The sequence below is a fragment of the Loxodonta africana genome, chromosome 3, assembly GCF_030014295.1.
Source record: "Loxodonta africana isolate mLoxAfr1 chromosome 3, mLoxAfr1.hap2, whole genome shotgun sequence".
Taxonomy (NCBI): Eukaryota; Metazoa; Chordata; class Mammalia; order Proboscidea; family Elephantidae; genus Loxodonta; species Loxodonta africana.
The window spans coordinates 12,434,657-12,575,266 of NC_087344.1; the positions used below are offsets into that span (position 1 = coordinate 12,434,657).

General features: G+C 49.6%; 5 protein-coding genes across 9 annotated transcripts; 2 read left to right on the forward strand and 3 right to left on the reverse strand.

Moving 5' to 3' along the window:
- The first annotated feature begins 24,361 nt into the window (after positions 1-24,361).
- On the forward strand, positions 24,362-87,579 carry CERS4 (ceramide synthase 4). 4 transcript variants are annotated; one of them, XM_064280506.1, is made up of 13 exons: positions 24,362-24,457; positions 50,058-50,357; positions 51,614-51,926; positions 68,820-68,993; positions 73,155-73,272; positions 73,876-73,994; positions 74,090-74,147; positions 74,510-74,560; positions 74,909-75,001; positions 75,217-75,345; positions 75,779-75,885; positions 78,552-78,708; positions 78,800-87,579. In XM_064280506.1, the coding sequence occupies exons 4-13, from the start codon at positions 68,821-68,823 to the stop codon at positions 78,956-78,958; spliced, it is 1,164 nt and encodes a 387-aa protein (XP_064136576.1). In that variant the 5' UTR covers positions 24,362-24,457; positions 50,058-50,357; positions 51,614-51,926; position 68,820; the 3' UTR covers positions 78,959-87,579. The 4 variants fall into 4 exon arrangements, with proteins under 4 accessions (XP_064136576.1, XP_003421362.1, XP_064136577.1 ...); XM_064280507.1 differs by having other exon boundaries at positions 24,367-24,457; positions 50,222-50,357; XM_023540500.2 differs by lacking the exon at positions 24,362-24,457 and having other exon boundaries at positions 49,277-50,357; positions 51,629-51,926.
- Positions 87,580-92,833: 5,254 nt separating this feature from the next.
- CD320 (CD320 molecule) lies at positions 92,834-97,920 on the reverse strand. Its single transcript, XM_003421315.3, has 5 exons — positions 97,782-97,920; positions 94,966-95,091; positions 94,206-94,424; positions 93,543-93,689; positions 92,834-93,370 (listed from the first exon to the last, which is right to left on the reverse strand). The coding sequence occupies exons 1-5, from the start codon at positions 97,918-97,920 to the stop codon at positions 93,252-93,254; spliced, it is 750 nt and encodes a 249-aa protein (XP_003421363.1). The 3' UTR covers positions 92,834-93,251.
- Positions 97,921-106,308: 8,388 nt separating this feature from the next.
- On the reverse strand, positions 106,309-114,746 carry NDUFA7 (NADH:ubiquinone oxidoreductase subunit A7). Of its 2 annotated transcripts, none has more exons than XM_010600848.3 (4): positions 114,628-114,741; positions 114,117-114,166; positions 108,944-109,093; positions 106,309-106,513 (listed from the first exon to the last, which is right to left on the reverse strand). In XM_010600848.3, the coding sequence occupies exons 1-4, from the start codon at positions 114,676-114,678 to the stop codon at positions 106,426-106,428; spliced, it is 339 nt and encodes a 112-aa protein (XP_010599150.1). In that variant the 5' UTR covers positions 114,679-114,741; the 3' UTR covers positions 106,309-106,425. The 2 variants fall into 2 exon arrangements, with proteins under 2 accessions (XP_010599150.1, XP_064136579.1); XM_064280509.1 differs by lacking the exon at positions 106,309-106,513 and adding an exon at positions 106,524-107,345 and having other exon boundaries at positions 114,628-114,746.
- Positions 114,747-114,775: 29 nt separating this feature from the next.
- On the forward strand, positions 114,776-115,945 carry RPS28 (ribosomal protein S28). The gene is made up of 4 exons (XM_023540501.2): positions 114,776-114,884; positions 114,978-115,025; positions 115,337-115,470; positions 115,864-115,945. The coding sequence occupies exons 1-3, from the start codon at positions 114,846-114,848 to the stop codon at positions 115,457-115,459; spliced, it is 210 nt and encodes a 69-aa protein (XP_023396269.1). The 5' UTR covers positions 114,776-114,845; the 3' UTR covers positions 115,460-115,470; positions 115,864-115,945.
- A 652-nt stretch (positions 115,946-116,597) lies between these two features.
- Positions 116,598-129,408, reverse strand: KANK3 (KN motif and ankyrin repeat domains 3). Its single transcript, XM_064280508.1, has 10 exons — positions 126,573-129,408; positions 124,240-125,562; positions 124,055-124,154; positions 123,653-123,850; positions 123,497-123,581; positions 122,844-123,060; positions 118,170-118,315; positions 117,839-118,039; positions 117,666-117,764; positions 116,598-116,726 (listed from the first exon to the last, which is right to left on the reverse strand). The coding sequence occupies exons 1-10, from the start codon at positions 126,604-126,606 to the stop codon at positions 116,655-116,657; spliced, it is 2,475 nt and encodes an 824-aa protein (XP_064136578.1). The 5' UTR covers positions 126,607-129,408; the 3' UTR covers positions 116,598-116,654.
- Between the last annotated feature and the right edge of the window lie 11,202 nt (positions 129,409-140,610).

Here is a 140,610-nt window from a genome sequence, read left to right on the forward strand (position 1 = left end):
GAGAGAGAGAAAGCCCTCCCCTGGAGCTGACACCCTGAATTTGGACTTAGCATACTTTACAGTGAAGAAATAAACTTCTCTTTGTTAAACCCATCCACTTGTGGTATTTTTGTCATAGCAGCACTAGATAACTAAGACAGTATGAGACCAAAAGCTCAACAATCACTCCAAAGCAAATATGAGAAGATAAGGGGGCAAGGAAACTAGGTTACTGAATTGGAACAAACAGAACACAATTAAGAGATTGTTGACACATTGTGATAAATGTAACTAATGTCACTGAATAATTTGTGGGGAAGTCATCAAAGGGGAACCTAACTTACTGTGTAAACTTTTACCAAAAACTCAATAAAATTTTTTAGAAGTATGTCGCTTTCACAGCTGGGGTTTTTTATACCTTAACTTGAAGTATGTTGTTGTTAGGTGTAGTCTATTTCCACTCATAGGGACCCCAGGTGACAGAGTAGAACTGCCTCAGAGGGTTTCCTGGGGATCGCTATGAGTCGAAATCGAAATCGACTGGACTGCAACTGATTTGTTTTTGTTTTGTTTTTGGTTTAATCTTTAAGGGAGCAAGGAGATGGCCAGGCCTTTCTCTCACGGAGCCACTGGGTGGATTCTAACCCCCTAACTTTCGGTTAATAGCGGAGCTTTTTTTTTTTAGCCGTGGCGCCACCAGGGCTCCTTCACTAGAGGTCTAGGGCAAACAAAGCAATGTCTCCGTATGTGGCCAGTACACAATCCATTCCACCTGTGAGAGTATAAGAGCTGAAATGTTTTTTAACATCAGGGGACTGGAATTGGGCATCATTTCCTGGACCTGTCACGATTTCAATCTTGCTAAAGCCACAAATTCCGCGCGGCCTGTGTCCTTCAGTGTACACAGCCACCGGTCGGCCCAGCCGGAGGACACCGCGGAAACTGTAGACACTCACCCCGGGTTTCCTTCCTCCAGGGAAGCCCACCCTCTCAGTCACTCCAGGGGACCGCAGGGGGTGACAAGGGCCGAGAAACTCTAGGCCTCTGCCCAAAGTTACTCCCCGCCCAGGACAAGGTAGGGACCCCAAGGACCCTGAGACCCTGAACTTGCACAGTGCCAGTTTTTCCTAGTCGCCCACACTGGTGTCCTACAACACCGCCCCCAAGCACCGCCCCCCGAGCACCGCCCCAGGTACCGCCCCCAGCTCCGTCCACACCGCCCTTGGCTTTCTGCCTCCACACATTTGGAGGGGGGGCCGCTACACCCTGCAGAGGCTGCAGCAGGGGAAGTCCAACCTGACCAGGGGACCCCACCTCCAGCTCACCCCCGCAGCGCGCCCAGAGGCCTCTGGGAACTTTGCACGCTTGGTCTCTGGCCCTCCCACCGCCTCACCGCCCGACCTTGGGCAAGTCTCTCCACCTCCCTGAACCTCCGTCTCTGCAGCTGAAACACTAGTGGACCATGAAAAGAAGACACGTTCGCAGCAGAGCCGTGTAAAGTTACGCTGTTGTTGTGTGTGTCGTGCAGCCGATTCCGACCCATAACCACCCCATGGGATAGAGTAGAACTGCCCCATAGAATTTCCTAGGCTACAATCTTTTTTTTTTTTAATAATTTTTATTGAGCTTTAAGTGAACGTTTACAAATCAAGTCAGTCTGTCACATATAAGCTTATATACACCTTACTCCATACTCCCACTTACTTTCCCCCTAATGAGTCAGCCCTTCCAGTCTCTCCTTTTGTGACAATTTTGCCAGTTTCTAACCCTCTCTACCCTCCTATCTCCCCTCCAGACAGGAGATGCCAACACAGTCTCAAGTGTCCACCTGATACAAGTAGCTCATTCTTCATCAGCATCTCTCACCTACTCACTGTCCAGTCCCTTCCATGTCTGATGAGTTGTCTTCGGGAATGGTTCCTGTCCTAGGCCAACAGAAGGTTTGGGGACCATGACCGCCGGGATTCCTCTAGTCTCAGTCAGACCATTAAGTCTGGTCTTTTTATGAGAATTTGGGGTCTGCGTCCCACTGTTCTCCTGCTCCCTCAGGGGTCCTCTGCTGTGCTCCCTGTCAGGGCAGTCATCGGTTATGGCCAGGCACCATCTAGTTCTTCCGGTCTCAGGATGATGTTAAGTCTCTGGTTCATGTGGCCCTTTCTGTCTCTTGGGCTCATAGTTATCGTGTGACCTTGGTGTTCTTCATTCACCTTTGATCCAGGTAGGTTGAAACCGATTGATGCATCTTAGATGGCCGCTTGTTAGCATTTAAGACCCCAGACACCACATTTCAAAGTGGGATGCAGAATGTTTTCATAATAGAATTATTTTGCCAATTGACTTAGAAGTCCCCTGAAGCCATAGTCCCCAAACCCCGCCCTTGCTCCACTGACCTTTGAAGCATTCAGTTTATCCTGGAAACTTCTTTGCTTTTGGTCCAGTCCAGTTGAGCTGACCTTCCGTGTATTGAGTATTGTCCTTCCCTTCACCTAAAGTAGTTCTTATCTACTAACTAATCAGTAAATAACCCTCTCCCACCCTCCCTCCCTCCCCGCCTCGTAACCACAAAAGTATGTGTTCTTCTCAGTTTATATTATTTCTCAAGATCTTATAATAGTGGTCTTATACAATATTTGTCCTTTTGCCTCCGACTAATTTCGCTCAGCATAATGCCTTCCAGGTTCCTCCATGTCATGAAATGTTTCACAGATTTGTCACTGTTCTTTATCAATGCGTAGTATTCCATTGTGTGAATATACCAGAATTTATTTACCCATTCATACGTTGATGGACACCTTGGTTGCTGCCAGCTTTTTGCTATTGTAAACAGAGCTGCAATAAGCGTGGGTGTGCATATATCTGTTCGTGTGAAGGCTCTTATTTCTCCAGGGTATATTCCAAGGAGTGGGATTTCAGGGTTGTGTGGTAGTTCTATTTCTAACTTTTTAAGAAAACGCTAGGCTACAATCTTTAAGAGAGCAGATCTCCAGGTCTTTCTCCCGCAGAGCCACTGGGAGGGTTTGAACTGCCAACCACTAGGTTAGCAGCTGAGTGCTTAACTGTTGTGCCACCAGGGCTCCTGTAGGATTGTGCAGGGGCTTCTAAACACGTGGAAACAGGGTGGGTTCCAGTTCCAGCTCCAATGCTCAGAAACTGTATGACCTTGGAGCAGCACTTTAACCTCTGTGCCTCCATTTCCTCGGCTGTTAAACAAGGATAAAAGTACCTGCCTGCTGCAGGTTTGCTGTTAGCTGGTGTGTACTCGTGGCAACCCTGTGTACAACAGAATGAACCACTGCCCAGTCCTGTGCCATTCCCATGATCTGTTGAGGACTAGACCATTGTGACCCATACAGCTATTTCACTGGTTAAATTTTCAGAAGTAGGTCACCACCAGCCCTTTCTTCCTAGTCTTAGTCTGGAAGCTCCGCTGAAACCTGTTCAGCACCATAGCAACACGGAAAGCTCCACAGACAGACAGGTGGTAGCTGCACGAGAGGTGCAATGACTGGAAATGGAACCTGGGTCTCGTGCATGGAAGGAAAGAATTCCATCACTGCCCTCACTGTTGCAGGACTGGATGAGTTAACTTTAAATAGCGTCTGGGTACCTAGGCGCCCTTGTTATTTTTCATAGGCAAGGTGCTAAGGATACCCATTCCTCGGTAAATGCTCAATGAATGTGGTATTTCCTCCCTACCGCTGATTGCCCCCACCCTGCTCTTGGCCCAGGCTGGCCTGGACTCCAAGGTCACTGTCTGAACTGATCCAATAACGACTGGCCTGCAGGGAGTCCCACCTGTCCAGGAAAGCCTCCGAATTGGCCTCCCCAGTCCTGCCTCAGCCCTCGGGGAATCTTCTAGAGACCAGACAAACCCCAGCCAGGTAGCCTTAGCAGCCAGCCTAGCCTCTGCCATGGCTCCTCCTCCCACCCTTACCCATGGGGACGCTCATGCATGGGGCCTCCTATCCACCGCACGCCTTTCTCTGGGCTGACACCGAGGACATCTCGCTGCAGTGGCCAGAGCTTCCCATGGCCTCCTGGACATCTAGACGCTCACACACAACCCAGCATCATCCCTCCAAATCTGCTTGTCATCCCACGTCACTCAGGGATGGCAGCCTGCTGGACAACCACCCACCCTTTAGTCCAGGTCTGCTGGCACGACCTCTGACCTCCCTCTCCTTCCATCCCCGTGCCTCCAGACACCCTCATCTTGGAAGCTGGACTTCTTTCTGCCCTGTTCTCTCTACCTACCTCCCACCTGCAGGCCTGGTGACCCTTTGATTGCAGATTGAATCATCGAATGCCCTGATAAAAACCCATCTGGGGCTCCCTGGGGTTCTACCCAGTCTGAACCTCTGATCCAGGGCCTCTAGGTCAGAATGGGCAGTCTGTCTCCGATCCAGCCACGCTGGACCTTCTTCATTTCCTTAAAGGCTCTTCTCCTCTAGAATCCCTCCCCTGGCCCCCGAGACCCCTGCCCCCCTGCCCACTCAGCTGGGACATTTCTTCTTACCTGATCCTGAATGTCCAGTCCCCACCCACACCTCCCTGTCAAACACCCATGACATAGGTCTGGCATTGCCAAGAGGCCTCTTCATTACCCGTGGCTCACTGGTCCTGGAAAAAACCAGTCCAGCTGCCATCGAGTCAGCTCCCACTCATGGCGCCCCCATGTGTGTCGGGGTGAACAGTGCTCCGTAAGGTTTTCAGTGGCTGATTTTTTGGAAGCAGATAGCCAGGCATTTCTTTCGAGGTGACTCCAACTGGACTGAAACCACCAACCTTTCAGTTAGCAGCCAAGTGTGTTAACTGTTTGCACCCCCAGGGAATCCCCCCTCCCCAGAAAAGACCCCTCCAAATAAAACAGACACCAAAACCCCAGAGCAGGGAACAAAAGTATTGATTAGAAGGAACTGTATGTTTGGGGGGGGGGAGGGGAAAAGCACATTATGACAAATGAATTCATTCTCTCTCACTCTTTTTTTAAAATTTTATTGTGGTAAAATATATGTAACAAGTGGAGTCCCTGGGTTGTGCCAATGGTTAACACGCTTGGATGCTACCCAGAAGGTTGGAGGTTTGATTCCACATAGAAGTACCTCAGAAGAAAGGCCTGGTGACCTACTTCCCAAAAATCAGCCATTGAAAACCCTATAGAGCCCAGTTCTACCTGTCACACACAGGGCTGCCAGGAGTCAGAGTTGACTCCATGGCATTACTGGTTTTACACGTAACAAAACATTTCAGATTTTTACATGTACATTTCAGAAATGAACTCAATCTCTTCAATAGCCAACAAGATGTAGACTAGACTTGAAACTACAAGCTAAATCTCCAAACAAAAAAAGAAATGAATTCACTGGGGTCTTTTTGGGGAGATGGCATTGTTCTCTGCACAAATTCATATGCAATGGTTTATATTTAATTTTCCAGTATGACCTTGGAGGAAATAATTTTGGGGAGAAAAAAAATTTTGTTTAAAACCTTGTAGGGCTTGGTCAGTTTTCCCAACGGTCTCTCTGCCTCCTTTGATGTTCAAGTTACGCCCTACCCCCCTCCTTAGGCAGCCTGTCCTCCTTCACCCTTGGCTGCTTTCTCCTTGTTTAATTGTTTCCTGAACTAACCACCAAGTCCTCTCTGTCAGTGACTCACCTCCGATTTCAGCCTCTCTGTGCCACCACACTCTTCCACCATGTGAAATCCCACAGTGTTGCGAGATTCTTCATTTTGCAACTGACTTATACATTATGTTAATATCATTTCATGGGATGTTTACAACATCCCACGATCAGGGAGTGACTGGTCCCCACAGCCCTCCCCCTCCAAAAAAAATCTTGGCCTGGTAGATGCAGCGCAGCGCCAGAGTGAATCTGGTAGGGAGATTTGGGGGAAAACTGATCTCCTCACTTTTCAATTTCCTAGTAGACAGTTTTCATGTGTGACAGCTTTGCCTTCCCTCCACACCTCGGAACTGCCCTCTTTGCAGGAGTTACAGCGCCTCGTTATCTCTCAAAGCTGCAAATCTGCAAAACAGATGATGCAACTGGGAGCATAGAAGTTGGACCCCGACCTCACACTATGCCTCAACATGAATTCCCAAGGGAGCAAAGTTTGAAATATGAAAAACAAATTCATTAAAGTACCAGGGAGAAGAAAAAAAATTGCCACAGAGGTGTTTTTGAATTAATAATTTAAGAGTAGGAAAAGGCTTTTTTTTAATTTTTATTATTGTGTGTTAGGGGACGGTTGACAGCTCAAGGTAATTTCTCGTTCAAAAATTTATACACATATTGCTTTGTGACAAAGGTTGTTGCAGTTCCCACAACGTGCCAGCACCCTTGCCCTTTCTACCCTGGGTTCCCTGTGTTCATTCACCCTGTTCCTGTCTCTTCTTGCCTTCTCATTCTGCCTTTGGACAGGAGCTGCCCATTTGGTCTCGTATATCTGATTGAACTAAGACGCACATTCCTCACGTGTGTTATTTTCTATTGGGAAAGCCTTTTTTTTTTTTTTTGTACTTTAGGTGAAGGTTTACAGAACATGCTAGCTTCTCATTAAACAATTAGTACCCATGTTGTTTTGTGACATTGGTTGCCAACCCCACGATACGTCAACACTCTCCCTTCTTGACCTTGGGTTCCCTAGACAGGAACTTTCCTGTCTTTTCCTGCCTTCTCATCCTTGCCCCTGGGCTGGTGTGCCCCTTAATCTCGTTTTGTTTTATGGGCCTGTCTAATCTTTGGCTGAAGGGTGAACCTCAGGAGTGACTTCATTACTGAGCTAAAATTGTGTCCAGGAGCCATACTCTTAGGGTTTCTCCAGTCTCTGTCAGGCCAGTAAGTCTGGTCTCTTTTTTGTGAGTTAAAATTTTGTTCTACATTTTTCTACACCTCTGTCTGGGACCCACTGTTGTGATCCCTCTCAGAGCAGTTGGTGGTGGCAGCCGGGCACTATCTAGTTGTACTGGACTCGGTCTGGTGGAGGCTGCAGTAGTTGTGGTCCATTAGTCCTTTGAAATAATCTTGGAAAAATCTTTTTAAGGAAAATAAATTAGACATGGATTAGATAGGTAGATAGCTGCCATCGAGTAGACTCCAACTCATGGTGACCTTGGATGCAACAGAACAAGACACTGCTTGATCCTACATTCATACTTCATACAGTCCACGTTCCGATTATTAATGGATGTTTGCAGCTGTTTCTTCTCATATTGAGTCATGCCACATTAGCAAATGAAGGTCCCGAAAGCTTGACTCCAGCCACGTCGTTAAGGTTGACTCTACCTTGAAAAGGCAATTCTTCCCCACTTGTATTTTGAGTGCCTTCCAGCCAGCGGTGCTCACCTTCCAGCAGTGTATCAGACCGGTTCCGCTGCTGTTCATAAGGTTTTCACTGGCCAACTTTTTCGGAAGTAGACCACCAGGTCGTTCTTCCCAGACTGTCTTAATCTGGAAGCTCCACTGAAACCCGTCCACCATGGGTGACCCTGCTGGGATTTGAAATACCGGTGGGATAGCTGCCAGCATCCTAGCAACACGCGGGCCACCAGAGTACGACAAACTGATGGATGAGTGGTGGCAAGTTAAACATAAAAGCCATAACAGGAAAAGGCAAACAAGTCCAACCTCATAAAAACATTGTACACCAAGTAAAGATACAACTAACTAGAAGGGGAATTGCTACTCATAGTGTACAATAAGAGGTAATTCCTTTAATATACAGGTAGTCCCCGACTTTTGACGTATTTGAATTGTGACAAACCACACTTATGAGTGGTCCCTTTTCTGTGTGTGTGCATCGTGTTGTTACTAATATGTTCTACATACGATGTTGCAGCTCTTAATTTGCTGATGGCACCATTCTCATGCCAACCCCCAAAGACAAATAAAGATTGAATTTATTACTGATTTTATTACTGAAAATAAAAGACAATAATAATGAAAACTAAAAAAAAAGTGAGGTATTCAACTTATGTCAGAACTGACTTCCAACAGAGTCCTCAGAACAGGACCAAGTTGTAAAGTCGAGGACTGCCTGTATAAAACCAAACCAAATCCGCTGCCATCTTTGATTCTGACTCATAGCGACCCTATAGTACAGAGTAGAACTGCCCCATAGAGTTTCCAAGGAGCGCCTGGTGGATTTGAACTGCCGACTTCCTGGTTAGCAGCCATAGCACTTAACCACTATGCCACCAGGGTTTCCTACCTATATAAGGAGTCTCTATATATTGGTGAAGTGGTTAAAGAGGTTGGCTGCCAAGCAAAAGGTCGGCAGTTCAAATCCACTAGCAACTCCTTGGAAATGCTACGGGGCAGTTCCACTCTTTCCCATGGGGTCACTATGAGTCAGAATCAACTGGACAGCAATGGGTTTTTCTATACATAAATGAGAAAATGACTAACAACTTTAAAAGAGAGAGAGATTCTTAGTTCAATCAAGGAAAGCAAAGATGAAAAGTCAGGAAGGGACAGAAAAACTGGACAAGCAGACACAAGGAACCTGTAGTGGAAAGGGAAAGGGGGAGAGCACTGACACAAGGAAGAGATGATATACGAATTTGCATATAAATTTGTGAATGAGAAAAGAATTTACACTATAAATTTTACCCAAAGCACAATAAAATTAAAAGGGAGAGAGAGATTTTCCAGGAAAAGAATAGAAATCCACCTTTTAAACATAGTGAAGATGCTGAGTCTTGCCCAAAATAACACAAACGCAAATTGGAAGGCAGCCATTTTTAACCTCTCAGATTCTCACCATCAGCAGAGTTTGGTAACGCTGTTCAGGGACTGGTGTGGGGCCTCTTGAAGGATATTTTGGCAACAGTTTTCAAAGTGACACTCTCATGTCCTTTGACTGGAAATTCCATTTCTAAGAATTTATCGAGCACATCTACTCCACTGGCTTGATATGAGGTAAGCACCAGGTTATTCATTACAATGTTGCTTGGATTAGAAGCAACCTCCCAGTCCAGCACAGAAGACTATTTAAACAGAGAATGCTCAAGCATGGAATACTAGGCAGCTTTTAAAAGGAGGAGGTACTGAGGGTTGCCCAACTCTGTGATTATACTAAAAGCTATTAAACTGAACACTGTAAGTAGGTGTCTTGCTTTCCTAGAAGCCCTGGTGATGCAGCGGTTAAGCACTCGGCTGCTAACGAAAAGGTCAGCAGTTCAAACCCACCAGCCACTCTTTGAGAGAAAGATATGGCAGCCTGCTTCCGTAAAGACTACACCCTTGGAAATTTTATGGGGCAGTACTACTCTGTCCTTTAGGGTCTCTAAGAACCGGAATTGATTCAATGGCAACAGGCTTTTGGTTTTATTGCTTTTCTAAGGGTCCTGATTATGGTGTTGGGGAAGAATATTGAATTGCCAGAAGAACAAACAAATCTGTCTTAGAAGAAGTATAGCCAGAATGCTCACTAAAAGCAAGGATGGTGAGACTTCGTCTCATGTACCCTGGACATGCTATCAGGAGGGATCCATCCCTGGAGAAGGACGTTATGCTTGGTAAAGTACAGGGTCAGTGAAAAAGAGGAAGACCCTCAACAAGATGGATTGACACAGTATCTGCAACAATGGGCTGAAGCATAAAAATGATTGTGAGGATGGCACAGAACCAGGCAGTGTTTCCGTCTGTTGTGCATGAGGTGACTATGAGTCAGAACCAATTCAACAGCACCTAACAACAACAACAGCAAGGTCCCTGAATGAGATGAATTGACACAGTGGCTACAAAAATGGGCTCAAGCATAACAAGTATTGTTCTTTTGTACATAGGGTTGAGATGAGTCAGAACCAATTTGACAGCACCTAACAACAACAACAACCCTCCATGTGTCTGTCAGTTTGTCATATTGTGGGGGCTTGCGTGTTGCTGGGATGCTGGAAGCTATGCCACTGGTACTCAGATACCAACAGGGTCACCCATGGTGGACAGGTTTCAGCTGAGCTTCCAGAGTAACACAGACTAGGAAGACAGACCTAGCTGCCTGCTTCTGAAAAGAATTAGCCATTGAAAACCTTACGGATAGCAGCGGAACATTGTCTGATACGGTGCTGGAAGATGAGCCCCCCAGGTGGGAAGGCACTCAAGAGATGACTGGGGGAGAGCTGCCTCCTCAAAGTAAAGTTGACCTTAATGATGTGGATGGAGTCAAGCTTTCGGGACCTTCATTTGCTGATGTGGCACGACTCAAAATGAGAAGAAACAGCTGCAAAAATCCATTGATGATCAGAACATGGAATGTATGAAGTACGAATCTAGGAAAGTTGGAAATCATCAAAAATGAAATGGAACACATAAACATCCAATATCCTAGGCATTAGTGAGCTGAAATGGACTGGTATTGGCCATTTTGAATTGGACAATCATATAGTCTACTATGCTGGGAATGACAACTCAAAGAGGAATGGCATTGCATTCATCATCAAAAAGAACATTTCAAGATCTATCCTAAAGTACAGCGCTGCCAATAATAAGATAATACCAACATGTCGACAAGGAAGACCAGTTAATACGGCTATTATTCAAACTTATGCACCAACCATTAAGGCCACAGGTGAAGAAATTGGAGATTTTTACCAGCTTCTGCAGTCTGAAACTGATCGAACATGCAGTCTGGTGGTTCCGTTTATAATTATTGGTGATTGGAATGAGAAAGTTGGGGAAACAAAAAAGAAGGATCAGTAGCTGGAAAATATGGCCTTGGTGATAGGAACGATGCCGGGGATCCACATGATAGAATTTTGCAAGATCAAGGACTTCTTCATTGCAAATACCTTTTTTCACTAACAAACTGCGACTACACACATGGACCTTGCCAGATGGAATACACAGTAGTCAAATCGACTACATCTGTTGAAAGAGACGATGGAAAAGCTCAATATCATCAGTCACAACAAGGCCAGGGGCTGACCGTGGAACAGATCATCAATAGCTCATATGCAATTTCAAGTTGAAACTGAAGAAAATTTGAACAAGTCAACAAGAGCCAAAGTATGACCTTGAGTATATCCCACCTGAATTTAGAGACCAACTCAAGAATAGATTTGACACGCTGAACACGGGTAACAAAAAACCAGACCAGTTGTGGAATGACATCAAGGACATCATCCAAAAAGAAAGCAAGAGGTCATTAAAATGACAGGAAAGAAAGAAAAGACCAGAATGATGTCAGAAGAGACTCTGAAACTTGCTCTTGAACGTCAAGTAGCTAAAGCAAAAGGAAGAATTGATGAAGTAAAAGAACTGAACAGAAGATTTCAAAGGGTGGCTCAAGAAGACAAAGTAAAGTATTACAGTCACATGTGCAAAGAGCTGGAGATGGAAAACCAAAGCGGAAGAACACGCTCAGCATTTCTCAAGCTGAAAGAACTGAAGAAAAAATTCAAGCCTCAAGTTGCAATACTGAAGGATTCCATGGGGAAAAAAATGACACAGGAAGCATCAAAAGAAGATATAAGCAATACGCAGAGTCATTATACCAAAAAGAATTGGTCGACTTTCAACCATTTCAAGAGGTGGCATATGATCAGGAACTGATGGTACTGAAGGAAGAAGTCCAAGCAGCACTGAAGGCATTGACGAAAAACAAGGCTCCAGGAATTGAGGGAATATCAATTGAGAATGTTTCAACAAACAGATGCAGCGCTGAAAGTGCTCACTTATCTATGCCAAGAAATTTGGAAGACAGCTACCTGGCCAACTGACTGGAAGAGATCCATATTTATGCCTATTCCAAAGAAAGGTGATCCAACCAAATGTGGAAATTATAGAACAATATCATTAACGTCACCTGCAAGCAAAATTTTGCTGAAGATCATTCAAAAGCAGCTGCAGCAGACATCGACACGGAACTGCCAGAAATTCAGGCCGGTTTCAGAAGAGGACGTGGAACCAGGGATACCATTGCTGATGTCAGATGGACCCCGGCTGAAAGCAGAGAATACCAGAAGGATGTTTACCTGTTTTATTGACTCTGCTAAGGCATTTGACTGTGTGGATCTTAACGAATTATGGATAACACTAAGAATGGGAATTCCAGAACGCTTAATTGTGCTCATGGGGAACCTGTACATAGACCAAGGGGCAGTTCTTTGAACAGAACAAGGGGATATTATACGGTTTAAAGTCACAAAAGGGGTGCGTCAGGTTTGTATCCTTTCACCATTCCTGCTCAATCTGTATGCTGAGAAAATAATCTGAGAACCTGGACTATGTGAAGAAAAATAGGGCATCAGGATTGGAGGAAGACTATGCTATGCAGATGACACAATCTTGCTTGCTGAAAGTAAAGAGGACTTGAAGCATTTACAGATGAAGATTAAAGACAACGGCCTTCAGTATGGATTACACCTCAACATAAAGTAAACAAAAATCCTCACAACTGGACCAATAAGGAACATCATGATAAACAGAGAAAAGTTGAAGTTGTGAAGGATTTCATTTTGTCTGGATCCACAACCAACGCCCACAGAGGCAACACAGTTAAGAAATCAAAAGACGCATTGCGTTGGGCAAATCTGCTGCAAAAGACTTCTTAAAAATGTTGAAAAGCAATGATGTCACCTTGAAGACTAAGGTGCGCCTGACCCAAGCCATGGTATTTTCAATTGCATCATATGCATGTGAAAGCTGGACAATGAATAAGTAAGACCGAGGAAGAGCTGACGCCTTTGAATTGCAGTGTTGGCGAAGAATATTGAATATACCGTGGACCGCCAAAAGAACGAACAAATCTGTCTTGTGAGAAGTACAACCAGAATGCTCCTTAGAGGCAAGGATGGCGAGACTGCGTCTTACATACTTTGGACATGTTGTCAGGAGGGATCAGTCCCTGGAGAAGGACATCATGCTTGGCAGAGTACAGCGTCAGCGGAAAAGAGGAAGACCCTCAACGAGGTGGATTGACACCGTGGCTGCAACAATGAGCTCAAGCATAACACAACGATTTTAAGGACGGCTCAGGATCGGGCAGTGTTTCTTTCTGTTGTGCACAGGATCGCTATGAATCGGAACCAACTCGATGGCACCTAACAATAACAACAACAACAACCCAGTTATCTAGTTTCCTTCTGGTGTTTGTGCATTGTTAGTAGTGTTTTATATGCTATGTATGCCATGTAGCATTGTCCCTATTTTTTCTCCCATGATCTGTATCATTTTAGATTTTATATTTAGGTCTTTGATCCATTTTGAGCTAATTTTTTTTGTTGTTTGTTTTATTTTTTTCAGTACACATATTTTTTTTATGAAACAGGTGAACAACTCCACATGTCAACACTCTCCCTTCTCAATCTTGGGTTCCCTATTACCAGCTTTCCTGTTCCTTCTTGCCTTCTTCTAGTCTTTGTCCTAGGGCTGGTGCACCCCTTTAGTCTTGTTTTGTTTTATGGGCCTGCCCAATCTTTGGCTGAAGAGTGAACCTCAGGAGTGACTTCGTCACTGAGCTGAAAGGGTGTCAGGGGGCCATGCTCTCAGGGTTTCTCCAGTCTCTGTCAGGCCAGCAAGTCTGATCTTTCTTTTTGAGTTAGAATTTTGTTCTACATTTTTCTCCAGCTCTGTCTGGGACCCTCTATTGTGATCCCTGTCAGAGCAGTCAGGGGTGGTTGCTGGTCACCATCTCGTTGTACTGGGCTCAGTCTGGTGGAGGCCATGGTAGGTGTGATCCATTAGTCTTGAGTTAGTTTTTGTGCAAGGTGTGAGCTATGGGTCTTGTTTCACTTTTTTGCAGATAGATACCCAGTTATCCCAGCACCGTTTGTTAAAGAAACTGTCTTTTCCACATTTAACGGACTTAGGGCCTTTTTGTCAATTATCAGCTGCTCATAGGTGAATGAATTTGTCTGGATTCTCAATTCTGTTCCATTGGTCTATGTATCTGTTGTTGTACCAATACCAGGCTGTTTTGACTACCATCAGGGTATAACTGGTTCTAAAATCAGGTAGTGCGAGGCCTCTCACTTTGCTCTTCTTCTTCAGTAATGCTTTACTTATCCAGGGCCTCTTCCCTTTCCATATGAAGTTGGTGATTTTTTTCCTCATCTCATTAAAAAATGTCATTGGAATTTGGATTGGGATTACATTGTATCTGTAGATTGCTTTGGGTAGAATTGACATTTTCACAATGTTGAGTCTTCCTATCCATGAGCAAGGTATGTTTTTCTACTTACGTAGGTCTCTTTCGGTTTCTTACAGTAGTGTTTTGTCATTTCCTTTGTGCAGGTCTTTTATGTTTCTGGTTAGATTTATTCTTAAGTATTTTATCTTCCTGGGGGCTATTGTAAATGGTATTGATTTGGTGATTTCCTCTTTGAAGTTCCTTTTGGTGGTGTAGAGGAATCCAGCTGATTTTTGTATGTTTATCTTGTATCCTTATATTTTGCTGAAATCTTCTATTAGTTCCAGTAGTTTTCTTGTGGATACTTTGGGGTTTTCTGTGTATAAGATCATGTCATCTGCAAATAGGAATACTTTTATTTCTTCCTTACCAATTTGGATGCCCATTATTTCTTTTTTTAGCCTAATTACTCTGGCTAGAACCTCCAGCACAATGTTGAATAAGAGTGGCGATAAAGGGCATCCTTGTCTGGTTCCCATTCTCAAGGGGAGTGCTTTCAGACTCTCTCCATTAAGGATGATGCTGGTTGTTGGCTTTGTATAAATGCCCTTTATTATATTGAGGAATTTCCCTTCTTTTCCTATTTTGCTGAGAGTTTCCATCAGGAATGGGTGTTGGACTTTGTCAAATGCCTTTTCTGCATCAACTGATAAGATCATGTGGTTCTTGTCTTTTGTTTTCTTTATGTGATGGACTGCATTGATTGCTTTTCTAATGTTGAACTATCCCTGCATACCTGCTATGAATCCCACTTGGTCATGGTGAATTTTTTTTTTTTTACATGTTGTTGAATTTTATTGGCTAGAATTTTGTTGAGTATTTTTGCATCTATGTTCATGAGGCATATTGTCATTTTCCCTTTTTGTGATGTTTTTACCTGGTTGTCATATCAGGTTTATGCTGGCTTCAGAGAACGAGTTTGGAAGTATTGCTTCCTTTTCTATGCTCTGAAATACCTTTAGTAGTAGTGGTTTTAACTCTTCCTTGAAAGTTTGGTAGAATTCTCCAGTGAAGCCTTCAGGCCCAGGGCTGTTTTTTGTTAGGAGTTTTTTAATTACCCCATCAATCTCCTCTTTTGTTACAGGTTTCTTTAGTTGTTCTACCTCTGTTTGTGTTAATTTTGGTAGGTGTGTGTTTCTAGAAATTTGTCCATTTCCTCTAGGTTTTCAAATTTGTTGTAGTACAATTTTTCACAATATTCTGTTATGATTCTTTACATTTCAGTTGGGTCTGTTGTCATATCACACATCTCATTTCTTATTTGGGTATTTACTTCCTCTCCTGTTTTTCTTTTGTCAGTTTGGCCAGTGGTTTATGGATTTTGTTGATCTTTTCAGGGAACCATCTTTTGGTCTTGTTGGCTCTTTCAATTCCTTTTCTATTCTCTATTTCATTTATTTCTGCTCTAATTTTACAAAGAAGAAGAACAAAGTGAGAGGCTTCACACTACCTGATTTTAGAACCAGTTATACCCCGATGGTAATCAAAACAGCCTGGTACTGGTACAACAACAGATACATAGACCAATGGAGCAGAATTGAATATCCAGACATAAATCCATCCACATGTAAGCAGCTCACATTTGACAAAGGCCCAAAGCCCATTAAATGGGGAAAAGACAGTTTCTTTAACAAATGGTGCTGGCATAACTGGATATCCATCTGCAAAAAAGTGAAACAAGGTTCATACCTCACACCATCCAGAAAAACTAACTCAAAATGGATCAAAGACCTAAATACAAAATCTAAAAATGATAAAGATCATGAGAGAAAAAATAGGGACAGTGCTAGGAGCCCTAATACATGGCATAAGTAGTAAATAAAACATTACTAACAGTGTACAAACACCAGAAGAGAAACTAGATAACTTGGAGTTCCTAAAAATCAAACACTTATGCTCACCCAAAGACTTCACCAAAAGAGTAAAAATACAACCTACAGACTGGGAAAAAATTTTTGTCTACAACAAATCCAATCAGCGTCTAATCTCTAAAATCTTCAAGATACTGCAAAACCTCAACAACAAAAAGGCTAATAACCCAATTAAAAAACAGGCAGTTCATCAAAGAAGACACTCAGGCAGCTAACGGATACATGAGGAAATGCTCACGATCATTAGCTGTTAGAGAAATGCGAATAGAAACTGCAATGAGACACCATCTCACTCCAACAAGGCTGGCATTAATCCAAAAAACACAAAGTAATAAATTTTGGAGAGGTCGTGGAGAGACTGGAACACTTATACACTGTTGGTGGGAATGCAAAATGGTACAACCACTTTGGAAATCAATTTGGCACTTCCTTAAAAAGCTAGGAATAGAACTACCATACAATCCAGCAATCCTGCTCCTTGGAATATATCCTAGAAAAATAAGAGCCGTCACATGAATGGATACATGCACATCCATGTTCACTGCAGGACTGTTCACAATAGCAAAAAGATGGAAACTACCTGGGTGCCTATCAACAGACGAATGAATAAACAAACTATGGTATGTTCAAACAATGGAATACTAAGCAACAACAAAGAACAGTGATGAATCCTAGAAACATCTCACAACATGGGTGGATCTGGATGGTATTATGCTGAGTGAAATTAGTCAGTCACAAAAGGACAAGTATTGTATGAGATCATGATTACAAGAACTCAAGAAAAGGTAAACTCAGAAGAAAACATTCTTTAATAGTTACGATGGTTAGGAGGGAGAGAGGGGGAATTCACTAACTAAACAGACAAAATTATCGTAGGTGAAGGGAAGGACAACACACAATACAGGGGAAACCAAAAGCTAAGAAGTTTCCTGAATACTACCAAACACTTGAGGGACAGAGTAACAGAGGCAGTGGTCTGGGGACTATGGTTTTAGGGGACATCTAGGTCAATTGGCATAACAAAGTTTACTAAGAAAATGTTCTACGTCTCACTTTGGCGAATGGCTTCTGGGATCTTAAAAAAAAAAAAAAAAAAAAGCTTGCAAAAGGCCATCTAAGATGCATCAATTGGTCTGAACCTACCTGGAGCAAAGGAGATCTGAAGAACATCAAACACACAAGGAAAATGTTAGCCTGAAAGACAAAGGGGCAACATAAACCAAAGACTCCATCAGTCTGAGGCCAGAAGAACTAAATGGTACCCGGCTACCTTCAATGACCGCCCTGACAGGGAACACAACAGAGTCTCTGACAGAACAGGAGAATAGCGGGGTGCAGAACACAAATTCATCTAAAAAGATCAGGCTTAATGGTCTGATTGAGACTAAAGGAATGCCAGAAGACGCGGCCCCTGGACTCTTTGTTAACCTAGAACTAAAACCATTCCCGAAGCCAACTCTTCAGACAAAGATTAGACTGGACTATAAAACATAAAATAATACTTGTGAAGAATGGCTTTCTTAGTTCAAGTAGATACACAAGACTAAAAAGGCAGCTCCTGTCTGGAGGCAGGATGAGAAGGTAGAAAGGGATAGGAGCTGGTTGAATGGACAAGGGCAACCCAGGATGGAAAGGGGAGTGTGCTGTCACATTACAGGGATTGCAACTAGGGACACAACATTATGTGTATAAATCTTTTATGAGAAATTAACTTGAGCTATAAACTTTCACCTAAAGTACAAAAAAAAAAAAAAAAAACCCTGTAGAGTGCAGTTCTACTCTGATATATGTAGGGTTGCCCTGAGTCAGCGTAGACTGGATGGCAACTGGATTTGGCGGGGCATGGAGGTGAGAATTGGGAGTAATGGCAAGCTTCTCAGGTCCTCTGCAGAAAGAAGGCAGAAATCAACAATCCCCATGAGGGCCGGGTGTTGCCTTTGGGTAGGGAAGAGGGATAGGTTTGAACTATGTATGCACAGTAGCAAGGGAGCCTCTTTCTCCCAACCCTGGTGACCCCCCGCCACACAGGGAAGGAAAGGAAAGCTGAGGCTGACAGAGAATAAGAGGGGAGGCCAAGCTGGGTTCAAAGGCGCTTCAGGCTCATGACTGTGTGGCCTTGGGCAGCTCACTGTCCCTCTCTGGACTTGTGTCTTTGTAAAGTGGATATCATAAGTGCACCGACTTCACAGAGAAGGTTGAATATCTTAATCTCTGTAAAGCTGTTAGCACAGAGCCTGCACCGGTAGCTGCTGCTTTTCCCTGCCCTCTCCTTGCCTAGCTCTGCGGGGTGCCACCCTTTCTGGGCCACTGGGAACCACAGCAGCCAAGGAGCCAGCCTGCGAGGAGCACTTCCAGCGGAAACCGGTTGGCCTGCCCGTCCTGCCTGTGCCAGTGCCCGGGGGAGCTGGGCAAAGCCAGGCGGGAAGGAGGTGCGCTGAGCAGGTGAGGACAGTGAGGCTGAGGATGAGAGGCTGAAGAGCAGGTGGTATCCCAGGCCTCGAGCAGACAGAACTCACTCAGGGAGAAGAGTGTGGGATTCAGATCGGCTCAGCAGGGGAAGTAGAGGCTGCTCAGATGGACACATGCACAGATAGACAGGGAAGCACACACGCAGGCCCCGACAGATAGAGACTTGGAGACATGGAAACATACATACGCACACACAGACACAAGGAGCAACACACCCACTGGCCCTCTTTCTGAGCCTGTCTCTGACCCCCCAGTTCTTCTCTTGTCCCTCTTGATTCCGCCCTGCCCTTCCTGGCAAGTATGAAGCACCTGCTATGGACCAGGCCCTGCTCCAGGTGTCGGGACCACAGAGGGGACAAAACAGACATCCTTGTCCCTGAAGAGCTGATAGTCTCAGGGGAGCAGACGGTGTACAGGATAAGTACAGGAACCAGACAACCAGGGTGGGGAAGGAAGGGCTGACGAGAAAATAAAGTTGGGGAGGCGGATAAGCTGGGGATAGCGGGTAGGGGTGGTAGGCCTGAAGGGTGTGAGGGAGAGAGCTGTGTGGACATGCGAGAAGAGTGTTCCAAGCAGAAGGAACAGCAAGTGCAAAGACTTCTGTCCCCCACCCTCATCCTCCTTGTCTCCTCCTGCCCACCCCTCCCCACTTAGGCCTTTTAGACAGGCCTTCCAGGCACCCACCCCCTCGCCCACAGATGAGAACGCTAGGGCTCAGAGAGGCTGTGTGAGTTGTCCAGGTCACACAGCATAAATGGAGTCCCAGGTCTGTTTGAATTGGTGGCCTCTGTACTCAAGGAGCCTGGTGGCACAGTGGTTAAGAGTTATGGCGTGCTATGGCTGCTAACCAAAATGTCGGCAGTTTGAATCTACCAGCCACTCCTTGGAAACCCTATGGGGCAGTTCTACTCTGTCCTTTGGGGTCGCTATGAGTTGGAATCAACTTGACAATGGGGTTTGTGTTTTGGGGTCTTCAAGGAGTTCCTGGGGGGTGCAAACAACATGCTCAGCTGCTAACCTAACCATTGGAGCTTCCAGTCTGCCCAGAGGTGCCTTGGAAGAAAGGCCTGGCAATTTACTTTCGAAAAATCAGCTATCAAAAACCCGATGAAGCTCAGTTCTACCGTGACACACGTGGGTTGCCATGAGTCAGAGTCAACTTGTTGGCACCTGGTTGGTCCTCAAGGAGAGGGGAGGAATCTAACTGCCAAAGGCTGGCTGGGGGGACAGCCAGCCAGGGGGTCGGGAAGAGCAGACACCTGCGGGCGTGAGGGACTGAAGGTAGACCTGGCCAAAAGGTTGGAGTGCAAGTCCCTGAGCTAGGCACTGCAGGATGAGGAGAAGCAGATAGACATTCCGGGCCTGGAGACCAGCAGAGCAGCCGAGGGCTCCAAGGAGAGGGTGATGAGGGACACGCAGTAGGAGGCTGTGGGTTTGACCTGGATGCTCATTTGGAAACTGAGTCCAAGTGGGAAGGGTCCGACAGTGTGAGCATGGTCTGGCTGGGAGGCTCGATCTGTATGAGTTTCCTGTAGCCATTGTAACAAACGACCACAGACGTGATGGCTGAAAACACCACAAATGTATTATCTTGGAGTTCTGGATGTCAGAAATTTGACCTGGGTCTCACTGGGCTCGAATCGGCAGAGTTGCATTCCTTCTGGAGGCTGTAGGGGAGAATCCATTGCTTTGCCTCCTCCAGCTTCTAGAGGCTACCTATATTCCTTCCCCCATCTTCAAAGCCAGCAGCAAAGTATCTTCTCACCTCTCTCTGATTCCATTGCAGCATCTCCTTCTCTGACTCTGGCCTTCTTGCCTCCCTTGTATTTGTGATTGCCTTTTTTTGGGCCCACGCAGATAACCCAGCACAATCTCCCCATCTCAAGGTTCTTGACTTGACCACATCTGCCAAGTCCCTTTTTGCCACATAAGGTAACACTTTCACAGGTTTCGGGGATTAGAATGTGGGCATCTTTGGGGGCTATTACTTGCCTACTGAAGAGTCCGCTGAGTCGGAATCGACTCAACAGCAATGAGTTTTGGAAGGAGTCCCTGCGTGGTGAAAACAATTAAGTGCTTGACTACTAACTGACAGATTGGCAGTTCAAACCCACCCAGAGGTGCCTTGGAAGAAAGGCCTGGCGATCTGCCTCCAAAAAGCTGTGGCCTTGAAAACCCTGTGGAGCAGTTCTATTCTGCATACCATGAGTTAGAATCCACTCGGCAATTTTATTTATTTATTTATTTATTTGCCTACTTCATGGTCCAGCCTCAGGGTCTAGGAAAAGGACCATGTGGCTGGAACCAGGGGGAGTAGCCAGGACAAAGAGGTATCCAGGGCTTGAACAAGGAGCCCTGGTGACACAACAGTTAAGCACTTGGCTGCTAACGGAAAGGTTCTAACCCACTCAGTAGCTCTGCGGGATAAAGACCTGGCACTCTGTTCCCTTGAAGATTACAGCCTATGTGGGGACCGTGGTATCAGGGAGCACCTAGCTCAATTGGCATAACAGAGTTTATAAAGAATATGTTCTACATTCTACTTTGGTGAGTAGTGTCTGGGGTCTTAAAAGCCTGTAAGTGGCCATCTAGGATACTCCATGAGTCTCACCCCTTTGAGAGCAAGGAAGAATGAAGAAAACTAAAGACATAAGGAAAAGATTAGTCCAAAGGACTAATGGACCACACCTACCACGGCCTCCACCAGACTGAGTCTAGTACAACTAGATGGTCCCCGGCTACCACCCCTGACCGCTCTGACAGGGATCACAATAGAGGGTCCCGGACAGAGCTGGAGAAAAATGTAGAAAAAAATTCTAGCTCGAAAAAAAAAAGACCAGACTTGCTGGCCTGACAGAGACTGGAGAAACCCTGAGAGTATGGCCCCCGGACACCCTTTCAGCTCAGTAATGAGGCCACTCCTGAAGTTCACCCTTCAGCCAAAGATTGAACAGTCCCATGGAACAAAAGAAGACTAAAGGGGCACACCAGCCCTGGGGCAGGGACTGGAAGGTAGGAGGGAACAGGACAGCTGGTAATAGGGAATCCAGGGTTAAGAAGGGAGAGTGCTGACATGTCGTGGGGCTCTTAACCAATCTCATTCAACAATGTGTGTACCGTTTGATGAGAAGCTAGTTTGTTCTGTAAACCTTCATCTAAAGTTCAATAAAAAAATAAAAATAAAAGATTACAGCCTGGGAAACCCTATGGGGCAGTTCTAGTCTTTCCAACTGGCAGGCAGGGAGAGGGGGTACCTGCTTCTTGCCTGCCCTGTGCCCTCCTTCTCTCCCTGTCCTCTCAACATGCGGTTGCTATGAGTCGGAATCAACTCAACAGCACCCAGTAACAACAGGGCTTGAATTTAGCTGGCCACCTGGATTGGGGCCTCTACGTGCCTCTTCAACCCTACCTCCCTGTCCCCCGGTCAAACACAAAGAGTGTGAACACCTGAGGGAAGGGAACTCTCAGCTTCCTAGGGTCCCCCCCCAGACCCACCAGCCTAGAAACGTCTACCCCATCACTACCACCCCCATCAACCAGGCACTGGCCCCCCTCCTTCGGAGCCCTGTCAATTTACCTTGAAATCCCGCCCTTCAGCATATCTGCCACCCCCGGGGCCAGGCCCCCGCCCCTCCCACTTAGCTGTCCCTCATGGCCCTCCAAGGAAACCCCCTCCCAGGTCTCCTTACACTGTTCTCTGCACGGCAGCCTAATTTTGAATCCAAGTGTGCTTCTCCCGAGGGTCCTGGTTGGCTCTGTCCTGCTGCCCTCCATTCACTCACCTCCAGACCCTCACTCAGTTTTGTTCTGCCACACCCTCATCTCTCACAAAGAGGTCACCTTCTCCAGCAAGACTGCCCTGATTATCCACCCACTCTCAGGCTTAGGGTCAGGCCTGTGCTCCATGCTCAGGGAAATGGCGGGGGAGAAGAAGGAGGGCACAGGACAGGCAAAAAGCAGGCCACTCTCCCTTCCTGCCAGCCGCACTCCAGCCTCCTTCCCCACCTCCCCACCTTTGCCTGGGCAGCACCTTCCATCGTTGGAAAGCTCTGCCTGATCCTGATCCTGACCCATCTAAATCCTCTTTTGAGCCATCATCCTCCAGGAGCTGCTGCTTCTCCCCTGAGGCCTGGGCACCCATTCCACTATGTCTCCCGGTCTTGTTGCTGTCCAGTCGATTCCGAGGTTAGCCCAGGTGTTACAGAGCAGAACTGTGCTCCGTAGTTCTACTGGCTGTAAGAAGAAGACCCAGAACGAGATGGATTGACATAGTGGCTGCAACAATGGGCTCAACCATAAGAACTGTGAGAATGACGCAGAACGGGCAGCGTTTGGTTCTGTTGTACACAGGATCGCTGAGTCGGAACCAAGTTGACGCCACTGAACAACAATAACAATCTTTACCGAAGCGGATTGCCAGGCCTTTCTCCAGTGGTGCCGCTGGGTGGGTTTGAAGACCGAACCTTTCTCTATGTTAGCAGTCCAGCACAAAAGCCACCTAGGGCTCTTCTCTCTGTGTTGCTATTGATAAAACGGGCGGCCATGTTCTGAGCACCCCCAAGGTGCATAGCGTGTTCCATGACATGTCCCTGGTCACAGTGAGGGAGGAAAGTGGCTTCATGGCCGCCTTTTCAGATGTGCAGACGGGCTGGGCCCCCCTTCCTACAGTTCAAGAAAATAAACGGGATGGCTAAGGTGAGAGGGGGAGCAGAGATGGAGGGGGGAGCACGGGGGTCGGTGCTGGGTAGGGTGAGCGGAGGGGAAGTGGCTGTGGGGGGGCGGGGCAGAGCTGGAGGGGGCGGGGCTGAGGGGCGGGGCGGTACTGGCACCCTCTGAGGAGGTGTCGGAGTTGAGGCCAGAGGCGAAGGAGGCGCGCATTTAGAAAAAGATAGTCCAGCAAAGGTACAGCAAGGGCAAAGGCCTGGAAGCTGGGCTGAGGGACAGGTTCTTCCACACTTGGCTATACAGGTCACCTGTCGTCCTCCCCCTGCTGTGTGAGGAAATCAAATCTCAACGGGTTTCAGCAGCTTGCCCAGGGCCCCACAACCAGGAAGGGGCGGACTTCCCCCACCGCACCCTGAATCCGAGGCGCTGACTCAGGGAGGGGTCTGGTTGTCCCTGTTTCACAGAAGCTTAGGGTCACAAGGTGAAGACGCTTGTCCAGACCACACGCGGTTGGACAGCGACTGTGGAACTCCCTTCCCTTCAACTGGTGAGCTGAGCACAAGCCCTCCAGGTGTGGCCCGGGGATCACAGCCTCCTCTGTCTGGGCTGAGCATGTCCTCCATTCATGTCTCTCCCGGGCTCCCTGCCCTCTGAGCTGCGTATCCAGGGCCACTTTCAGTTCCACAGGACAGACACGACGCACGCCAACCTATCTCCCTGCCTTATCTCCTGGCTCTGCAGCCTGAACCCTGCATCCACCAAACCCCCACCTTTGCCAGGATGCCCTAGGGCCTCCCTCGGCCCCCGAGCCCCTGGGCCAGACTGGCCCGCGAGCTGGGCCAGGTCGCAGACTTGGGTCCGTGGGTGGCCGCCGAGGCCTGCGCCTCCCCCGCGCGCCCAGGGTGTGCTGGCCGACGCGCGGTCCACAGCCGGGTCAGAAGGGGAAAACCCGGAGGGGTCTGGGCCTTGTAGCGGACCGCGGCGACGCCGAGGCAGAAGGAGCGCACAGGTGACCCACTGGGTTCAAAGGCGAAAGATAAGGCGCGGGCAAGACGCGGAAGGCTGGACTGGAGCCCGGGTGCCGGGGTCGGGGCGGGGCCGGCGGCGCGCTGCGGGGCGGAGCCTGGAGGAGCCGGGCAGGGTCCTGGAAGTAGCTCGGTCGCGCGCAGTGAGGACCCCGGGACCGCAGGCCCCGCCCCTCCTAGGCCCCGCCCCCCGCCCCGTTCGGCCCCTTCCCGGCCCCGGCGGAGGCCGAGCGGGAGGCAGAGCTCGGCTGCCTGGCTCGGGAGGCGTGTGTCCGAGCTTCTCTGCGTCTGCAGCCCGGCTGTCCGCGCCCCCAGGTAAGTGAGCGCCCCGCGCTCCGCGCCGCCACCGCCGCCCCAAGCGCCCGGCCCCGCCCACGCGGCTATGGCGGTCCCCGGACGCCGCCGCTCCGGCCCCCATCACCCCGCCGGGGGCCACTTCCAGCGGCCTCCCATCTGCTCCGGGCCCCGAGTCGCCTCCCCGAGGGAGTCGTGCTCCCCCAGGACTGGGCCGGGTACCCGAGGACACGGGGCGGAATGGGCCGGAGGGACTAGAGGTGAAGCTGGCCACGTGACGCGGGAGAATCCGACATCCGTGGGAGCCGGAGGAGCGCGACGGCAGTGTCACCCAGTCGCCAGCGAATCCGTGCTGCGGCCACCAACGTGCCAGGGCTGGGGACGAGCCCGCAGCACGGCCGCGTAGCGTAAACAGAGAAAGCGGATCGCTCCAACACTTGCTCAGTGTTAAGAAGCGGTCGCATCGGGGAGACGGGGTAAGAGTGGGGGTGCTGGGACAGGGCCAGGGAGGGATTCTCGGCGAAGGTGCCACCACCCCGGCCTGATTTGAGCAGCTCGCGAGGGTTCTGTAGGCCCAGGAAACAGCGAGATCCCGGGCAGGGCCCCGCCTGGTGTGTTTGCGGAGAGAAAAGAGGCCAGCGTGGGCTGGAGCGCCAGGACGAGGTGGATAGAGCTTGGCACAGCCTTCAGGGCCTCCAGGTGATGTGGGGCCGTGGGGACCACGGGAGGCTTCCAAGTGAAGGACGTGATCCGATTGTGTATTAAGCTCCAGCAGCCGCTGTGGGCAGATGGATGGCAAGGCTGAGAGCAGAGACCTGGGAGGAGGCTGACGCCTTGGACCAGGCTCGAAGGGGGATGGGACGTGGGCGAATTGGGGGTTCATTTTGACAGAAGAACTTCTGGATTCGCCGCCTGCTCAGAAGTGGGGTTCCAGGGCAGGCGCATCCAAGAGGCTTCTGACTTGGATGGTTGGGGGAATGGAGGGGCTTTTACTACTGGGAAGGGATGTATGTCGCTGGAGGGGTCCTGTGAGATGCCATGTGATGGGGGGAGGCCCCTGGAGCCCTGATCTGGATCTGGGTGCTGGTTTTGCTGGAACATCCTGGGACCCCCTTATGGGACCACCTCAGTAGGAATCCCAGAGTGTGGATTGTGTTTGAAGCCCTCCCCCTCCCCAGCCTCCCTCCCCTTTCTAGAGCGGCTGTTGTGAATAAACGGGAGGGGCAGCAGCCTCACACAGCACGCCTGAGCCCAGTCATTCCCTTGCTTGCCTGCCTTCCCAGCTCCCTCATTCCCAGCAGAGGGGTTGGTGGGCAGCAGGTAGTGTCTTGGGGGGAGATGGAAGAGGTTGTGGAAAGAAGCTCAGAGGCTTGGTCATCGTCAGACTGGTCTTGTGGCCCCAAGGCAAAGCTTTCTGAGCTTTGGTTTGCCCATCTGTAAAATGGGTTGGTAGTACCTATTCTGGAAAGTGTTGCTGAGATCAAAGGAAGCCATGGCTAGGAAAGGGATTGGTGGATCCCAGAGGGGTGACAGTTGGGGGGGTGGGGCTGGGCCGCAGCAGCTGGTGGGCCTCCATTTCCTGCTCTGAGGAGTAGGAACAATGCAGAACAGTGCCCACCTCCTGACTAGGACCCACTGCCGGTTCATGAGTCAGGCTTCGTGTGAAGTGTTTGGCTGGCCTGGCGCCTAGCACATCGAGCGCCCAGCACAGGAGCCGTGGGGATGACATGTAGTTGGCAGCAGGAAGCAGACCAGGGCCTCCTCCTCCCATCTGTGGATGCCCAGAGGAAGGCAGGCACTGTGGGAGCACATTCTCCCTACTTATCTGGGCACAGCAGGCTGCCCCTCTTCCGGCTGGCAGGACCTGGAGCTGCATCCAACCCTGTTCTGCAAGTTTGAGTTCACTGGCCGCAGGCAAGTGACTTCATCTCCTCGTGCCTCAGTTTCCTGCCTTATAAAATGGGGATAATGGCAGTCGACACCTCAGAGATAAAGAGCTGAGTTCAATGTGCAGCGGGTTATGAGAGTCCAGTAAATGAAGGCTATTAAAATATAACACCCCCAGGTACCCACTCTGATATTTTAATAGCCTTCGTTTACCCGGTTCTCATTACCCGCTGCACATTGAACTCAGTTCTTTATCTCTGAGGTGATGACTGCCATTATCCCTATTTTACAGGGCAGGAAACTGAGGCACGAGGAGATGAAGTCACTTGCCTATGGCCAGTGAACTCAAACTTGCAGAACAGGGCTGGAGGCAACCCCAGGTCCAGCCAGCCGGGGCGGAGGGGGCAGCCAAAATATCCGAGCAGGCACCTGAAGGTGCCACCACTCATCTTTCAGTTTGTCATACTGTGGTGGCTTATGTGCTGCTTTGATGCTGGATGCTAAGCCCCCAGTATTCCAAATGCCAGCAGGGTCACCCATGGTGGATGGGTTTCAGCTGAGCTTCCAGACTAAGACACACTGGGAAGAAGGACCTGGTGATCTACTTCTGAAAAAGTTGGCCAGTGAAAACCTGTGGATAGTAGCAGAGCATTGTCTGCTACAGTGCTGGAAGATGAGCCCCTCGGGTTGGAAGGGACTCGAGACGACTGGGGAAGAGCTGCGTCCTCAAAGTAGAATCCGCCTTAATCATGTGGCTGGAGTAAAGCTGTGGGGACCTTCATTTACTGATGTAGCATGACTGAAAATGGGAGGAAACAGCTGCAAACATCCATTAATAATTGGAACGTACTAAGTATGAATCAAGGAAAACTGGAAGTTGTCAAAAATGAAGTGAACTTGAAGGTCAGGCATTAGAGAGCTGAAATGGACTGGCGTTGGCCATTTTGAATCAGACGATCATACGGTCTGCTGTGCCAGGAATGTCAGATTGAAGAGGAATGGCATCAGATTCATTGTCAAAAAGGACATTTCAAGACCTATCCTGAAACACAACGCTGTCAGTGATAGGATAATATCTATCTGCCTACAAGGAAGACCAGTTAATATGTGTTAATCAAATTTACACACCAACCACTAAGGCCAAAGATGAAGAAATTGAAGATTTTTAGCAATTTCCGCAGTCTGAAATTGATCAAATATGCGATCGAGATGCATTGATCATTGCTGGCAATTGGAATTTGAAAGTTGGAAACAAAGAAGGATCAGTAGTTGGAAACTATGGCCTTGGTGATAGAAACAACGCTAGAATTTTGCAAGATCAATGGGGGCGGAGGCAGAGGAGGGGGAGATGTGGGCAGATCCTGGGGAGATTTGAAGGGGTAGAGTGTGAGAGAAGAGCCAGGTGACTCCTCCCAGATTTCCATGTAGCCCCAGACTAGGGAAGCCGGTTCAGGAACAGGTCTGCGATCTGTTTGGAAAACTGAGGTCCTGCTAGACTCCCAGGTGGAGGTGCCGTGCAGGGTGGGCTTTGGAGAAACAGGCCTGGAGCTTGGGAGAGGTCTCCACGCTAAGTGTGGCCACCAGTGGGAGGGCGTAGGAGCCAAGAAAGGGTGGAAGGAAACCAGGAGTGGGTACAAGCCAGAGGCCAAGGGTGAGAGGACTTCAAGAGGTAGGAAGGGGTCTCTCGTACCTCTGAGTCCCATGCTCAGATTACTCTGTGATGGGGGTTGCTCACTTCCTCACTCCCCAAGCTCTTCGAAACAGTCTCTTCTTTGCCACCCATGAATAAGCCACTTGGGCCTAGCCTGACTCAACAGGGTGGCACAGAGAATGCCTTCCTCTTCCTTCAATCTGGACTCTATATCTTTGTTAATATGACCCTATCACACTGATTTCCCACACTGAGCTAGCTCTGCCTTCATTCCCCAGCCCTCCCTGGACTCCCAGAGTGGTATTTTGTTCCAAAGTCCCAGGACTGTGTGTTTGAAGAGGGATTGAGCACCTGGGGGCCTGTGCCTGGCCCCACCTCCCCTCCACCCCCGTCCATCTGTCACTCATTTGTTCATTCAGCATATACCCGTGGAGCACCTGCCCTGGGAGGCAGTGGGGACTCAGCATTGAACAAAATGAAGATGCCCCCCACCAATTTACCTCATGGAGCTGATGTTGTGGGGTGGGGGGTGTAGTGTGAGACCTGAAGAATGAGAAAGAGCAGCCAGGATTATGTGGGGGAAGAGCGTTCCAGGCAAAGGGACCAGCGGGTACAAAGGCCCTGGGGCTGCAACAGGCTTGGCATGTTGGAGGAACAGTGAGGAGGCCCAAGTGGCTGGAGTGGAGTGAGCGAGCGGAGAGAGAAGAGGGGTGGCTGGGGAGGCTGAGGGCCCCCAGAACCCCTCAGCCCACCCCAGAAGCTCCCTGGGAGGGTCTTTGGGATAAGAGGTTTGCAGGCTGGCTACTTAGTTACTTTGTCTCATATGCACAGTGGTCACCCTGCCTGGAAGTCTTCAGACTGTGACATTCTGGTGGGCCCTGAGGTTGGCAGGAGGAAGGAAGTGAGGACCACCCCCTTTCCTGGTGGGAAAACTACCCCCCCCCCCACCACATGTGTGGGGACCTCAGCTGACTCAGGAGAATTCCTGGATGGGCCCTGACTTTCCCGCAGGGGAGGGTGGAAGGAGGTAGCCAGGGAGAGTGCTGATGGGGGTATGGAGGCAGCGGCTCCATGAGCAGGCCGGACAGGTTGCAGAGCTGGACAGAGGCGCCTGCGTTCTCAGAGGAGACTGGAGTCCCTGAGGGGACGGGGGTGGGGAGGCAGGAAAGGGGCTGGCTGAGCATCTAGTCAGCCAGAAAAGCGGAAGCAGGTATGTTCTGAAGAAGGCCTGGCCCAGTGTCACGCCTTTGCTGTATGGAGGGGAAAGGACTCCTCCCTCTGCACCCCCTCCCACGCCTTCCCCATCCCACGAAGGCAAGAGCCAGGCCATCCTTCCGGCCCCTCTGCTGACCCAGGCATGCCCCCAGATCCCCTGGCCTTGGAGGCTGCAACTAGGCAGTGGGGACCTGGCCACTTGGACCTGGGACCCAAACTGAAGATGCTGCTGTGGTGGGGAGGGAGGAGCCTGGCTGTTCTCTCTGTCCTGGTCTACATTGGAAATGAGTGTGCCTAGGGGTGGCTCCCCTTGGCCCCCCCCAGCGCCGCCCCGCTCTGCTCTGACAACGGTCCTGGCAGGCTCAATGGGGCCACAGTAGGGGCATGGCATGGGGGCTGGACTGTTGGGAGATGGCAGGGGGTGTGGGAGACAGTGACAGGTTGGGGGAGGACCAGGGCAGGATGACTCTGGAACTGCCTGCCTCTGGGACCCCGTGTCTCCATCTGAGATGCTGGTTTATTGTTTTGAGTTGCCATCCAGTCAGCTCCAACTCGTGGTGATCCCATGTACAACAGAAGAAATGCCGCCAGATCCTGTGCCATCTTCACAATTGTTGGCATGCTCAAGTCCATTGTTGTGGCCACGGTGTATTTTGAGTGCCTTTCAACCTAGCGGGCTCATCTTCCTGCACTGTATTGGACAGTGGTCCGTTGTGATCCATATGGTCTTCATTGGCTGATTTTCCAAAACAGATTACCAGGCCTTTCTTCCTAGTCTGTCTTAGTCTGGCAGCTCCGCTGAAACCTGTGTACTGTGGGTGACCCTGCTAATATTTGAAATACTGGTGACATTGCTTCCAACATCATAGCAACACTTGAATCCCCACAGTACGACAAACTGACAGGTGGTGGGAGACATTGGTTAGAGCAGGTCTGAATACAAGGCTTTACTTGCCTTGTCCTCCCATTCTCCCTCTCTCCCCCTCGCTCACTCTGTTCCAGCCACACAGGCCTTCTCGCTGTGCCTTGAATTCACCAGGAACCGTCCAGCCTCAGGGCCTTTTCATGTGCTGTTCCCTCTGCCTGGACTGCTCTTCCCCCAGATACCCACAAGGCCCCTCCCTCTCACTGCCTTCAGGTCTTTCCTCAAACACCACCCTCTCCAGGAGGCCCTCCCTGTTTTAAACTTGCATCCCTCACTCCCCAACTCCTGACTCCTTCTCCCTGCCTTATTTTTTGGGGTCCTTCCAGCTGCAGCCTGGGTGGGACTGGGGGCCTCTGGAGACAAGTAGGCTTGGGTTCAAGTCCCAGCTCTCCACTTCCTACTGTATGACTTTGAGCAATTGCATGCCTCAGTTTCCCCAGCAGCAAAATGGGCACACCAGAAGCAACTGGCTGGAGGCTGGGAGGAGTTGGGAACATGTTTAGGTTTGTAGCTGGCAGCTTCTGGGGCCTCTGGAAGCTCAGACTCTGAGGTAGGACCCTCAGGACTTAACTAGAATTTCCCAGAAATGTGATGGGGGATATTACTTTACTTTGGGTGGTCAGGGCCTTTCTGAGGAGTTGACGTTTGAGCTGAGGCCTGAGTCGGCTGGCAGTGAACTCCGAGGGAGCCAGACATGTTCACTGACCCCCAAGCCCACTACCAGCTGGGGAGACAGGCGTGTCCCTGGGAGGTTATAGGGCAGAACAGTTGGGTGAAACAGAGGAACCACAAACCCTGGAGGCAAGAGGAGACCCCTAAACCACCCCGGAGGCTTCTGGAAGCAGCGACAGGCAAGCTGCTTCCCTGGAGGGTAAGCAGCGGTGAGCCAGGCCACGGATGCAGGTGGTGGGAGTGGGGACTCAGACAGAGGGAACAGCCCAGGCAGATGTTGTGTTAGGACAGTGCTACTGACGTTTGCTCAGACCCATAGTCTGCAAACCGAGACTGTGGAGGGCTGCCGGGGGGTAGTGGAGCAGGTTGGGGTGGTCAAAAACCAGTTGCCATGGAGTCAAGTCCAACTCCTGGCAACCTCCGGTGTCAGAGTAGAACTGTTCTCCATAGGGTCTTCAATGGCTAGGTTTTTGGAAGGCGATCGCCAGGCCTTTCTTCTGAGGTTGCTCTGGGTAGACTCAAACCCCTAACCTTTGGTACCACCCAGGGACTCCTGGCTGGGGCTGTAGACAGGGCCTGGAATTCTGAGAATGGAGCCCTTCCTGCAGGTGGCAGGGAGCCCTGAGGGTCTCTTAATGCAGGGAGTGGGGCTGCTGAGAGCAGGATGGATGGACTGAGAGGTAGCAAGGCTGCAGAAAGAGCAGCTGTCCTGTGTCTCTGCCGCCCTCCATCCCCCTCTGCCTGGCTGCCCTCCGTCTGTGTGTGCATCTCATCAGAAAGGAGGAGCCAGCCCTCAATGGTCTTCTGAGAGGAAGTGCTTCGCTTCCAGTTACACAAACATCCCCAGCCTTAAAGGGACCGCAGGCATCTCGGATCCCTGTCTGAGAGGCCTCCATGGCCCCCATGAGGCCTGAAACCCCAGCATGGCCTCATCCCACTGAGGGCTCTTCGTGGCTCCTGGGCCCACCTAGGCAGCCGGGAGCTAGGACCGTCTCTCAATTTCACAGATGATGCTGCTTGCCTGAGGTCACCCAGCAGGCCAGAGGCAGAGCTCCCATCTGCCCTCCACAGGTTCTGTCTGTAGGCCCTGAAGTCCAGGATCTGTTGCTGTCCTGACCCCGCTGCCCCTGGGTCCCTGGGACCTGGGCGGGTGTGTGGGCCCATTTTCAGAGGGAAGCCAAGTGAGGGGGGACAGGAGGCTGAGGGGGCCACTGGGACCCCTGGCTTTTGCAGCCTTGTGCCCCTCCTATCTTTCAGACAGCACTTTCTTGGATTTCTATGCCCAGCCCTTCCATTTGCCCACCTGGCTCTTCTCGCCCCTCCTACTCCTGTGCTGTGTGCCCCCAAATCCCTGTCGAAGCAGGTAGTCCCCAGGTCAGGCCTGCCCATCCCAGGGTGCCACCTCACCCCTGGGAGACCTCCCTTCTTGTATCCCGGTACCCCTCCCCCAGGCTGCTGTTTCTTCCACCAGTAGCATCCCCCCCTTTGCCTGACCCAGCTCCTCCTCTCTGTTCCTTATAGGGTCTCTGACTCACTAGGTGACCTCTTGGGGCATGTCTTAGCTATCTAGTGTTGCTGTCACAGAAATACCACAAGTGGGTGACTTTAGTGAACAGAATTTTATTTTCTCACAGTTTAGGAGGTTCGAAGTCCAAATTCAGGGTGCCAGGGAAGGCTCTCTCTGTCTTCGCTGAGGAAGGCTAGGGGAATGCTGTGTCTGGTCTGGGGGAAGACCCTTGTCTCAGCTTCTCTAGCTTGCTTCTCTGTGTTCCTTGGAAATCTCTACGCAGCATCTCTTTTTCCCCGTTCATGTTTGCTTCTCTGTACCTAATCTGCTCTTTATATCTCAAAAGTGAGTAAATTCAAGACACACCCTACGCTGATATGGTCTCACTAACATAACAAAGTAAACCCTATTCTCAAATGGGATCACACCCATAGCAATATTGTTAGGTACCTTTGAGTCTATTTCCACTCCTGGCAACCCCACATGACAGAGTATAATTGCTTCATAGGGTTTTCTTGGCTGTAATATTTACAGAAGCAGATTGCCAGGTTTCCCCCAAGGAGCCACTGGGACCTTCTGTTAGCAGCCAAGCACTTAACCATTGTGCCACCAGGGCTTCTTATCCATGGGTATAAACCCAAAACCATGCCTGTTGCCACTGAGTTGATTCCAACTCTTAGCAACCCTATAGGACAGAGTAGAACTGCCCGATGGGGTTTCCAAGGCTGTAATCCTGACAGAAGCAGACTGCCACATTCTTCTCCTATGGAGTGGCTGGTGGGCTCGAACCACCGACCTTTTGGTTAACAGCTGAGTGCTTAACCATTGCCACCAGAGCTCCTAATCCATGGATATAGGGGTTAGGATTCCAGCACATATTTTGAGGGGACACAGTTCAATCCCTAACAAACAGGCAGGGCTTCCCGAAGGAAGTTTCTGGCAAGCAGATTTGTGAACCTGGAAGGAAGTTGGCAGACAGAGGGAAGGCATTACCAGTAGGAGGCACAGCACGTGCAAAGGCTCAGGATACGTTGGGGTGTGCCTGAGTGCAGAGTGCAGGGTTGGATTGAAAGCTGAGGGTCTGATTCATATGACAGGAAGATGGCCCAGATGCTGATGTGGGTGAGACTGGAGACAGGGAAGCTAGAGCGGAGGTAGCCACGACGATTCAGGCCGGGGAGGATCATGAGGGAGAGGGATGCAATCGCGGGACTCTGTGAGGTGCTGAATGTTCAGGACATGTGAAGAGAAGTTTGGGGCAGCTCCCAGATTCCTCTCCCCAAGACCACGTGAGTGGTGGACACTCGCCAGGAAGCCACAAGTTTAGCGTGGTGTGGACAGGGGAGAGCCAGGCGGTGCCGGGTAAGCAGGGTTGGCACTGGGAGCAGGAGGAACCTGGAAACTCTCTGCATGGGCACTGTTGTGGATCGAATGGTGTCCTCCAAAAAGGTGTGTCAACTTGGCTAGGCCGTGATTCCCGGTACTGTGTGGTTGTCCTCCATCTTGTCGTCTGATGTGATTATTCTATGTGTTCTAAATCCTACCTCTATGATGGCAATGAGGCAGGATTAGAGGCAGTTATGTTAATGAGGCAGGACACAATGTACAGATTAGGTTGCATCTTAAGTCTATTTCTTTGGAGATATAAACGAGAGAAGTGAGCAGAGAGGAGAGGGACCTCACGCCACCATGAAAGAAGAAACTGGAGCAGAGTGCGTCCTTTGAACCTCAGGTCCCTGCCTGGAAAAGCTCCTAGACCAGGGGAAGGTTGATGACAAGGACTTTCCCCCAGAGCCGACAGAGACAGAAAGCCTTCGCCTGGAGCTGGCGCCCTGAATTCAGACTTCTAGCCTCCTAGACTGTGAGAGAATAAATTTCTGTTCGTTAAAGCCACACACTTGTAGTGTTTCTGTTACAGTAGCTCTAGGTGACTTAAGACAGGTACGCTCACCGCAGCCTCCAAAAGGGGCTGAAATTTTCCCAGTAGATGGTGCAATAGGGACCAGGGCTGGCATTTAGGGCTAAAACAGGAAAGACAGCTGGGATTGGAGACGAGGGGAGTCAGGAGGTCCTGGTTCATGGAAGGAGGGATGCACAGTAGGAGGATACACCACTTTGGGGTCCTGGTTACATGGATGGGGAGCTGGCCACTGGCATTGGCCACTGGGGGGGGGGTCACTGGTGATCCCGGCAAAGACCATAGTGGTGAGGTGGGAATGGGAAAGCCATGGTGGAGAATGAAGTAGAGGCAGGGTGAACGCCTCTTGCGGGAGCTGGGCTGGGAGTGGAGGTAAGACTTGGAAGGTGAGGGTAGGAGTTGGAGGAGGGAGAGCTAGGATGAGGGTGTGGGGGTCGGGCTGACTTTGCAGACCGGCCTCTATAGTTGCCCCAGCTCTTCAAGGAGACTCCTGGGGACCCTCAAGCAGAGACACTTGCCACCTGTCTGCCTCTCTCTGGTGGCTGCTGTTTCAGGTCCCCCCATAGAGGCAGCCACATCTTGCTTTCTAAGAGCTCTGATCTTGCTGCTGACACACCAAGGGTCCCACGTCTACCACGGGTGCCCAGTAGCGTAGATCTGTATTCAGTTCTAGCCTGGCCACTGACCAGTCATGTAACCCTGCACAGATGACCAGCCTGGACTTTGAGCAGCCATGTGATCCCTAAGCTCAGTTTGCTCATCTGAGAAATGAAAATGGTAGCAGCATCTTCCTCAGAGCGTGGTTGATACTTCCAGTGCAGGAAGGTGGGGCAGTGAAATTCTTGGCGTGGGGCCTGCCCTGGGGCAAGTATCTGATGAACAATAGTAGTTGTAATCCCTTGTTGTTGTTGTTAGGTGCTGCTGAGCCAGTTCCGACTCATAGCGACCCTATGTGCCACAGAACTGAACACTGCCTGGTCACACGCCATCCTTACAGTCGTTATGCTTGGGCCCGTTGTTGCAGCCACTGTGTCAATTCATTTCATGGAGGGTCTTCTTCTCTTCCACTGACACTGTGCTTTACCAAGCATAACGTCCTTCTCCAGGGACTGATCCCTCCTGACAATATGTTCAAAGTATGTAAGATGCAGTCCTGCCATCCTTGCTTCTAAGGAGCATTCTGGTTGTACTTCCTCCAAAGCAGAATTGTTCGTTCTTTTGGCAGTCCATGGTATATTCAGTATTCTTTGCTAATACCACAATTTAAGGCATCAATTCTTCTTTGGTCTTCCTTACTCGTCCAGTTTTCACATGCATATGATGTTACTGGAAATAGCATGGCTTGGGTCAGGCGTACCTTAGCCTTCAAGGTGACATCTTTGCTTTTCAACACTTTAAAGAGGTCCTTTGCAGCAGATTTGCCCCAGTGCAATGCGTTCTTGATTTCTTGACTGCTGCTTCCCATGACTGTTGATTGTGGATCCAATTAAAAATGAAATCCTTGACAACTTCAATCATTTCTCCATTTATCATGATGTTGCTTATTGGTCCAGTTGTGAGGATTTTTGTTTTCTTTATGTTGAGGTGTAATCCATACTGAAGGCTGTGGTCTTTAAACTTCATCAGTAAGTGCTTCAAGTCCTCTTCACTTTCAGCAAGCAAGGTTGTGTCATCTGCATAACGCAGGTTGTTAATGAGTCTTCCTCCAATCCTGATGCCCCGTTCTTCTTCTTATTGTCCAGCGTATTGGATTATTTGCTCAGCATGCAGATTGAATAGGTATGGTGAAAGAATACAACCCTGACGCGTACCTTTCCTGATGTTAAACCAAGCAGTATACCCTTGTTCTGTCCAAACAACAGCCTCTTGATCTATGTAAAGGTTCCTCATGAGCACAATTAAGTGTTGTGGAACTTCCGTTCCTTTTGATGTTATCCATAATTTGTTATGATCCACACAGTCAAATGCCTTTGCATGGTCAATGAAACACAGGTAAACATCCTTCTGGTATTCTCTGCTTTCAGCCAGGATCCATCTGACACCAGCAATGATATTCCTGGTTCCACGTCCTCTTCTGAAACCAGCCCAAATTTCTGGCAGTTCCCTGTCTATATACTGCTGTAGCTGCTTTTGAACGAGCCTCAGCAAAATTTTGCTTGCATGTGATATTAATGATATTGTTTGATAATTTCCTCATTCGGTTGGATCACCTTTCTTGGGAATAGGCATAAATATGGATCTCTTCCAGTCAGTTGGCCAGGAAGCTGTCTTCCATATTTCTTGGCATAGACAAGTGAGCACCTCCAGTGCTGCATCTGTTTGTTGAAACATCTCAAGTGATATTCCATCAATTCCTGGAGCCTTGTTTTTCACCAATGCCTTCAGTGCAGCCTGGACTTCTTCCTTCAGTACCATCGGTTCCTGATCATATGCCACCTCTTGAAATGGTTGAACGTCGACTAATTCTTTTTGGTATAGTGACTCTCTGTATTCCCTCCACCTTCTTTTGATGCTTCCCGGGTGGTTTAATATTTTCACCATAGAATCCTTCACTATTTGCAACTCAAGGCTTGAATTCTTTCTTCAGTTCTTTCAGCTTGAGAAACACCGAGCATGTTCTTCCCTTTTGGTTTTCCATCTCCAGCTCTTTGCACATGTCATTATAATACTTTGTCTTCTCGAGATACCCTTTGGAATCTTCTGTTCAGTTCTTTTACTTCATCATTTCTTCCTTTTGCTTTAGCTGCTTGACGTTTGAGAGCAAGTTTTAAAGTCTCTTCTGACATCCATCTTGGACTTTTCTTTCTTTCCTGTCTTTTCAGTGACCTCTTGCTTTCTTCACATATGATGTCCTTGACATCATTACACAGTTTATCTGGTCTTCGGTTGTTAGTGTTCAATACATCAAATCTGTTCTTGAGATGGTCTCTAAATTCAAGTGGGATATACTGAAGGTCATATTTCGGCTCTCGTGGTTTTGCTCTAATTTTCTTCATTTTCAGCTTGAACCTGCATATGAGCGATTGTTGATCTGTTCCACAGTCGGCCCCTGGCCTTGTTCTGACTGATGATATTGAGCTTTTCCATCAGCTCTTTCCACAGATGTGGTCGATTTGATTCCTGTGTATTCCATCTGGCCAGGTCCGTGTGTACAGTCACTGTTTATGTTGGTTAAAAAAGGTATTTGCAGTGAAGAAGTCTATTAAAATTCTATCAGAATACCCCTACAAGGAAGACCAGTTAACATGACTATTATTCAAATTTACTCACCAACCACTAAGGCCAAAGATGAAGAAATTGAAGATTTTTATCAGCTTCTGCAGTCTGAAATTGAGCGAACATGCAATCAGAATGCATTGATAATTACTAGAGGCTGGAATGCGAAAGTTGGAAACAAAGAAGAGGAATCAGTAGTTGGGAAATAGGGCCTTGGTGATAGAAACAGTGCTGGAGATTGAATGATAGAATTTTGCAAGACCGACGACTTCTTCATTGCAAATACCTATAATCCCTTAGGTGTTACCGATGCCCACCAGCAGGTTGGGCAATTACTTGGTATAGGTGTGGGGAAGGTCTGCTCTCCCAGGGAGCAATCTGGCTTTGCAGCTACTTGGCCCTTCCTTGAGCCTACTCCATGCATGCCGTCACCAGAGGGCAGGCAGAGGGGCCCAGCAGCCAACTAGTAGGGGAAGCAGGGGCAGATGTTAGACCTGACTTGAAAGAGGAAGGACACCATCAGCGTGCTCCATGGAACCCACAATTCTCCCCATGCCCAAGGGGCTGTGATTGGGAATTGGTTTCTTAATAGACCTTTAGTTACCATTGGCATAAACTGTATGCTGGCCACTTTTTGTGCCTCTGAACATCAGTGCCAGGGCATTACTCCAGTTCTAATGCATTTAGTGTCAAGGTGGGTCCCTTTTGAAATGCATGAAGCTCACCAGACCTGAGTTGGACCCTCATTGTTGTATAAGGTTGAGCATTCTATTAGATGTTGCTTCCTGGATGTGTTAGTTTTATGAACTTTTGCCCTTTTTTCCTTTGTTTCTATGATATAAGGCTTGCAAGCTTAATTATGGCTTTCCTGTGTGATAGTTAGGGAGCCCTGATGGGTTTGTTTTGATTTTTCTGTGTCACCTTTGAAAAACAAGAAGTTCCCCACGTAACCTAATGGAAAGGTGCCCACAATAAATTGTATCTCTACTTCCCATTGGCATAGTCATGCCAAAGATAAGTGGCGCCACAGTGCCACTAGCCTCACTGGCGGACTGGATTATCAGATCATATTTCTCAAAATCCATATTACCATCAAAAATTTAAATGCTCTCAATTAGTAAGCTTGCATTCCAATACCGAAAGCACATGCCATCAAAAGAAAAAAAAAGAGAGAAAAGATGTAATAACAAGTGGTTACTTTAAGTGGTGAGCTGGGGGTGGAGGAATATACCTCATATCCCCCCAGGCTGGGGGATCCTCACCTATAAATGCCCCCTCTGAGCCCCTGCCTCATCTGTCAATCACCTCTTCATTGGAAACCTTTTCTTTTCTCTTGTACGAAAACGATTTTCGAAGCCCTGGTGGCACAGTGGTTAAGCATTTAGCTGCTAACCAAAAGGTCGACAGTTCGAATCCACCAGCTGCTCCTTGGAAACCTTTATGGGGCAGTTCTACTCTGTTCTATAAGGTCGCTATGAGTTGGAACCCACTCAACGGCAGCAGGTTTGGTTTGGTTTAATATGATAAAAGAGTTACCCTTAAACACACTCTATTTGTAAAAGTAAGCGAAACACAAAACAAGTTAACCAGCCTCCCCCAAGCCCCACCCCCTCACAATATCCCAATGTCATAACTCTCATGGTTGTGGGCTGTATCCTTCTAGCCCTTCCCTGCATGTTTACACGCATATATATAACCATAGAAGACACAGAAAATCCTTTGGTGTTTTTTCTTATTTCTTCAATTATTTTTTCTGCCACATTTGTTCCCACTCACTTTCAGGGACTCCAGTTACACGCATGTTAGACCTTTTGCTACTGTCACAAAGGTCTCTGAGGCGCTGTACATTTATATTCTCCACCCAACTCTGTTCTTCAATTCAGATATTTGCTATCACTCTGTCTTCAAAATTATTCACTTTTCCTTTACCTCCAATTTGCTATCAAGCCTACACAGTGAATATTTTATTTCAGATATTGGATTTTTCAGTTTTAGAATTTCTATTGGGCTCATTTTTTTATGGTTTCTATTTCTCTACTGAGGCTTCTTATTTAGTCATTCATTTATTAAAACCCAGTACCCAGTGCCATCGAGTTGATTCTGACTCATAGCGACCCTATAGGACAGAGTAGAACTGCCCCACAGAGTTTCCAACAAAGATTTCTTGAAGAAATACTTGCTTTAAAGCCCTTATCTGCAAAGTCCAACATCTGGGTTACCTCAGGGGCAGTCTCCATTAATTTTCTTCTTTCTTGAGTATTAGTCATGTTTCCCTATTTCTTCATATGTCAAGTAATGTCCTGGATATTGTGAAAGGTATGTTGTAGAGAGCCTGAATTCTCTTATGTTCCTTTGAAGAGCGTTGATTTTTTGAAATAATATTTTATTGTGTTTTTGGTGAAAGTTCACACAGTAAATTAGGTTCCCATTTAACAATTTCTATACTTATTGTTCAGTGACATTGGTTACATTTTTCAGATTGTCAGCATTCTCATTATTTCCATTCTGGTTGTTCCGTTTCCTTTAACCTAGCTCCTTGCCCCCTTTACCTTCTCATCTTTGCTTCAGGGTAAATGTTTCCCATTTGGTCTCATATAGTTGACTTTTTTTTTTTTTTCCTAAGAAGCACGGTGCTCTTGGGTGATATTGTTTATTTTATGGGGTAATCCATTATTTAAAAGAAAGGTGACCTCCAAAAGTGGTTTCAGTTCCAGATTTAAAGAGTGTCTCAGGGTGATAGTCTCAGGGGTTTCCCTGGTCTCTACTGGTCTAGTAAGTTTAGCGTTTTTTAGGAATTTGAGTTTTGTCCTATGTTTTTCTCTCATTCTATCCAGGACCATCTGTTGTGCCCCTGGTCAGAATGTCTAGTGGTAGCTGGGCACTATCTAGTTCTTCTGGTCTCAGGATAGATGAGGCCATGGATAGAGCATTATTATTATTTTTAATTATTTTTTTATCAGGTGATTAACCTGGTTGGACTCAATCTCCAAAGTCTGTTTCCATTATGGTGGGGGACAGATGAAATCTCAGTTTAATTCTTTTTGTGTGTGTGTGTGTGTGTGTGTGTGTGCATTAGGTAAAAGTTTACAGAGCAAATTAGATTTCCCATTCAATAGTTTGTACATAAAGTGTTTCATGGCCTTGGTTTCATTCCTCACAGGGTGTCAGCACTCTTCCCATTTCCACCCTGGGTTCCCCGTTTCCTTTCATTCTGATTTTCTACCCTTTCCTGCCATCTCATTTTTGCTTTTGGGCGAATATGCCCTTTTTATCTCATGTAATTGTCCTAAGGACTGCGTTCCTCTTCGGTATTATTGTTTATTTTATGGGCTTGTCTACTGTATAACTGGAAGGTGGTCTTTGGAAATGGCTTCAGTTCCAGGTCAGGAGGATGTGTTAGGGACATAGTCTCTGTCACACCAGTAATTCTGTTCTTTTTGGTGAATTTGATTTTTTGCTCTGCATTTGTCTTCCACTCTGTCCAGGACCCTCTGTTGTGATCCCAGCCAGAGCAGCCGGTAGTGGTTGCTAGGCACCATGTAGTTCTTCTGGTCTTAGGGTGGTGTAGGCTGTCGTTCATATGGTCCATTAGTCCTTTGGACTAATTGCTCCCTTGAATGTTTGGTTTTCTTCACTCTTTGTTCTGGGCCGGAAAAGACCAACAGTCACAAGCTTTTAAGACCCCTGATGCTGCTTACCAAAGTAGGATGCAGAACATTGCCTTTATGAACTATGTTGTGCCAATTGACTCAGATGTCCCTCAAATCTATGGTCCTTTGATTCAAGCCTAGGAACTTCATCCTGCAAGGTATTTGGTTATATCTAACAGGTTTCCCTGATTGTGCCCCATGTGTGCTCTTTTGTCTATATTAATATATGAGGAACACCTACAGTCTTTATGTAGAAATATCCACCACCGAACAAGTATCTTGCAGTGGATGTGTTACCTTACAGCTCCCACACATCTTGGTATACCTATCTACCTATGTATCCATTTGTAGATTAGTGTTTGTTAATACTATTGTTGAAGGATTGTCTATGCTGTGGTAATTACCATACTTGCCCTTTGTTCTTGCATTCCTCTCACTGTCCTCCCATGCCTTGGTCATGTTTTGCTGATTCTTCCATGTTGTGTATTTCCTTTCTCTTTACGAATATTAACACATGTCTTATATCTATTCTTCTTTCCTTATAATAATGGCCTCAAACAATATTTGTCCTTTTGTGATTGACTTGTTTCACTCAGAATAATGTCCTCCAAATTCATCCACACTGTGAGATGTTTTACGAATTTGTTATTATTCTTTATCGTTGAGTAGTATTCCATTGTGTGTATGTACTACAGTTTGTTAATCCATTCATCTGTTGATGGGCACTTAGGTTGTTTCCACCTTTTTGCTATTGTGAATAATGCTGCAGTGAACATGGATGTGCATATGTCTATTCATGTCACAGCTCTTATTTCTTTAGGGTGTATACCTAAGAGTGGGATTGCTGGATCGTATGGTGCCTTAGTCATCTAGTGCTGCTATAGCAGAAGTAACACAAGTGGATGGCTTTAACAAAGGGAAACTTATTTCCTCACAGTAAAGTAGGCTGAAAGTCCAAATTCGGGGTGTCGGCTCCAGGGCAAGGCTTTCTCTCTCTGTTGGCTCTGGAGGAAGGTCCTTGTCCTCAATCTTCCCCTGGTCAAGGAGCTTCTCAGGCATAGGGACCCTGGGTCCAAAGGACGCACTCTGCTCCTGGTGCTGCTTTCTTGGTGGCATGACATCCCCAACTCTCTGCTTGCTTCCCTTTCCTTTTATCTCTTGAGAGATAAAAGGTGATGCAGGCCCCATCCCAGGGAAACTCCCTTTACCTTGGATCAGGGAGGTGACCTGAGTAAGGGTGGTGTTACAATCCCACCCTAATCCTCTCAACATAAAATTACAATCACAAAATGGAGGACAACCACACATGGCCTAACCAAGTTGATACACACATTTTTGGGGGGACATAATTCAATCCATGACATATGGTATTTCTACTTCTAGCTTTATGAGGAAGCGTGATACGATTTTCCATAGTGGTTGTACCATTTTACATTCCTACCAGCAGTGTATGAGTGCCAGCCTCCCCACTGCCTCTCCAACATTTGTTACTCCTGGGTTTTTTTTGTTAGTTAGTGACATCCGATAGAGATGGTATCTCAGTGTAATTTTGCATCTCTTTAACCGCTGATGATCGCAAGCCTTTCTTCATATATTCATTAGCTACCTGAAAGTCATCTTTGGTGAAGCGTCTGTTCATATTCTTTGCCCACTTTTTAATTGGATTGTTTGCCTTTTTACTGATGAGGTATTGACGTTTTCTATAAATTTTAGAGATTAGACTTTTGTCAGATATGTCGTAGCCAACAATTTTTTTCCCAGTCTGTAGTGTCTCTTTTTACTCTTTTGGAGAAATCTTTTGTTGAGCATAAATGTTTAATTTTTAGGCAGTTCCATTTACGTAGTTCATCTTCTGCTGTGTGTGCATTTTTGTATGTTTGGTATTCTATTTATATAATATATAAAGGCTCCTAGTATTACCCCTATTTTTAACTCTCTGATCTTTATAGTTCTCGGTTTTATATCTAAGCCTTTGATCCATTTTGAGTTACTTTCTGTATATGGTGTGAGGTATGGGCCCTGTTTCATTTTTCTACTGGTAGATATCCAGTTTTGCCAGCACCATTTGTTGAAGAGACTGTCTCTACCCCATTCAGTGGACTTTGGCGCTTTGTTGAAAATCAGCTGTCCATAGGTGAATGGATTTACATCTTGGTTCTAGGTTCTGTTCATTGATCTGTGTGTCTGTCATTGTACCAGTAGCAGGCTATCTTGACTACCACGGCTGTGTAGTAGGTTCTGAGGTCAGGTAGTACGAGTCCTCCTGCTTTGTTCTTCAGTAATGCTTTACTTATCCAAGGCCTCTTTCCTTTCCATCTAAAGTTGGCGATTAGTTTTTCCATCTCGTTAAAGAATGTTGTTGGCATTTGGATCCAGATTGCATTGTATCTGTAGATTGCTTTCTGTAGTATTGACATTTTCACAATATTGAGTCTTCCTATCAATGGGCATGGTGTGTTTTTCCATTTATGTAGGTCTCTTTTGGTTTCTTGCAGTGGCGTTTTGTAGTTTTCTTTGTATAGGTCTTTTATGTCCCTGGTTAGATTTCTTCCTAAGTATTTTATCTTTTGGGGGGCTATTGTAAATGGTATTGTTTTCCTGATTTCCTTTTCAAAGTTCTTTTTGTTGGCGTAGAGAAATCCAACTGATTTTTGTATGTTGATCTTGTATCCTGCTACTTTGCTGAATCCTTCTATTAGTTCCAGTAGCTTTCGTGTGGAATCTTTGGGATTTTTCTATGTATAGGATCATATCATCTGAGAATAGGAATAGTTTTACTTCTTCCTTACCAATTTGTATGCTGTTTATTTCCTTTCTTTGCGTTACTGCTCTAGCTAGGACTTCCAGTACAATGTCAAGTAAAAGTGTTGATAAACGGTATCCTTGTCTGGTTCCTGTTCTCAAGGGGAATGCTTTTAGTCTCTCTTCCTTGAGAATAATATTGATTGTTGGTTTTGTATAAATGTCCTTTATTATGTTGAGGAATTGCCCTTTTATTCCGATTTTGCTAAGAGTTTTTATCAGGAATGTGTGTTGGACTGTATCAAATGCCTTTTTTGCATCGATCGAGATGATCGTGTGTTTCTTTTGTTTTATTTATGTGATGGTTTACGTTGATTGGTTTTCTAATGTTGAACCATCTTTGCATACCTGGTATGACTCTTACTTGATCATTCTACTGGCTAGAATTTTGTTCAGAATTTTTGTGTCTATATTCATGAAGGATATTGGTATATGTATATTTTGTGTGTGTATGTGGCATAGTTGCCTGGCTTTGGAATTAGGTTTACGCTAGCTTCATAGAATTAGTTCAGGGGTATTCCTTCCTTTTCTGTGCCCTGAGATAGTTTGAGTAGTATTGATTTGAGTCTTCTGTGAATGTTTGGTAGAATTCTCTGGTGAAGCCGTCTGGACCAGGGCATTTTTTTGTTGGGAGTTTTTTTACCTCTTCTTTCTCTTCTTTTGTTACAGGTCTGTTCAGTTTTTCTACCTCAGTTTGTATTAGTTTAGGTAGGTAGTATATTTCTGGAAATTTGTCCATTTCCTCTAGGTTTTCAAATTTGTTGGAGTACAGTTTTTTGTAATACTCTGTTATGATTCTTTTTATTTCAGTTGGTTCTGTTGTAATGCCACCCATCTCATTTCTTACATGGGTTATTTGCTTCCTCTCTTACTTTTCTTTTGTCAGTTTGGCCAATGGTTTGTCAATTTTATTGATCCTTTTAAAGAACCAACTTCTGGTCTTATTGATTCTATTTTTTTTTTTTTTTTCAGTTCTCCATTTCGTTTAATTCTGCTCTAATCTTTGTTATTTCCTTTCCTCCGGTAACCATGGGCTTCTTTTGCTGCTCTCTTTCTATTCCAGTTGTAGGACTAATGTTTTAATTTTGGCCCTTTCTTTTCTTTTTTTAATTGGGCTTTAGGTGAAATTTTACAGAGCAAATTAGTTTTCCTTTCAATAGTTTGTACATAAAGTGTTTCATGATCTTGGTTTCCCCCACAATGTGTCAGCACTCTCCCCATTTCTGCCCTAGGTTCCCCATTTCCTTTCGTCCTTATTTTCTGCCACTTCCTGCCTTCTCTTCTTTGTTTTTGGGCAAATGTTGCCCTTTTGACCTCATATAATTGTTCTAAGGAGCACGTTCCTCTCAGGTGTTATTGTTTATTTGATGTGCTTGTATATGGTTTGGCTGGTAAGTGGTCTCCAGGAATGGCTTCAGTTCCAGGTCAGAAGGGTGTCTTAGGGCCATAGTCTCAGGGGTTCCTCCAGCCTGTCAGGCCAGTTAGTCTGGTCTTTTTTGTAAATTTGATTTTTTGTTCTACATTATTCTTCTGCTCTGTCCAGGATCCTCTGTTGTGATCCCAGTCAGAGCAGTTGGTAGTGGTAGCCAAGCACCATGTAGTTCTTCTGGTTTTGGGGTCATGTAGGCTGTGGTCCATGCAGTCCATTAGTTTTTTGGACTAATTGTTTCCTTGAGTCTTTGGTTTGCTTCACTCTCCTTTGGTCTAGACTGGAAGACACCAATAGTTGTATCTTAGATGGCCACTCGCAAGCTTTTAAGACTCCAGACACTGTTTACTAAAGTAGGATACAGAACATTGTCTTTATGAGCTATGTTGTGCCAGTTGACATAGATGTCCCCCAAGTCGCTTTCTTCTTGTTTGATGTGTGCATGTATTGCTATAAATTGTCCTTTGAGCCCTGCTTTTGCTGTTTCCCAAAGGTTTTAGTAAGACGTGTTTTCATTCTCATTTGATTCTAGGAATTCTTTTATTTCACCTTGCTTTTTTTCTATCACCCAACAGTTTTTAAGTAAGGTGTTTTTCAGTTTCCATGTATTTGATTTTTTTCCCTTGCTCTTCTTGTTATTGATTTCAACTTTTAAAGTGTTGTGATCAGAGAAAATGCTTTATTATTTTGATATTTTGGATTTTATTGAGATTTGCTTTGTGGCCTAAAAGATGTGGTCTACTCTACAGAATGATTCATATTCATTGGAAAAGAATGTATACTTTGCTGCTGTTGGGTGGAGTGTTCGGTATATGTCTCAGAGGTTAAGCAGGTTGATTGTGGCAATTAGATCTTCTGTGTCTTTGTTAAATTTCTTTCTAGTTTTTCTGTCCTTCACTGAAAGATATGTTCACATATCCTGCAATTATTGTGGAACTGTCTGTTTCTTTTTTCAGTGCTGTTAGAGTTTGTTCTATGTGTTTCAATGCTCTGTTATTTGTTGCGTATACATTTATTATGGTTATGTTCTCCTGGTGGATTGACTTTTTAATCACTATATAATGCCCTTCCTTATCTTTTATGGTAGGTTTTGCTGTAAAGTCTATTTTATCAGAGATTAATATTGCCATTCCTGTCCTTTTTTTGGTTATTGTTTGTTTGGTATATTTTTCCATCCTTTGAGTTTTAGTTTATTTATGTCTCTGTGTCTAAGATGTGTCTTTTGTAGACAGCATGTTGATGGGTCACTTTTGTTAATCCCTTCTGCCACTCTCACTTTACTGGTGCATTTAAGCTATCTACACTAAGTGTGATTATTGATAGATATGTGTTTACTGCTGTCACTTTGTGGGCTTTTTTTTGGGGGGGTGGGGTTTGTGTGGTGTTGATTTCTTCGTTCTGCTTAATTTTCTGTGCCGATTTCTTTTTGCTTGTAGATGTTCTTTTCATTTCTTGAGCTGTCGATTTTGTGAGTATTGAGACTTTATGCTTTTCTTTTTGTTTTATTTTGATGAGTAGATTTATTAACTTTCTTTGTGGTTACCTTGAAATTTACCTTTATCTTCCTAATTTTAAACCAGTCTTTTATTTCTTGATATCACCTTGACTTCCTCTCCATATGAAAGTTCTACATCTTTACCACTTATTCCCCCTTTTTGTTTTGACGTTGTTGTCAGTTACAGATTGACATTATCTCTGGTACCCTGTTTTCAGTCTTTTAGCTTTGTTTTAATTTTGGAAATTCATTATCTGAGTTGATATCTGGGTGACGCTGTTCTGTGTCCTAATCTCAATTGTTGTTTGATGTTTTTGGTTCTCTGTCCAAAGGACTCCCTTTAATCTTTTCCATAAGGTTGGTCTGGTTTTTACAAATTCTCTTTATTTCTGTTTGTCTGGAAATGCCCTAATTTCATCATTGTATTTGAGAGATAATTTTGCCACATACACAATTTTTGGTTGACAGTTTTTTTCTTTCAAGATTTTATGTATGTCATGCCATTACTTTCTTGCCTGCGTGGCTTCTCCTGAGTAATCAGAGTTTAGCCTTGTTGGTTCACTTTTGTAGGTGACTTTTTGTTTTTCCCAAGCTGCTCTCAGGATTCTTTGTCTTTGGTTTTGGTAAGTTTGATTATGATACATCTTGGTGACTTTCTTTTGGGGTCTATCCTATACGGAGTTCGTTGAAATTTTTAGATGGATATCTTCTTGTCTTTCATGACATAAGGGAAGTTTTCTGTCAGCAAATGTTTGATAATTCTCTCTGTGTTTTCCATTGCCCTCCCCTGTTCTGAAACTCCCATCACATGCAAATTTTTCCTCTTGATAGTGTCCTACGTAATTCTTAGGCTTTCTTCATTCTTTTTTTCTGATTTTTCCTCAAACAAATTAGTATCAAGGGATTTGTCCTCAATTTTGCTGTCTGTCTTCCAGTAATTCAATTCTACTTCTATATCCTTCTATTAAGTTGATTATTTCTTAGATTTTATTGGTAAACTTCTGGATTTCTAGTTGCTGTTTTTGTATGGTTTCTAATTTCCATTTATTTTGTTCTTATATTGTTTTCCTGAATTATTCTGTTATCTGTGTTTTTCTTGATCTCTCAGAGAAACCTGTGTGTTAGTCTTTTGAATTCCTTATGAGATATTTCCATTACCATTTCTTCCTCTGGAAGGTTCTTTATTTTGGTCACTTGCTGGAGCCATCTTGACCTGCTTCTCTATGTGATTTGATATTGTCTGTTGTCTGCGAGGTATCATGGTGTTACTATGTTTATTGATTTATTGTATGTTTATTTGCTGCATCCTGGTTTTTTGTTTTGTTTTGTTTTGATATATCGAAGTAGGTAAGGTATATGTGCTACCCGATCACCGGTCTGGCCACACTGGAGCGCTGATCCCTTGTCTCCATGTGGTGGGAGCAGCGACTAGACCTGTGACCACAGTTCTCTGTTTGCTGGTCTTGCCGGGTAGCTGAGGATGTAGACTTTGTTTCTGGTGAGGTGATGTGTCTGTCCAGCCATCTCAACAATTTCTGCGTGTACAATTCAGTGACATTGACTACATACTTCAAGATGTAGAGCCATTCTCGCTCACCTTTTCCAAATCATTCCACCACCATTAACGTAAACTCAGTGCCCTCTAAGCAACCCCCCGCTTTTCCCCTCCCTCCCACCCCTGGTAACCACTAACAAGCTTTCGTTTCTATATATTTGCTTATTTCTTGTAAGTGAGATCATACAATATTTGTCCTTCTGTGACTGAGGTATTTCACTCACCGTGTTTTCAAGGTTTATCCATGTTCTGGCACACATCAGAACTTCATTTCTCTTCATAACTGAGTAGTATTCCACTGTGTGTATAGATCAACCACATTGTGTTTGTCCATTCATCTGCTGAGGGACATTTTGGTTATCTCCATCTTTTGGCTATGGTAAAAAGTGCTTCAGTGAACAATGGTGTACAGGTTTCTGTTTGTGTCCTTGCCTTCACTTCTAGGTATACACCTAGGACTGGAACCGCTGGGTCATACGGTAGTTCTGCATTCAGCTTTTTGAGGAGCCGCCAAGCTGTTTCCCATGGTGGCTGCACCATTTTACATTTCCACCAGCAGTGGATGAGCACGGTTCCAGTTTCTGCCCAACCTCGCCAACAAGGAGTGGTCATTTCCCCTCAGACTTCCAAGGACCTGACCCTCTCTCCTCCCTCCATCCTTCTTGAAACCTGCCTATTGTCTCCCAGCTATGTGATATTGGGAACCCCTAGTGGTCTCACCCTGTTCTAGCCCTCACAGTTTGGGGTGAGATCCAGAGCCAGACACTGCACTCCAAGCCCCAGGGGCCAGAGTTGGTCCAGAAGAAAGGCTCTGGGACAGGGAGGGGCTTCTCCCTGGGGTGGGAGGGCAGGGAAGGCTTCTCAAATAGAGAATTTAATCTGATCCTGGTTTCCAAAGACAAGGGAAGGGGATGGGGTTTTTTTTAAAAAAAGACACCCCAAACGGTAGGGAGCGGTCCTGGGAAGCCCAGCATCTGGGCTGGGGAGGCAGACAGAGAGTGAAGAGGCTTGGATGGAGCCTGAGAAGGGAGAGAACAGCATTTTCAGGAGGGCAGGGCTGGGCCCCTTCCTCATTGGGCCAGCAGCTGCAGAGCTACCCACAAGGTCCCAATGTTGGTGGGTGTTTTTTGGGGGGGCAAGCGTTCCAAGAAAGTGCAGCGGGAGGGGGAGGGGAACCTGTTCCACATCATAGCAACACTCAACCCTTCACTGACAGTCCTGCGCCATCCACGTGATCAGTGGCGGATAGGACTGTTGTGATCCACAGGGTTTTCATTGGCTGATTTTTGAAATAGATTGCCAGGCCTTTCTTCCTAGTCCATCTTAGTCTGGAAGCTCCACTAAAACCTGTTCAGCATCATAGCAGCACTCAAGCCTCCACAGACAGATGGGCGGTAGCTACACAGGAGATGCAATTGGGTGGGAATTGAACCCCAGACTCCCACACAGAGGGTGAGAATTCTACCACTGAACGACCACTACCCGCTCTCAATGGCCAATATTGTTGTTAGTAGTGTGGGGTCGGCTCCAACTTACAGCAACCTTATGTAAAACAGAATGAACGTTGCCTGGTCGTGCATCGTTCTCACAGCCATTGCTGTGTCTGAGCCCATTGTTGTAGCCACTGTGTCAATCCAGTTATCCATGAGGTTTTCACCGGCTAATTTGCAGAAGCAGATCACCAAACCTTCCTTTCTAGTCTGTCTTAGTCTGGAAGCTCCACCGAAACCTGTTCGGCATTATAGCAACACACAAGCCTCCACCGACAGACACGTGGTGGCTGCACATGAGGGACGTTGGCCAAGAATTGAACCCGGGATCTGGTGAGAACTCTACCACTGAACCACCAATGTCCCTAAACAGATGGAATAATAAGGTGGCTTCTTTGGTGGTGCTCTGAGAACTCTGAGGAGGTGATGTTGGAGCTGAGATATGACGGATGAGACAAAGCTGACTGGGGAAGAGCATGCGCCAAGGCCCTGGGGCAGGAATGAGCTTGGTGAGTTGGACGCCCAGCAAGCAGCCGTTGTGTCCGCTGTGGATTAAGCCGAGGGAGGTGGGGGGTGGTCAGCAGGGCAGGAGTATGTCTCAGTATGAGGTGCTAGGGTGAGGTGGAGCCCTGGACAATAACGCCCCCTGGTGTCCTTGGATGGGGAGCCTGGGTGGCGCAGTAGTTAAGCTCTCAGCTGCTAACTGAAAGGTCAGTGGTTCAAATCCACCAGTAGCTCCGCAGTAGAAAAGACCTGGTGATCTGCTCCTGTAAAGATTACAGCCTAGAAAGCCCTATGGGCAGTTATACCCTGCCCCGTAGGGTCACTCTGAGTCGGGATCGCGTCAGTGGCAATGGATGTTTAACGGGGTCCATGGCGGGAGCAGGCTGGTACTGTTTCCCGGACTGGCTGCATCTCTGGTCATTAGCACCTGGAGGGGCCCTGCACAGAGAGACTCAGGGCAAGTCAGGGCCATCTGGAGGGGATGGCTGGGCCCAGCGCAGGAGCAGGCCAGCTGTGGTCATCTCCGAACGTCGCTCAGCACATCATGTGTTCCCTGCCCTGGCCTCTGGCTGCAGTGAGTCAGGTGACCCTGGGCGGCAGGCCAGGCGGCAGGGAGGCCGAGTGAGAGAGTGTGTGCGTCTGCCCCTGGGCGGCCCAGACATCTGAGGTCTGAATTGATTCCTTTTTTCACAACTCCAGCGAATCCCTTGGTTCCAGACATATTTAAAACAAAACAAAGCCAACCTGTGTGTGCAGCCCTGCTCTGTGGGCCATGCGGGGGCCTTTGGAGGTCCAGGGGAGCAATAGGGGCCAGGCGTGGTCACTCAGAGCCCTGAGGAATCAGGGTCCCTTTGCCCCTCTGCTCATCCCCCCTCCTGTGTCAGCGCCAAGCCCCAGTCCCTCTCTCTCCCCCAATCCTGGGGTATTTTTAGTCTCTAAGGAGGATTAGCAGAGGTGGCAGAGGAGGGCCGGGCTTGGGGCCAGGGAGGTTTCAAGGGGCAGCAGGCTAGGAGGCCCAGGGCTGGGGTGTGGGGGATGGAGGCGCAGGCCGTTCCAGCTTGACCAGCCACCTACGCAGTGGTTCTTGAAATGTGTCCGCGGCTGCCCTGGCCCAGCCCCACCTAAGCGCACTAGCTGCCGATTTTAGGGAGGGCTGCAGGGGTGTGGGGGCTTTCCAGGCAGCAGGAGCACCTCAGATGCTGGAAACCCTTCCAGCTCACTTCGCATTCCACCCCTTCTCCTCTTGCTTTATTGGTAACAGTGTTGTCATTGTTAGCTGCGGCCCACTCGTCCTCCGACTGATGGCGGCTCCATGCACAGTGGGACAAATGCTGCCCAGGTCTGTGCCATCCCCACGATCTCCTGTGGGTTGGACCGTTGTGATCCATATCGACTTCATGGGCTGATTTTTGGAAGGAGATCACCAGGCCTTTCTTCCTAGTCTGTCTTAGTCCGGAAGTTCTGCTGAAACCTGTTCAGCATCATAGCAACACGCAAGCCTCCACTGACAGACCGGTGGCGGCTGCACGTGAGGTGCATTGCCTGGAATCGAACCCGGGTCTCCTGCATGGAAGGTGAGAATTCTACCACTGCCCCCTATTGATAACAATAACAGCAACTAAATTTTACCTGGAATCCCTGGGTGGTGCAAATGGTTAACGCACTGTGTTGCCAATCAAAAGGTTGGAGGTTCAAGTCCACCCAGAGGTGCCTCAGAAGAAAGGCCTGGCAATTTACTTCCTAAAACTCAGCCATTGAAAACCTTGTGGGGTGCAGTTCTACCCGACACATGTGGCGTTGCCATGAAACAGGGTTGACTTGATGCCAACTGGTGATAAATTTTAGTTAGCACTCACCCCACCCCAAGCCTTGTCCCCAACACTTCACAGCGCATCCCCAGAACCACCCCATGTGAAAGGGGCTGCCTTTATTCCCGTTTACAGCTGAGAAACCAAGACACAGAGAGGCCAGGTCACCTGCCCAAGGCCACACAGCTCATAAACAATGTCACCACGGAGCACTTATGACCTACCTGGCCATCTCCCATGACCCCCCTGAGCATGCACAGCGGCTCCGTAATGCAGGAAATCAGCCTGTACCCATTTTATAGATGGGGCAGGTGAGGCCCAGGGAGGTGGAGTGTCACAGAGAGTCAACAGAGGAGCTGGGGTTCAAAAGAGAAAAACTGAAAATCGAGGAGGAGTGGGACCCTGAGTCTTGGTCCCTCCTGTCCCTCAGGAAGAGGGTGTGCCATTGAGAAGTTTGGGCCTTGCAGGCCGAGGACGCCCAGTTGCATTACATCTGTGCCCGAGCCCATCCTGTATGCCAGCCCCTGCCTAGATGCTCCATGTACAGGGTCTTCCGGCTACATGTATCCTAACAGATGAGGAAATTAAGGCCCCCAGGCAGTGGGCAGTGGAGCCAGGACTTTGGCAGTCCACTGGGCTCTAGACCCTGTGCTCTTCTCAAACTGCAGTTTCTTTTAATTATGCTCCAGGACGGTGAAGGGGATAGGGGATTGGGACAGAAACAGGTGGAGAGAGGGGTAGGACTGCCAGAACTGCGACCTCTGAGGTCAGGGCTTGTCAGTCTGAAGCCCCCTCACAGGTCTCTCGGGTTTGGAAAGTGCATTTCTGTTCCCCTTGCAGAAAGAGCTGGGCCTCCACAGAGGGAACAGGTCCAAGGCTGGTCATGCTTCCTTCTCCCCTGCTCCACAAAAGACTGCTTGGCCAGCTCTGACATCCCAGTGAGCAATGCAGGGCTGGGGGAGGATCTTTTAACTGGCTCTAAGGCAGAGGCAGCCAGGGTTTTGAAGGATGGGTTTTTTCTTTTAATTTTTATTGTGCTTTAAGTGAAAGTTTACAAATCAAGTCAGGCTCTCACATAAAACTTACACACACGTTGCTACATACTCCCAATTACTCTCCCCCTAATGAGACAGCCCACTCTCTCCCTCCACTCTCTCTTTTCGTGACCATTTCACCAGCTTCTAACGCCCTCTACCCTCTCATCTCCCCTCCAGTCGGGAGATGCCAACATAGTCTCAAGTGTCCACCTGATCCAAGAAGCTCACTCCTCACCAGCATCCCTCTCCATCCCATTGTCCAGTCCAATCCATGTCTGAAGAGTTGGCTTCGGGAATGGTTCCTGTCCTGGGCCAGCAGAAGGTCTGGGGGCCATGACCACTGGGGTCCTTCTAGTCTCAGTCAGACCATTAAGTCTGGTCTTTTTTTGAGAATTTGGAGTCTGCATCCCACTGCTCTCCTGCTCCCTCAGGGGTTCTCTGTTGTGTTCCCTGTCAGGGCAGTCATCAGTTGTAGCCGGGGACCATCTAGTTCTTCTGGTCTTAGGATGATATAGTCTCTGGTTCGTGTAGCCCTTCCTGTCTCTCAGGCCTGTAATTACCTTGTGTCCTTGGTGTTCTTCATTCTCCTTTGATCCAGGTGGGTTGAGACCAATTGATGCATCTTAGATGGCTGCTTGCTAGCGTTTAAGACCCCAGATGCTACTCTTCAAAGTGGGATGCAGAATGTTTTAATAGATTTTATTATGCCAATTGACTTAGATGTCCCCTGAAACCATGGTCCCCAAACCCCTGCCCCTGCTACACTAGCCTTCGAAGCATTCAGTTTATTCAGGAAACTGCTTTGCTTTTGGTTTAGTCCAGTTGTGCTGACCTCAGCTGTATTGTGTGTTGTCATCTAATTAGTGACTACCCCACTCCCACCCTCCCTCCGGCCCTCCTCTCGTAACCACAAAATAATGTTTTCTTCTCAGTTTAAGCTATTTCTCAAGTTCTTATAATAGTGGCCTTATACAATATTTGTCCTTTTGCAACTGACTAATTTCACTCAGCATAATGCCTTCCAGGTTCCTCCGTGTTATGAAATGTTTCACAGATTCCTCACTGTTCTTTATCGATGCATAGTATTCCATTGTGTGAATATACCATAGTTTATTTATCCATTCATCCGTTGGTGGGCACCTTGGTTGCTTCCATGTTTTTGCTATTGTAAACAGTGCTGCAGTAAACATGGGTGTGCATATACCTGTTCATATAAAGGCTCTTATTTCTCTAGGATATATTCCGAGGAGTGGGATTGCTGGATTGTACGATAGTTCTATTTCTAGCTTTTTAAGGAAGCGCCAAATCGATTTCCAAAGTGGTTGTACCATTTGACGTTCCCACCAGCAGTGTATAAGTGTTCCAATCTCTCCACAGCCTCTCCAACATTTATTATTTTGTGTGTTTTGGATTAATCCCAGCCTTGTTGGAGTGAGATGAAATCTCATTGTAGTTTTGATCTGCATTTCTCTAATGGCTAATGATCATGAACATTTCCTCATGTATCTGTTAGCTGCCTGAATGTCTTCCTTAGTGAAGTGTCTATTCATATCCTTTGCCCATTTTTTAATAGGTTATTTGTCTTTTCGTAGTTGAGTTTTTGCAGTATCATGTAGATTTTAGAGATCAGACGCTGATCGGAAATGTCATAGCTAAAAACTTTCCCAATCTGTAGGTAGTCTTTTTACTCTTTTGGTGAAGTCTTAGGAAACCCTGGTTGCATAGTGGTTCAGTGCTACGGCTGCGAACCAAAGAGTCGGCAGTTCGAATCTGCCAGGCGCTCCTTGGAAACTCTATGGGGCAGTTCTACTCTGTCCTATAGGGTCGCTATGAGTCAGAATCGACTCAGTGGCACTGGGTTTGGTTTTGGTTTTTTGGTGAAGTCTTTGGATGAGCATAGGTGTTTGATTTTTAGGAGCTCCCAGTTATCTAGTTTTTCTTCTGCATTCTTAATAATGTTTTGTATACTGTTTATGCCATGTATTAGGGCTCCTAATGTTGTCTCTATTTTTTCTTCCATGATCTTTATCGTTTTAGATTTTATATTTAGGTCTTTGATCCATTTTGAGCTCATTTTTGTGCATGGAGTGAGGTATGGGCCTTATTTCATTTTTTTGCAGATGGATATCTGGCTGTACCAGCACCATTTGTTAAAAAGACTGTCTTTTCCCCATTTAACTGTTTTGGGGCCTTTGTCAAATATCCACTGCTCATATGTGGATGGATTTATGTCTGGATTCCCAATTCTCTTCCATTGGTCTATGTATCTGTTGCTGTACCAGTACCAGGCTGTTTTGACTACTGCGGCGGTATAATAGGTTCTAAAATCTGAAGGATGGGTTTTGAAGGATGCACAAGAGTTTGCCAGACAAACAAGGAATGTGTCTAAGTCCTGTGAGGGCAGAGACCTTGCCTGTTTTTTCCACCGTTTTATGTCCTCAGCACCCAAGGGTACAAGAAATGTTAAATGGGCAGTCTAGGCAGAGGCATTCTTGGCATTCTTTGCCAAGGCTGGACCCTATGATGTTATACTGTGTGGTGGGAGCAGACAGTGTCGGACAGTGAATGGTGGGTTTAAGGCTGGGAACAGCAGAGGCCTAAGATGGCAGAAAGCCATTGCTGTTGCGCATTCTCCCTTGTTCCCAAAGCTCATTGGAACTTGCATGTACCGTGGCTGTGGTGGACCCCCACCAGCTGCTGTACCTGGGGTAGGAGAAAGCCCTGGGGCTTGGAGTCTGGACTCCTGGGCTCTGGCCTCAGCTCTGGCTGGCTGGGGGCTTTCCTGGGATGCCCCAGTAAGTGCACGGGGATCCAGCTGACCTTGCCGGTTAAAGAAGATGATTTCTTTTCTAGAGAGTTCCACCACCTGGGCTAAAATCCCCACATCCACCGATCTGTCCCTCTCTCAATTCTTTCTGGACTGTCTGGGTCTTGAGTCTATCCAGACCAGCCACCATCTCGCACCCCAGACCCTGGAGCCACTGTCCAGCTGCTGCCCTCTAGTGCCCAGTGACAGTGGCCGCTTCTCAACACCTCACTGACACCTAGACACCAGACCACCACGACATGGCCCTCGGGCTCACCTTTATCTATATCCCCTCCCTGGGGAATCCATCTATTTCATGATTTAAATACCAACCACACGCTGATGAGTCCTGCCCAGACCCCCTGGTTCCCATCCCGGGGCCCAGACCCAAGTAACCCCTCCTCCCCAACCGGTCCACAGGACATCTGAGACCCCTCCTACTTGTCCGACACTGAGTCCAACTCCTGCCCTGAAATCCACTCACTCACCCTGGTTCCTTAGACCAGAGCTCTGGGAATTTTTCTTTGTATGTATTTGACTTTTTTAATGCAAATTTAATTTCAATCTGCAGAGAAAAGGGCCCAAATCATTAGTACACAGATCAGTGAACTTAACCAGAACAGCACTTAGATCAGGAAACAGAACATTCCAGCCCCTCATGACCCCTCCAGTCACTACCTGCCCCCAGGGGTAGCCATCTTCCTAATATCCAGCATTGTAATAGGCAGAGTGAGTCAGTGGTTTGAACCCACCAGCAGCTCCATGGGAGAAAAGATTTGGCAATCTGCTCCCATAAAAAGATTACAGCCTAGGAAACCTTATGGGGCAGTTCTACTCAGTAACACATGGGGTCACTATAAGTTGGAATCAACTCGATGGCACACAACAACAAAGACATGCACATCTCAATCCCCGGAATATGTGGCCTCACGAGACAAAGGGGAATGAAGGTTACAGGTAGAACTGAGGTTGGTAATTAGCTGCCCTTGAGATGGGCAATTATCCTGGATGATCCAGGTGGGCCCAGTGCAATCCCAAGGGTCCTTATAAGTGGAAGAGGGAGGCAGGTGAGAGAACCAGAGAGAAGGTAGCATTAAGAAGAACTCAGCCCAATGCTGCTGGCTTTGAAGATGGAGGGAGGGGCCACAAGTCAAGGAATGTGGGCGGCCTCTAGAAGCTGGAAAAGACGGAAGAAAAGATTCTCCCCTAGAGCCTCCAAAAGGAATTCAGTCCTCCCAGCAGCTGATTTGAGCTCAGTGAGACCCATTTCAGATTTCTGGTTTCCAGAACTACAAGATAATAAATTTGTGGTGTTTCAAGCCACTAAGTTTGTGGTAGTTTGCAACAGCATCAATGGGAAACAAATGCAAGCATCATAGTTTTGTTTCACCTGGTTTTGAACTGTATATAAATAGAACCTTACAGAATGTGCTCCTCTTTGCCTTCTTTCTTGAGGGCATTTTAGATTTTTTCCCTTCCCTACCCTTCCCCATCCCCATACCTAATCCATGAGCAACTCTTGGGGGTCCTGCCTCCACAGTATCTTGGAATCTCTTTCTCCCTTCTCTCCACCCCACCTCATCTGGACAGTGGATGACGCCACGTCCTGGTCTCCAAAAGGCTACTCCACACATGGCCATCCCATAGCTACTCGTCTTCCTCCAAAATAAAATGAAGAGCAGCCAAACCCCGTACTCCACTGGTGGGAGTGTGAAATGCTACCGCCACCGCCAGCTGCCGTTGAGTCGACCCCAACTCACAGTGACCCCATGTGTGTCAGAGTAGAACTGTGCTCCACAGGTTTTCAGTGGCTAAGTGTTCAGATGTAGCTCTCCAGGCCTTTCTTCTGAGGTTCTTCTGGGTAGACGTAAACCTCCAACCTTCCGGTCAGCAGCCAAGCATGTTAACCATTTGAACCACCCAGGGACTCCCATGAAATGGTACGAAACCCAACCAAACCCAGTGCTGTCGAGTCAATTCTGACTCATAGCGACCCTATAGGACAGAGTAGAACTGCCCCATAGAGTTTCCAAGGAGCACCTGGTGGATTCGAACTGCCGACCCTTTGGTTAGCAGCCATAGCACTTAACCACTACACCACCAGGATTTCCTGAAATGGTACAGCCACCCTGAAAAACAATTTGGCAGTTGCTTATAAAGTTAAACACGCAGCTGCCATATAACCCAGCATTCTCACTCCAGAGATTTACCCAAGAGAATGACAACTTCTGCCCAGACAAGAATACATATGCAAATGTTCATAGCCCAAAACTGGGGTCATCCCAAATGCCTGTCAATTAGTGAATGATGAACTAATTGCACTCATGATTTAGCAATAAAAAAGAAACAAGCAACTGAGAAATGCAACCACATGGATGAATCTCAAAAACGTGCAGAGTCAAAGAAGCCAGACACAAAGATAGTGTATGATTCCATTTAGATGAAATTCGTGATCAAACAGAAGTCCTTGAATGGTGTGACTATTAATGTGCTTGCCTGCTAACCAAAAGGTGGAAGATTTGAGAACACCCAGAGGTACCTCAGAAGAAAGACCAGGAGACCTACATTCAAAAGATGAGCCATTGAAAATCCTATGGAGCACAGTTCTACTCTGACATACATGGGGTTGTCATGAGTTGGAGTCGACCCACCAGCAGCTGGTTTGTTGTTGTTAGGTGCCATCAAGTCTGTTCCAACTTAAACAACCCTGTGGGCATACAGCAGAACAAAACTGCCCGGTCCTGTGCCATCCTCACAACTGTTGCTATGTTTGAGCCCACTATTGCAGCCACTGTGTCAGTCCATCTCGTCAAGGGTCTTCCTCTCTTTCACCAACCCTCTACTTTACCAAACATGATGTCCTTCTCCAGGAACTGATCCCTTCTGATAACATGTCCAAAGTATGTGAGACAAAGTCTCACCATCCTCACTTCTAAGGAACGTTTTGGCCGCACTTCTTCCAAGACAGATTTGTTCATTCTTTTGGCAGTCCATGGTATATTCAATATTCTTCGCCAACACCACAATTCAAAGGCGTCAATTCTTTTTCGGTCTTCCGTATCCATTGTCCAGCTTTCGTCTACAAATGAGGTGATTGAAAATACCATGGCTTGGGTCAGGTGCACCTTAGTCCTCAAGGTGATATCTTTGCTTTTCGACACTTTTAAGAGGTCTTTTGCAGCCCCTGGTTTAGAAGAGGCAAAACTAATCAGTGATGGAACAAAAGTATCAAACAGAGGTGGTTATGTTACCTTTGGGCAGGCGGAGGTGGGGACTGACGTGAAGGAACTTTATGGAGGAAGGTTGAGTTACACAGGTGTATTTGTCAAACTGAGCAAATGTACACTTGAGATATGGGTATTTCACTCTAGCAGATTTTATTTCAAAAGAAAAAAAAACAAGCAAATATTGAACCCTAGTTAATGATCAGCATGCTGAAATGTTTAGGCATATTATGTCTTTGATGTCTGCCATGTACTTTGGAATACACTGAGAAAAAACAAAAAAAGGTGGGCTGATGGGTAGATAGAAGGATGGGCGGATGGGCAGATGCGTGTGTGAAATGCAAGTAGGAGCCACAGTAGCATCGGAAGCTGTCTAACATCAGGAGGGATACTGCCAATCAATGGCAGCCCAAGGCTGATCCCTGTGAGGTGGATGTCAGACATACCTCCCCTCTCCAGCCTTTTTTTACCAAATCTGACACCAGCTGTCCCTCCCACAGCACTGTCTACTTCTTTGCTGGGTTTGATCATCGGTTGCAATGGGCACACTAAACTCACCGACCATACTTACAGTCAAGTGATTTATTAAGGGACAGGGTACAACTTGGGGTCAGGATCAACAGGCTACAACTCAGGAGGCTTGTAGGCAAAGTCTTCTTTCTTCAGTGCTGGACAGCTCTCTCAGCCCCTCTCAACCGTGCAGGCCTTAGCTCGGCCCCCTCGGGACAGCCTCCTCTCACTCCCCTGAGGACAGGTTCTTCTCAGCCCTGCCATCTGTTGCCACCAGCTCTGCCACTTGGCCTATTGCGGGCCTGTCGCTGTCTTCGGTGTTACAGCCTGTTATGAACTGAATTGTGTCCCACAAAAATGTGTGTCAACTTGTCTAGGCCAGGATTCCCCGTATAGTGTGATTGTCTTCCATTTTGTGATCTGATGTAATTACCTATGTGTTACAAATCTTAACCTCTGTGATGTTAATGAGGCAGGATTAGAGGCAGTTATGTTAATGAGGCAGGATACAATCTACACGATTAAGTTGTATCTTGAGTCAGTCTCTTTTGCGATATAAAAAAGAGAAGCGAGCAGAGAGGAGGGGACCTCCTACCACCAAGAAAGAAGAGCCTGGAGCAGAGCATGTCCTTTGGACCTGGGGTCCCTGCACTGAGAAGCTCCTAGACCAGGGGAAGATGGATGACAGGGACGTTCCCCCAGAGCCAACAAAGAGAAGACCTTCCCCTGGGGCTGACACCCTGAATTCAGGCTTCTAGCCTCCTAAACTGTGAGAGAATAAATTTCTGTTTGTTAAAGCCATCCACTTGTGGTATTTCTGTTATAGCAGCACTAGATAACTAAGACACAGCCCTTGACCAGTGTTAGAGCTGTTTTAGGAGATCTCTTGCCTCCTCTCTCTCTCTGTTGCTTCTTTCAGCTTTCTTCCTTCTGCTTCTTCCCGTTGCTTCTCGTCTTTCTGTCTGCCCAACCTCTGTGGGGCTGGCTGCATATATATATGCGTATGTATAATGGAATGAAGTTCTGTTCTGCCAACTCTGTCATAAGTTGGTTCTGACATAAGTCGAATACCTCGTTTTTTTGTTTTTTTAGTTTTCGTTATTTGTTATTGTTGTTAGGTGTTGTCGAGTCGGTTCCGACTCATAGCGACCCTGTGCACAACAGAACGAAACACTGCCTGGTCCTGAGCCATCCTTAAAATCATTGTTATGCTTGAGCTCATTGTTGCAGCCACTGTGTCAATCCACCTCTTTGAGGGTCTTCCTCTTTTCCGCTGACGCTGTACTTTGCCAACCATGATATCCTTCTCCAGAGACTGATCCCTCCTGACAACGTGTCCAGAGTATGTAAGACACAGTCTCGCCATCCTTGCTTCTAAGAAGCATTCTGGTTGTACTTCTTTTAAGGCAGATTTGTTCATTCTTCTGGCAGTCCATGGTATATTCAATATTCTTCGCCAACACCACAATTCAAAGGCATCAATTCTTCTTCGGTCTTCCTTATTCATTGTCCAGCTTTCACAGGCATATGAAATGCAATTGAAAATACCATGGCTTAGGTCAGGCGCATCTTAGTCTTCAAGGTGACATCTTTGCTCTTCAGCACTTTAAAGAGGTTCTTTGCAGCAGATTTACCCAATGCAATGCGTCTTTTGATTTCTTGACTGCTACTTCCATGGCTGTTGATTGTGGATCCAAGTAAAATGAAATCCTTGACAACTTCAATCTTTTCTCCGTTTATCATGATGTTGCTCATTGGTCCAGTTGTGAGGATTTTTGTTTTCTTTATGTTGAGGTGTAATCCATACTGAAGGCTGTGGTCTTTGGTCTTCATTAGTAAGTGCTTCAAGTCCTCTTCACTTTTAGCAAGCAAGGTTATGTCATCTGCATAACTCAGGTTGTTAATAAGTCTTCCTCCAAACCTGATGCCCCGTTTTTCTTCACATACTCCAGCTTCTTGGATTATCTGCTCAGCATCCAGATGGAATAGGTATGGTGAAAGAATACAACCCTGACGCACACCTTTCCTGACTTTAAACCAATCAGTATCCCCTTGTTCTGTCCCAACAACTGCCTCTTGATCTATGTAAAGGTTCCTCATGAGCACAATTAAGTGTTCTGGAATTCCCATTCGTCGCAGTGTTATCCATAATTTGTTATGATGTTTTCATCATTATTACCTTTTATCATCAGTATCGTTATAAGCCTGATCTTTATTAGCCTTTGGGGGTTGGAAACATTATATGTGAATTTACAGGTATGATGACATCAGCAAACTATGCACCGCCACATTGGATGTGGTACATACTACTAACAATAGGATGTATCGAAAAAAAAGGACAGTCATTAAGTGCAGTTCATAGTAACTCGAATACATTGTAAGTCAGGGACTACCTATGTATAGGCATTCGCTGTGAAATTCTTCTAACTTTTCTCTAAGTTTGAAAATTTTCATAATAAGATGTTGAAGAAATAACCTAGATTCTTCCCTGTAACCCACAGCCTGCACGGTCTGCCCCATCACCTCCCTGCCTCACTCCCTCCCGTTCTCCCCCTCACTCACTCCACTCAGCCCCACTGGTCCTCAGACCAGCCAAGCTGGATCCTGCCTCAGGGCCTTTGCACATGCTGCTTATTCTCTAGAAAGCCCCTCCCAAGCCCTTCCCCACCCTCTTCTATGCAAACCCAGGCCCTCCTTGTCCTTTAGGTCTCAGCTCAGAGGGCTTCTCCTTAAAGAGCCTCTCCTGGATCACCACAACTAAAATCATGCCACCCTGTCTTTTCTGCCAGGTCCCATCACACTCTGTTACCTCATTTCTTTATGAATCTGTTTAGATGTCTATCAACTGCCTTCCTCACTAGGCTGTGAGCTCTGTGGGGACAGGAATGTGTCTACTTTGTTCCCTGTTGTATTCCCAGTGCTCACCCCCATCCTGTCATGTATAAGTCAACCAGGAAATATCTCTTGTCTAAGATGGATGAATGGATGGGAATTGGGGGGTGAAGAGTGAGTGGGTGGATGAGGGGGTAGATTGATAGGTGGGTGAATGGATGGATGGGTAGGTGAGTGGATGGATGAGTGAATGGATAGATGGGTGGGTGGTTAGATGGATGGATGGATGGATGGGTGGGTGCATAAGTGGATAGATGGATAGATGGGGGTGGGTGAATGGATGGATGGGTGAGTGGTTGTATGGGTGAGTGGGTGAGTGTTTACATGGACGGATGGGGAGTGGATGGATGGACGGGTGAGGGGGTGGATAGATGGATAGATGGGGGTGGGTGAATGGATGGATGGGTGAGTGGTTGTATGGGTGGGTGGGTGAGTGGTTACATGGATGGACGGATGGGGAGTGGATGGATGGGCAAGTGGTTGGATGGGTGGGTGTGTGAGTGGTTACATGGATGTATGGATGGGTGAGCGGATGGATGGGTGGGTGGCTCAGTGGTTACATGCATGGATAGGTGGGGAGTGGATGGATGGATGAGGAGTGGATGGGTGGGTGGATAGATGGATGGGGAGTGGATGAAAGGATGGATGGGTGGGTGGATGGATAGATGGGTGAGTGGATGGATGGATAGATGGATGGATGGGTGAGTGGGTGGATGGGTAGGTGGATGATTGGATGAGCAGGTGGATGGGTAGATGAATGTACATACAGTCCTGGAGGGGGCCAGTGTGGGGGTTTAGGCACTTGACTCCAGATAACAGATTTGTTTGGGCTCCTCACGCAGGCTAGACCTGGCCGGCTGGGGCTAGTCCCCAGGCTACTGTTGGTGGAACGCTGGCTTCCCTTGACACTTCTCCATTAACACACCACATTCAGTCTTGTGCCAGGCTCTCATACCCAACTGCAGCGGGCCTCTGCGAGCAAGGGAGAATAGCTGACATTCATGTCTAAAGGGGAGTCCACATTCCCAAGGACGACCAAGGAAGGGGTTGTGGTGGATTGTCTTAAATCCCTTGTCTTTGTACGAATCAAAGGCGAAGTCTTGCAGAGGAAGGAACCTTCCTGGGCTGTCAAGGGCTCACATTCACGTCCCTCTCAGCCACACCGTGACTATTGCCCACCCATTTTTGCACCAGCAAAATGCAGGAGAATAATAACTATTGTTAGGACCTGTATTGTTCTCGTCAGTTGGCACCAGGCAAAGCAGCACTTTTTGTGCCTTATGAGGATGGACTGAGAGGTGTATAGTTGTTGCTTTTGTTGTGAGCTGTTGTCAAGACGACCCTGACTCATAGCGGCCCCACACACAACAGAAAGAAAATCTGTCCAATCCTGCGCCGTCGCCATGATCAGTTAGGAATCGGACCATTGTGATCTATAGGGTTATCATTGGCTGATTTTCAGAAGTAGATCACCAGCCCTTTCTTCCTAGTCTTAGTCTAGAAGCTCAGCTGAAACCAGTTTCATATCTTAGCAATACACAAGCCTCCACTTATAAGCAGGTGATACTGTCCCCATTTTTCAGATAAGCTTGGGGTTCAGGGAGGTCGGGGCATTTACCTGACGGTGCACAGCCTCTTCTGTTCTTAACACTGGCTGTTAGAGAATCTTTGCTAGGCCCCTGCTGGGCTCCAGGGAACAAGGGTGGATGGGATGGTGGGCAAGGCCAGAGTGAAGCGAGAGAAGGTAGACTGGTAGCCATGCATGAAACAGGGACAGGCAAGGGGCCCACGTCCAGCTTGGCCTCCCCTCTTGGGAACTGATGGGTGGGTGTTACAAAATGGCTGCATGTGGGCACCTGACCTCCTCTAACTTCACAAGGGGGAAGGAGAATCAAAATCAACAGCCCAAGGCTGATTCCTATGAGGCGGAGGTCAGACATGCCTCCTTTCTCAGCCATCCTTACCAGTTCTGAAACCAGCCATCCCTCCCACAGCACTCTACTTCTCTGCTGGGTTCGATAATTTGCTGCAATGGCCACACAGAACTCAGACCATACTTACAGTTATGGGGTTTATAAGGGAAGTAACGGATTACAATTTGGGATCAGGAAAGACTCAGGATACAGTTCTTCGATCAGGACAGCCTCTTCTTAGCCATGTCCACAGGCACGCCTGTCTCTGGACCTCAGCCTCTCAGCCCATCGGCCCCTTGGCCCAGCCTCTGCCCTGCCCAGGCAAGTGTTACAAAGCTCTTTAGCTGTGCCAGTAAGTGCCCAGGGCACCGTACTCCGCCAGCAAGCCTGGGCCCCAAGGCACTCAGCTCTCTTGCTCCGTGGGTTGGCAAGCTTAATTCCACCAACGAGCACCCCAAGGCATCCCACTTTTCCAGGAAGTCTCCTGCCTGAAGGCACTCAGTTCTTTTGCTCTGTGGGTCAGCATACCCACTTAACCGCCTTGTTCCGTGAGCCAGGAAGCACACCACATCATCTCACACCAGTCTCCAGGTTCTGCTGCTGCTGCTTCTGACCACCTTGTGCCATCTCCAGTGTTACAGCTCTCGCTCTCTTGTCTCTTGGGTCTAGGGGGCTCTCAGCACAGGGACCCCGGGTCCAAAGGACACACTGCGCTCTCATCTCTTCTTCTTGGTGGTAGTGAGGTCCCCCCATCTACCTCTGGGATGGCTCAATTTAAGCCTAGCGGGATGGAAAAACTAACCAATCACCTCATTAGGGTTCCATACACCTTATTTGCATGGTCCCACCCCCATAAGAGTGCCATGCACCTTATTTGCGTTACTAGCAAGCTGTCCAATCCCTCTTGGTGGGCCACACACCTTATATTGCATCATGTTGTTGTTTTTAGGTATCTTCCAGTTGGTTCCGACTCATAGTGACCCTATATATGATGGAATAAAACACAGCCCAGTTCTGCACCATCTTCATGATCGTTGTTATGTTTGAGCCCATTGTTGCAGCCACAGTGTCAATCCATCTCATTGAGGGTCTTCCTCTTTTTTGATGACCCTCTGCTTTACCAAGCATGATGTCCTTCTCCAGAGACTGATCCCTCCTGATAACGTGTCCAAAGCATGTGAGACAAAGTCTTGCCATCCTCGCTTCTAAGGAGCATTTTAGCTGTACTTCTTCCAAGACAGATTTGTTCTTTCTTTTGGCAGTCCATGTATATTCAGTATTATTCTCCAACACCATAATTCAAAGGCATCAATTCTTCTTCGGTCTTCCTTAATTGCTCAGCTTTCACATTCATATGAGGCAATTGAAAACACCACGGCTTGTGTCAGGCATACCTTAGTCCTTAAAGTGACATCTTTGCTTTTTAATATTTTTTAATACTTTAAAGAGGTCTTTTGCAGCAGATTTGCCCAGTACAATGCATCTTTTGATTTCCTGACTGCTTCTTCCATGGGCGTTGATTGTGGATCCAAGTAAAACGAAGTCCTTGACAACTTCAATCTTTTCTCCATTTATCATGATGTTGCTTATTGGTCCAGTTGTGACAATTTTTGTTTTCTTTACGTTGAGGTATAGTCCATACTGAAGGCTGTAGTCTTTAATCTTCATCAGTAAGTGCTTCAAGACCTCTTCACTTTCAGCAAGCAAGGTTGTGTCATCTGCATAACGCAGGTTGTTAATGAGCCCTCTTCCAATCCTGATGCCCCGTTCTTCTTCATATAGTCCAGCTTCTTGGCTTATTTGCTGAGCATACAGATTGAATAAGTATGGTGAAAGGATACAACCCTGACACATACCTGTCCTGACTTTAAACCACGCAGTATTCCCTTGTTCTGTTTGAACAACTGCCTCTTGGTCTAAGTACAGGTTCTTCATGAGCACAATTAAGTGCTCTGGAATTCCCATTCTTCGCAGTGTTATCCATAATTGGTTATGGTCCACACAGTCGAATGCCTTTGCATAGTCAATAAAACACAGGTAGACATCTTTCTGGTGTTCTCTGCTTTCAGCCAGGATCCATCTGACATCAGCAATGATATCCCTGGTTCCACGTCCTCTTCTAAATCCGGCTTGAATTTCGGCAGTTTCCTGTCGATGTACTGCTGCAGCTACTTTTAAATAATCTTCAGCAAAATTTTACTTCTGTGTGATATTAATGATATCGTTTGATCATTTCTGCATTGAATTGGATCACTTTCTTTGGAATAGGCATAAATATGGATCCCTTCCAGTTGGTTGGCCAGGTAGCTGTCCTTCAGATTTCTTGGTATAGACGAGTAAGCACTTCCAGCGCTGTATCTGTTGAAATATCTCAGTTGGTAAGCTGCCACTTCCTGGAGCCTTGTTTTCGCCAATGTCTTCAGGGCACCTCGGACTTCTTCCTTCAGTGCCATCGGCTCTTTATCATATGCTACTTCCTGAAATGACTGAATGTCAACTGTACTCCTTCCATCTTCTTTTGATGCTTCCTGCTTCGTTCAGCATTTCGCCCACAGAATCCTCCACTATTGCAACTCAAGCCTTGAATTTTTTCTTCAGTTCTTTCAGCTTGAGAAATGTCGAGTGTTTTCTTCTCTTTTGGTTTTCTAACTGCAAGTCTTTGCACATTATAATACTTCACTTTGTCTTCTCGAGCTGCCCTTTGAAGTCTTCTGTTCAGCTCTTTTACTTTATCAATTCTTCATTTTGTTTTAGCTACTCAACATTCAAGAGCAAGTTTCAGGGTGTCTTCTGACATCCATTTTGGTCTTTTCTTTCTTTCCTGTCTTTTCAGTGACCTCTTGCTTTCTTCATGGATGATGTCCTTGATGTCATTCCACAACTCATCTGGTCTTCGGTCATTAGTGTTCAATGCATCAAATCTCTTCTTGAGATGGTCTCTAAATTCAGGTGGTATATACTCAAGGTCGTATTTTGGCACTCGCGGACTTGTTCTAATTTTCTTGATTTTCAGCTTGAACTTGCATATGAGCAACTGATGGTCTGTTCCACAGTCAGCCCCCTGGCTTTGTTCTGACCGATGATATTGAGATTTTCCATTGTCTCTTTCCACAGATGTAGTTGATTTGATTCCTGTGTGTTCCATCTGGCAAGGTCCATGTGTATAGTCACGGTTTATGTTGGTGAAAAAAGGTATTTCCAATGACGAAGTTGTTGGTCTTGCAGAATTCTATTATGTGATCTCTGACATTATTTCTATCACCAAGACCATATTTTCCAATTATCAATTCTTTTTTTTCAACTTTTGCATTCCAATCACAGTAATGACCTTTGCATCCTGATTGCATGTTTGATCAATTTCAGACTGCAGCAGCTGGTAAAAATCCTCAATTTCTTCATCTTTGGGCTTTGTGGTTGGTGTGTAAATTTGAATAATAGTCATATCACCTGGTCTTCCTTGTAGACGTATGGATATTATCCTATCACTGACGGTGTTGTACTTCAGGATAGATCTTGAAATGTTCTTTTTGACAATGAATGCAATGAATGCCATTCTCTTCAAGTTGTCTTTCTTGGCACAGTAGACCATACGACTGGCAGATTCAAAATGACCAATAGCAGTCCATTTCACCTCACTGATGCCTAGGACATTAATCCTTATGCATTCCATTTCATTTCTGACAATTTCCAATTTTCCTGGATTCACACTTTTTACGTTTCACATTCCTATCTTAATGGATGTTTGCAGCTGTTTCTTCTCATTTTGCGTCGTGCCACATCAGCAAATGAAGGTCCCAAAAACTGGACTCCATCCACATCATTAAGATCAACTCTACTTTGAGGAGGCAGCTCTTCCCAGCCGTGTTTTGAGTGCCTTCCAACCTGAGGGGCTCTCATCCGGTGCTCTATCAGACAATGTTCCCCTGCTATTCATAAGGTTTTCACTGGCTAATTTTTTTCAGAAGTAAACTGCCGGGTTCTTCTTCCTAGTCCTAGTCTAGAAGCTCAGCTGAAACCTGTCCACCTCGGTGACCCTGCTGGTATTTGAATACCAGTGGCATAGCTTCCAGCATCACAGCAACGCACAAGATCCCACAGTACGACAAACTGGCCTGTCCCCACCCAATCGTTTGGTGGGAGTTACAAGACCATGGCTAGAGAGACTGTGTAAAAGTGATCCATCGTACCACAGTGGGGGAGAGTTCTCAGTGTCTGCACCTCCCCCTCAGCCCTCTCCACATGTAAATCTCCCCGTTAACCTGAACACGTGCCCACAGGATGTTGTCCACCCTGAACGAGTGGCTATGGCAGGACAGGTTGTGGCTGCCACCCAACACCTCGTGGGCACTCCTGGAGGACCGGAATGGTGTGGTCTACGCCCACCCTCGGGACCTGCTGGCAGCCATTCCCCTGACGCTGACCCTGGTGGCCATGCGTGTGACCTTTGAGAGGTGAGTGTCCTCCACACAGCAGACACTGACCCATCACCTAAGTACTTTCTGCAGAGCCTGGCTTTGAACCAAACTGCCGCTCCTGGCTTCCTCCTGCCCTCAGCTACTTCCTCTGCTGGTCTGTGATTGCTGGTTGGTGGGAATGCTGGCCCCTGGATGCATTTTTGTAAAATGGGTGGGGCCCTAGAGGGTGGAAGCCTGCCAGCCTGCTAAGCTCAGTAAGTGACGGGGCCCCTGCCCACACCCTCCTGCCTCCGTCCCCTGGGGGCAGCCCCACCCTCGCCCAACACCCCTCCCTCCTGGCTCCTTCCAATGTCTTCCCTCCTCCTTGCCCTTTGTAGCCAAAAAAGGGAGCATCCACACCCCCACCTCCCCCTCGAACCCCCTCCCTTCACCCCCACCTCCTGCAGCCCCTGCGTCATCCCCTAAGTATGTACCTCTGCCCAATTCCCCCTGCCAAAAAAAACAAAAAAGTTGCCGTTGAGTTAGCACCAACTCTTAGCCACCCGATGTGTACAGGGTAGAACTGTGCTTCATTGGGCTTTCAAGGCTGTAACCTTTTGGAAACAGATCACCAGGCCTTTCCTCCAAGTTGCCCCTGGGTGGGGTTTGAACTGCCAACCTTTGGCTAGTAGCTGTGCGCTTAGCCATTTGTGCCACCCAGGGACTCCAGATTCCCAGTGACCTTCTAGTTGCCAAACCCTGTGAATTGTCAGTCCTTTCTTGGGTTTTCTCCTCACTCCTTGGTGTCCCATCTCCTGGGTGGAATTCCTTCTTCCTTCTGTCAGTCTCCGTAACCGCCCCTCATGAGTCCTTTTGGGCCCCTGGGTGGCGCAAAGAGCAAACACACTCAGCTGCTCACTGCAAGGTTGGAGGTTCTAGTCTACCCAGAGGTGCCTTGGAAGAAAGACCTGGTGATCTGCTTCCAAGAAATCAGCCATTGAAAACCCTGTGGAGCATGGGTTTACTCTGACACACACAAGGTCTCCATGAGCTGGAGTCAACTCAATGCAGCTGGTATGAATCCCTCTTTGGGTCTCTTCGCTCAGCCCCAGGTGGTCCCACCATGTCCCACAGCCACGAGGACCAATGGCCAGTGCTGGATCCAACTCTGCAGTGCCATCAGCCACCCCACGGCCCCTGCCCTTCACCTTCCCCTACTTCCTCCCACACCTGCCCTTGCTCTTTTGCCTGGACTGTCCTGCCTGTGATTCCTCTAATTTTGGGTTCCAGTGTCTCCTCTTCCAGGAAGACTACCATGCCCTCCCTCAGGCAGAGCCTTTAATTTCCTCAGGGCCTCCCACGCTGGGTCCCTCTCCCATCTCTGCCCTGCCACCAGGAGCCTGGGAGTGTTGTGTGTCTTGCTTTGTCTCCCACTCAGTGGGAGCTTCTTGAGGTCTGGGGTCCAGCCTCACCCAGTGCAGGCTGGACATAGGGAAAGCAGGGAACTTTCGTGAACCTGTACACCTTTTTGAGCACATCTGCTCGAAGCAGTTTACGCATACAACTCACTTAGTCCTCGATGTAACCCCGAAGGGGGTCTTTTACTGTGCCCATTTTACAGAAGAGGGAACTGAGGCACAGAGAGAGCACGTGGCCTGCCCAAGGCAACACAGCTGGTTGATGACCCAGGCCTAAGGCTTTGCCTATGGGAATTCAGGGAAACCCATTTCAGCCGGGCCTTAGAGGGAGCCCCCTGCCCTTCTGTGGGGGTGGGGGCAGGGTGAGACTGTGCCCAGATTCACCATTGGAGCTCCAAGGGGTGTTTGCCTCTTTTACTGAACTGAAGGCAGAGTTTAGGTGGGAGGGGGGATTACCATCCCCTTTCAGGGGCCTTCCTGGTGTTTGTTAAGGGCAGCAGCAGGGGGAGCTTTTCTGGGGTCTTAGCCCTTGTTAAAGGAAAGTGAAGCCTGGGTTTCAATTCTGGGTCTATCCCTCACTGTTTGTGTGACTTTGGGCATGGCTCTGACCCCTCTGAGCCTCCGTTTGCCCATCAGAACAATGGGGATGGTGATAACAGGACTAGGGAGCAGGTGGAGTGAGCCAGCACATAAGCTGGACTTGGCCCCATGCTTGGCAGAGAGCACACACTCCGTAAACATCAACTCCCTACCCCCAATACGCCTGAGTCTAGAATGAATCACTTGCTGGGCTGTTCTAGGCCTCAGTTTCCCCACATGAGGGGTGAAGGAATGATACCAAAAACCAAAACCTGTTGCTGTTGAGTGGATTTAGACTCATAGTGACATTATAGGACAGAGTAGAGCTGCCCCATAGGGTTTCCAAGGAATGGCTGGTGGATTCAAATTGCTGACGTTCTGGTTAGCAGCTGAGCTCTTAACCACTGTGCCACCAGGGCTCCGAAAGAATGATCAGATCAGATCCGTTGCTGTCGGGTTGGTTTCAACTCATAGTGACCTTACAGGACAGGGTAGAACTGCCTCAAAGTGTTTCCAAGGAGCAGCTAGCTGGTGCATTAAAACTGCCGACCTTTTGGTTAGCAACCAAACTCTCAACCACTACAACACCAGGGTTTCTGAAGGGATAATGGTGGATATTAAATTTGGTCCCTACCTGTGGCCTCAGGGCACCCCCTGGTGGTCAGTGTTGTGGCCGACCAGGGTCCCTGCTCTCTGAGTGCCTGCCCTGGAGTGGGCACTGCTGGGGATTCCTGACAAGGGTCAGACCCCAGCCCTGCCCGTAGGGAGCCCCTAGCCCAGTTGAGGACAGGCCAGGAGCTACACCACCATGGGTCCGGCAGTGAGGGGCCCTCGTCCCTGGTTTGGGATTGAGGAAGGTGCCTGAGTACCCCAGGAGTTGGCCCTCACACCCCATCCTGAACCCTGTGACGCTGTGCTTATTTGTTGTTGTTGTTGTTAGGTGCAGTCAAGTCGGTTCTCTTAGCAACCCCTATATCACAGAGTAGAACTCCCCCCAGAGAGTTTCCTAGGCTGTCATCTTTACGGAAGCAGATTGCCAGGTCTTTCCTCTGGTGGAGCTGCTAGTGGGTTTGTACCGCCAACCTTTCAGTTAGCAGCTGTCTTAGTTATCTAGTGCTGCTATAACAGAAATACCACAAGTGGATAGCTTCAACAAAGAGAAATTTATTCTCTCACAGTCTAGTAGGCTAGAAGCCCAAATTCAGGGTGTCAGCTCCAGGGGAAAGCTTTGTCTCTGTGTCGGCTCTGGAGGAAGGTCCTTGTCATCAACCTTCCCCTGGCCTAGGAGCTTCTCTGTGCAGGAACCCCGGGTCCAGTGGACACACTCTGCTCCTGGTGCTGCTTTCTTGGCGGTATGAGTTACCCCTCTCTGGTTGCTTCCCTTTCCCTTTATGTCTTGTAAGACAAAAGGTGGTGCAGGCCACACTCCAGGGAATCTCCCTTTACATTGGATCAGGGATGTGACCTTAGTAAGGGTGCTACAATCCCACCCTAATCCTCTTTAACATAAAATTGTAGTCACAAAATGGAGGAAAACCACAGAATACTGGGAATCATGGCCTAAGCAAGTTGACACATATTTGAGGGGGGCACCACTCAGTCCATGACAGCAGCCAAGCGCTTAACCATTGTCCATCAGGACTCCTTTGTGCTTATTCAGCAAACACTTTTGAGCACTTGCTCAGTCCTTTCTCATGCTGCCCAGATGCTGCAGAGCCGGGCTTGCTCCTCTCTCCCTGGCTGTCCTCCTCTGGGCATCCCTCATGAGTCCCTCCTGTGATGCAAACAGTGAAGGCTCTTGGCTGTTAACTGAAAGGTTGGTGATTCGAGTCCACCCAGAGGCACCTTGGAAGAAAGGTCCAGAAATCTCCTTCTGAAAAACCAGTCACTGAAAACCTTATGGAGCACAGTTCCCCTGACAGTCTGGAATCCCCTGCCTTCTTTGTGTTTGGGTCCGGTGCAGCTACGAGGCCTCCCCCCAGGATCCCAGGGCATGGGGTGGGGATTAGCCATGGGACGCTGGTCCAAACCCTGCCCCTCAGGCCTCCTAACCCTCCACTCTGATGAAGAAAGATTTGAAACATTCCACTCTGCCACCTGCTGCTGTACCCCCCTGGCCAATGACATGGCCGCTCTGAGCCTCAGTTTCCCCACCTGTAGCACGTGTCCCCCGCAGACCTGTCCCTGCTCCTTGGACTGACGGCTGTCCTCCCTACCCCAGGTTTGTGGGCCTGCCCCTGAGCCGGTGGCTGGGCATTCAGGACCGCAGCCAGAGGCCAGTGGTGCCCAACCCCACGTTGGAAAAACACTTCCTCACACAGGGGCGGAGACCCCTGGAGGTGAGACCCGCCTGGTTGCCCTGGAGCGGGGAAGACTAGGGCAGCCTCTGGTACCCCCAGTGCCCCAACCTTCCAGTCCACCTGGACACCCGTCAGCGGGCACGGCTGCCCCATGGAAAGCCCCTGGGATGGGGGGCTAGGCAGGTTTCTCTCCTGTCTGGGGAGGAGTATGTGAATTCTCTTTCCGTTGCCACCCATGTGTGTGGCTGCAGCCATGGGCAGGGTCTGGTCTGGCTCCTGTGGGAAAAGAGGGGAAGGGTGTGGTCTGTGTACCTGGGTGGTACCAGGAAGAGAGTCTTGTTCCCATTGAAGGTTGGGCTGCCCCAAGGGGGTGGGAGAACCCTAGCTTTTCTGTGGAGGGTACAGGAATGCTTCTGTGGAATCCAGCCCCCAGCCCCTTTATCCAGTCCCTGTCAGCATCCTGGCTGCCTTGGGAGAGCAGGTTCTGTCCTCGGCAGGAGAAAGGAAAGTGGGATAAGACCCTTTTCCCCAGGACCCCACTTCACCCCTACCCCTGTAGGTAGAAGGTTCTGCCTGTCTTGGGGCAGGGATGGGAAGCCACCACAGGGCCCTGTGACCCTGGTACCACCCCTCCCTTCCCAGCACCAGCTGGCCCTCCTGGCCACCCAGTGTGGCCTCACCCTGCGGCAGACCCAACGCTGGTTTCGGGGCCGCCGGAACCAGGATCGGCCCCACCTGAGCAAGAAGTTCTGTGAGGCCAGGTGAGCCCAGGGCTGGGGCTTGGAGGAAGGTCTGGAGTTGCTGGGGTGGGATCTGCCCTTCTGGCAACTTCCTTATGGGCTCCCCCCATCTGCAGCTGGAGGTTCTTGTTCTATCTGTGCTCCTTCGTGGGTGGCCTCTCGGTCCTGTACCACGTGAGTGTGCCCTGCTGCCCACCCACCCCCTCCACCTATTCCACAAGCACCTACTGTGCACCACAGGGGCTAGGTGTGGGGGTGGGGGTGCAGGCAGCAGGAAAAGCAGGTGCAGAAGCACAGAGAAGAGGGAGAGCTTGGCGAGGCCTTGGTGACCATCCACGCACAGGCACCTATTAATGACCTACTGTGTGCGGAACTGGGGACCCAGCAGAGAATGAGCCCCTGGGCCGGAGTAGGGGGCAGATGTGCAGCCAAGCAGGAAAAAGCATGGCTAAGTGAGAGTGGCACCTGGGGGGGCCCAGACCAGGGTGGGGGCTGGGCTCTGATCTTCGGGCAGCCTCAGACTCTGTCTCCCACAGGAGTCGTGGCTGTGGAAGCCGTCAATGTGTTGGGACAACTACCCAGACCAGGTGAGCGGTAGGGGGTGCACGGAGGCTGGTGGGAGGGCCGAGGCGAGGGCCTGGCAGTCAGAGTTCCTGCGGCCTGGGAACGGGGAGCCAAGCCAGGCATTGTGCCAGAACTCTCCCTGAGTCTCGCTCTCAGCCGGTTTGACTCCCCTGTGGAATGGAGAGGGGTCTGGAAGCCTGGAAACTCAGAGCAGGAACTGCCACAAAACTGTTGCCCTTGATTACCTCCAGGGATGAGGTGCTCACTCCTTCCTCATTCACTAGGATCTGAATGTCCTGGGTTTGGGCAAAGCAGGGGGAGGGGAGACTGGTGTGCTGGGCCCCTCCCCACAGTAACCTTGCCCCACCCAGCCCCTGAAGCCCACTCTGTACTGGTGGTACCTCCTGGAGCTGAGTTTCTACATCTCCCTGCTGATTACACTGCCCTTCGACACCAAGCGCAAGGTGAGACCAGAGTGAGGGCCCAGCTGGGGGAGTGACAAGGAGCTGGGAGGGGCGGCCTCCCAACCCCACCCCACCCTCCAGACCCCCATGGTGCCTGGGGCAGGACAAGTCCAGAGGTACCAGCCCCAGGGGAGTGCCAGCTCCCGCCCCTTGGGGTGGGGCCCCTCTGGCCACGGAGCCCTGCCCAGGCCATCACTCACCCTCTTCTCCCACAGGACTTCAAGGAGCAGGTGGTCCACCACTTTGTGACCATCACCCTGATCACCTTCTCCTACAGCGCCAACCTGCTGCGCATTGGCTCCCTCGTGCTACTGCTGCACGACACCTGTGACTACCTGCTGGAGGTGGGTCACCGCCTGCCCCTGCCTGCCCTCACCTCCTCCCCTGTTCTCCCACCTGTCCCTGGAGGCAAGACCCTGCCTCCTCACTGTTTTCCTGGGAGGTGAGGCCCCCCCAATCTCGCTTTACCTGGGAGGTGAGGTCCCGCCCCTCTCAGTTTACCTGGGAGGTGAGGCCCCACCCCTCTGAGCTTTCCTGGGAGGTGATACTTCACGCTGTCCACCTCCCCCTCCATCTCTCCTGTCCCTCCTTCTCTCCCCTTACTTTTCTGTCCAGGTCCTGAAGACAACATCCCCCCTCACTTGGCCCCACCCCTCATCCCATAAAAAGAGCTCCTGTTCTAGCCTTTTCCTGAGACAAAGCCCCGCCCTCGGCCTGCCCGCCCCTCCCCGCGTTGCCCTGGCCTGAGCAGGTTCCTCTCTGGCGCGCCCTCCCCAGGCCTGTAAGATGTTCAAATACCTGCGCTGGCAACGCCTGTGTGACGTGTTCTTCCTCATCTTCTCCTGCGTCTTCTTCTACACACGCCTTGTGCTCTTCCCCACGCAGTGAGTCCGTCCTCCCGCAGGACGCAGGTGGGGGGAGGGAGGGCGTGTCCGAGACCCCAGGCCTACCTTCCCCTCTACCCGGGAGTGGGAAGCTTCCAGGAAGAGGCGGGAAGGGTCTTCATGGCACAGGCCACAGCCTGTGCCAAGGTCCAGAGGGGAGAGAGAGAGCTGGGCTCCGTCACCAGTGCTGAGTGTGCTGGGAACATGGAGTGGAAGGAGGGGTGGGGCGGGGCTCACTGATGTCTCCACCCAGGCAATGTGTTGAGCCTCATGAATGTGCCACGTCGTGGGACACAGCAGGGAGAACACCGTGTGGGCCCCTGCTCTCCTGGAGCTGATCTTGGGTGGGGCGGGCCAGTGACAAATAAGGCGAACGAGCACACTATTGAGTATGTCAGGGGTGTTGAGTGCTAAAGAAAGAACTGAAGCAGGGAAGGGCACAGGGGGTCAGGGAAGGCTTCAGTGACAGCGTTTGTACAGAGAGACCTGAGGGAGGTAAGAGAGAGAACTCTGCTGATCATAGAACGGTGTTCCAGGCAAAGGGAACAGCACAGGCAGAGGGAACAGGGTGTGCAAAGGCCCTGAGGCAGGACCGTGCCTGGCATGTTGGAGGAACAGTGATAAAGCCCATGTGGCTGGAGTGGAGTGAGCAACGGGGAGAGAGAAGGAGGGGACAGAGAAGGTTGTGCAGGGCTCTGTGGGCAGAGGGGAGGACTTGAGCTTTTACTCAAGTAAAGGTGGGAGCCCTGGAGGGCTGTGAGCAGAGGAGGGAGGGCCCTGACTCGTGTGCTCAGAGGCGCCTTCTCGTGGCCATGGAGTGGAATGACTGTGGGAAGTGAGGGCAAAGCTGGGGGGCCAGGGCCGAGGTGGCTGTACTGGTCCAGATGGTGATGATGGGGTGGGGGAATCAGTGCAGACAAGAGGAGTGGGCAGATTCAAAGGAAGATGCCAGGGTTTGGGGAAATGGAGCTGCCGTTAGCTGAGGTGGGAATGAGCACAGAAGGGTGACCAGCTTTAGCCATGTTGGGGCTGGCTCCACAAGGAGACGTATAGGAGGCTGGGTCGTGCCAGGCTGGGGTTTGAGAGAGTGATGTAAATACAGGAGCTGCGAGCACATGGCCCAGGGTCCTCAGGGGTCCTGGTGTGGCCAGAAAGTCCTGTCTTAGGGCCCCCTGAGTGTGCGGTCAGGGAGGAGCCTGCACCAGAACCTGAGAGGAAGAATGCAGGGTGAGAAGACGGGAGCACAGGTGCCTGAAGGCACTGAGAGAATAGTGTCAGGGAGGAGAGAGGGGGCCAGGCCCCAGGGTGAGGTCCCTGAGAGGTGGGAGCAGGAGGAAGAGGTAGAGACGGTGAAATAGACCACACAATGGAGGGCCTTGGGGGTCAAGGGAAGGCGTGAATGGGGGTGGTGTCTGGAGAGAAAGTGGGGTCAAGCAAGAATCTTCTGGAAGGGAAAATCCATGCATGTTAGCTCAGCTGCCTGGCCATGAGAAGGGGCAAGGAGGGATGGGGAGGGGGGCTTGAGGAGGCCCTAGGTCTCAGGGACATAAGGGAGGGGGACAGATAGGGGGCATCTAGGGGGCAGGCAGGCCAAGGGATGGGCACAGGGTAGGAGCAGAGGCTGGACTCTGCAGTGAGCTCCACAGAGGTCACTGGTGACCCCGATGGCCGATCTGGTGATGATGTAGAGAGGGCAGGTACCACCGGCCCTTTTGAGGAGTTTCAAGAGAAGAAAAATGAGAGGGTAGCCAGAGGGGGAAAGTGGTGTCAGGAAAAAGCTCTTTGGTGTTGGTTTTGCTTCTTGTGTGTGAAGTCAGGGTTGGCATGAATGGTGACACTCCTCAGGAAGGGGCGTGAGGCAGCAGGGGCCGCAGGGAAGTCTTTGCGAGGAGAGGGATGCTGGGGTCCAGGACAGTTTGTCTGGAGCAACAGGAGAGAGGGTGGAGTGGGGGGTGGACAGGCCGATGGGTGTGCTGGAGAGGAACCAGGATCCTCCGCACCCCTTGTGGCTCACAGTTACGGTTACGAACAGTTTTGAGTCAACGAGCTTGAGCGTTTTGCTGAATTAGCAAACCAAGCATGGCTAAAGCTCAAGGTCTCTGGATGGTACAAACAGTTTGCACCCATCTACTAACCTAAAGGTTGGCAATTTGAGCCCGTTTAGCGGCTCCATGGAAGAAAGGCCTGGCAATCTGCTTCCATAAAGATCACAGCCAAGAAAACCCCATAGAGCAGTTCTATTCTGTAACACATGAGTCAGTCATCATGAGCCAGAATCAACTCGGCAGCAGTCAAACCCATCAAAAACCCATTGCCGTTGAATCAATTCCAACTCATAGCAATCCTCTAGGACAGAGTAAAACTGCTCACAGGGTTTCTCCCAAGGATCCCCTGGTGGATTCAAATTGCTGACCTTTTAGTTAGCAGCCAAGCTCTTAACCACAGTGCCACCAGGGCTCCTTGACAGCAGTAGGTTTGGATTTTTTGGCTAAAGTGCAGAGGCGTCATCCTTGGGGTAGTAGGGAGCCATAGACGGTTCTAAAGCAGGGAAGGCTGTGCATGTTGGAGGTTCCTGGGCTGGAGTTAGGTTTGGAAGTCTGGAGCTAAGGTAGGAGCCTGCGGGGCTGCAGCAGCTGGTGACACCCCCTCCCTCCCTCCGGCCAAAGGATCCTCTACACCACTTACTATGAGTCCATCATCGGCCGGGGCCCCTTCTTTGGCTACTACTTCTTCAACGCCCTCCTGATGATGCTGCAGCTCCTGCACGTGTTCTGGTCCGGCCTCATCCTGCGCATGCTCTGCAATTTCATGGCCAAGGGTCAGGTACAGCTAGGTCCCCGGAGCCCCCAGCCCGGCCTCCAGCCTCCTCCCTTCCCCCTCGAGCTTCACCCCGTCCTCTGTCTCTGTCCCCCAGATGGAGAAGGACATCCGCAGTGACGTGGAGGAGTCAGACTTGAGCGAAGAAGAGGCCGCCCGGGAACGTCAACAGCTGAGGAACGAATCGGCCCCCGCTGGCGGTCCCCGGAGCCGGGCAGCCAGGCGGCTGGCCAACGGGCACACAGCAGCCATGTAGGCCGTGAGGGCTGGCTGTGTGAGGCTGCCCCCAGTGCCCAGGGGCTTGGATTTGTGGGGCACTGGACTGGCAGCCTTCAGGCCAGCTCTGTGGAGACAGTGAGGGCCCCACCTCCAGGAAAGGCTGATGATCTGTCTCCAGCCCCTTCCCCTGCCCTCTCCCTTCCCATCCTCCCTCTGTGAAATCAGACACAGTCAGAGCCAGCAGCAGTATGCCCAGGACGTCCTCTGGGGAGCCCCAGGCTGGAAGGGGCCTAATAAAACTTGAATGGAGCCAAATTCACCACACCACCTGAGAGATGTGTCCTTGTCCCAGAGCCATCTCTCTATCCTGTGATGCCCTGAGCGAAGCAGGAGTCTACGGTTAAAAATAATATTAAGCCAATAATAGGAATTGATTGAAGTTTATTTAATAGACAATTTGCAAATTGGGGTGACAAAAGAGAAAAATCTTTTACAGATTCTTAGACTCCAGCTTATTGCTAGTAACTTATAAGTTGCCATGGAAACAGGGCTAGAATAGTGTTTACATAATCACTTGTGGCCATGCAACATTTTCTTGAAGAACAATTCAGATAGTTACTGATTTACCCTAAAACATAATTTCTAGTCTGACCTTTAGAATTGCTGTTTGTGGAAACTGGTTGCACATAGATAGTTCTTTAGAAGAGCACATTGCCCAAGGCAAACATTCTTTACTAATTAAGCTAAACTATCCTTTGACTTAAAGATGACTTTCAGAAAACCAGTTTTCTCAAGGTTTAAGGTTCAATGATTATCTCAGGGTGATAGTGTGGATGGGTCATTTCAACCTCCATGGAATCCAGAAGCCTGGATTTAAACTCTGTTCCTTACTACTTATATATCCCACAGACAGGAATACTCACTGTCCTTGCTCCACGCCACCCCTCCAAGGCTGCTTGGACTGGGTGGGGAGTGGACATGTCCCACAGGGATCCAGACAGCTGGCAGCACAGAGACTTCCAGGCAAGTTCCACCCCCCAGACAGGGGCTCCTTAGACAAGCCACCTTCTATAACCCTCAGTACATCCCTGGACGAGCTGCTCATATAGCCGGTTTCCAAATGAGAAAGTTCCAGGCTCACAGAGGTCACGTCCTTTGCCCAAGGTCACCTGAAGGTCAGAGGCCAAGCAGGAGGGCAGAGAAGAGGCCCAGGTCTCCTCTGCTGACTTTGCCCAAGGCTGGCCAGAGCCGTGTCCTTAGGGTCCCCAAGGCCCCCTGGACACTGTGAGATGGGGCAGGGGGTCAGTCCCGCTCGACCTCCTAGGGGTCAGCCAGGGCAACCCATGTGTGTCAGAGTAGAACTATGCTCCATAAGATTTTCCATGACTGATTTTTCGGAAGGAGATCACCAGGCCTTTCTTCTGAGGCATGTCTGGGTGGACTCGAACCTCCAACCTTTCAGTTAGCAGCTGAGCATGTTAGCCATTTGCACCACCCAGGCACATAGTATGAGAAGTTTAAGAACAAATATATGCCAGTAAATTCGAAAATCTATATGAAATGAATACATTTATGGGAAAACATAAAATGCACAAATTATTCCAAGAAGCAGCAGAAAAACTGACTAATAAATGTTCACAAGATGTAAATAATAGAGGAAAAGTACCTCCCCACTAAAGCACAAAGCCCAGAGGATTTTACAGTTCAAGTTTTATCAGCATATCAAGTAACAGATAAAACCAGAACCCAAACCAGTTGCCCTGGAGTCAGTTCCGGCTCACAGCAACCCCATGTGTGTCACAGTAGAACATGGAGTTTTCATTGCTGTGAACTTTTAGAAGCACATTGCCAGGCCTTTCTACCAAAGCATTGTGGGTCTGTTCAAACTGCCAACCTTTTGGTTAGTATTGGAGGGCTTAATGGTTTGCACCACCGAATTCCCATCTTATTAAGTGATACAAAGAAGGGGAGAGAAGGTATATAACTTCTTTTGAAAGGATAATATAACCTGGAAACCAAATCCAGGTATGGGCAGAATAAGACAGAAAAATTCAAGCTAATTTTCACTTAAGTCCATAGAAGCCAGTGCACCTCGTGGGCAGCCAACACCCATTGGGCAGGGGAGGCTTGTGTGTTGCTATAACGCTGAAACAGGTTTACAGGCTTCAGTGGTGCTTCCGGACTAACAGAGTAGGAAGAAAGGCCAGGCCATCAACTTCTGAAAATCAGCCAATGAAAGCCTTATGGATCACAACAATCTGATTGGCAACCAATCATGAGGATGGTGCAGGACTGAGCGGCATTTTGTTCCGTCATGCGTGGGGTCGCCATGAGTCAGGGGCTGACTCAACGGCAGCTAACAACAGCCAGCCAAATCGATTGTTCTAGGGGAAAACCATGACCGCCGAGTGCAGTTTGAAAAGCAAGGTATGAGTCAACTTTAGAAAATCAGGGTAATTTATCACTGTCAGCTGGTACTTTATCACTGGCATTCTTCTGTCATAGCTGCTTGTTTTTGCCATGACCCCGTGTATGTGTTCTGAGAAGTCATACCCCAAAAATGACAGAACACATGCAGAAACACGGCTAGGATACATCACTCAACACCCTTGCAAGTCTGGAGCAGAACATTAAGAAGAAACAAAACCCAGTGCACCCAGTGCTGTCGAGTCGATTCCGACTCATAGCGACCCTATAGGACAGAGTAGAACTGCCCCATAGAGTTTCCAAGGAGCGCCTGGCGGATTCAAACTGCCGACCCTTTGGTTAGCAGCCGTAGCACTTAACCACTACGCCACCAGAAGAAACAAGCTTCATAAAAATGCTAACAGCTTTAAAAAAAAGTTTTTTACAGTGTTTATACAGTTGCTGTCAAGTTGCCTCTGACTCTAGGTGACCCCGTGTATGTTGGAGTAGAACTGTGCTCCATAGGGTTTTTGTGATTGTTAAGGTTGTATGTCAACTTGGCTGGGCCATGATTCTCAGTGGTTTGGCTGTTATGATGTAGTCTGGCGGGCATACAATTATGTGATTACCTCCGTGATGGGATCTGCTGTGAGGAGCCAATCAGTTGAAAGGGAGTTTTCTTGGGGGTGTGGCCTGCATCCAATATAGATGGACTTTCTGGCAAAGCTCTCAGGGTTTTGCTCACTCTGGATTCTGCAGCTGGCTTCTGTTCATCTGACCTCTGGTTCCTGGGACTTGAGCTAGAGCTTACCTGCCATCTTGCCTGCCGATCTTGATATTCATCAGTCTTAGCAGCCTGTGGACCAGAGCCCTACTGTTTGACCTGCTGATCTTGGGTTCACCAGCCCCTGTGGCTACATGAATCAGGAGAAGCCTCCAGCCTGACCTGCAGACTTAGGACATTCCAGCCTCTACAACCACATGAGCCGTTTCCTTGATATAAATCTCTCTCCATATATAATTATATGCTTTACTGGTTTTGCTTCTCTAGAGAACCCCTCCTGGGACAGTTGATTTTTTGGAAGTAGACACCAGACTTTTCTTTCAAGGTGCCGCTGGGTGGACTCGAACTTCCAGCCTTAGGGTTAGAAACTGAGACCGTTCACCATTTGCACTACCCAGGGGCTCTAGCATAGTTAAAAAGACACGTTAAATTCCTAATAAGTGTAAAGAAATAGATTTGAAACTTAAAAAAAATACAGAGTGGCCATCTAAGATACAACTATTGTGTCTCTATTCATCTGGCACAACAGACAAGGAAAACAAAGACTCAAGGAAGAAGCTAGTCTACAGGACTAATAGTCTACACAAACCACAGCCTCGTCTACCCTGAGACCCGAACTAGATGGTGGCCCAGCTGCCACTACCTACCGTTCGAATCAGGACCACGGTAGATGGATCCTGAGAGAATGGGAGAAACGTGGAACAGAACTTCAAATTCTAAAAAAAGAAAGACATTGCAAGAGTTGAGACTGAGGGACTTCCTGAGACGGTTGCCCTGCGATAGTCTTTAGATCTTGAACCAAAACTATCCTCTGAGGTCACCTTTTAGCTAAATAACAGATTGGCTCACAAAATAAAGAGTATCACCTTGAGGACCGTGCTCCTTTAAAAAACCGTCTACAGCGTCAAGGGGAGGCATGCATTCTCTGGGCCCCATGGAGTTGTAGCTCCAGCATCCATTCAAAATGGGGAATCTCTGGGCTTACCTCTGACCTACAGAATCTCAATCTGCTTTTTAACAAGCTCCCCAGGTCGAAACAGAGTTGGCCCGAAGCACGCCAGGCACGAAGAGATTCTGAGGCTGCTGTTTTATGGCCATCTCCCCTGCACGGAGCAGAATAAACCATAAAACAAAACCCATTGCCATCAAGTCGATTCCGACTCATAGCAACCCTATAGGACAGACTAGAACTGCCCTATAGGGTTTCCAAGGAGTGCCTGGTGGATTTGAACTGCCGACCTTTTGGTTAGCAGCTGAACTCTTAACCGCTGTGCCACCAGGGCTCCACCGAGCAGAGTAAAGCCCCACAAAGGAATCGAACCTAGGCTGCCTGGTTTATCCACACAGTGGACTATCCTAAAACATCCTGCCTCTCTTTGGAGTGGAAGATTAGAAAAGAGTAGAAAAACCACCTCCAACTGGACACATCTACACAAACCACGGAAGTCCCATGTCCTCTAAGCCCTCCCAGGCTACCGCCCACACACAAAATCTCAATGATAACTTTTCTGATTATAAGTCAAGTAAGTTTCTAAAACGGAAGACATAAAGCCATGAAATAAAACATTAACAAATCATCCCACGCCTTCTCCATCCCAACACTGAGCCTCGGCAGAGGTCTCCACTTTGGGGTCTTTGCAGTCCCCCTTCCTTGGCCGTCCCTAAACCAGCGAGACCAAGTTAACAAGAAGAGCATCTTCTAATTTCCTTGTGGATTTGCATTCTTTAAATGCCTGTGAAGCGTCCACAATTGAAGAAGGATTCCAGTATTTAAAGCCCACCAGACAATGGACTGATTCTTATCCAGCCCCAACGCGGCCCCTTTCCAGTTTCCTCCAAGCACAATGTGTAGAATTACCCAGTGTGTCACTTCCTAGAACACGCGATTGTTTCTAAGAGGTAGGCAAGACTTCTCAGACAGTATTTATTTTTCTCATTTTAGACGCAATGCCCGCAGCCTTCACAGTGTTCACTTTTCCAGAAGCTTCTCAAGTATCGAATGTGTGTGGACTCAGTTGTGTCCCTTCTTTTTTCAAAGTTATGCTTTGGGGTAGGGGGGTGGAAAGAGCAAGACAATGTACAAATGGTCAAACTCTTTGTTTGATCATCTGGTATGCAATAAAAGAAGTGTGTTAGATTACACCCTAGCAATCATTCTGAGGAAAATATTCTGAAAGTTGTAACTCGGTGCATTTCAACAGCTTGGAGAAAGGGGATTTCCTAGGGTGGGGTTAAGAGGAGAAAAACAAAAAGGATCAGCGTCTTCCTTATTGGGGCTGGAGTGGATTTTTCCTGAGGTGTTTTCCATCCCAAATCTTGGTGGGAGGATGGATCCCTGCAAGTGTTGGGACTTTTATTGTTGGCAGGGCTGTGGTTTGAATTCAAAGGGGATAAAGAAGGCATAATTGTCCATTCAGTTAAAACTAGAAGGATGCTGGACCCTACCAAAAAAAAAAAGAAATCATCTTTATAGAACCAAACAGTCACCAATTTCTTTAAAACAGATGAGAACATAAGGGGTCAGGGAAACTAGATTAATGGAAACAGAACTACCAGAACGGAAATATTGAGAATGTTCACAAGTTGTGAAGAACATAACCAATGTCACAGAACAATTTGTGTAGAAATTGTTCAATGGGAACCTAAACTGCTGTGTAAACCTTAGCCAAAAACACAATAAAATATTATTAGAATAAATTAATTTAAAAAAATACAAAATTGAGGGTCACTTGAAGGAAAAGAGAGTGAGGAAGTGTTGAAGCTGCTGAGTTACCAAGGCAACAGGTAATGCATAAAGACAGGTAAAAACAGCAAAATTACCACCGGAGGCCAAACAGAAGAAAGGAAGTTCAGGGTGGAAAGACATTAGGTACAAGGAGACAGCGCCACCTATGGGTGGTTCTGAGTTCCGCTGTGTTTGTGAACTACTGCTGAGGAGATGTGCCCTGGTAGCGCAGTGGTTAAGTGCTCAGCTGCTAATCCGAAGGTGGGCCGTTAGAACCTACTAACCGCTCTACAGGAAGAAGACGTGGCAGTCTGCTTCCCTAAAGATTGCAGCCTTGGAAACCCTGTGGGGCAGTTCTACTCTGTCCTATAAAAAAAGGGTCGCTATAAGTCAGAATCAACTCCACGGCCTCCGGTTGTACAGCAGACCGTTTGGTGCGAAACTTTTGCTGTTGTTGTTAGTTGCCATCGAGTTGGCTCCAGTTCATGGCGACGTTGTGTATAACGGAACCAAACGTTGCCCGGTCTACGCCATCTCCACAATCGTTGGTGTATTGGAGACCATTGCTGTGGCCATTGTATCAATCCATCTCACCGCCGGTTGCCCTCATTTTGGCTGACCCTCTATTTTACCAAACATGATGTCCTATTCTAGCAATTAGCCTTTCCCGATGACATGTCCAAAGAAAGCAAGCTGAAGTCTTGCCATCCTCACTTCTAAGGAGCATCTCGGTTTTATTTCTTCTAAGACAGAGCTGTACTCAGTATTCTTCATCAACACCATAGTTCCGACGTTTTCACTGCCCAGCTTACATATGCATATGAGGCAACTGAAAAGACCATGCCTTGGGTCAGACACACCTAAGTCATCAAAGTGACATCTTTGCTTTTTAACACTTTTTAATAAGGTCTTTTGCCACAGATTTTTAGCACTTAAGAGAGCAGAATTTGACTGAGATGCAACTAACGTGGACAGAACTAAAGAAATACTGTTGAGACAATAAAAAAGGAAATTGCAAACGGTCCCTTCCCATTTATTGTTGGACAGGCTTCACAGAGGACGATATTATGATTTCCATGAATATATTCATGTGGATACAAAATTCAGCACCAGGTCTGGAAAGACCCACACCCAATTCTGTAATGATGTTCCAGTGTGAAGTCCCCGGGTAGCACATGTGACTAAGCACTCAACTACTAACTGAAAGGTTGTGCTTTGAGTTCACCTAGAGGAGCCTCAGAAGAAAGGCCTGGCAACCTACTGCTGAAAAATCAACACTGAAAACCCTGTGGAGAACTCCCTCCTTTACCACGAAATCAGAAGAACTGGATGGTGCCCAGCTATCATTACTGAACGTTTTGATCAAAGATTTTATAGAGGAATCCTGACCAAAAGTGGGGGAAATGCAGAACGGAATTTCAAATCATCATGGAATCCAGAGGCTGGATGAACCCCTCAAGCTATCACCTTGAGATAATCTTTAAACCTTAAACCAAAAATATCCCCTGAAGTCTTCTTAAAATCAAACAGTAGTTTAGCTTAATTAGTAAAGAATGTCTGCCTTGAACGTTGTGCTCTTTAAAGATCTATATGGGATCAAACTGACAATAGCAACTCGAAAGATTTGATAGGAAACTTAGGGGGCAGTGAATTTAAGTTAGTGGGGGATGAATAATTTAGAAAAGTAGGGTGAGAATGGTCACACAACTTGAAGGATGTAATGTCACTGCATTGTACGTGTAGACATTGTTGAATTGGTGTATATTTTGCTGTGTATTTTCTCAACAACAATAAAATACAGTAAAAAAAAAAAAAAAGCCCTATGGAGCATTAGTTCTACTCTGTACACCCATGGCATCGCCATACATATGCGTCAACTCAACGGCAACTTTTTTTTTTCCCCTGGCTCCAGGATGAGGGGGAAATGGAGAAGAGAGGCTGGTGATGTGGAGGGAGAGCGGATAGCATCATCCGTAATTTCTTATTAGATATATAGTTAGGTATGCTACTTAAAGGTTGATGGTTTGAAACCACCCAGCAGCTTTGCAGAAGAAAGACCTGGCAATCTGCTTCCATAAAGATTACAGCCTAGAAAACTCTATGGGGCAGTTCTACTCTGTCACATGGGGTCGCTGTGAGTTGAAAACAACTCCAGGGTACCTAAAAACAATGAAACTTTAATTCTAGAGGAGAGTCAAGGGAGTGTGGAGAAAGGCGTGAGAGACAGAGGGGAAAGAGGAGGACAATAACCAGGGTGTCCTAGAGACCAGGGAGAGGATATGACTAAGACAGGGGTGTGGCCCCAGGCGCTGACAATAAGGAATGAAGGTAATGGGGGGGGGGGAATGAGGCAGCAGCTATGGTGATGGGGGGAAGGGTGACTAAGATACCAGGGACCCAATCAGCAAGGTAGGCATAGGCTTAATTGTACTTACTACAGTATTTTTACTCAAATAACATGTACCTTCTACGTTTGTTTGCCAACCACTCCCTCCCCCAGGAGCTACTTTCAGTAAGCACCGCTATGCCAATTTTTTTTTACAAGTTGCTGTGAAAAAAAAATAAATAACAGTGCAGTTTGCAAAAATACCTTCCGGGGGAGGGAGCGGTTCGCAAACAAAAGTAGATGGCAAGGTGCATGTTATTTGCGTAAAAATACAGTAATTGGTCGTGCACGATTTCACCTGGGTTCACCATCTCTTTGAAAATAACACGGCGATGTGGTGAAATTATGCGCTACAGATTACTAAGTAACGCAAGACGGTGCGTACCTTGCTTACTATAAACCAGCGCGTACTCTGCCAACTGGCTAATCCGCCCCTGTTAATTTTATCTCAGATACGAGAGGGGTGGCACTGGATGACCAAGTTGATGACAGGCAACCAAGGGGGTGGCAGGGGTGACAATGGTGATGGGGTAGGCCAGAGTTGCTGGGAGAAAAGTGGGAAAGAGAGGAGTTAGGCTGTGGTTCCCCCTGCCTGGCCAGGCAGCGCTCCACCGCCCCACCACAAGTTGACTTCCCACCCCCAGGGGCATTATGGCACTCAGTGTGGACATCCTGGGCTCTGCTGAGACCACACACCACCACTGTGGCCAGGGAATTCCCTGCCTCCACTTGACAGCCCAGGAAACAGAGGCTCTGGGACCGGGAGGCTGCCTGCACCCTGGATCTGTGTGGCTCCATGCAGCCAGGCTTTCCCGGGGGTTGAGAAGGCCAGAAGCAGACAGCTTGGGTTCAAATCCCATTTCAGCCAAATCTCAGCCCAAACGTCTGTCAATGGATGAATGGATAGACAAAATGTGGTCCATCCATACAATGAATTATTAAGCCATAAAAAGAAATCAAGTCCTTGATACGTGCTATGACATGGATGAACCTCGAAAATATGATGCCGAGTAAAGTCAGTCAGTCACAAAAGGACAAATGCTGCATGATTTCACTTATATGGACTATCTAGAACAGGCAAATGTGTACAGACCTAAGGTTATTATCCGCCAGCCGCTCCTTGGAAACCTTATGAGGCAGTTCTACTCTGTCCTATAGGGTCACTGTGAGTCAGAATTGAGTCTTGACTCGAAGGCACACAACGACAACAGGGGCAAGCAGGTGGAGGGAGGGGGAAAGGGAACTTACTGCTTAGGGGATACTGAGCTTCTGTTAATTAAGAGTGATGGAAAAAGTTTGAATAGCGGTGATGGTTGCACAACATGATAAATAGAATTAATGTCACTAAACTGTACATGTGAAGAATATTTTTTTAAAAGTGATCAATTCTGCTAAGTGAAAGGAGCCAGACTCAAAAGGTCACTTATGGTCTGATTCCATTTATATGAGATGTCCAATAGGCAAATCTATATAGACAGAAAGCAGATTAGTGGTTGCCTAGGGCTGGGGGCAGCTCGGCTGCCAACCAAAAGGTCAGCAGTTGGATCCACCAGCTGCTTCTTGGAAACCCTATGGGGTGGTCCTACTCCGTCCTGTAGGGTCGCTATGAGTCAGAATTGATCCCACGGCAACAGGTTTGGTTTTTTTGTTTTTTGTATGACTGGCGGTAAGGCGCTCTGGTGGTGCAATGGTTAAGCACTCGACTGCTAATCTAAAGGTTGGTGGTTTGAACTCACCATTGGGTCTGCGTGAGATAGACCTGGCCATCTGCTCCCATAAAGATTATAGCCTAGGAAACCCTATGGAGCAGTTCTACTCTGTCACATGGGGTCACTATGAGCGGAATTGACTTCATGGCACTCAACAACAATAGGGCTGGGAGGAGTGAGGAATGGGGAGTGACAGCTAATGGGTACGGGTTTCCTTTTAGGCTGATGAAAATGTCTTAGAACCAGATAGAGGTGGTGTTTGTACAACCCTGCAAAGGTACTAGGTACCACCAAATGTTACACTTTAAAATGGTTAATGGTTAATTTCGTATTATGTGAATTTTACCTCAATAAAATACAACCGGGAAGGGTGAGCCTTGGACCCACACACTCCCCCTCCATTCCCACACCCTCTCAGCCACCTTACACCTGCCTTCCCTGCCCACTCTGAATGTACCCAACAGTCCCCAGGTGCTGGGAGCTGTGCTCACCCCACCCAAGTCCCCCACCTATGGGTTCCCCAAACACCCCACCCTCACAGGTCAGGGCCATGGTCTTAGTTTCCTAGTGCTGCTGTAACAAAAATACGACAAGTGGGTGGATTTAAAGAACAGAAATTAATTTTTTCAGAGTTCAGGAGGCTAGAAGTCCCAATTCCAGGCACTGGCTCTAGGGGAAGGTTCTGTCAGCTCTGGGGGAAGATCCTGGACTTTTTCAGCTCCTGTAGTCCCAGCGCTCCTCTATTCCTTCAAAATCTTCCTGTGCCGTCTATCCCCCACCCCCCAACCCCTGTTTATGCGTCCTTGTGTCTGTGTATATGCCACTGCTTAGAAGTCCCTAAACCAAAAAAAAAACCAGTGCCGTTGAGTCAATTCTGACTCATAGCGACCCTATAGAACAGACTAGAATTGCCCCCATAGAGTTTCCAAGGAGCACCTGGCAGATTTGAACTGCCATCCCTTTGGTTAGCAGCCGTAGCACTTAACCACTATGCCACCAGGGTTTCCTAGGAGTCCCTACGCAGTGCAAATGGTTAAGCACTGAAAGGCTGGAGGTTGGAATCCACCCGGAGGTACCTCTGAAGAAAGGCCTGGCAATCTACTTCCAAAAGATCAGCCACTGGACTACTCTGACATGCATAGGATCATGAGTCAGGGTCAAATTGACAACAACTGGCTTGGTTTTGGCATTTTTGAAGGCTAGGGTGGACACAAGGGCCTGTGGGCTTCACACTGAATGTGCTGCTAGGGTCTTGGGGCCAGGGAGTGGACCCCCTCAGGGCCAAGCTCTCAGGGCAGAGAGGACCTCGGCCATTCTCTGCTCACAGATGCCCTCCCACCCTGCTGGAGTCACCTCCAGGAGTGTTTCTGTATGGAATGAGATGAAAGGGTGTCCGGTAGAGCGAGCCCTGCTTTCGGAAACAAAGAGTGCTTAATGCCTGCACGCTCATGTGTGACGGCCGTTTGTACCTTTGACTGCCCCAGTGCCCAGGCAACAACGCCACCACCCTTTAGTCCATTGGCCCAACTGGATGGGGCGTCCACACCCCCCTCCCTGACACCCCAGCTTGAGCTCTCTGCCCTGCCTATGGCCGCTGGTTACAAGCACAGCGATGAACCAGGCCTCCTGGGTGTCTATGCTTTGGCGTGGTCCCTCTACTCACACCCGCACTGATCCTGGACATAGCAGCCAAAAGGCTGTGCCAGCCCCAGGCCTGAGCTTTGGGGCACCCGACAGCTCCTGCTTTTGTGCTTTGAGGAGCTCTTATGGATTGAGTTGTGTCCCCCAAAAGTGTGTTGTGAATCCTAAGCCCTATAGTGGTTATGGAGCCCTGGTGGTGCAGTGGTTAAAGTGCTCAGTTGCTAACCAAAAGGTGCACGGTCCAAACCCAACCAGTCACTCCTTGGGAGAAAGATGTGATGGTCTGCCTCTGTAAAAACTACAGCCTAGGAAATACTATGGGGCAGCTCTACTCTGTCCTGTAAGGGTCGCTGTGAGATCGACTGGATGGCAATGGGTTTATAGTGGTTATAATCCCATCTGGGAATGGGTTTTGTTATGTTAATGAGGCACTATTAGTGTAAGGTGTCTCAATCAATCTCTTTTGAGATATAAAAGGACCAGATTAAGCAGGCAGAGATGGGGAAAAGAGATACTATGTCATGTGAGATCTCCAAAGAACCGAGGAACAGAACCTGAAAGGAGACAAGGACCTTCCCCCAGAGCCATCAAAGAGAGCCTTCCCCTAGAGCCTGTGCCCTGAGTTTAGACTTCTAGCCTCCTGAACTGTGAGAAAATAAATTTCTGTTCATTTAAGCCGCCCACTTGTGGTACTTGTTACGCAGCACTTGATAACTGAGACAGGAGCCCAGGTACAGAGCCCAGCTGTCCGCCAGGAGAGGGACCATGTGGGGAGAGAGAACCAGTTCTTCCCCCTGAGCCCAGCCTGGCAGCCGTTCCCCAAGGCACCAGTCCCAAGAGAGGCATTCTGGAGGGTGATGTCCAGCCAGCCAAACCCCAGATAACCAAAGCCATCATTCCATGGAGCCCAATCCACCCATAGAATGGAGAGAGTACCGCAGAGGCTGTCTGAAGCCACTGAGCTGGGGAGGATCTGTCCCACCGATCCCTGCTAACCAGAATGACACCCCAGAAGCTCTGGATCCCAGACCTCCGCTTAGGCGGCATGTGGCCCCCACAGCTGGCCTCACAGCCCAGCACACGTGCCGGCGAAAAGCAAAGGAAGAAAAAACTAAAAACAAGAAAATCCTACCGTCTGTTATAATTAGGTCCCTGGGTGGTGCAAACAGTTTGTGCTTGACTACTAGCCTAAAGGTTCGAACCCACCCAGTGGCACTGTAGAAAAAAGGCCTGGCGATCTGCTTCCGTAAAGATTACAGTCAAGAAAGGCCTGTGGAGCAGCTCTACTCTGTAACGCAGGGGCTTGCCAAGATGGAATAGAATCGATGGCGAAGGCTTTGCTTTTGGTTTTCCTATGACTGGATTCAGCCACCTGGGACAAACCCACTACTATTCTGTTTGTGCCGTAGGACACCTTAACCCAGCTCAGGGCGCACCCAGAGGCCCAGTGGGCCAGACGAGGGGAATGACCTGAGAGGCCCTGGTCTCCAGCTAGCTCGGCCCCCTGTAACGCAGGAGGTGGGGCACCACGCTGCTCCATGGTCATCCGATGTTCCCACATCCTGGCTCAACTCCTGCTGCCTCCATCACTGCCCAGCAGAGAACCCAGCCCCCAACGTGCTGCCCACGGGCCAGACTCAGAACCCGACGGGAAAGGGGGGATCCCAAAGCTGAGCTTTACCACCCCCAGGAAGCCTCCTGGTACACCCGCTTCCTCTATCCCCACCTGATCATTGGGGACCAGCTCACTTCTGCCCAACACTGGAGCCCCAAGATCCTGAGGAGAAACCGAGTCTCCATCCTGGGTGCTCCCCCAGCACTGGGCTGCACGCGGAGGCTAGAGGCAGACACCCAGCCCACCTCCAAAGACATCATGGAGGTCACTCCAGGGGGCCTGGACACCCCATTCAGAGATGAGGAAACCAAGGGTCAGAGGAAATCTTTACCCTGGCCACAGCTAGGTGGAGCCAAGACCGATCACGGGATGTCCAGCTTCCATGTCACAGAAGAAGAAGCCCTGATGGAGGGGTCCCTCCAGCCCAGGACTCAGGGAGTGGGGACATGACCAAGCCCTGCCCTCTCATTGCAGAAGCTTCCAGGAATGCAGCCCACCGATCCGCCAGTCTCACTCTGGAACCCGGGATGGGAGAGGCAGAGTAGCAAAGGGGTGCCCAGGGCTGGGAGCTCCACCGCAGAGGAGGGGCTGCAGCAGAGACCCTGGGCTGCCCAGGCTGAGGGAGACAGAGGGCCAGAGGCAGGCAGAAGAGGGGAGCCACCTTTAATCACCATTATCAGATGGGGGGTAGCCGGAGTGTCCAACCACTGAGCTATCCCACCCCATGGAAGGATCCAGAAGCGGCCGGAGGCCAGTCCCCCTGTCCTGGGGTAACGTGATCCTTGTCCAAGCTCCTTGAGCCCAGAGGAAGAATCTAGGGACCCTCAATCTCCCGGGTCCGGTCTGTGGGAGCCCAGAGAGGCAGTGCTGCGTCACCAGAAGAGCCCAATCCCCAAGGCTACCCACCAGCCCCTGCCCACAGTTCCTCCATCATGGCTCCATCCCCCTCTTGGAGGAGTATCAGCAGGTCAGTGCAGAGGGGGCTTGATGGAAGAGGATGAGGGTGGGAGGGGATGAGGACCAGATGGTTCATGGCAGCCAGAAGTGGATCACCAGGCTGGGTCTCAGAGGAGGAAGGACTTGTCTTCCGACATCAGCAGGGAATCCTTCAGCAGACGCCCCGGGCCAAGGAGCTGGCACAGCGCCAGGAGGGCTGCAGCAGCCAGGACTGCACTCAACATCGCTGTGGGAGATTGAATGACAGACAAAAAAGTGGGTGGGGGAGTGGGAGCCCACACTCCATCAAGTTCCAAATAGGTGTGGGCGGAGGGTCTTAGCCCATCCCTTCCCCCAGTCCCTGCTCCTGGAACGGCCACTCTAAGCTCCAGGGGGAGGAAAAGGGCTGTTCATCTCACCAGCGCCTGCGATGACCCCTAGGGCACTTTGGTTTCTGGACTGGCCCAAGTCCTGGTCCCCGGCATTGCTGAGATCAGTGACACTCTCCAGGATCACAGGGGTCCCCGTGGATGTGGCATTCCCTCCCTGCAGAGTCTCGATGGTCCCTGCAAGGAGTTCAACCATTCAGTAGCTGGGGTAGGGGCACCCAGTCCATGGGGTTCCAGACCCCAGGGGACCTTAGGGGCTCATCCCCATCCAGACTGGGTGGAGTCCGAATTGCCACCCCTAACTGTGTCTTGACAGGAACCCTGGTGGTGCAGTGGTTAAGTACTTGGCTACTAACAGAAGGGTCTACGGTTGGAACCCACCAGCCCTCCATGGGAGAAAGATGTGGCAGTCAGCTTCCGTAAAGATTACAGCCTTGGAAATCCTATGGGGCAGTTCTACTCTTGTCCAATAGACTCGCTAGGAATTGGAATCGACTTAAGGGCAACGCGTTTGGTTTACGGTTTGGTAACTTTGTCTTGCCCCCACTCCCCGCTCCCTGCCCCCCCCCCGCCCCGAAGCAAGTGCGGGCAGATGCGTGCATCCACAACCCCCAGCTCGTCACACAGTGGCATCGCCCTGTCTACCATCCGCCCCAGCCACCCACCCTTCCAGGGAAGGTCCCGGGCACGCACCACAGCCTCGCTCATCACTGGAGTCAGGGCAGTCTCGGTGGCCATCACAGCGCCACGTGCGCGGGATGCAGGCACCGCCCAGAGCGCAGCGCAGCTCGCCCGCCGGGCAGGGCCGGGGGCTGCAGTTGTGAGGGCTCTTACCCTGGCCACCCAGGCAGCCAGTGGGTGGCGGGCACCGCCCGTCCTGGGCACACAGCTCGGTGCCTGGGGGCTCGATTCCTGGGCAGTCAGAGGCACAGGGTCAGGCTCTAAACGCCCGCTGCAGAGGGCGAGTATTCCCCCAGTCCTGCCCCCTGCAAGCCCTACCTCCAAGGCTGGCTTCCTCTACCTCCCTGTAAGGCCCACCCCTCCTAAAGGACCAACTCCTGCTCGGGTTAGCCCTGCCTTCCAAGGAGTCACCTCTCTGGAAGCCCCTCCTACCGAGACACCACTAGCTCCGCCTCCCTGCAAGTCCACCTTTCTAAGCCCCGCCTCTTCTCAAGCTGAATCACCACAAATCCTGCCCTATTTGCAAGCCCCACCCATCTTCAGGCCCCATCCCAGCTTGCCTGCCGGCCAAGGCCCAATCCCCAATCCCCACAAAGCCACACCCCTTCCACAAGCACCTCGCCTAACAGATCCCGCCTTTCCTGAAAGCTCCACCCACATACCTGGCCCCGCCTCCCTTCCAGCCCCTCCCCAGGCTGCCTCCAACCTCCCCAGCCTCAACTCCTCAGGTTCCGCCCTCTGCAGGTCCTGCCTCAGAGGAACCAGCACTTACTGCACTCGTCCTCGTCGCTGCCATCCGCACAGTCGTTATCACTGTCGCAGCGCCAGGAGAAGGGCACGCAGAAGCCACTGGTGCGGCACTGGAAGCTGGTGGGCGGGCACGAGCCTGCGCTGGGGTCTGTAGAATAAGCCAAGAGATGCCTGGGACTCCATTACCCAAGTCCAGACCCTACTTCAGGTATACGGGGGTCACAGGCTGGCACCACCAGGGAACAGGCCAGGATACAAGACGGGGGAACGACACTGGTGCTGCCGTTTGCTGAGCAGCTACTACGTGTGGGGCTCACACACCTCACCCAGGCCCCACTATGGTTCTACTGTGATTCCTTCTACAAAAGAGCGCACTAAGGGGAGTAATCCCAAGCCTACAGAGCTACCAGCAAAATTCTAACCCAGGTCCATCTGATCCCAGAGTCCTTGTTGTTGTTGTTAGGTGCCGTTGAGTCGGCTGCGACTCATAGCGACCCTATGCACAACAGAACGAAACACTGCCCGGTCCTGTGCCATCCGTACAATCGTTGTTATGCTTGAGCTCATTGTTGCAGCCATTGTGTCAGTCCACCTCGTTGAGGGTCTTCCTCTTTTCCACTGACCCTGTACTCTGCCAAGCATGATGTCCTTCTCCAGGGACTGATCCCTCCTGACATGTCCAAAGTATGTAAGACGCAGTCTCGCCATCCTTGCCTCTAAGGAGCATTCTGGCTGCACTTCTTCCAAGTCTGTCAGTTTGTCGTACTGTGGCGGCTTGCATGCTGCTGTGATGCTGGAAGCTATGCCACCGGTATTCATATACCAGCTGGGTCACCCATGGAGGACAAGTTTCGGCTGAGCTTCCAGACTAAGACAGACGAGGAAGAAGGACCCAGCAGTCTACTTCTGAAACGTATTAGCCAGTGAAAACCAGAGTCATTACCAGGTTCCAAATGGCCAGGTGGTCTCCCCAGGAGACTCTCCAATGAATGATTTATCAATAGATTGCCAGGCCATTCTTCTGAGGCACCTCTGGATGAACTCAAACCATCAACCTTTTTTGGTTTGCAGCTGAGCAGGTTAACTGTTTGCACCATTCAAGGACTCCCTATTCATAACAACAGTCCATAAGTTGGTAACCTCTGTGACCTGGACCCTCAGTGGAGGTCAGGGTCATGCCTCCTTGACCCCTAGCCCAGAGTAGTGCGCGATAATAAGTGGACAATGGCTGCACCGGGATCCAGACTGAGTCCGGATGCAATCTGGCCTTCCTGGATCCTGAGCAGCAAGGCTCAGGCCACAGTCCAAAAGCCGGAGGAGGGTGTTGATCTGGAAGGGCAGAGAGCTGGCCTGGAACGTGGGCCAGCAGGAGGGAACCCCAGGGAGGCAGGGAGTGGCCTTTAGGGCTTCCTCTGGGTGAGGTAGGGCAGGTGTGGAGTACCCCAGGGCATACTGCACAGCGGCCCCAACCAGCCCTATTCCCTCCACCTACCTGGTCCTCCAGCCCCTTCTCCCTTCACTCATGGGAGCTTCCACTCCCCACAGCCAGCCCCTCCCCAAGCCTGCAGGCTACAAAGCTTCTGAGCTCTGTGGAGCCAGGAAGAACTGGGGACAGCCCAGAGCCCGGCTTCCTTCCCTGCCCACAGGGGTCTGGCGGTCTCCAGGCATGGCTTCCTCCTCAAGCCTAGTCACCTGCAGCCCTGAAGCCCCTGACCTCCCCTACTTGGCCAGCTGGCATGTGTGTCCCTCTGTAGAGCAGGCAGCAGAGCAGGGCAGACCCTGCCTCATAGGGCAGTGGGTCAGACAGGAGTTGAAGTGACTAGTGAATTTCCCTCCCAGCCTCAGTTTCCTCATCTGTAACAGGGGCACGCTAGGAGTCCCGACTTCAGTGCCTGAGGGTGAAGACAGCTTATGTGTAAAGTTTTGTACTCAATTAACATGAGTCCTTGAAGGAACTAGGAACATCTAGCCTGAAAAGGCAGGGACTTTGGAGTGCAGGTGGCCCAGATATGCTAAGAGGGACCCCCAGAAGTGGGTGAACCTGGGCTTACAGCTTAAAGTCAGGGACACCTGTGTGCACTGGGAGGCCTCTCTAACCCTCTCAAACCAAAACCATTGCCGTGGAGTCCATTCTGATCATAGCGACCCTATATAGGACAAAGCAGAACTGTCCCATAGGGTTTCCAAGGAGTGGCTAGTGGATGTGAGCTGCGGACCTGGTGGATTTTAACCACTGCGCCACCAGGGCTCCCTAGCTGGGGACCTCAGAAAGGGCTCCCCCGTCCCTAGCCTATCAGTATCACTTAGGGCGGGTCGAACGTGCCCACGAGGGGATATTAACTTATGGCCCTAGTTCCCCTCCTCCCCACCGTGGGCCTGGAGTCACACGGTCCGAGACACCTTTCATTCTCTAACGCAGCAGAGGGAAGCAGCAGAGATTGGGGGTGGCGGGGTAGGGGGTGATCGCCAAGGAAACGGAGCCACGTGATCTCGGCGGGCTAGCGGCGGGCCGGCGGAGGAGGGGTGTTTGGAATGCGCGGCTACTGCGGAGGCACTTTCCCAGCCACGCTGGGTTAAAGGGCAGCTTGGAGGTGACAACGGAGGGGAGAAAGCATTCGAAATGCGGAGTTGTCAGCTGGGCCAGGGCATGACAGTGGCGGGTTGGGGGCCTGGACGGAGGTCCCCCATTAGGGCCTGCACACACGTTAAGACGTCAAAAGCCACGTGTGGGGGGGGACAGTCCGGGACGGACAGGCGGCGCAACCAATGACGAGACGCTGCCAGCGCTCGGGGGCGGGGCCTATGTCACCGGGGGTCTGCGGCGCTGGGCTTACTCACCTGGGGCCTGCGCCGAGGGCCCCGCTGGGGTCGGGGTCCAGGAGAGGGTCGGCGCGGCCTCCAGCCCCAGCCCGAGGCCCAGCACCAGCCGCAGCGCCAGGCCCACGGCCGCTGTCCGCCGCGCTCCGGCCCGCGCCATCCTGCCCCTCACCACGCTGTACCCGCTGCCGACCGGCCGCGCTCTTATCCCAGCGCACGCGCGCAGAGCTCGGGGGCGGGGCTCTGGGCGGGGCCCAGGCGGCAGGGCCAGTGGTGCCCCCCGGCTGCTGTTAGGTGCCCTCCAGTGGTCTCCGACTCTTAGCGACCCCATGTGCAACAGAACAAAACGCTGCCCGGTCCTACGCCATCCTCGCAATCGTTGCTATGTTTGAGCCCATTGTTGCAGCCACTGTGTCAGTCCATTTCATTGAGTGTCTTCTTTTTCACTGACCCTCTACATTACCAAGCATGATGACTTCTCCAGGGACTGATCCCTCCTGATAACATGTCCAAAGTACGTGAGATGAGGTCTCACCATTCTTGCTTCTAAGGAGCATTCTGGCCATAAATGTCCAAATACGGGAAGATCTAAAATTCGAAGCCCTCCATTTTCTCAGTGACAAGGTCTTGAAAATGTATGGGACCTGCTTGAAATTAGAAACTTTGGGGAATGTAAAGGACCTTATCCACCGTGCGTCTGTCAGTCGTACTGTGGTGGCTTGCTTGTGTGCTGTGTCGGAATTGGAGGAGGACTCGTTAACCTGCATTAAACGGATGACACAACCTTGCTTGCTGGAAGTAGAGCGGACTTGAAGCATTTACTGACGAGGATTGGGGACTGCAGCCTTCAGTGTGGGTTACACCTCAATATAAGGAAGGCAAAAGGTCCTCACAACTGGACCAGTGGGCATCGTTGAGATGGACAGAGAGAGGAGTGAAGTTGTCAGGGATTTAATTTTACTTGGATCCACAATCAACACCCATGGAAGCAGCAGTCAAGAAAACAAAAGACTCATTGCATTGAGCATGTCTGCTGCAAAAGACCTCCTTGAGGTGTTGAGAAGCAAAGAAGACACCTTGGGGACTGGGGTGCACCTGACCCAAGCCATGGTGTTTCCGGCCACCTCATATGCACGCAAGGGCTGGACAATGGGTAGGGAAAACCAAAGAAGAGTTGATGCCTTTGAATTGTGGTGTTGGTGAAGAATGTTGAATGTAACATGGACTGCCAAAAGAGCTGGCAGATCTGTCTTGGAAAAAGTGCAACCAGGGTGCTCTTTGGAGGCAGGGATGGCGACACTGCATCTCACGTACTCCGGACATGTTGTTGGAAGGGATCAGTCCCTGAAGAAGGACATCGTGCTTGGTGGGGTAGAGTGTCAGCAGGAGAGAGGAGGACCCTCAAAGAGATGGATTGACACAGTTGCTGCAACAATGGGCTCAAGCATAACAACAATAGTGAGGATGGCGCAGGACAGGGCTGTGTTTTGTTCTGTTGTACACAGGGTCGCTATGAATCAGAACTGACTCGATGGCACCTAACAACAACAAAGGACCTTATCAGTGTCTACTTACAATATTTGACATTCTTCATACAGACTAGGGAGTCTCTATTGGTACAAATGCTGACTCGCTTGGCGCTTACCAAAAGGCTGGAGATTCAGGCCCACCCAGAGGCACCTCAGAAGAAAGGCCTGGTGATCTGCTTTTGACAAACCAGCTATTGAAAAGCCTGTGGAGCACAGTTCTACTCTGACACATATGGAGGTCTCCCTGAGTTGGAGTCGCCTGGATGGCAACTGGTGGCAGATACATGCTGTAGCAAATGTCGCTGCCTCAACAAATCCTTCCCTCATTACAATATTGCAAATGGCGGCCACCCATCTCGGGCACCCCACACCCCCTCCTTCTTCTTTTGTGCACCCCACATGCTGTATCTTTTACTTCTCTACTTTGGTTTATTGGCTGATCCTCCACTAGGAGGGCAGGGATGCTGTGTTGCTCATTGCTGTATCCCCACTGCCTAGAACAGTACCCAAAAAAATGACGCACATGAAAAAAAAACCCAAGCTCATCGCCATAGAGTCAATTCTGACTCATGGCGACCCCAATGGGTGCAGAGTAGAGCTGCTCCATAGGGTTTTCTTTTTTTTTATTTAAGTTTTTATTGCGCTTTAAGCGAAAGTTCACATATCAAGTCAGTCTCTCGCACAAAAACTTATATACACCTTGCTACATACTCCCAATTGCTCTCCCCCTAATGAGACAGCCCACTCTCTCCCTCCACTCTCTCTTTTCGTGTCCATTTCGCCAGCTTCTAACCCCCTCTACACTCTCATCTCCCCTCCAGTCAGGAGATGCCAACATAATCTCAAGTGTCCACCTGATCCAAGAAGCTCACTCCTCACCAGCATCCCTCTCCAACCCATTGTCCAGTCCAATCCATGTCTGAAGAGTTGGCTTTGGGAATGGTTCCTGTCCTGGGGCAACAGAAGGTCCGGGGGCCATGACCACCAGGGTCTTTCTAGTCTCAGTCAGACCATTAAGTCTGGTCTTATGAGAATTTGGGATCTGCATCCCACTGCTCTCCTGCTCCCTCAGGGGTTCTCTGTTGTGTTCCCTGTCAGGGCAGTCATCGGTTGTAGCCAGGCACCATCTAGTTCTTCTGGTCTCAGGATGATGTAGTCACTGGTTCATGTGGCCCTTTCTGTCTCTTGGACTCATAATCACCTTGTGTCCTTGGTGTTCTTCATTCTCCTTTGATCCAGGTGGACTGAGACCAATTGATGCATCTTAGATGGCCGCTTGCTAGCGTTTAAGACCCCAGACACCTCTCTCCAAGGTAGGATGCAGAATGTTTTCTTTATAGATTTTATTATGCCAGTTGACCTAAATGTCCCCTGAAACCATGGTCCCCAAACCCCTGCCCCTACTATGCTGGTCTTCAAAGAATTCAGTTTATTCCGGAAACTTCCTTGCTTTTGGTTTAGTCCAGTTGTGCTGACCTTGCCTGTATTGTGTGTTATCTTTCCCTTCACCTAAAGTAGTTCTTATCTACTATCTAATGAATACCCCTCTTCTCCCTGCCTCCCTCCCCTTTCTCATAACCATCAAAGAATATTTTCTTCTCTGTTTAAACTATTTCTTGAGTTCTTATAATAGCGGTCTTATAAAATATTTGTCCTTTTGCAACTGACTAATTTCACTCAGCATAATGCCTTCCAGGTTCCTCCATGTTATGAAATGTTTCACGGATTCTTCACTGTTCTTTATCGATGCGTAGTATTCCGTTGTGTGAATATACCATAATTTATTTATCCATTCATCCATTGATGGGCACCTTGGTTGCTCCCATCTTTTTGCTATTGCAAACAGTGCTGCAATGAACATGGGTGTGCATATATCTGTTTGTGTAAAGGCTCTTATTTCTCTAGGAATTATTCCAAGGAGTGGGATTGCTGGATCGTTTGGTAGTTCTATTTCTAGCTTTTTAAGGAAGCGCCAAATCGATTTCCAAAGTGGTTTTATCATTTTACATTCCCACCAGCAGTGTATAAGTGTTCCAGTCTCTCCCCAGCCTCTCCAACATTTATTGTTTTGTGTTTTTTGGATTAATGCCAGCTTTGTTGGCGTGAGATGGAATCCCATTGTAGGTTTGATTTGCATTTCTCTACTGGCTAATGATCGTGAGCATTTTCTCATGTATCTATTAGCTACCTGAATGTCTTCTTTAGTGAAGTGTCTGTTCATATCTTTTGCCCATTTTTTAATTGGGTTATTTGTCTTTTTGCAGTTGAGCTTTTGCAGTATCATATAGATTTTAGAGATCAGGTGCTGATCAGAAATGTCATAACTAAAAACTTTTTCCCAGTCTGTAGGTAGTCTTACTCTTTTGGTGAAGTCTTTGGATGAGCCTAAGTGTTTGATTTTTAGGAGCACCCAGTTATCTAGTTTTTCTTCTGCATTGTTAGTAATGTTTTGTATACTGTTTATGCCATGTATTAGGGCTCCTAACGTTGTCCCTATTTTTTCCTCCATGATCTTTATCATTTTAGATTTTATATTTAGGTCTTTGATCCATTTTGATCTCGTTTTTGTGCATGGAGTGAGGTATGGGTCTTGTTTCTTTTTTTTGCAGATGGATAGCCAGTTATGCCAGCTCCATTTGTTAAACAGACTGTCTTTTCCCCATTTAACTGTTTTGGGGCCTTTGTGAAATATCATCTGCTCATGTGTTGATGAATTTATGTCTGGATTCTCAACTCTGTTCCATCGATCTATGTGTCTGTTGTTGTACCAGTACGAGGCTGTTTTGGCTACTGTGGCAGTATTATAATAAGTTCTAAAATCAGGTAGAGTAAGGCCTCTCACTTTGTTCTTCTTTTTCAGTAATGCTTTACTTATCCGGGGCCTCTTTCTCCATAGGTATTTCTTGACCACAATGGTTAAACGCTCAGGTGGTAACTGAAAGGTTGGTGGTTCTAACCTACGCAGTGGTTCTGTGGAAGAAAGGCCTGGCAATCTGCTTCCATAAAGATTGCAGCCTAGAAAACCTCATGCGGCAGTTCTACTCTGTCACATGGGGTTGCTGTGAGTGGAAAATCAACTCGACAGCACCCAACAACAATCTTTAAGGAAGCAAATCACCAGACCTTTCTTCCCTGATGCCACTAAGTGGGTTCGAACCACCCACCTTTAGATTAGAGGTCAAAGGCAAACTGTGCCAGCCAGGGCCCTGCCTGATACATAATAGACTTTTAATAGTTGGTGAATAAATGAATGAATGGAACGTCCAGCTCCTGGCCTCTGCCACCGGGAAGGTGGGTATTATTCTTACACGCACCCTCCTCCTCCTTCAGGAACAAGATCCACGAATGAAGCCCTAGGGTTTTCTCTTCTCAAACTCACCAATAGGCACATAATATCGAAACCTTCTGCAGGAGCTCTATCCAATTCGGCTGCAGTGTTTTCTTCTTGAAAGTAAACATTTCATCTGCAGCTCTGTCTTCAGAAGCAGCAAGTGTGACTGCCAGCAAGATACAGGACAAGTCACTGTCCCTTGGCGCTAAGACAAGTGTGCCATCCCCCAAAGTTCCTGTGGAGCCACACTAGGGGCTCCATTTGCAGGTGGATGGCAGGCTTCACTGTTGAAAATGTTTGGGGTTATAAGTCACGCCTTAGTTTCCTAGTGCTGCTATAACACAAATAGCGGAAGTGGGTGGCCTGAAAGAACAAAGATTTATTTTCTCACAGTTTTAGAGACTAAAAGTCCAAATCAGAGTCTTGGCCTTGTTGATTCATTTCTTGCCAGTAGCCCAGGGCGTTCCGTGGTTCTTGGTGATCCTCACAGGGACTCTGTCTCCCCCAGTGTGTGCATGCAGTATGTGCATGCTTGTCTCTGTGACTAACCTGTTCTTTTTATAACAGCAGTGATTAGGTTTATAACCCACCCTACTTATTTATGGAGCCCTGGTGGCACAGTGGTTAAGAGCTTGCCCCCCAGCCAAAAGGTTGGCAGTTCGAGTCCACCCCTCCTCCTTGGAAACCCTATGGTGCAGTTCTACTGCGTCCTACAGTGTCTCTATAGGTTAGAATCGACTTGATGGCAACGGGTTTTGGTTTTGGTACTTACTTATGATTAATAAGCATAACAAAGAAAAACTCCATCTCCAAACAGGATTATATCCACAGGAATAGGGGTTAGGATTCCAACACATTTGTACGGGTTGTGGGGGTAGGGGAGGCAGAACACAACTCAATCCCTAACAAGTTGTTTTCGGAGTGTATATAGGATATTTTTTCCATAACCTAGAGTGACCAAACCCACTGCCATCGAGTCGATTCCGACTCACAGCAACCCTATAGGACACAGTAGAACTGCCCTACAGGATTTGCAAGGCTATAATCTATAATTTGGCAGACTGCCAAATCTTTCCCCTTCAGAGCAGCTGGTGGGAGCCCTGGTGGGTTCAGACCAAGGACCTTTCAGTTAGCAGCTGAGCACTTTACTACCATGCCGTCAGGGCTCCAAGCTAGGGGGAAGGGGATAAGAAACCAAAATCTGTTGCCGTTGAGATGATTCTGACTTACGGCGACCCCATGTGTTACAGAGTAGAACTGCTCCGTAGGGTTTTCTTGACTGTAATCTTTGCGGAGGCAGATCGCCAGGTCTTTCTTCTGTAGTGCCTCTGGGTGAGTTCGAACCACCAACTTTTAGGCAAGCAGCCATCACAAACCGCTTGCACCACCCAGGGACCTTAAGGGAATGAGAGCAAGCGGAAAGGCTGGCAGATGGGACTTCCCAGGGAGGAGGGGAGCATCCTGCCTTTGAGGCTCGGGATCTTAGTAAGAGAGACAATCTGGGGTCCAAGACAAAAGCTGAAGGAGCCGTGAATTTGAGGAGGTGACAACATGTAGCAGTTGAGTGAGACTTGTCAGCTCTTGGTGAGCTGGAGCAAGCTCTTGGTCTCTCTAGACCTTAGTTCTTCCTCTGTCAAGGGGGGTATGACATCAGTGACAGCAGTGACTATCTCCTAGGGTTGCTAGGGAATTAGAAGAGCTCATGAATACAAGGTGTTCAGAACAGTGTCTGGCACACAGGAAGTCCTGGGGGGGATCCACTTTCTTTCCAACTCCATTTCATGTCATTTTCCAAGTCCAGGACACAAAGCTTTATTCAGAAACTTTCCATGGCACATATTGCCTGGGGTCTCTCTAGGAATGTCCTGTTTATGGCCTTTGTACACCCTGTCCCAGGACACAACCTGTCGTCTTTTCCTCTTTTGAATTTCATCCTTGTGTCCCAACCAGAATGCCACCTCCTCCAGGAAACCTTCCCAGGATGCTTCAGCCCCCAGGGCTTTCTCCCTCTGATCAGCTTTTAACCTTTGTAACATTTACTTTGGTGCACTTAGATGTCCTGCCTGGGATTCTGCCTTTGCCCTGCATTGCCCTAAGCTTTCAGATAAGCAACAGAGCTAAAGAGATGTAATTCCAGGCTGGTGCTCAGATATCTAACCATCCCCACTCCTTGTGGTCAGACAAGGAAATGTATGATTGTGCTCTGCGCAGGGAGCCAGGGAACCCTTGGAGTATAAAACTGGCTAGGGGAAAGGCTTCGGAGTCCCTCTCCCACTGTGCATCACGGAGCTCAAGTAGAATCTCCAGTTCACCTGGCCAGCCTTTTGAGCCCGGGGGCCCAGCTCACCATGGAACTGTTCCTGTTGTTTCCTGTTTTCTGTAAGGAAATGGCTTTCACTTGCCAATACTTTGTGTTAACCCTGTACCACTCGACAGGTCTAGACAGACGAGGCACCCATAGAGGGGTTGATACTAGTTGGTTGGGATCCTCATCTTAGTCTTGTGGCTGCTTAGGATTTTAGGCCTGCCTCTAAGACAACCTGCGTCTGCAATGCAGTAGTCTCAACACGCATTAATTCCCCACCAGGCCTGGCCCACCACATGGCACATGTTCATCTTTTTCACCTACTGAAGGGTTATAGGGTTCTTCCATGGGTACACCACACCATACCCCCAATTTCAGATCATTGCTCCCATTGTTCCTGCAGTCAGCTTTCCCTCTCCTGCTCACTCCCCTGTCCTTCCTCAGGCTAACTCTGCCTCACCCTCACACCCCTGCACTGTCCTCACCCCTCAGGCCCAGCACAAACCAGAGTCCATCAGCCTGAGACCAGACGAACTAAATGGTACCTGGCTACCACCAATGACCGCCCTGGCAGGGAACACAACAGAGAGTCCCTGAAGGAGCAGAAAAAAAGTGGGGTACAGGACTCAATTTCTAGTGAAAAGACCAGACTTAACAGTCTGAGACTGAAGGAACCCCAGAAGACATGGCCCCTGAACTCTCTGTTAACCCAGAACTAAAACCATTCCCAAAGCCAAGTCTTTAAAGATTAGACTGAACTATAAGACATAAAATGATACTCGTGAAAAGTGTGCTTTTTAGTTCAACTAGACACATGAGACTAAATGGGCAGCTCCTGTCCAGAGGCGAGATGAGAAGGCAGAAAGGGACAGGAGCTACTTGAACGGACATGGGAAATCCAGGGTGGAAAGGGGGAGTATGCTGACACGGGGTGGCAACTAGGGCCACATAACAATGTACGTTATCAACATCTGTATGAGAGACTAACCTGAGCTATAAACTTTCACTGAAAGCACAATAATAAAAAAAAGCAGGCAGCTACTAGAGGCTGAAATGGATAAAGGACCTCCGCTAGAGACACACCCTGAATTCAGGCTTCCAGTCTCCAGAGCTGTGAGAAAATGGACTTCTCTTCTTGAAAGCCACCCACTTTGGGTTTTTTTGTTGTTGTTCTGGCAGCACTAGGTGACTAAGACAGCCAGTGACGTCTCTGGGTCCCCCACCCCAGGTCATCTAACTGTGCACTGGCAACAGCTGTCACCTGGAGCGTGAGGATCGTTATCCACCCCCCACACTGGAGGCGGGCAGAGTTGGGGGTCAGCACCAACTGTACCCCAAATCTGAGTAAGCCATGGGACGCTTAAAAAGTGAACACAGAAGCGATCATGGAGCTAGATGTATTTGTCATAAATTAGGTCACATTCTTCCCGGAGGGGATTCCAGGAGGCAAAGAAGCACTCTGATGTCCTGTGGGCATGGCCAAGTGTCCCTGGCACAGGGTCACAGGTAAGGCTGGTCCTGGGACAGTTCCCACTGCTTCATCGGAGGAGCTGGCGTCACCGCCTTCTTCTGAGTGGCTGCCACTGAGCTGCAGGAAGAAGAAAGGCTGCAGTGAGGGAGGACAGCATGGGAGGGTCAGCGGGAGGTCACGCCTGCCCCGATATAAACGTGCCTGCTGGGACTGTGTGGATCTGGAGGACTGCACATGGGGTGTTCCAGGACACCCACGCCCCTCCTGGGCCCCACCAATGGGGTCCCTCAACAGGTCCACCAATTCTCTGCAGGGGGCTGCCAAGCCCCCTTTCTGCCCCTGAGCCTCAGGTTGGCCTGCCCTGACTCCTGGGCCCAGAATCCAGCTATGTAGAGCTGGGCTCCTCTTCCAGCCCCCTTCCCTGCCACAGTCCCCAGGATGGAATGAGACAGCCCCTCCCCACCTCCACCTGCCTGAGCAGCCGGGTGATGCACGTCCATTGTTGTCCTTCACATAATGACATGCCCAGCACTGGGCATGAACACAGGGCCCCGCCCTCACGAAGCCTCAGTCTAGTGAAGCTCAGAGTTAGTACAAAATTTAAAGATACATCATGGGGCCCAGGGTTGGCCAAAGAGACACTGCCGGGCATTCCAAGGCAAGCCCACTCCCCTCCCCAAGCCCCTAGGGGCCTAGGGCTGGGGAAGCTGACACACAGCAAAAGCAGGAAGGAGAGAGGGCAGGTGGGCGGACGATTATCATGGGGGTAGTCCCCCAGGAGCAGAAGTCCCAGGCCTTCCACCTTCCTGGGAGCCTCCAGGAGACGGAAAAGGCAAATGGCAGCCTCCATAGGTATTGTCGGGGCCGAGCGGTGGGTGGCGGTGGGAGGGGAGAGTGGTTTGCCACACTCTGGTCTGGACTCAAGTGAATCGGATGGTAACAAGAACCACTAAAAAAAAAACAAAAACAAAATCCCAAACCTGTTGTTGGCCACTCGATTCTGACCGATTGCAACTCTACGTGTTACAGAGCATGACTGCTCCATAGGGTTTTCTTGGCTGTCATCTTTACAGAAGCAGATCGCCAGGCCTTTCTAACCAGGCATGAGTGGGTGGGTTCAAAGTGCCAGCCTTTAGGTTAGTAGTGAAGTACAAACGGTTGCGCCCCCCAGGGACCTTCAAGGACTACAGGCCACGGCCTTATCGCCTTAGAAACCTCATCCCATTACACTCCTCCTGCGCCATGAAGAAACCAAGGCGCGAGAAGGCTGAGGGCCTGGCCCCGGACCATAAGGTGGGTCAGGTGGAGGGCCAGACACCCCTGTGGGGCCAGGTAAAGGGGCTGGCAAACCTGCTTCTGCTGTGCGACCCAGGCGAGTCACTCAGCCTCTGGGAGCCTCGGTTTCACCTGCCAGAGAGGCCGTCACCACCTGACCGTGGAGTTATGAGGAGGTGGGCGTGGCATTACTCTGGGCTGGAATCTTCTAAGAGCTTACAAATGTGAAGGATGAGGATTAACCTTCATGTCAACTCTCTCAGGTAGGTACTGTTACGCCCTGTTTAATTCAGACAAGGAGTCTGTGGGTGGCGCAACCGGTTAAACCCTCAACTACTAACCAAAAAGTCGGCAGTTCAAACCTACGCAGGGGCACCTCAGAAGGCCTGGGGATCCGTTTCCAAAAAATCAGCCAATGAAAACCATATGGAGCATAGCTCCGTCGTGACACCCATGAAGTCGCCATGAACGAGGCTGTTGGAATCAGCTCAATTGCAGCTGGTTGGTTGGTTAATTAAGACAAAACTTCTGAGGCCACTGACCAAACATTAATTATGAGGGTTAACTCTCATATCAGCTCTCTGAGGCAGATACTATTATCACCCTCATTTACTTAAGGCAAGGTTTCTGAGGCCATAAATCTCAAGTCCTGAGGGGTCTAAGATTTATACAATTCTTAGAGCCCTCTTTAGTTTGAATCCATCAGCCGCTCCTTGGAAACCCTATGGGGCAGCTCTACTCTGTCCTACAGGGTTGCTATGAGTTGGAACTGACTCGGCAGCAACGGGTTTGGTTTTGGTTAAGAAGAATAACCAAAAAACCAGTTGCCTTCAAGTCAGTTCCAACTCATGGCAACCCCATGTGTCAGAGTAGAGCTGTGCTCCATACAGTTTTCAATGGCTAATCTTTCTGTAGCTTGCCAGGCCTTTCTTCCAAGTCACCTCTGGGTGGACTCGAACTTTCAACCTTCCGGTTGGTAGGTGAGCATGTTAACTGTTTACACCACCCAAGTACTCCTTAAGAATACAAAATTACAAATGTAGCAGTGCTCAGGGCTATCCTGGGGAGAGGGCCTTAAGCATCATTTCTTCACAGTAAACCCTGCCCTGGACTGGGCTGGATTAGATGGGCGCCCAGAAGCAAAGCCCTCGGTGGCCTAATTTCCAACACACTTGATGCTGGACAAATGGGGCCTTCAAAGCAGCTTTTCCACAGTCGGGGAGACAGGGCCATGTCAGGGGGATGTGGAAATATGACGCCAGAGGTCCTCACCTCTCTGCTGGCTTGCCTGACACCAGCGCCTTCTGGGAGGACATGATGACCGAGGGGGGGACAGCTTCCCGGCGGCCATCACGAGTACAGTAGTAATTGTTGGAGAGCTTGTGGCTGGGGCCCACAGGGAGCGCAGGAGGAGGCTGAGTTCTGTGGAGAAAGAATGCCGGTGTTGAAGCAAATTGTCAATTTTTTTTTTCACTGCCCCGTCAGGTGGTGCACGGGCCCCATCACCTCAATTACAGACACTGGGACTGGTGGGCTGCAGGCCAGGGGCGTCCCTTGGTGCACAGTACCATGGACATATGCCTAGGGAGGAGTTCAGGACCCAGAAGCAGCTAGTAAGCTCAGCTCTGGATGGAAGGTACTAGAAAGCAAGGGCCGGGTCTGTCCCAGCCCAGGTTCCTACCTGCCCTGATTGTGGTGAGTACTGAGGGCCCTTTGTGAGGCCTCTCAGGGACCAAGGAGGCCCAGACTGGACAACCAGGCGTGCTTCCTGCTCCTCTAGCCTGGGGCTTGGCAGCTGGCCTCGCCTCCACCCGCAGGTGCTCAGGAAATGAGGGCCAGATCACAAGGCTCCTACCATCACCTAGCTACAAATACTTCAGCAACAGTCCCAGGCTTAGTCCACAAGGATGGGCCTTCCCCTACCCATACCAAGGCCAGGCGACACAACCCCTGCATTTCCTGTTATCTCAGGAACTCTCTGCAGCACCCTGCTGGGATCAAGTCTTCCTACTCAAAGAGCTGTGTACAACCTGTCCTCGGAACTGGGGCCCAGACCTCTGCATTTCCCTGTCACCATGGAGTCAGACACCAGGACTCCTGCAGCAGCCAGAGCAGGGCTGAAGGGAGCTCTGTCCTGGCTTGGGCCCAGCTAAACCCTAGGCAGGATTTACAAAGAAGCCTGGGGCCTTAAGAGGAAATGCTAACCTCAAAACAAAACATTGGCCAGAGGAGCTTTCCTGGAAACAGAGTAGAGAGAGGAAAGGCAGAGAAGATAGGAAAAGTCATAAAGACTGGACCAAAAGCAAAGAAGTTTCTGGGATAAACTGAATGTTTCGAAGGTCAGCGGAGCAAGGGTGGGGGTTTGGGGACTATGGCTTAAGGGGACTTCTAAGTCAATTGGCAAAATAATTATATTATGAAAACATTCTGCATCCTACTTTGAAGTGTGGCGTCTGGGGTCTTAAATGCTAACAAGCGGCCATCTAAGATGCATCAATCGGTTTCAACCCACCTGGATCAAAGGAGGATGAAGAACACCAAGGTCACACGATAACTATGAGCCCAAGAGACAGAAAGGGCCACATGAACTAGAGACTTACATCATCCTGAGACCAGAAGAACTAGTTGGTGCCCAGCCACAACCGATGACTGCCCTGACAGGGGGCACAGCAGAGAACCCCTGAGGGAGCAGGAGAACAGTGGGATGCAGACCCCAAATTCTCATAAAAAGACCAGACTTAATGGTCTGACTGAGACTAGAGGAATCCCGGCAGTCCGGGTCCCCAAACTTTCTATTGGCACAGGACAGGAACCATCCCCGAAGAAAACTCATCAGACATGGGACTGGACAATGGGTTGGAGATGCTGACGAAGAGTGAGCTACTTGTATCAGGTGGACACTTGAGACTGTGTTGGCATCTCCTGTCTGGAGGGGAGATGGGAGGGTAGGGAGGGTTAGAAACTGGCAAAACGGTCATGAAAGGAGAGACTGGAAGAAGGGAGTGGGCTGAGTCATTAGGGGGAAAGTAAGTGGGAGTATGGAGTCAGGTGTATATAAGCTTATATGTGACAGACTGACTTGATTTGTAAACTTTCACTTAAAGCACAATGAAAATTTTTTTTTAAAAGTCATGAAGAGGTCAGGTTTTCATTTAAATGTTTGTACATAACTTTTTTGTGTGGTAATATTTTGCCAGGATTTAAGTTTACAAATCACATCAGTCTCTCACACAAAAATTTATATACACCTTGCTACTCTCGGAAGCGGTGCAGCCGGCAGCAGTAAAACCAGCTGCTGTGGAGTTGGTTCCACGTCAGGGCGGCCCCTTGTGTGCTCCGCAGGGTTTTCAGTGGCTAATTCTGCAGAAGTGCGTCGCCAAGTTTGTCTTCTGAGGCACCGCTGGGTGGATTCAAACCGCCAACCTTTCGGTTAGCAGGCAAGCCAGTTGACTGCACTAGCACAGAACCAGTGCCCGACAGCAAAAACAGCCCATATGAATCACTAGAGGGCGCTGTTACCCTAAAAAACAAAAAGCAAACCCACTGCCCTGGAGTTAATTCAACTCATTAAAAAAAAAAAAAAAACCCCGTGCCGTCTAGCCAATTTCGACTCATAGGGACCCTATAGGACAGAGTAGAACTGCCCCATAGAGTTCCCAAGGAGCGCCTGGAGGATTCGAACTGCCGATCCTTTGGTTCGCAGCCATAGCACTTAACCACAACACCACCAGGGTTTCCAATTCAACTCATAACCCAGTGCGGTCATTAAAAAAAAAACCTATATATAGAACAGAAAACTGCCCCCATAAGGTTTCCAAGGAGCAGCTGGTGGATGCAAACTGCCAACCTTTTGGATAGCAGTGGAGCGCTTAGCCACTCCACCACCAGGGCTCCAAGAAGTTTAAAATTTTACAAAATCATTTCCTCAACAGGACCACACATTTTTCATACAACCACCCCGATAGAAGAGCAATTCTTCAATTCCGTGTGGGGGTGATTTGGAATTAGTTACATGTGGACATTCACATAAACTTTCTTATTTTAATGCTATTTTTCATCCTCCTAACAAACCTTAAAGACTACCTCACCTCTGCTTAACCCTCTGACCTCACATCGTTACTGAAGTCCCTGGGTGGTGCAAACAGTTAATGAGCGCTCAGCCGCCAACCAAAAAAAGTTGGAGGTTCAAGTCCACCCACCAGTGCCTCGGAAGAAAGGCCTGGTGATCTACTTCCAAAAGATCAGCCATTGAAAACACTATGGAGCACAGTTCTACTCTGACATACTAGGGGTCGTCGTGAGTTGGAGCTGACTCCAGCAACTAGCACTAGGCCCGCTATGTGTCTCCCTTCGTGTGCTTCAGCCTCTATGGCCCCCTTTCTACTTCTGGCTCCATCCAGCCTCAGGGCCTTGGAGTTTACTATTCCCTTTGCCCGAAATGCTTTTTCGATGACTACCCTGCGACTAGCTCCTCATCATTCAGGTCTCAACTGAAATGTCAATCCCTGAACACAGATCTCTCCTGGTCACCTGACCACCCTCCAGCTCACGCTCCTTCATTTTGTTTTGTCTACACGGCATTCCAGAACAATGGTACCCCCATGTGTTTATTTCTCTCCTATGTTTCTCTCTCCTTAGGACGTGAGCTCCATGAAAGAAATGCGGATATGAGCTTTTCTGGTTCACAATGGTATCACTGAGGCAGAGGGCAGGGCAGGGGCTTGAAAAACATCAAGTAATTTTTAGACATAAATAAGTTTGAAATCAAGACACTTTGGGGTCCAAAACCCAGTTATGCCATTTTCTAGTTTCTGCCTATTCCAAAGAAAGGAGATCCAACCGAATGAGGGAATTATCGAACAATATCACCACATGAAAGTAAAATGTGGCTGAAGATCATTCAAATGTGGTTGCAGCAGTACATGGACAGGAAACTACCAGAAATTCAAGCCGGATTCAGAAGAGGACGTGGAACCAGCGATATCATTGTTGATGTCAGATGGATCCCGGCTGAAAGCAGAGAACACCAGAAGGATGTTTACCTGTGTTTTACTGACTATGCAAAAGCATTCGACCGTGTGGGTCATAACAAATTATGGATAACACTGCGAAGAATGGGAATTCTAGAACAAGTAATTGTGTTCATAAGGAACCTGTACACAGATCAAGAGACAGTCATTTGAACAGAACAAGGGGATACTGCAATGGTTTAAAGTCAGAAAAGGTGTGCATCAGGTTTGTATCCTTTCACCATACATATTCAGTCTCCATGCTGAGCAAATAATCAGTGAAGCTTGGCTATATGAAGAAGAACGGGGCATCAGGATTGGAGGAAGGCTCATTAACAACCTGCGTTATGCAGATGAGACAACCTTGCTTGCTGAAAGTGAAGAGGACTTGAAGCACTTACTGCTGAAGCCTTCAATATGGATTACGCCTCGGCAAAAAAAAAACAAAATTGTCACAACTGGACCAATGAGCAACATCATGATAAACGGAGAAGACTGAAGTTGTCTAAGATTTCAGCTTACTTGGATCTACAATCGACACCCATGGAAGTAGTAGTCAAGAAATCAGAGAATGCATTGCATTGGGCAAATCTACTTGCAAAGAACCTCTTTAAAGTGTTGAAAAGCAAAGACGTCATTTTAAGGACTAAGGTGCACCTCACCCAAGCCATGGTGTTTTCAATGGCCTGATGTTCATGTGAAAGCTGGATAATGAATAAGGAAGACAGAAGAATTCACACCTCTGAATTACAGTGTTGGTGAAGAATATTGAATATACTGTGAACTGCCAAGAGAACAAACAAATCCGTCTTAAAAGAGATACAGGCAGAACGCTCCTTAGAAACAAGGATAGTGAGACTTTGTCTCACATACTTTGGACATGTTATCAGGGGGGAACAGTCCCTGGAGAAGGATATCATACTTGGTAAAGTAGAGGGTCAGCGAAAAAGAAGATTCTCAACGAGACGGAGTGACACAGTAGCTGAAACGATGGACTCAAGCATAACAACTATCATGAGGATGGCACAGGACCGGGCAGCATACGGTTATGTTGTACATAGGGTCGCTATGAGTCGGAACCGATTCCACGGCTCCTAATCAGAACAGTTTCTGAGTGACTTTATGCAAATGATTTAGTCTCTCCAAGCCTCAAGTTTTTTCATCTGTAACATGCAGATGAGAATATTAACTGGCAGAGCCACACTAAGGGCTGCAAATTTACTCATGATTCACACTCAGGACGCACACCCTGCGCCTGGCTATTTCATGAGCAGTGGTCTCCGAAAGGGAGCCCACCAACATTAAAGGCTGCCAAGGGGCTGGAGGTAGGACGTGGGCCTACCGCCTCTGGGGACTTAAGTGGACGCAGATTTTCTGTTTGGTGAGAAATGGACAGGACAGAGCCAGGAGCTGGGCAGCGGGCCGGGCCTGCTCACCGCTTGGAGATCTCCTGGTAGCGCAGCTGCAGCTTCGCCTGCAGGTTTTGCTGTAGGAGTAAAAAGAGGTCAGGCTGCAGGTACCCCCGGGGAGGAAAGGTCTGGGGACAGGAAAGGCTGGGGATGGGCAGACGGGGACAAGAAGATAGGCCCTGGAGGTGAAGAGGAAAGCCGGGAACCAGGGCCACAAGTTCCTGAACTAAGGAAGTCTGGGGCTGGGGAGGTCCTATCCCTAAGTGGGTCCGCAGCTAAGGGAGGGTCAAAGGTTGGGGGTGGGGACGGGCGAGTCCGGCCTGAAGGGGTCACGAGTTGGGAGACCCCAGGAGACCATGGACTGGGCGAGGGTCACGGCCCTGGAAATATCAAGGACCGGAGGGGATCTCAGCCTAGAGTGATCTCGGTCCTAAAGACCTCAGGCTCGGGGGTGCAGGAGGTAGGAGAGTAGCTGGGACAGGTCTGGGTAGCACGGAGTCCACAGCCCCCCCAGCGCGGCCCTGCCCGCCCCGCGAACCCCTGACGTCCAATTCCTCAACAGCTGGATGAATCTGGTGGCGGACGCCATCTTTAGTCCTCACCGAAGGGCGCCGGTTATGTTTCTACCGCAAGGCCTGATGGGGAGGAGGCCCTGTGGTCTCGCGAGAGCAGAAGGGGGCGGGGCTTGAGGGTGACATAAAGGCTCTCGGCGAAGCACGTGACTCCTCTCCTCCCGACCGCCGCCGCGCCGCCATAATGGACACCAGCCGTGTGCAGCCCATTAAGCTGGCCAGAGTGAGACGGGGGTCCGGATATGGGGCCCGGGGTACGGAGGGAAGGTGTGGGAGGTCTGGTGGGCGAGGTATGATCTCAGCTTCTTTCCGCCAGGTCACCAAGGTGCTGGGCAGGACCGGCTCGCAGGGACAGTGCACGCAGGTGAGCCGGTGGGGGCGCTCCGACGACCCCGCCGGGGACCAGGCCTTAATGGCCCTTTCCATACCCCAGGCCCTGCCAGCTGGCATCTGAAGACCGGCATTCTTTTTGTCCCGGGCCTGCGGTAGGCCTCAGGCCCTCAACTGTTACTGCCATCCGGGGTCCGAGCCCCCACGACTCGCACCCGAGTCCTGAGTCCCCTCCGGCCGCGGTCTGAGCCCTGACACACTCTCTAAATCCCCATGGCTCCCCACCCCCCGGCGCCCATCTGCGGCCTGCCGTCACTCATTCGCCTTCCCGCGGCGGGTTCGTAGGTGCGCGTGGAGTTCATGGACGACACGAGCCGCTCCATCATCCGCAACGTGAAAGGCCCCGTGCGTGAGGGCGACGTACTCACTCTGTTGGAGTCAGAGCGAGAGGCTCGGAGGCTTCGTTGAGGCTGCTGCCGGTGGGTGCAGGACTGGGGTGGGGGAGCAGAGGGCAGGCCCGTTAGACCCTTGGCTAGTGGAGGGAAGCTTCGCTAAGCCCGGGAGGTCTTGGGAGCTAGAAAGGTCTGCAAGGACTGACACGTGGAGAAAGTTAGCCTGGTGGCAGGGGGCCGTCTAGGATCCCCAGTGGTGCAGCATTTAAGTGCTTGGCTGCAAAGGTCTGTGATGGGAACCCACCGACGGGTCCGGGGATAAAAAGGCCTGGTATTCTGCTCTTGTAAAGATCACAACCTAGAAAACCATATGGGGCAGTTCTACTCTGTCATACAGGGTCTCTATGAGAGAGTACATGGCAGGGATTCAGAGGAGCTAAACGGCCTGTCTGGAGGGCTCACGGTTGGGTCTGTTTACAGGGTCCTGGATGTCTCTGGTCGACCACTTGGCCCACGGGGATGATCTGCGATTTTTCAATAAAGCATATATGTTGTATGTAAACTAAGGTTCCTGGCTGCCTTGCCTGACTAGGGTCGCATTAAGGTATAAAACTACTTCTTGTGTGGGCCCCAGGTGGTAACTGACCCTGTACACTCTGAAGATGGGGGGGCGCGGGGGAGGTGTTCTTCCCCAACAGAGTGTTTCCTTTGAGGGGGTTAGAATTTTTTTTTAAGGTAGTAAACACCTATGGCCACCACACGTCTGTCAGTGTGTTGTACTGTGCTGGCTTGCGTGTTGCTAGGGATGCTGGAAGTTGTGCTGCCAGTAGCAAGTTATGAAGATGGCACAGGATCATTTTGTCCTATGGTACGTTGGGTCGCTGTGGTTCAGCAGCTAATGATAGGTGTATACGGATCGAGATTTGCCATCCTAACTTTTTTTAATGTATACTGTTCAGTGACATCGATTATGTTTTTTGTGTCTTTTTTGAGGAGGAGGTGTCCATGTGATCTCTAACAAGACACAAGTTTCGTAGGAATGTTTTATTAGGAAGATGGTTTGGGGCAGGGAGGTGAACCAGGGGTTGTCAGTTCTTAGCCCATCCCACCCTGGGGGGACGTCCTTGGTGAGCCCTGGCCTGACACTGAAACAGCCTTCCTGTGGGGCCAAGACTCATCTGGATAGAGGACCCCGGCCCCTGCTGTTCCCCAGAAGCTGGTGGGTGATGGGGAGACCCCCCCCCCGCAGCCAGGTCCAGTGCACCAGGTGATCACTGATGCTGGGGTTCCTCTCCACTGTCCCTGTGTCCTCTTTCAGCCATGGCCGTTGGGGAGTCGGGTGACTGGAGAGAGAAGGAGAGGGCCCTTGCTGCAGTCTGACTTCTGCAGGAAGCTGGGGGTTCCAGGCCCCTCAGATTCAGGAACAATCAACCTGGTGGAGGTCTTGCTCTACCGGGTCATTCCTAAAGAAGAACTCCACCCTTTTTGGTGGTAGAGCCAGGCTGCCTAGGTTTGAACCCCCTCTGCCAATACCTGATTGGACAAGATACTTGGCTTCTGTGTCTCCATCCCCATGTCTCTAAAGTGGGATGAGTTTCATTGTCAAAGTCATTAGAACAGAGGCTGGCACTTGGCCATGGCCAGATAAATCTCTCCCCCTTGGGGTCACATCCCTGTGTTCTGTTCCCAGACCTGCTGCCTCCCTGCTGGTGGCCAGCTTTCACCCCTGTTCCAGTCCTGAATCTCTGACTTGCTGGACTTGTACCCTGCCTGATGCCACGGGTTTCCTTTTTCATTTTGTGGGAGGAAACAGTAAACATGCTGCACCGATAACTGAAAGGTTGGTAGTTTCAGTCCACCCAGAGATGCCTCAGAAGAAAGGCCTCAAAATCTACTGCAAAATCAGCCACTGAAAACCCTGTGGAGCACAGTACTACCCTGACACATGAGGTCACCGTGAGTCAGAATCAACGGCAACCAGGGGTTCCCTGGGGGAAGGAAAGGGGGACTTGCTGACATACCTGAAATATCTGAGCTAGGTCCTGGTCACAGTGTGTGTGACCTGAGGCCTCAGTCTCAGGGCATAAACTGCACCTACCTCCCGGGTATTCTGCTAGTTTAAACCTCAGAGTCCAGCCACACAGAAGTCTGAGAGAAGTTTCCCACCCCTGCTGCTCCCTGGGGGAGCCAGAATGGAGGCCCCTTCCTAGGGTCCAGTTGGTAGCCTTCTGCTCCCAAACTGCAGACTTGGAGCCAGAGGCTGTTCAGAGGGCCGCACTCACCGGGGGCCCAGGCTGGCCAGAGCTCAGGTGGGCGTGCAGCAGTGCGGCCACCTCCTCTTGCTCAGCTTCCAGGGCGATGGCCAGGGCACTGGTGCCCTCCTGAGGAACGTGAGGACAGTCAGGTCCCTGAGCCACAGCAGTGGGCCCCCCTCACCAGCCCCACGGTGGCTCACATGATCCAGAATGGCAGGGTCACAGCCCGGCTGGGCCAGCAGCAACCTGACAGCATCCAGGCGCCCGTACTCGCTAGCACACATCAGTGCCGTGGCCCCATCTGCATCCTGCACATTCACGTCGGCCCCACATGCCAGCAGAGCTGCCACCATGTCCTGGCGGCCGTGGCTGATGGCCAGCATGAGGGCCGTCTGCCCTGTCTGAGAGCGGGAAAGAAGGGGACAGGACTGGTGGGGGCTCTGGGGGAAAAGAGTTCAGGGCCTGGGGTCGGCTTCCTCAGTGGAGTGACCCACTCACAGGGCTCTGGGAGTCAGAGGGGCTGCTACACACCTGGCTGGCCTTGGCATTGATGTCACCCATGCGGAAGAGCCTCTGGACCACAGCCATGTCCTCTTCCTCCCGCCCCACAGAGGTGAGCGCAGCTAGCATGGGGGCCGAGTAGCCAGCTCGATTCTGTCGGTCCACCTCACAGACCCCTGGGAGACAGGAAGGGGCTTGTCAGCTGAGAGGCCAGCACCCCAACCCTACCTGGCCCAGTTCCTAATAGCAAGGCGCACCTACCTGCCTGCATGCTTCAGGGTCATTGTTAGAGACTGAATTTTGTCCACCCAAAAATGCACTGGAAACCCTGGTGGCGTAGTGCTTAAGTGCTATGGCAGTTTGAATCAACCAGGTGCTCCTTGGAAACTCTGTAGGGCAGTTCTACTCTCGTATAGGGTTGCTATGAGTCCTAATCCACTCGACAGCAACAGATTTGGTGGTTTTGGTTTAAAAACGCATTGGAATCCTAACCCCTATACCTGTGGACGTAATCCCGTTTAGAATAGGGTTTTTGTTGTAAATGATGTCATATCAGTGTGGGGTGTGTCCTAAACCTAATGATTTTTGAGGTATGAAAACTGTCTAGAGAGAAGCAAGCACAAATGGGGGAAACTAGATGCCACATGGAGATCGCCAAGGAACGCTGGGGCTAGAAAAGCTGATTTTGCCTCAGAGCAGAGAGCCTTCCCCTAAACCTGGTGCCCTGAATTCAAACTCCTAGCCTCCTGAACTGTGAGAAAATACATTTCTGTACATTAAAACCACCTGCTTGTATATCTGTTACAGCCGCATTAGACAACCAAGACAGTCATCTGCATTACATCACGGGAGTGGTCACAGTCCATCATGCATTGCTGTCCCTTCTGCCTAGAACATTCTTCACCTAACATGCACATGGCTGCTCCCTCACCTTCAGGGTTTTGCTCAAATCTCACCTCAGTGAAACCTTCCCTGTCCTCCCTATTTCAGACTACCAACCCTGCCCCCAATATGTCCTGTTCCCCTTCCATCCTGAATTTTTCTCCATGGCACTTGGCACCATATTTTACTCATCAATTTTGTTTTTCTGTTCCTCACCCATTAGAACGTAAGCTCCATGAGGGGAAGGACTTGGTTTTGTTCCCTGCTGTATCCCCTCTTACTTAGAACAGGACCTGGCATGTAAACAAAACAAACCCATTGCCATCCAGTCAATTCCAACTCAGCGAGCCCCACAGGCTTTCCAAGGCTGTAAATCTTTACAGAAGCCGACTGCCACGTCTTTCTCCTGTGGAGTGGCGGGTGGGTTCCAACTGCTGACCTTTCAGTTAGCAGCTGAGCACTTAACCACTGTACCACCAGAGCTCCTTTTGACACATAGTAGGCGCTTAATAAACATTCGTTGACTGAATGAATGGATATTTCCATTTTCATGGCTACCACCTTCATCCAGAATCCCTGGGTGGAACAAATGGTTAAATGCTCAACTACCAGCTGAAAAGTTGGCAGTTCAAACCCACTTCCAGAGGCATCTTGGAAGATAGGCCTGGTAATTGGCTTCTAAAATGTCACAGCCTTGAAAACCCTACGATGCAGTTTTTTCTCATCTGACACACATGGGGTCACCATTAGTTGGAATTGACTCAACAACTGACACCCTCACCCAAGCCACCATGGTTGTTCTCTGGAGATCTGAGTCAGCCTTCACCCTCGTCTGTATCCGCCTCAGCCAAAACCAGCAGTTCCAAAGGAGTTTGGCCTCATCACCTACCTACTTAAAACACTCAGGTGTCTCCCTGGAGTCCTTGGAACACAGGCCATTGTCCATCATGGCTCACATGAATCCCTGTGTTGTCTAGCTTCTGTTCTTTCCTCTGGAACACTCCTCTCACCCTCAACCTGGTCAATGCTGTTCACCCTTCAGCATTAAACATAAACCGTAGCTCAGTTTCTTCTTGGGTCAGTTCTGTTTCCATTCCAACCCTCTGCTTCACAGCACCTACCTCTGTTGGGATCTCATTTACTGGAGTGATAGATTGAATGCCTGTATCCCCACCACCTCTCTGAAAGCTCTCAAGGATAAGGACAGTTTGGGGGGATGAGTGGATGTGAGAGGAAGATAGGAAAGGGGCTGAGAAAAGGGTTATGGAATGGGTGAGTGGGGAATCTGAGATGGCGGACTGAGGAGTAAAAGGGTTAAGTTAAGGGGTATCAAAAAGGGGGAGAAATTAAAAAATTTTTTTTCTAAATGGGGCACTTTCCCCCAATTGTGCTGCCATACTGTCTGGGTGTTCATTCCCTCCACAAGCTTCTACGACAGCAGTAGAGGTATTGGGATGGGGAGGGAGGCATTCAGAAATAAACAGTGGAGTCTCTGCCAAGTAGGCAGGGACTGCTCCCCCAGTTTCTCCCTGTCTTCTTCCCCCTCCCAGCAGCCCTGAGACCTTGCTTGACTAAAGGATGTCCCATTTCTTGATTGCATTCTCAGGTTTTATTTTGTCATGGCCCTTCTCCCTATTTTAAATCATTTCATGTTTTGACGTGGTAATTATCTATCATCACACCACACGTGCATACACGCGCATGCACACACACACACACGAGAGCTCCACAGGAACAAAGACATTCATTCATTCCACAAATACTTGGTCTACTGAGTGCCACACTGGGGCTCACCGGCCAAGCAGGGTGAGGTGAGATGGGCCTGGGGTGGGGTTTAAAAGTGCCCATAAAGAAGAGTTAGTGGTAGACCAATGGAGGGTGATCAGGGAGCAAGGACACAAGAGAAGGAATGGGGGCAATCGATAATTGTCCCGTGAGCTTCAAGGAGTGTTGGAACTGGAGACAGCGAGCTGAGAAGTTGGGAGGCGAGAGAAGAGGGGTGCTGGGAAGTGGTTTATGGAGAGGGTGCAGGTATTTGGGGTGGCCTTGGAAGTGTAAGACTGACATGGGACAGAGGTCAAGGTCAAGGAAGGGGGGCAGGTCAAGGAGTGGAGAAGCTAGGAGGTTGGAAGCTCGCCCATGAGGATACTGCAACTGGCAAGGACCAGGACGGAGAGAGGGTGAAGAGGCCAGAAGCTAAAGAAATGAGATATGAGTGACTTGAGGTTGGAGATGACAGCCAGAAGGAAGGGAGGAGGGTGTAGAGGTCTGATTCAGGACTAGAGGCTCCAAAGACGAGGTTTGGGGAAGAAGGGAAAAAAAAGGTCTGAAAGTGCAAATAAAAGCAAGGACACAGCTACCTGGAGGTCCTGGGCTCGAGAGGAATAGAACCGTCCTGGGGGAGGGGAGAGGGAGGTTTACCTTACAGCAAGCAGGTGGAGCAGAGAGGATATCGGTTGTGACTGAGGTGAGATCCAGGGGGCCCAGGGGAGGATGTGGGAACTTGGAGCTGAGCGGGGGTGAGAATGCAGGGAATAAATAAGAAGAGCTCAAGGAGTCTGGGGGTGCAAATGGTTAACACACTCGGCTGTTAGCCCAAAGATTGGTGGCTCGAACCCACCCACAGGTACCTCAGAAGAAAAGTCTGGCAATCTCCTTCCAAAAATTCAGCCATTGAAAACACTGTGGAGCACAGTTCTACTTTGACACACATGGGGACACCATGGGTTGGTATCAATCTGACTGCAAATGGTAACTGGTTTAAGGAGCCTGGGGCCTCTTGTGGTGTCCAATGGCCCTGTGCCTGCCTTGCCACCTGCTGCAGCCCCAGCCCCCTGGACTGCAGGGAATGCCCAGGTAATATCTTCTGAGTTCATTCACTGTCCCCTCCTCCGGAGCCCCAGCGTCCTGGCCAGCCCAGAGCAGTTGTGCCTTCTTCAGTTCACCAAGATCTTCAGGGATGGGAGGGGACTGAGGGGAGGGGACAGTGGGCCCCACCCTCAGGCTCCAAAGGTTACCAGACCTGAAGGAGGGCTCCCGGGGGGCTCCTGGAGGGCAGTGATCTGTTCACTGCCTGTCATCCCCGTGCTAGGCATTCCATGGGGCAAGCAGCTGCACCTGGTACACAGCAGGCTCTAAGTAGAGGTCTGTAGACCTGGCCACACCGGGTGTGTGTATCTTTGCTGAACGGACAGAAAGAGTTGAGGTGGGAGGTAGGCAACCAGGAGGCAGGTGATAGAAACATGTCAGATGGACCTGGAAGGGGAGGACAGCCGACCCAGTGGCCCACCCAGGAGGGGAGTTAGAATCCTGACCAACATGTACCTCCCTGTGAGGCTGGAGAAGAGGTGGGTGGCAGGACATTGGCTGGGGCTCAGGATCAAGGTGAGCGCCAGGACTGGAGATTCAGGACCGAGGGCATGGGAGGGCCTTAGGCACAGCTGCTGGTGACATTTACTGACCTACTAAGTGCCTAGCACTGCTTTACAAGGTATTACAACCACCCATTTCACAGATTAGGAAGCTGAGGCTATTGGCCATTAATTTCCTTCAACTGTGGTCTGTCTAACTCCAAAGCCCCCGTATTTCCTCCCCATCAAAGCAGGAGGTGGGTGTGGGCAGACTTAGGCTGGTGAAGGGTGGTTGAAAGGCCCTTGGTGATGGATCCATGCCCACTGAATTCTGTAACTCTCGGGAGCCAGAGTCCAGCGGTGCCCTGTTCCTGGCCTGCCTTTCTCCAAGCTCTCCCAGCCCCAGCCTGCCCAGTCCCTCCCCTCCGTCGCTCCCAACTCTTGCCTCCTTCCCTCCCCCCAGCTGACCCACCCGTATCCAGCAGCAGGCTGGCAATGGCCAAGTTCCCATGGGACACGCTGTAGTGCAGAGCCGTGTTCCTGTTGCCGTCTGCCAGATTCACCACGTGCGACAGCAGCTCGGGTCCCAGGCGCGCCACCGCGCCCAGCATCGAGGCCACTGGTGCCGCCTGAGAGTGCCGCTGGCTGGAAACTCGAAACCACTCCTGGGCTACCAGACGTGCCGCGCCCTTCGGGGACAAGGGGAAAAAGCACTTTATGAAGATCCAGGGCGCTGAGGCAGGGGTCGGGGTGCCTGGTAGCCGGAGTGGTGAGCCCTCTTTTGTTACTGCTTGTTTAGGGGGGAGGCATGGGAGACTGCACCCATTTCGGGGAAGGGATAGAGTCAGGAAGGGTCCCAGGCTCGAGGGGGCGGGGTCCTTTCCTTCTGGGAAAGAACCTAGTGGAGAGCCTAGAGGGTTTGGAGCGCGCCTATTTTAGGCAGCCTGGGCAAGGTCAACCTGTGTCCCTGGGCGAGCCCCCCTTGGAGAGCCTGAGGTCAGAGGAGGTCCCAGGCGCGAGGGGACGGGGCTTGCGAACCCCTCTCTAGAAAACTCGCACACTTCCTCTAAAGGAGCATCCGGAAGGTCTCTGACAGGGCCCGCGAGCCCCCCACCCCGCACTCACGCCATCCCGGGCCACCCCGCGGGGCCGGCTTAGCTGCCGGTGCAGCGCTGCGCACGCCTCCCTCAAGCGCGGGCTCAGCTCACACCTGCGAAGGAGGAAGGGGACGCTCAGGAGTCGTCGAGGAACCGCAGGGACGGGGCACCTGGCGGCACTCACCTCCCCTCTGCTCCAGGCTGAGGCTCCGCCGTCGCCTCCGAGTCGCCCGCATCCCCGCCGCTGGGAGGGCCCCGCATGCCGGAATCTGATCCCCCGCCGCTGTCGTCCCCGGAGCCTGAGGAGCCGCTCCGCGGGGGCTCGGCAGCACCATCCTCGCTGTCGTTGTCGCTGGCGTCCTCGCTGGAGGAGCTCTCGTACCTGGGGGCAGGGTGGGAAGCGTCTGCTGAGCCTGCCCTGGGGAGCTCGTCGTGGAATCCTGCGAGACGAGAGTGGCTGTTCCCGTTTTACAGATGAGGACACCAAGGCTTGCCAAGATTACGCTGGGAGCGAGGAGCAGAGTTGGGATTCGAATCCTGATCTATGCCCCCCAGATGCTGCCACGGGGAGGGGGAAGGTGCTCACTCTCCGTTGAGGACCCCAACAAACTGCAAACTCTTGGGAGTGGGGCTGGGCTGGGAGCCAGGTGCGCAGTCTCTTTTCTTCATGATGGATTTGAGAACACCTGGCGATGAGCAAAGGGGGACACTGACTCCAGGTCCGGCGGCTGGCAAGGGCAGGCCAGGGCGTAGTGATGGGTCGGGACTCACCCGCGGGGGCCATGGCCGGGGGTCCCTCCGCGGGTCCGGGCAGGCTCTCCGGCGCCAGGGAGGGGGCGTCCGTGGAGGGTTCGGTCTGCGTGGCCTTCTCCGCGCAGCTCCACGGGGTTTGGGTGGCGACCTCGCACTGTGCCCAGGCCACCACCTCCTCCACCGCTGCCTTGCGGGCCTCCTCCAGCTCGCGCAGCCGGCCCCGCAGCAGCTCGTTAACCCCGCGCTGGTGCTCCAGGCCGGCTCGCAGCAGCTCCAGCTCGCGCTCTGCGGCCTCGGGCAGCCCGAGCAACTCCTCTGTCACCCACACGTCCGCCTCGACTGTCTCAGGAGCCGCCTCCACACATGCCTCCTGGGTTTCCGGCACCACCTCCACGCTGGCATCCAGGGTCTCCGGCGCTGCCTCCACGCCGGCCTCCAGGGTTTCCGGAGCCGCCTCCACCCCGGCCTCCTGAGTCTCTGGAACGGCTTCCGCTCCCTCCTCCCGGGGCTGCGGCGCCCCGTCGGGGACCTGCAGCGAGCCCTCGCGACGCCTGGCCACCGAGCCGTCGGGGCCGTCGGCCCGGAGGCCAGCCTTGGCCCGGACGCCGCGCTCGGAGGTGGCCAGGCGCTCGGTGAGCCGTCGCAGTTGAGCCAACTTTGCCGGGCGCGCCTCGGACTCCCCGTCGGGCTCGGGCTGCGCGTGCCTGGCCAGCAGCCGCGCCTTCTCGGCGCGCAGAGCGCGCACCTGCTCCTGCAGCTCGGGCAGCGCGCGCGCCTGCTCCTCGAGCTCGCGAAGGCGCCGCAACGCCGCGGCCATCTGCTCGCGCACCAGCTGCAGCTGCGCGGGGCCGGGCGAGGCAGGGAGCGGGAAAGGGGAGGGGGAGGGGCTGCTGCGTCCAGACCCGCGCGGGCTGCGTGGCACAGCCTCACGGGCGGGGCTGGGCGAGAGCTCTTGCGCCTGCGCTAGCTCCAGCCGCCGGCTGGTCTCCAGGAGCGTGTGTTCGACGCGCGGGTTGCGCGCGGGTGCGCGCGGGGACAGCTGCAACAGCTGGAGCCCCGGGGGCGCGCCTGGCGCGCTGCCGTCGTCACTGGCCAGGGACTCACTGGACGTCCAGGCGCCCGGGCTGCGCACGCCCGCCAGGCCGGGCCGAGGCGCGCGGGGGCGGCGCGCGGGCGGGGGTCCCGGGGCGCGGCGGGTGGCGGGGCCGCGCTCCAGCTCCTCCACGTACTTGAGGAAGTCCAGGTCCAAGTGGAAGCCGTAGGGTGTCTCCACCAAGTAGGGCGAGCTTGGGCTGCGGGCGCCCGCAGCCTGGCCCGGGCACAGGCGAGGGCCACCCAGGTCTGTGGATATTTGACAGGGTGTAGGGGATGTCAGGCCGGGGAGACACTGAAAGACTGGACTAAAGGGGGTACGCCCTACCACCCCATGACTCTACTGCACCACTCCACTTGTGCCAAACCCTGCACACCTGCCACCGTGCGTGCACACCCATCCCCGAGCCCAAATATTCAGCAATCACGTGTTTATTGAGGACCTGCTATGTGCCAAGCACTTTTCTAGGGCACTAGGGACACAGCAGTGGACAAGACACACAAACATCTTTGTCTTCTGTCTGGGGATAGGGTAAAGACAAATAAACATGATTACTTCAAACGGTGCTAAGGGCCATCATAATAATAGTAGTGATGATAATAATGATCCAATCCACTGGCCATAAGTGGATTCCAGCTCATGGTGACCCAATGTGTGTCAGAGTAGAACTGTGCTCCATAGGGTTTCCAGTGCCAATCTTTTGGAAGTAGATCGCCAGGCCTTTATCCGAGGCAATTCTGGGTGGGTTCAAACCACCAATCTTTTGGTTAGCAGCTGAGCGTGTTATTGTTTGCACCACCCAGGGACTCCACTAATAACAGCATGATGAAATAGAGAATAACTGGAGGGGGCATGACTTTGGCTCTGGTTGTTAGGGAAGGTTTCCTGCTTCAGGGCCTTATAGGTTGAGGAGGAAGCAGCTGGGGACAGAAGCTTCCCAGGAGGAAAGGCCCTGGGTGGAAGTGAGCTGGGTGGGCTGAAGTAACAGCTTGGAGGAGGCTGATGTCAGAGCAAAATGAAAGGAGGGGGGAGAGGAAGCAGAGAGGCGGGTAGGACCCTATGCAGGGCCTTGTGGGTCACCTTGAGGAGTTGGGGTTTTATTCCATGTATGACAGGGCACCATAGGTGGGTTTTCAGCAGGGCTGTGACATTATCCGATGACCTCCACTGTGTGGAGGAGGGAACTGAAGGGCTGTGTCCACACATGTGTGCATCAAGTGTGGATCTGTCCACATGCATGTCCATCTTGCACACTCACCGGGCAGGTTCTGATTCAGGACAAACTTGGCCATGGTTCCTGGAGCAGCTTCCAGACACACCCTGAAAAGAGGCCCCCAGAAGGGGTCAGGGTGGGGTTGGCTGGCCCCAACCTGACATCATTAACAACCCGGGCCCTGCCCCTCTTAGAAAGGCACCCGGGGTAAGTTGTCAAGTCTGAGCAAACAGACCCAAGAGTCTCCTTGGGACTCCCAGGTGCCGGGTCTCCATCTGCTGCTCAAGAGGCGGCAGGAAGGTCATTGCAAGAGAAGAGAGGAAGGTGATTAAGAGAACAAGAGTAGCTGGGACAGGGGGCATTCCAGATCTACCGGGTTTACCGTAGGTCCCTGGGGAAAATTAGAAAGTAATGCTCAAAGGGGGAGGATGGCGTATCCCTTTAGAAAAGGAAGGTGAGAGTTAGAAGCCCTTTGTCGGCTCACGGAAAACTCATCTGGTCAGACTAAACATCTTAAAAAAAAAGTAAAGAGGATCACTTGAATATATATATATTTTAGAGAAAATGCAAACAAGATAGAATTGTATATCTGAATTCTGAATGTTTTACTCAGGTCTCTTGTGACACCCTTGCAGGACTAGTGGAGAGTTGTGGGCTCGATGTACCAAGGATGCACATTAATGAGCACCTGTCTGTCTGGGAGGTCTCTAGTGGAGTGCCACAGGGCTCTGTTCTTGGCTTATAAGAGCTTGTAATACAGCCATGGGAGCGCAGGTTGTCACAGCTATGCGTATTGTCAATGGAGTTGGATGATGAGTAACTCTTTGGGTATCATGATGGGGGCCCTATGAAACTGAGGGAGATTGGACCGTGACTAACACAGTGATATTTAATAAGGCCAAGCACTGACTCTAGAACTTTGGTACAAAAAGCACAAGATAGGGAAGATGGAGCTTTGAAGAGCTCACATAAGAAACCTTCAGAGAAGGGAAAGGAGCTTGTATTGAGTGCCTGCTGTATGCCCCCTTGCAACCCTGAAAGGTATATATTATCACTCACATTTTCCAGATGGGGAAACTGAGGCACAGAGCAATTAAGTCAATTGCCTGTGGGAATCACCCTCAGATTGGAGACCCCTGGCCAGCATGCCCAGCCACAGCCACTGACTGCCCCCTTGCCTGCCCATCCTCCCCTGGCTGGTGCCAACAGACCCAACCAATACTCTCCTGGAGCCACTGCCCATCTGGGCTAACCATCAGACCACCCAGCCCAGGCCTCCTGGTCAGCCCTCCTGATGACAGTCTGTATGTCTGACACCCCCCAATCACTGGGCACCCATCAGCCCACCTGACTCCTCACCCTGCTCCACTGCTGGGCCCAACCTGGGTCCCTGACGCCAACCCCTCTTCCCCTAAAGCCAAGCAGGACCCTTCCAGCTGCCAAGCAGCTGTTTCCCGTCCCCACACCTCTCTGGCAGGGCAGCAGGGCAGCCGGTCATCTCAGAGGACAGCCTGTGCCTCTCATGACTTGTTTTCAGGAAGTGGTCCGGGAAGAACTGGGTCGTGGAAAAAGCCAGGGCCAGGGGTCAGGGGCCTGAGCCTGCATCCAACACAGTCACTGTGTGACTCAGCAGGGTCAGCCTCCACCCATGGGTCCTGGTCACACCTGATTTGAGGACCTGGGACCTCAGAAAACAGCTGTGCGCCATCCCTAAGACCTACACCAGCCGGAGCCCAGAGGCTAGGGTGAGAAATGAGTAGATGCACCCAGAAGGGGAAATAATAATGCTTTTGGCATTTACCATGGGCTATTCTCTATTCTAAGCAGTTTATGAGTATTAACGTTTGTTGTTGTGCGTGCAGTTGAGCTCATTTTGACTCATATTGACCCCATGTGACAGAGTAGAACTGCCTTATAGGGTTTCCTGGGTTGTAATCTTTATGGAAAGAGACCTGGTGACATGGTGGTTAAGCACTTAGCTGCCAACCAAAAGGTCAGCGGTTCGAACTCACCAGTGCCCTTTGGGAGAAAGGTGTGGCAGTCTGCTCCTGTAAAGATTTGCACCCTTGGAAACCCTATGGGGCAGTTCTACTCTGTCCTATACGGACGCTATGAATCAGAGTTGACTCGATGGCAATGAATTTTGGTTTGGGAATCTCTAGGGCAGCAGATCGCCAGGTCTTTCTCCTGAGGGCCCCCTGAGTGGTCGAACTACCAACTTTTCAGTTAGCAGCCTAGCAGCTTAACGGTTTGCACCACCAGGGTTCCTTCGCTAAATCCTCCACGGTAGGTTTTCTTATTATCATTATCCAGCAGCGTACAGAGGCTAGATTGAGGCATAGAGAGAGGAAGTGACCTGCCCAAGGTCACACATTGGCAGAAACGGGATTTCAACCCGGTATTTTAGCCAGAGTCCCTGCCCTTGGCCACTACTCTTGACCTTTTAGAAACAGTCGTCCAACCCAGGGGAGGCAGGGAGCCCAAGGGGATGCGACCCTCCCAACCCGTACCCATGCCTGTATCCACGTGTGTGCCTGGTTGGGGGGCTGCAGGGGTTGCAGCCTCATCGAAGAAGGGGTGTGGAGCAGTTCTCTCCTCTCCTCGGCTCCCTGCCTGGGCTGTCACCGCCGGATCCTGATTCCCTGCCTGAGACCCCCTCATTAGGCCGTCAGAGCTGAAGCCACACGCCCCCACTCCCGCCCCAGGGACTATTTCGGGACGCGGAGCTGGGAACATGAAGCCTCAGGGACCGGGGCGGTGGGCAGCGGGCAGTGCGGATCATTGTCCTGGGAAGGTGATGACATCCCCTAATGTTGGGGGCAGGACTCTCAGACCCCCTGAGGTAGGGGGTAGAGGCTGAGGACGGCGGGAGGGGAAGGTGCCCAGGTCACCCCCTCAGGACACTCCTTTCCCAGTCCCCCCCCCCCCCCAGCCTCACAGGGACAGAGCCGTTTCCTACAGGAAACTCAGCCGGGCGGTTCCATCCGCTGCCCATTGTCTGCCGGCCGGGGGGCTGTCTGTCCCCCCCAACACCATTTCCGTATCACCCCCCCCAAATCCAACGCAAAGGTGCCGGCTCTGGGTCCCCAAAATGTCCGGGGGCGACGCTAGGGAAGAGTCCCGGAGCCGGGAGGGTCGCTAGGGGACGAACTAGCGCCCCTCGATTGGCTCTTGAAGGGCGGGAGGAGGCGATCTCCCGAATCCAGGCCTCCCGCACCCCCTCCGCTCGCCCCCCGACGTGGGCTCTCAGAGTGGGAAGGGTCCTGTCCGGAGGACACGCGCCCGCCCCGTCGCAGCGTGCTGAGCCCGCAGAGGGGCCGAAGTGCAGCGCTCAAGCCCGTTGGACCCTCCGCGCCCCCAGGCCCCCGCTCCGTGCTCCCCAAGCTGGAGCTTTACCTGAAACCACAGCCCCTGCTGCGCCCGCGCCCGCGCCCGCGCCCGCGCCCGAGCCCGCCCCCTCGATGCTTGGGGTCGGAGTTATCAAGGCCTCAGGCCTAACTGACGGCCACACCAGCCAATCAGCGTCTGGTAGTCCCCGAGCTGGCCAATGGGGAGGCGGGGCGGGCCGTGGGGCGGGGACCGCGGGGAGTGGGGCGGGGCCTGGGCGGGGCCTGGGCGACGTTTCTGGTGGCGGGAGGGGGACATTTCTGCAGCAGTGGTGGCCAAGAACTGCCCCAGCACCGGTCTAAAGAGCTTGAATTTAACCCACAGGGTACTAGAGAGCAATGGAAGGGCTTTGAGCAAGGAGAGTGACCCAGTGAGATTTGTGTGTTTGGAAGGACCTCTGACAGGAAGGTGTAAGGACTGACGCTCATTTTCCAGTGTCTGGGCAGGCACCAAGGTCCCTGGGTGGTGCAAAGTTTGGTCTCCACTGTAACTTAAAGGGGAGCTCTGGTGGCGTAGTGGTTAAGCTCGACTGCTAGCCGAAAGGTCAGTGGTTCAAACCCATCAGTTGCTCTGGGAGAAAGATGTGGCAGTCTGCTTCGGTAAAGACTACAGCCTTGGATACGCTATCTGGCATTTCTCCTCTGTCGTATAGGTGGCTATGAGCCGTATCGACTCGACGGCAATGGGTTTGTTTTTTGGTATAACCTAAAGGTCGGTGGTTCCACCTGGCCCGGGGTGCCATGGAAGAAAGGCCTGGCGATCTGCTTTCAAGAAGAGTGTAGCCAAGAAATCCCAATAGAGCAGTTCTACTCTGTAACACTGCTCCACCCGAAATGGGTTTGGTTGTTTTTTTTTGTTGTTTGGGCAGAATCTTAGTTATCTAGCACTGCTATAACAAGTACCACAGTGGATGGCTTTAACAAACAGAAACGTATTTTCTCACAGTTTAGGAGGCTAGAAGTCCAATTCAGAGCGCTGGCTCTAGGGGAAAGCTTTCTCTCTCTGTCAGCTGTGGAGGAAGGTCCTTGTCTCTTCAACTTCTGCTTCCTGGTTCCTTGGAGATCTTCACGTGTCTTGGCATCTATTTTACCACATCTGTCCTCTGCTTACATACTTTGGACATGTTGTCAGGAGGAATCAGTCCCTGGAGAAGGACATCATGCTTGGTAAAGTACAGGGTCAGCGAAAAAGAGGAAGGCCCTTGACAAGATGGATTAACACAGTGGCTGCAACAATGGGCTCAAGCATAACAATGATTGTGAGCATGGTGCAGGACCGGGCAACGTTTTGTTATTGTGAGCATGGTGCAGGACCGGGCAACGTTTTGTTCTGTGGTACATAGAGTCACTCTGAGTTGGAACCGACTGGACAGCACCTAACAACTCCTCTGCTTGTTTAACCTCTTTTATATCTCAGAGAGATTGCCTCAAGATACACCCTACACAAATCCTGCCTCATTAACATAACAAAGACAACCATTCCCAAAAGGGATCATATAACCACAGGCATGGAGGTTAGGATTTACAGCACATATTTTGGGGGAACATATTTTAATCCATAACAGGCAGGTACCAGGACCCTGAATCTTCCCCACCACAGGGTCTTTGCACATGCTTTTCCACCGTCCTGAACCAAATATTCACATGGCCACCTTCTCATACCTTTTGGAGCTCAACCTGCACGTTCCTCCCAAATACCCAACATGGCCTCTCCTCAGTCAGTCTCTTTCCTATCACTCTCTTTTACGAAACTAATAGCTACTTTTCACTATCTGAAAAAAATCTCTATTATTTGTTCACTTGTTTCCCATCTGTGCTTCCTGCTGTCATCAGCATCATAAGGACAGAGAACTGGTTCATGCTGGTCACTGCTTTATCCAGTGCCCCTGGCACAGAGTAAGGGCTTAATCAATGTTTGTTGAAACAAGGATTTAAAATGACATTTAGCTCTTTAAGTCAGTGGGATACATTATGATCTAAAATGACTATACAGTTTGATTCCCCCCCCCATGGACTTAGCATTTATTGAGCACCTACTGTATGCCAGGCACTGCGCTAGTCCCCGTAGGGACACAATCTCTGCCACCATGGGTCTCAAAGCTGAGAGGCAGAGATAGACCCTCCAGCCAAGGTTTATAGTAAAGGATGGCAGCGGTGGGAACTGGAGTCTGTGGGAGCAAAAAGGAGGGGTAAGTCTCAACTTGGCTTGGGCAGGTTGTGGGGTATAGGGAGAGGGTTCAGGAAGGAAGACATTGAAGGTACGGTGCTCCAGGCAGGGGGTACTGCAAGTGCGAACAGAGACAAGTGTGAAGCTTCACGTGTGGGGAACGTGGTCTAGGCCAGTGTGTTGTGGGCGGCAAGTCGGAGACGTGGGTAGAAAAATACCAGTTGGCGTTGAGTTGACCCCACTCATGGCAGCCCCGTGTGTGTCAGAGTAGACTGTGCTCCGTGGTTTTCAATGGCTCAATTTTTGGAAGTCAGTTGCCAGGACTTTCTTCCGAGGTGCCTCTGAGTGGACTCAAATCTCCAACCTTTGGGTTATCGACCAAGCACATTAACCGTTTGCACCACCCAGGGACTCCTGAAGCGGTAGATAGCCCTTTGGCATCAAGTCAATTCTGACCCTATAGGACAAAGCAGAACTGCCTTATAGAGTTTCCAAGGAGCAGCTGGTGGATTCGATCTGCCGACCTTTTGGTTAGCAGCCAGTCTCTTAACCTGCACCACCAGGGCTCTGGAGGGGTGGATAGCAGAGTAGAATTGAAGGAACTTATTTTATTCTGATAAAGTTGGGCCTGTCTGGTGGCAAGTTAGTGTACTCCAGAGAGTCATCGGTCTCTGTTCATCCCAGTGGCACTCTGTTTTAACTACTGTAGCTTTGTTGTTGTTGTTGTTAGGTGCTGTGGGGTCGATTCTGACTCGTAGTGACCCCATGTAACAAAGTAGGATGACCCCATAAGGTTTTCTAGACTAAGATTTAGAGAAGCAGATTGCCAGGTCTTTCTCCCGCAGAGCCCCTGGGTGAGTTTGAACTGACGACCTTTTGGTTGGCAGCCAAGTGCTTAACCGTTGTGCCCCCTAGGCTCCCTACTGTAGCTTTAGAGTATATATTATCATCTGATACTCTGCTTTTTACAAAATTCCTTGGCTTTTTCCATTGGCTTATTCCTCCAAATAAATTGCAAGACTTTTTTAAGCTTCCCTATGAAAACTTTATTGGAATTTTTAAAATATTTTTATCATAAAATAAAGCACATAAAGTACACACACACACACACACAAAGCCAGATACAAGAAACTACATAAAGCAAATGTATAGCTTATTCAGCCCACGACAACCCTGTGGGTCACAATGGCCCAATCTGCAACCAGTCATAGGATGGCGGAGGAGACGCAGTGTTTCATTCCGCTGTTCATGGGGTTTCCATGAGTCGGGGTCTGATTTGACAGCAGCTAACAACCACCACAACAGCAACAGCTTAGTGACTTACTCTAAGACAGTGGTTCTCAACCATGGGCGATTTTGCCCCTTGGGGGACATTTGGCAATGTCTGGAGACATTTTTGATTTTGTGACTGGAGTGAGGGAGACTAATGGTGGCAGCTAGAAGGTGGAGTCCAGGGATGCTGCTCAACATCCTTCCATGAACAGGGCTGGTTCCCCCCAGAGGGAATGATCTAGCCTCAAGGGTCAGTCATGCTCAGTTTGAAAAACCCAGCTCTAAAATGACAGCATTATAACTCTTCCCCAAGTCAGCAAATAGCACCTGTCAGCTTCCCCTGGAGTCTCTCCATGGACTCCGTCCCCATCACAGTCCCTTCTGTCTCCCAGAGCAACCACTGTCCTGACGGTTGTACTAGTCACTGTCTTGGGCTTCTGTATAGTTATGGGGTTTTTAAAAAGCATAGTGTCGTTGTTGTTAGATGCCATCGAATCGATCTTGATTCGTGATGACCCCAAGTGTGCAGAGTAGAACAGCTCCATAGGGTTTTCTTGGCTGTAACCTTTATTTTTTAAACATGCTTTAGGTGGAAGTTTACAGAGCTAATTAGTTTCTCATTTGATAGCTTGCATATTAAGTGTTTCCTGACATTGGTTTCATTCCCCACAATGTGCCAGGTCCTAGGTTCCCTGTCTCCTTTCCTCCTGAACTGTTATTGGCTGTAATCTTTTTTTTTTTATTATTATTGTGCTTTAGATGAAGGCTAACAGAACAAACTAGGCTCTCATTAAACAATTAGTACACATATTGTTCTGTGACATTGGTTACCAACCCCACGACATGTCAACACTCTCCCCTTCTCGACCTTGGGTTCCCTATTATTATTATTTTATATTGGCTGTAATCTTAATGGAAACGGACTGCCAGGCCTTTCTTCTGCAGTGCCGCTGGGTAGGTTTGAACCGCCAACCTGTAGGTTAGTAGACAAGTGCAAACTGTTTGCACCATCTACAAGTCTTTTAAATCATATTACTGTGTAAAATATGTTGTTGATAGGTGCCGTTGAGTTAATTCTGACTCACGACAACCCCATGTGACAAAGTGGAACTGCTCCATGGAGTTTCTAGGCTGTAGTCTTCTTTTTTTTTTTTTTAATTAATTTTTATTGCGCTTTAAGTGAAAGTTTACAAATCAAGTCAGTCTCTCATACAAATATTTATATGCACGTTGCTATACACCCCTAATTGCTCTCCCCCTAATGAGACAGCACACTCCTACTCTCTCTCCTCGTGTCCATTCGGGTAGCTTCTGACCCCCTCTGCCCTCTCATCTCCCCTCCAGACAGGAGATGCGGACACAGTCTCATGTGTCTACTTGATCCAAGAAGCCCGTTCTTCACCAGTATCATTTTCCACCCCATATTCCAGTCCAATCCCTGTCTGAAGAGTTGGCCCCAGGAATAGCTCCTGTCCTGGGCTAACAGAAGGTCTGGGGACCATGGCCTCTGGGGTCCTTCTAGTCCCAGCCTGACCATTAAGTCTGGTCTTTTCATGAGAATTTGGGGTCTGCATCCCACTGCTCTCCTGCTTCCTCGGGGGTCTACTGTTGTATTCCCTGTCAGGGCAGTCATCGGTTGTGGCTGGACACCATCTAGTTCTTACAGTCTCTGGTTGATGTAGTCTCTGGTTTATGTGGTCCTTTCTGTCTCTTAGGCTCATGATTACATTGTGTCTTTGGTGTTCTTCATTCTTCCTTGCTCCAGATGGGTTGAGACCAATTGATGCATCTTAGATGGCCACTTGCTAGCATTTAAGACCCCAGACACTACTCTCCAAAGTGGGATGCAGAATGTTTTCTTAATAGATTTTATTATGCCATTTGACCTAAATATCCCCTGAAACCATGGTCCCTAAACCCCCACCCCTGCTACACTGGCCTTCAAAGCGTTCAGTTTCCCTTCACCTAAAATAGTTCTTATCTACTATCTAATTAGTGAAAACCCCTCTCCCTCCCTCCCTCCCTCCCTCCCCCCTCATAACCATCAAAGAATATTTTCTTGTATGTTTAAACTATTTCTCCAGTCCTTATAATAGTGGTCTTATACAATATTTGTTCTTTTGCAGCTGCCTAATTTCACTCAGCATAATACCTTCCAGATTTCTCCATGTTGTGAAATGTTTCATGGATTTATCATTGGTCTTTATCGGTGCATAGTGTTCCATTGTGTGAATATACCATACTCATCCATTCATCTATTGATGGGCACCTTGGTTGCTTCCAAATTTTTGCTATTGTAAACAGTGCGGAAATGAACATGGGTATGTATATATCGGTTCCTGTAAAGGCTCTTATTTCTCTAGGATATATTCCAAGGAGTGGGATTGCTGGATCTTTTGGTAGTTCTATTTCTAGCTTTTTAAGGAAGCACCAAATCGATTTCCACAGTGGTTGTACCATTTTACATTCCCACCAGCTGTGTATAAGTGTTCCAGTCTCTCCACAGCCTCTCCAACATTTATTATTTTGTGTTTTTTGGACTAATGCCAGCCTTGGTGGGGTGAGATGGAATCTCATTGTAGTTTTGATTTGCATTCCTCTAATGGCTAATGATCGTGAGCATTTTCTCATGTATATGTCCGCAGCCTACGTGTCTTCTTTAGTGAAGTGCCTGTTCATATCCTTTGCCCATTTTTTAATTGGGTTATTTGTCTTTTCGCAGTTGAGTTTTTGCAGTATCATGTAGATTTTAGAGATCAGGCGCTGATTGGAAATGTCCTACCTAAAAACTTTTTCCCAATCTGTAGGTGGTCTTTTTTACTCTTTTGGTGAAGTCTTTGGATGAGCATAAGTGTTTGATTTTTAGGAGCTCCCAGTTATCTGGTTTCTCGTCTGCATTTTTTAGTAATGTTTTGTATACTGTTTATGCCATGTATTAGGGCTCCTAGCATAGTCCCTATTTTTTCTTCCATGATCTTTATTGTTTTAGATTTTATGTTTAGGTCTTTGATTCATTTTGAGTTAGTTTTTATGCGTGGTGTGAGGTATGGGTCTTGTTTCATTTTTTTGCAGATGGATATCCAGTTATGCTAGCACCATTTGTTGAAAAGACTGTCTTTTCCCCAATTAACTGACTTTGGGCCTTTGTGAAATACCATCTGCTCATATGTGGATGGATTTATGTCTGGATTTTCAATTCTGCTCCATTGGTCTATGTATCTGTTGTACCACTACCAGGCTGTTTTGACCACTGTGGTGGTACAACAGGTTCTAAAATCAGGTAGAGTGAGGCCTCCCACTTTGTTCTTCTCTTTTAGTAATGTTTTACTTATCCAGGGTCTCTTTAGGCTGTAATCTTTACAGGACCAGATCACCAGGTCTTTTCTCCCAGAGTGGCTGAGTGAGTGTGAACCACCAACTTTTTGCTTAGCAGCCAAACGCTTAACCATTGTGCCACCAAAATATATATAACCAGAAATTTGCCCTTTTAACCATCTTGAAGTGTACAACTCAGTGACTTTAATTACATTCACCATGTTGTGCAACCATGACCATTATCTATTTCCCAAACTTTTTCAACATCCCGAACAGAAACTCAGCACCCTTAAGCAATGACTACCCATCATCCTCCGCCCCCCCAGCCCCTGGTAACCTCTGAGCTACTTTCTGCCTCTCAGCATTGACCTATTCTGGACGTTTCGTATAAATGGGATCAGACCATATTTGTCCTTCTGTGTCCGATTGGTTTCACTTAGCATGATGTTTGTTTCTGCATAGTCTTATCACCCAAGTATGAATCTGTCAAGCAAACAAACCCATTGCCTTTAAGTGGATTCCAACTCATGGTGACCCCACAGAGTAGAACGGCTCCACAGCGTTTTCAAGGCTGTGACCTTTTGGAAGCAGATAGCTAGTCTCGTATCTTAGACCTTTTCATAACTCTACCTCCCCCACCCCAGATTCCTAAGAGCTTGCTTGTTCATGGTGGAAAATGTGACCCTTCTCTGTGCCACCCTGTCCCAGGTTGAGGCTTGAACTAGAGGAGAAAGCAGGGAGAGAAGGAGGCTCCCGACCACTCCAGGACCCACTTGAAGCCCTTGGGAGCCACTTTCAGCCCCTTTGCAAGTTCAAGGGCGTCCTGGAGACTCCAGAGCAGCCCCTGCCCTAGTCTGGAATGCCCAGCCACCCCCAGGGAGGCCATGCCTACCCTGCAGACTCACACCCAGCCCTGAGGACAGACTACTCTCACTCCTAGTCTGGGGCCCCGAAGGGCAGCATCTCCATCACCCAGTCCCCAACCTCACCCTCCCTCTGCTCCCCTCCCCAGGCTCCAAATCCAATTGGTCTACATCCTTCACCACCTGTCCAGTTGTCACCTGTCCAGTTCCACCACCTGAACAGCTCTGGAATTCCTATGTCTTGTAATCCAAGGTCCCACCGTCCCTGGCTTCAGCCTTGTCCCTTGCCTCCCAGCTGCCCTGGACACCTTGCACTAAGCAAGGAGAACAGTGGGCAAATCCCACCTTCATTGCTTACTGATCACCATGAATCAGAAGCAGCATGTGTGCAGTTCCCAGTGTGTGGAAATGGATCCAGTCCTCACCTTCCCACTTTTCCATCCTCGTCACCAGCCACTCAGGCGTCACACTCTCCAAACCTAACCACCCAGAACTGGGTCAGAGCTCACACGTAGAAGGACACCTCCTTTCAGACTGTCAAACAGGCAGACCCAGTTCCTGGTGGCTCACACTCCCCCGGTGAGTTCGTTAATTTGTTGGAGTGACACACGGAATTCACGGACAGTATACCACGCTTGGAGCCCTGGTGGTGGAGTGGTTAAGCTCAGTTGCTAACCAAAAAAAGGTCTGCAGTTCAAATCCACCAGCTCCACCTTGGAAACCCTATGGCGCAGTTCTCTGGCCCATAGGGTTGCTCAGAGTTGGAATCAACTCAAAGGCAACAGGTCGGGTTTTTATACTTAAGGAGCCCTGGTGACAAAATGGTTAAGCACTTGGCTGCTAATCCAAAGGTTGGGAGTTCAAACCCACCCAGCCACTCCAAGGGAGAAAGACCTGGATATCTGCTTCTGTAAAGATTACAGCCTAGACAACCCACCAGGGCAGTTCTACTCTGTCGTATAGGGTTCCCATGAGTTGGAATTGACTTGACGGCACATAACAATGTACCTACCATACTTAAGGAGCGCTGGTAGGGCAACAGTTAAGCACTCAGTTGCTAATCCGAAAGCTGGCAGTTCAAACCCACCCAGCCACTCCTCTGGAGAAAGACCTGGCGATCTGCTCCTGTAAAGGTTACAATCAAGAAAACCCTGTGGGGCAGTTCTGCTCTGTCACGTGGGATCTCCATGAGTAGAAAATTAATTTGAAGGCACCTATCAACCAAAATATATATATATATATATATATATATATATATATATATCATACTTACTGCAGATTTGTTAAAACCAGAAAGGATACAAATGAAGAGACACATAGGGTGAGGTCTGGAAGGGGTTATAGCACTGAGCTTCCATGTCCCAAGGGAGGACGGGCTACTGCTACCCACTCCTATGCATATGGTCATCAACCAGGAAGCTCCCTGAGCCTCCAGCTTCCAAGGCCTCTGTTGGTCTCACCACATGGCCATGATTAATTACATCATGCCTTCTGAGGCTTAGGCAGCATCAAGCCTCCAGGGGGTCCCTCTTGGTCTGGTCAGCCCCCGTTCATTAGCCTCAGGTGTTCCTATAGCTTAAAAGAACCCAGAACAAAGGCCAATTGCTTTCTGCAAGGTGATCTCACACCTCAAAAGCCCCTACTCCAGTCTCTTCTCCAGCTTTGAACAATTTACATTTGTCACCAGCCAGGAACATGCTGGGGTCTCAAGTGTCTCTTTCTTAGGCTGATTGAAGGCTACATACATGGATGTGCGTTTCATTGTCACACTTTGCACTTATGTTAAAAACAACAGGCTTTTGTGCTTACTCAGTATTGATTAAAAACAATTCTTAAAAGCACTCACTCAGAACAATTGATTCAGGCAAGAATCATCAATGGATGCCAGAATACTGGGTAACAGTTTTATGAAAAACAGAATATCTACATTGTCTCAATGTATCTGTCCATAAAAGTGATAATTTCCTCCTTAATACTTGGCCACCATGTATCATGCTGTATATTTCCTTACATATCTTGTTTATTGTGTGTCTCCCCCACTAGCATGTTAGGTCCATTAGGGCACGGATCTTTGTCGTCAGTGCTTGGGACAGAGCCTGGCGCACTGTAGGCGCTCAATAAATGTTTCCTGAATGAATGAACCTGTTGCCGACCAGTCCATTCCAACTCATAAGAACCCTACAGGACAGCATAGAACTGTCCCCTAGTGTTTCCTAGGCTGTAATCTCTATGGAAGCCGATCGCCAGGTCTTTTCTGCCGCTGAGAGGCTGATGAGTTCTAACCGCCGACCTTTCCATTAGCAGCCGAACGCTTACCCACTGTGCAACCAGGGCTCCCATGAATGAATGAGTGGCTTAAAAGGAGGAAGGCGGAGGAGTGGGGAAGGTAAATCGCAAGCGCTTTCCTTGGCTCCTTGTCTGAATTCCTGGGTACATATTCTCCAACAAGACCCGTAGAGGGGTTCTCCCTCCCCGCGCCCAGGGAACAGCGGGAAAGGAATGCACAGGAGCGACCTCGAGGGTTGCTCTCGGATCCACCACCAGGGGGCGCGTTTCCGCCGCCGAACAGTGAACCCCGGTGGCTGTCAGCCTATCCTGGAGAAGGAATTTTCTTTTGGGGGTGGGGGCGCCATCTCCAGCTTTTTCTTATTGTTACAAAAATAATTTATAAAAGTAACATATTATAGGAAATTGTTATGTGCCATTGAGTCCATTCCGACTCACACTGACCCTGTAGGGCAGAGTAGAGCTGCCCCAATGAGTTTCCTAGGCTGTTATCTTTACGGGAGCAGATCGTTAGGTCTATTCTCCCGTGGAGCCACTGGTGGGTTTGAACGACCAGCCTTTCGGTTAGCAGCTGAGTGCTTAGCCGTTGCGCCACCAGGGCTCCTTGATTGTCTCATAGGTGTTATAATTTTGTTGTTGTTGTTGTTATGTTTTGTTACTTTATAAATTGTTCAGAAATGCCCATACGTTGCATTTGGCTCAAATGTTTTTAGAATCTCTTTTGATCTTAACAGTCTCTCACCCTCTTTTAAAATTTTTTTTTGAATTTATTTGTTAAAGAAACCAGGTGCATC

Excerpts from the sequence above, each read along its gene's own strand:
- CERS4 (XM_064280506.1), top strand. The coding sequence starts at position 68,821 with ATGTTGTCCACCCTGAACGAGTGGCTATGGCAGGACAGGTTGTGGCTG. Across the intron at positions 73,273-73,875 it reads AGGGGCGGAGACCCCTGGAG|CACCAGCTGGCCCTCCTGGC; the intron begins GTGAGACCCGCC and ends CTCCCTTCCCAG. Across the intron at positions 78,709-78,799 it reads ATTTCATGGCCAAGGGTCAG|ATGGAGAAGGACATCCGCAG; the intron begins GTACAGCTAGGT and ends TCTGTCCCCCAG.
- CD320 (XM_003421315.3), bottom strand. The coding sequence starts at position 97,920 with ATGGCGCGGGCCGGAGCGCGGCGGACAGCGGCCGTGGGCCTGGCGCTG. Across the intron at positions 95,092-97,781 it reads GCCCTCGGCGCAGGCCCCAG|ACCCCAGCGCAGGCTCGTGC; the intron begins GTGAGTAAGCCC and ends CTTATTCTACAG. Across the intron at positions 93,371-93,542 it reads AGGGGTCATCGCAGGCGCTG|CGATGTTGAGTGCAGTCCTG; the intron begins GTGAGATGAACA and ends AATCTCCCACAG.
- NDUFA7 (XM_064280509.1), bottom strand. The coding sequence starts at position 114,678 with ATGGCGTCCGCCACCAGATTCATCCAGCTGTTGAGGAATTGGACGTCA. Across the intron at positions 109,094-114,116 it reads TACCAGGAGATCTCCAAGCG|AACTCAGCCTCCTCCTGCGC; the intron begins GTGAGCAGGCCC and ends CTTTCTCCACAG. Across the intron at positions 107,346-108,943 it reads TCAGGCAAGCCAGCAGAGAG|TGGTTCTTGTTACCATCCGA; the intron begins GTGAGGACCTCT and ends TTTTTTTTTTAG.
- RPS28 (XM_023540501.2), top strand. The coding sequence starts at position 114,846 with ATGGACACCAGCCGTGTGCAGCCCATTAAGCTGGCCAGA. Across the intron at positions 114,885-114,977 it reads AGCCCATTAAGCTGGCCAGA|GTCACCAAGGTGCTGGGCAG; the intron begins GTGAGACGGGGG and ends TCTTTCCGCCAG. Across the intron at positions 115,026-115,336 it reads CGCAGGGACAGTGCACGCAG|GTGCGCGTGGAGTTCATGGA; the intron begins GTGAGCCGGTGG and ends GCGGGTTCGTAG.
- KANK3 (XM_064280508.1), bottom strand. The coding sequence starts at position 126,606 with ATGGCCAAGTTTGTCCTGAATCAGAACCTGCCCG. Across the intron at positions 125,563-126,572 it reads CCTGAATCAGAACCTGCCCG|ACCTGGGTGGCCCTCGCCTG; the intron begins GTGAGTGTGCAA and ends AAATATCCACAG. Across the intron at positions 124,155-124,239 it reads CCCGGCCATGGCCCCCGCGG|GTGTTCTCAAATCCATCATG; the intron begins GTGAGTCCCGAC and ends GCTCATCGCCAG.